Genomic DNA, 144,179 nt, shown 5'->3' with positions numbered 1-144,179 from the left:
AATGTGGGAAGAGCTCTAGAGATTTCCAGGCAAACAGTCACTCTTGAATTGGAAGGATTCAGACTTTGGCTTGGTTTCTTGGGATTTGGGCAGGCAAGTAAGGGAAGAAAGATTAGGAAGAGGAAGGTGATATCAAGTTAAAATGGAAATGAACATTAAGGGCAACTCTGAAAGTCACAAGGAGTCATAGAGAAGTAGCTCGCGGGAGGGGATGTAAGAGTGGGGAAGAGGAACTTTGTGAGAGGAATTTCACAGACTGCATTTTTAGAAGAGTCGAATGACCTCAAGGATCCACATCTTTTACTCCCAGCCTCCTGCCAACTGCTAGTTACTGGGTGTGAAAGGTGCTTCTCCCAATATCCTGGTGCTTTGGGCCTAAGAAACATCAGGCGGGGCATAGAGTGAGGAATAAATTTAAACCTAAGAGTGATACAATCTGGAAATAGAGAACCCCCACACTCTAGTTCTGGTTCACCAATCAGTTAATATTGGACTTTAAGCATGTTGTTTAATCTTTTTGAACAGAGGTTCCTCATCCCTAGAATGAAAAGATTGAAACTGATCATCTGTAGCATTTCTTCCATATAGCTGGGTCTTTGTTTCTAACACATCTCTGTTCAATCTGCCCAAGTTACCCTCTGAATTTAAGACATGGGACAGTTCTAACTCAGTGGAGGGTATTCTTCTTTTGGGACTTCTAACCCCAAGACTGGTTTCAGGCTCCTCTGGGAAGGAAAGAGCCCCTATTAATGCTGAGTGGTCATTTTAGAATCTTATTCAAGGTCAGGCTTCAGTGGTCTTAAAACAAAAAACAACAGAAACAAAATCCAAGAATGAAATTGCTGTTTATTTTTAACTGTTGGCTCGAATGAAATCTACTAAATCTTGCTTCTTATTTTGTACCTGTCTTAAGAAGGTGTAATGTTGTGTACTGATATTGAATATTTAACAAATAAGAAGTTTTCCTTTTTTTCTCCCAAAGTAAATGTGGTTTTGATTCTTTTTGACATGACGCAAATGGAATTTCTTCAAAAATAGTTCCCCCAAACTGCCTTAGATCTGAGATTACCCTTTAGATATTGTGATCAGAATAAGTGAGTGTTAGCAGCCAAAACTGAGGACCATAATGGAAAATGTTTTGCAATGTTAACTGCAGCATCTGTTAAGTCAGGCTTTAGGCTATAAAGATTCTCCACCCCTTGTAGTCATAGTTTTTACCTTCCCATCACCTCTGCTTGGGTGGAGACTCTCATTGTCTCACTTTGCTTAAGCGGAACTGCTTTCTTGCCAGGTTTCAGGACTCTCGTCTTCCAGGCTCCCATCCAGCCTCTTCATTATCCCACCTGAGACTTCTGTTGGTAACTGGAAAGGTGGTAGAAAATTAGGCAAACATCACATACAACCACTGTTCAAAACCTACACTAAATGACAAAGCCCAGGGTCCTCAACCTTAATTTAGGTTCCTACAAGATCAAGCATGAAGCTGACTTTCCAGATGTCTCCTCCAATTTCCTTCCAAATGTTCTTCATGCTCAACCACCAAGAAAACACTTAAAACCAAAACCTACCACACTGTCTTGTAAGTTCATCTTTAACATTCCTAGAGCCTAGAATATCTTTCTCTATCTGTATATAACTTACCCCTTCTTCAACATTTAGCTCAGATACTTCCTTTTCTAGAAACTTCCTTGATGGCTACAGACAAAAACAATTATTCCTTGTTTTCCACTTCCAAAACACATTGCTCTATTTAACACACATCTCAATTCAAATTGTCATAGAATTATTTTTACACATATTTTCCTCATTCAAAAGTCAATATATTCCATCACAAGTGATTGGGTATAGCTCCCTGTGCTATAGAGCAGGACTTCATTGCTCATCCACTCCTAATGCAATAGTTTGCATCTACTAACCCCAAACTCCCAGTCTATCCCACTCCCTTCCCCTCCTCCTTTAAATTCCAAGTCCGTTCTCTACATCTATGAATTTGTTTCTGTTCTGTAGCTAGGTACATTTGTGCCATATTTTAGATTCCCCATATAAGTGATATCATATGGTATTTGTCTTTCTTTTTCTGATTTACTTCACCTAGTATATGAACCTCTAGTTCCATCCATGTTGCTTAAAATGGCATTATTTTGTTTTTTATGGCTAAGTAGTATTCCATTGTGTACATGTGCCATATCTTTCTAATCCATTCAGCTGCTGATGAACATTTAAATTTTTTCCATGTTTTGGCTATTGTGAATAGTGCTGCAATGGACATAAGATTGAATGTATCTTTTTGAATGAAAGTGATGATGGAAGATATTATGAGAAAAGGAATGTATATTTATGTATAACTGGGTCATATTTGCTATACAGCAGAAACTGATAGAACATTATAAATCAACTATATAAAAACTTTTTAAATAATAAAAAAGAAAGCATCAATCATCTGTGACTAAAGTATTACTTGTAACAAAGAAGATGCCCAGTAAACATTTCTTGAGTGAATAAACTGAGGGATAAATGAATCTATCCTACTTGCCTCTTTTCTAGAAACTAGAGTCCAAGATGGAATCACACGTTTTTTCAGCTGGCTGGAGAGAGCTAAGACAAAAATGTTTTTACCCCAGACCATTGCTCCCTAGTGGCAGACAATGTGTAAGACATAGGTGACATTCACCCAACAGACATTCCACCTTCTTCTTTGTCAGCAGATCTTCAAATGAGTTTGACAACATGTTCAGATAAGGTGGGCATCTGCCTCATGCTCTACAGGATGAACTCCAATTCATTATAAGGCCTGGTCTCTAAGCCAGTTCTGGCAATCTGATGTTTGGGGCCAGTGAGTGGCCTAGGAGCAGACGTCTGACTCATAGTTCTGGCCAATTGTATGTAAAGGGAAATACTCTGAGGAAGCACTTTCTGAGATATTTTCCTACCTAATAAGCTTAAGAGATCACTCCTCATCATTTCACCATTCAGAGTTTGTTACACAAGGACAAGATTCTAGTGCCTCAGGAGGGTATCTTGTAATTGTGGGGTTATAAAGATTTCTGAGAACCTAACCTAACTTACAGTCTTGACTTCATTGAGCTGTTAAATTAACCAATGCTGAAACTGCCTGTTGCAAACCTCTTATGTGGGAATAATTCTTATATTCAAAAAAGGTAGATAAATTCCATGCAGCAAGGGTAAGAGTATGCCATGAGCATTTTTTACATCCCATAGAACTTAGCACAATATATAGATTAGAGTGGAAAATTAAAAGGTTTTTATGGAAAATTAAGGCTGTGCCTAACTCCAATTCATTCCTTCATCTCATGGCATCCACATTAAACAACATGAGGATGAGATGCAGTAATGAATGAAGATTAGCAGTGATCCTCTTGAGGAAATTTAGGGAACAAATTTAGGGGATTTCTGGAAAGGAGCATTAGGGAGAGGACGATCATTAGGGTGAGGCTTATCAGAGCAATGGGTAGTCTTGATGGATTGTCTCCAAGGGAGGAAAATTTAAAGTCAGGTGTTAGAGCATCATGGCATGGCAAGGTTGAGAGTGAAAAAGCTTGAGGGTTTGGTACTGCATGAGCTTCCTAGAAGGAATACAACTCATGCAGTGAATCTTTGCAGGCAAGCAATGACAGAGGACTATCTGCTGAGTGTGGTGGCTGAGAAGAGGCTAGGAAAAAAGTCAAGCTTCAACCAAGTTGGAGTAGAAGAAGGAAATCTCAGAAAAAAATGCTGATTTGGAAAGTAAAATTAAGTCAGAATTGAACCTTACAAACTCAACTGAACCTTTAACATCTGGAGGCAGAGTATAAAAAGGGCCAATTTGATGGTCATGTGCATGACTCACAGTTGTTTTGCTGGATAGTGTCTCTGGCTGATGAGCTGAGGCTGCTGTTTTGGGGGGCATTTTTTTTGCTGGCCATCACATGCTTAAATTACTAAGTGAGACAGAGCTTAATAGAATAGGCTTCATTGATTAGAGCTGGCAATCTGAGGAAGGTAGGGACTGGTAGTAATAATCAGATCTGGTTCCTTTCAAGATGAATCATAAACTAAAATTTGAACCTATCAAGTTTCGAGTTGTTGTTTAGAGCCTGCCTGCAACATCTGTGGTGCTAATAGAACATTTTCCATGAAAAAAAAAAAAAAAAAAAAAATAGGGACCTCTCAAGTATTGTGTAAATTTTTATTTATTTTTTGATTCAAAGTTTTTTTTTAATTATCTCATGATTTTAGTTTATTTTCCTATGTGATTTATTTATTTATGGAGGTTCCCAGGCTAGGGGTCGAATTGGAGTTATAGCTTCCGGCCTATGCCACAACCACTGCCACAGCAATGCCAAATCCAAGCTGCAACCTACCCCACAGCTCATGGCACCACTGGATCCTTAACCCACTGAGCGAAGCCAGGGATTGAATCTGCATCCTCATGGATACTAGTCAGATTCATTTCTGCTGAGCCATGATGGGAACTCCCTATGTGATTTACTTATTTTTTAAATTTTTTATCAGAGTTGATTTATAATGCTCTTGTCAATTTCTGTTGTACAGCAAAGTAACCCAGTTATACATATATATACATTTTTTTCACATTATCCTCCATCATGTTCCATCACAAGTGATCAGATATAGTTCCTTGTGCTATACAACAGAATCTCATTGTTTATCCACTCCAAATGCAAGAGTTTGCATCTACTAACCCCAAACTCCTAGTCCTTCCCACTCCCTCCCACTCCCTTCCACTTCCTCTTGAAAACCACAAGTCTGTTCTCCATGTCCATGAATGTAAAAATTTAGACACACCTTTCTGCTTCTTACTCCACACTGCTCTAGAGAATAGATTTCTCAGCTCAGTTAGTGCCATTGCATAATGGAAGGAAGAAATAAAATAGGAAGATGTAGGGATTTGCTTTTCTGTGAAATTCTGGCCCGTGTTACATCTTCTATTACCTCGATCTTTTGCTTTTCTCATATTGCAAATGATCTGACATGTCCTCCACTGTGGCTCCTTAGCTGAAGGGAAAGTGTGACTGAAAGGGCAAGTGTGGACTTGGCAAACTGGCTCCACTGATGATCTGTAGATCTGAATAAATGTCTTAATCACCAAAAGACTAAGTTTCCTTAACTGGAACATGTGGCAACATTCAACTCATAGGACTGCTGTGAGGGCAAAACAAACAAACAAACAAACAAACAAAATGTCAAGGGCTTATTTGCTGTAAATGTGACTATTAATGACAAAGGTCCATGAAGTTCTGCTTTTAAGTAAACTAGGCAAATAAGCACTTGACTGTAGAACCCTTTTAAAATAAAATAATTTATTTTATTTTATTTATTTTATATAATTATTTAAAATAAATAATTAATATTTTGGTGTACTTTTTACTAAAATAACACCATTTAATACTTACACAACTAAGGTACTATACTCAAATTTTACATGCTATAATTATTATTGTCTTGACTGTTTCCTGGGTCACAGTTTCTACAACAGTGAAATGCAATTATAAATCCTAGCAGGCATCTAGAATGTTAAAACCAGTTCTTGTAATTATTTCCTAATCCCAAATTGTAGTAATTTTCCTTATCCAGCCAGTGGTTGGTGTAAAAAGTAAATTTCTGCATACAGAAAAGAACACATGTTCATTATATGCAACTTGGAAAATATGAAAAAGTAAAACAAGTAAAATAGAAATACTCCCCCTTAATATTTTGGTGTACTTTTTACTATTCTTTTTTTTTTTTTCTTTTTTCTTTTTTATCTTTTTAGGACCACACCAGCAGTATATGGATGTTCCCAGGCCAGGGGTTGAATTGGAGCTACAGTTGCAGGCCTACACCATAGCCATAGCATCTTCCAGCACTGCTGGATCCTTAACCCATTAAGTAAGGCCAGGGATCAAACCCGTGTCCTCATGGATACTAATCGGGTTCATTACCACTGAGCCACGATGGGAACTCCCTTTTTTTATGTTTTTATATTCTGCTTTCTTCATTTCCTTGATAATTTTTCTACACTATGATAGCCAATGGATGCAATTATTGTATCATGAAAACATATCATTTAATTAATCATTATTTTGTATATTTTGGAGAAATCGTTCATCTTTAGAAGTAAAATCTAGATGTTGCCTGAGGTAATTTAAATAATTTTAAAACTGTCTCTCCCTATTTTCACATTGTGGGGAAGTTTTTGCCTTTCCCCACATGCTGGACACATTTCCATGAAGATCACATTCTCACAGTGGGCCAGCTCTGGCTCTCTGCTCTTACTTGTACCAAGTTAGTTCAATTTTAGATAGTTTTATTCCTCCCATTCCTTTCCATGCCTCCCCCTCCCCAAGCTTTGATTCTGGCATGGAGCGCAGGTCTTTTCTGGGATGTATACATGACAAGATAAACCCCTTCACACCACTCCAATGTGCAAGAGCAGATTTAGTGTCAGTTGTGCCAAACCCCCTTTAGCGTTCTTCCCGAGATGTAGTTAAGATTGGGATCAATTTCAAATACATTTTGTTGCCAGGTTGCATTTCTTTGAACACAACATCATGGTGAGATGAAGCCGCCATATGAGGGCTGGGTCTCTCTTTGATTTACATTTGAGAGAGCCTTCTACAAGCAAAACTGGCCAAAGGCTATGAACATTTTTAAATCTATGAAAACATATTGCCAAATTCCTTTCCAGACATGTCATATTAATTTAGACTCCTACCAGCTGGGTATGAGAATGACCATATCACAGCCAGTGACAATTAAAACAAACTGAAACTCCAAGCACTTATGTTCCTACATTCAGTCCTGTTACGCTGTCTGCAATCTCACAAGCAGAATTCATGTTTTTAACTCTGCACACACACTGCACCATGTGTATACTGCTACCATGGAACTAATTACATGGAATCAAAGTTATTTGTGTATGTTTCTGGCTTCTTCTTTAAACTAGCTTTTGCCAGGTCAAAGTGCAATCTTCCTCTTCTCTGGGATTTTAGCACAGAAGGTAATGATTAGCCCAGGCAGACAGTGCATGTCGTTGTCAGATGTGGAAACCATTCTGATGAACATGAATCGGCTGCTTTAGAACTCTGATGGGGTCTCCGGTATATTTAGGGTCTACACAGCATGATTGTCCTTTGCCTGATGAGTCCAAAGGAGCGTTTTTCCCTGACCTCATCTGCTTGGCTTTCTACCATTTCCTCTCACACCTACTCATGCTGTTTCATTTGCTTGGAATGTCCTTCCTCCCATTTTCCACCTGACATGTTCCTTTTCATCCCTCAAGGCTCAGTTCAGAGTTCTTCCTAGGGTTTCCTGCCTTAACACCCCCTAGCAAGAATTAGTCTCTTCCGTTAAGGTCCAAGATATTGTCTAGATGGTTCTTTGAGTATTCCCATATCATATTGAACATGTCTATTTAACTGCCTTTCTCTTTCCATGTACTAGTGTTTCTCAAATTACATGTCACAACACATTAGTGTTCTGAAATAATTTTAGTTGGGGCACTCAATATGTAAAAATAAAATAGAGTAGAATAGGAGTGGAATAAAGTAGAACAAATAGTAAGTTTCCTGTTGTGGCTCAGCAGTGAAAAGCCTGACTATTATTCACGAGGGTCCGGGTTCGATTCTTGGCCTCGCTCAGTAGGTTAAGGATCTGGTGTTGCCATGAGCTGTGGTGTAGGTCACAGAAGCGGCTTGGATCTTGCCTTGCTGTGGCTGTGGCCTAGGCCGGCAGCTGCAGGTCTGATTTGACCCCTAGCCTGAGAACGTCCATATGCCGCAGGTGTGGCCCTAAAAGCAAAAAAAAAAAAGGTAGAACAAATACCAAATATCACAGTGCTTTGCATATACTAAGATGAAGTATTATTTTATGAAATTTAACTGTATTGTGTGTGCATTTACTGGTATCCGTATTTGTGCTGGGGTGTGTGTTTGTGCTGTACAAGGTTACAACGTAAAATGCATTTCTTTCTTTGAGTTGTGGTTGAACAGCTTAATATTCACTTCTTGGAGCTCCTGCTGTGGCACAGTGGGTTAAGAATCCAACTGCAGGTTCTCGGGTCACTGCAGAGGTGCACGTTCAATCCCTGGCCCAGTGCAGTGGGTTAAAGCATCCGGTGCTGCCGCAACTGTGATGTAGGTTGCAGCTGTGGCTAGAAGTCAGTCCTTGGCCCAGAAACTTCCATGTGCCACGGTTGTGAAAAACAACAACAAAAAACACTGCTCTAACTATGAGTTTTGAGGGTAGAGCCTCTCTTTATTTAATCTTTGTCTTCCTAGGGCTTTAAATAGCACCTGGTTTTAGCACATAGTAGGCAATCTAAAACTTTAATGTACAGTGAATGAATGAATGCACAGTTGAAGAAATATGCATAATCACCCCTAAGCCAAAAGGAAGTTTCTCTCTCAAGAACACAATATCAGTGAGATAAAGATTTGAGGCTCTATTTGACTAGGCTTTAGTGAACGAAATGCCAGCCAACAATCTAATCCTTTTAGTAAAACCTCTGTCTTTAAACACACAGCTGATGGTATCAACAATTCCATCAAGTAACTGACCATTTCATTTTTTAAAGTTCAAGCTTTCCTATCAATATTTGGAAAATTCATCAAAGCAGCACGTGAGAGTCTTCTGCCCTGGCACTGGAAGATAGTTCACTTAAGTAAACAGGCTCTGCAGACACCCTGCTTGATTCAAATCCTGGCTCTGCTATTTGTTAGTGTAACTTTTCTAGGCCTCTGCTACTTCCTATCGAAAACAAAGACAAGGTGCCTATATCAGGGGCCCTAAATGCTTACTTAAGAGTAACCAAGTAAAAGTTCTCTATTAAGTATCTCATTATAGTCACTTGCGGCAGAGACTTCTGATTGCCTACCTGACATCAGTTCTCTCCTTTGTCTCTTATCAGCGGAATTTTATTTTTATTTGGAACAGCAGTATATACAAGTAAAATATTATACTTCTCAGTCTTTTTGGAAAGTAGGTTGGCTATTGGTGGAGCTAGCAATACTCTTCAAAGGAAGCTATTCTTATGGTCTGGACTTTTCCCCTTTCTCTCCATCTCTTTTCATTCTACCTGGAATTTAGATATGACAGCTGCAACTTAAGCAACCACCATGGACTACTTGGCAACTTGAGTAGGAATGCAATATGCTAAAGGTGGCAGATCAAAAATACAGGCAGAATTTGAGTCTCTTGGACCCAGCTCTGGACTACCATCTCCATGATTCTCTTATATGAGGGAAAAAAATTAAACTCTGATTTGTTTAAACCACTATTATTACTTAATTTATTATGCAGCTGATACTAATTCTAACTAACATAGAACTCAATAAATATTAGTGCTTTTTTCAGGTTTTAAAGCCATTTTACCTCTAAATTAATACTCATCTCATGTGAAAGGTAATGGGATACATCTTTTTTTCCTGTTAGTTCTCACAAGGTTCTATGCGGATGGGATCACTGTTTTCCCTTTTGGATAAAATAGTTAGTTAGTTGCAGCTCAGCAACTAAATGTCATAGTCGAGGACAACATACAATCAGATCAAAGCCAGGTATGCCTGGTCCAAGATCTCTCCTCTTCATAATCAGTATTATACATCTTTAGGGCATATACACAGTTCATTTTCCTAGTCAATAAGTATCCTTGAAAATATGGAAAATAACAATCTTTTATTAAAAGATTAAAACATTGGTGAATTATAGAATAAAATTAAAATGTATGTGGATATTAAGAAAATCTGTTACTTCATAATTAATTTATAAGGAAGTGCATCTGATCTGGCCAGTGATGTTAGAGATCCTTAAGAAGCAAAGTTTGAAAAGCAAGGGATTCTATCCTACTATCTCCAGAGGAATATAGGTGGTTCTCTTGTACCTCAAGTTCCTTGCAAAGAGATCAGCCTCTGGTAGTAGGCGGGACAATCCCCAAGGGTGATTTGCTGCTGAATCACCAGCCCATGATTCACTTAACCTCTGCTTCTGGTACTAAGCTCATTTCTTCTTTCTGGAGGATCTGCCACCTCCTGTCTGTTTGTTCTTCTTTGCCATAGAGGGACCCAGACCTCAGTCAGCCTTGGAAATGCAGTTTCTAAAAAGCCTCAGTTTTATAAGATAATGAGAGCTGATGTCATCATCATCAGCAAGAGAAATCGAGGTGTACCTCACCACTTATGTTGCTGTATCTTCAGATAACTCTTCAGCCACCCACGCTGCCTCCCATGGTTCTTTCCCACCTCTCACAGAGATTTCCTTAAGTCTAGCTGAAAGTAGAAAGGCCATGAAAGCCTGCCACTGGGAGTTCCCACTGTGGCTCAGTGGTAATGAACCCGAATAGCATCCATGAGGATGCGAGTTAGATCCCTGGCCTTGCTCAGTGGGTCGGGGATCTGGCATTGCCATGAGTTCTGGAGTAGGTCGCAGATGCGGCTCGGATCCCAAGTTGCTGTGCTGTGGTGTAGGCTGGCAGCTGCAGGTCAGATTCGACCCCTAGCCTGGGAAGTTCCATACGACACAGGTGGGGCCCTAAAAAAAAAAAAGCCTGCCACTGGGAATGTCAATGCTGCAGAAAAACCTTGATTCTTCTCAGGGCAGCATTGTGTTGAAAGGAGAAACTGGCTAACCTGTTACTCGCCACCTAAAAAGCAAGTGACTTTGAAACCAATCTTACAAAATTACTAGTAATTATTACAAATAATAATTATTATTATTGTTATCAAATGATATAGGCTCATTTGTATGAATATGTGAAAAGTAAAAGTTGCTTTTCCCTTCAAGTCCATTCATATTTACCAGAAATACCCAGATTCAGATGTTTTTGTTATCCACGAATTCATAAACATGTATATGTGTATCCATAAGTGCCTTAGTGGGGAGTCTATTATACATATAATTCTGCCATTTTCTAGTCCATTTAACAATATATCTTGGGCATCTTTACAAAGCAATGCAGGTAATTTGCTTCTCCTTTTTAATAATACGTGGTATCACATTGCATGGATATACCATAAATTATGAACTTATTTCCCATTGCTGGAAACTTAGATTGTTTTCAGTTTGTTTTAAATTAACAAAGATATTTGCAAAGTGCTTAACAAAGTCAAGTTGTCTTCCACAAACAACCAAGGAAAAAGATAAACCTCCTCAAAGTCTATAACATGTAGTCAAAAGAAAAAGGATACCACATATCAATACACATTTAAGAAGTCACTAAACCTCATAACTTAAGAAATAAAAATTAAAGCATTAGATTGAGGGGATGTTATTTTTTTCAATCAAGTTGGAAAAATTTTCATGTATATAATAAACATTACCGCCATGGTATGGGAAAAAGTCACACTCATTCATTGTGGAGGAGTGTTAACGTTACATAACTCATTTTGGAGGGTAATTTGGTAGAATCTATTAGGAATTTAAATGACCATAGCCTTTGGCCCTCAATTCCACTCCTAGATGCTCTTGCTTAGGTATGCATAAATACATATTTGTATCTGCATAGATACAGATAACGATGCATATTGCATTCAGAATAATCTGAATTGTCATTATCACAGCTGTAAGAGGGTAATAATAGTAATATGACTAATAGTTCTTACACTAGCAGGTAGTTATGAGCATTAGAGATAAAGTACTTAAAAGTCCTGGAAGAATGACTGAGAATGGTCAATGTTAACTGGCAGCTATTATGATTCTCAGGAAATATGACTCTTCTTTATCTGAGCTGGAGACATAGGCTGGATGACTTCAATACAACCTCAAGTGGAGAGAGCATGAGGAGATTCATGTCATAGGAAGCCCCTTCAGTCTCTGCCTTGTAAACATTCAACATGTTATAAATACCAATAATAGTATTGCAGCTGTCAGATTTCTACACCATGCAAGTATTTCTGAGCGTGGAAGTTTAGAAGTGGATTCCTTGCCTTGAAGATGCTTTAATGTCAAATAGTCGCATATGTTAGGAGAGGCTTTCCACTCCTATAATATCTAGGATTGTTCAGGAATGAAAGAAGAGCAGAGGAACTGTGTGCCAGGCATTGGGCAAGTTGTTTATGACCATGATCTGATACTTCACAACAACCCCTGCAGGTAGACACTATGCTCCATTTCCAGATGAGCCAAATCTATGACAGGTGACATGATTTGTGGAAATCACACACCAGGCACCATTGGAAGAGCTGAGGTTTCAAACTGGATTTGTCTAATTCTGAAGCCAACATTAGACTATCCTTGTGATGAATAGACATTAAAACTGGAAGCAAAAAAATGTAAAAATTACATCCCAAAGGACAATGTTTCATAGATTACAGGCTATAAAATGCTGCTAATTTTTTTTTCTAGGAAGATTCAGCTTTAAATTCTATAAATGCAAAGCTTCCTTCTAAAAGGCTGGTGAGAGAAGGATAATGTTTTTGAAGATCCAGATCTCCTTGTGTATGAAATGTACAAAGTAGAGTGCAGTTTACTACACTGGCAAAGAAGAGATGCATGCTCTGAGTCTTAAAGGATGAGTAGGTATTTGCTAAGTGGACAAGGTGGGATCACTTCAAGTATTTGTTTGAAATAATTTGATGTGCAGCAATATCCTTATCACAGAAACTTCACACTTACAGTCAGTGAAAATTATATGGTTAAGTCAATCCAATAAACATTTAATGCATTCTAATTCATTGGGAAGAGCAAAAATCATAAAAACACAATTATCGTCTTAAAGAAGTTGATAATCTAATGATGAGAAAGACATATAAAAATACATCTCACAAAAAATGATGTATGTTATTAATAGAAATATAAGTGTTATAGAAGCACAGGGGCAAAAAATCATTTAAGTTTGATTTAGGGGTGAGCAAGTTAGTTAGGAAGACCTCAGAGGAGGTTATTTCCAGAAGTGACGATAGATGCAATTGAATCATTGCACTAAGCTACACTTAGGCACAACTGAATTATTTTTCTCACTCCAGGCCAGCAGCGGAAGCAGAACTGATTTTAAGAGTAGATTGTATGGAGACTGAGTAAGGTTAATCAGACTTTATTGTCCTTCTGATGACACATTTGTACCCCTTTACTTTCCTTTACTAAGACTCTGATGACAGGAAGGACTAACAAGGAAAAATTATGGAGAGAAAATATTTCCTCACTGGATTTCGAATTTAAGATTGGTTAAAAAAAAGAAGAGTTAGAGCTGCTTTATAGTCTCTCTGTTATAGTTGAGAAGGGGTTTTCTCTATCAATCTCACTTAATGTATACTTAAAGTTTTTGTGTTTTTTTCTTTCAAATTCATTTTGATCACTAAGTAGAAATTGATTGCTATCTTCCTTTGCCCATTGGGTCAGGAACAAAACAAGAGTCTGTTAACACTACATGGAATCTAGTCTAACCATCTCAGTTTAGAGAGAGAAAACTGAAGTTCAGAGAGAAAGGAGATTTGCCAATGAGTACTGCCTTTATACTCAGAAAGAATAGTAAAAGACCTTGTGCCCTTCTCTGGCCATATCCTCCCTCAAGGTGAGGAGTCTACGGGGCAAAGGGGAAGTGCTCCCCTGGAATCTGTGCACTACCACCTTCTATCTAGACTGAACTGTGAGCACCTGGAACACTGGAATTCTTCCTAAATGGCCCAACACCTTGCTCTAGGATCTACAGGGGTCTCTTCAGAGTGTCCACCTGAGAGTGGACCTTGCTGTAGATATGCATAGCCTTGGTCCAAAGAGTACCCAAGAGTAAAGGATCTGGTGTTTTCACTGCAGCAGGCTGAGTTGCTACTGTAGTATGGGTTAAATCCCTGGTCCAGGAATTCCACGTCCCATGGGTATGGCCAAAACGATTAAAAACAGAACAAAATAAGACAAACAAAGCAAAAGTGGCCAAAGACTAGTTGTTTGTAAGAGGTTGGTATCAGCTGTATGATCTGTGTGTTCCCTACACATCTTGAAGCCCATGTGGTGCATGGAGGAGAGGGGGACAAGCTTCAGAGCAGGGCTAAGGACTGGATTTCCCCACGCTCTCATATTCCAATGTAGTTTTCTGAGGAGTAGAAGAATTCTAAATTTAATCTTGAATCTTTAAGGTAGGAAAATAAATTTTATTTAACAGTTTAATAGCTTGATTTATATGTATAAAAAATTAGACCAGTGGTTCTCAAAGTTTTTGGCCTCAGGACCCCTTTACAACTCAAAAATTATTAAGGACCCCAAAGAGCTTTTGTTTATGTGGAAAATATCTATTTATATTTATCATTTTAGAATTTAAAATGAAAAATTTTTAAATATTTATATTTTAAAATAATAATTAAAATCCCATTACTGTCAGCATAAATAACATTTTTATGAAAAAATGCAATATTTTTCTAAACAAAAAATTAGGGCAAAGAGTGGTATTGTTGTTCTACATTTTTACAAACCTTTCTAGTGTTTAATTTAAAGGAAGACAGCTAGATTCTCCTATTTGCTTCAATATTCAATCTATCATAATAAATAGTCCTGACTGAAGTATCTGGCTTGATATATAGTTGGCAAAAGTAAGAATACTTTAATAACCTTTTCACATAATTTTTGATATTCTTCTTTCTTCTACACCAAAACTTGACAAGCAGCAATTTCTTAAAACATTTTTTTGGAGCATAAATTCTGAAACCATATCAAGGAAGTTTTAACATTTTGTTATGTTAAAACTCAGTCATTTTTGCACTTTGAGTGATTATTTTACCCAAGCATGATTTTGGTCTTTTGAAAAATATTGGTTCCTTGTGTTATGCAGATCTTCCAAACACTGACAAAATTCCTTATATGATATTTTAAAAATCCATTAATATCACCAGTCATCTCATCAGAAAAGTCATTAAGTATTGGAAAGCTGTTAAGTTTATGGTGGCTGATACAAGTTTTCCAAAATTTAATTTTCACTTGAAATTTCAAGTTTTATCTTTGACAACAAATACTGTCAGCAGTTTTCCTTGAAGCAATAGGCTCATTGAGTTCATTTTTGAGAAAATGTCTACCAAATACCCAAGTCTAAATTGCCCTAGTTTACATGGCAGTAGTTTCTTTTTTCAGGAAAAAAATCATGTTGACATTTGAACTGATGTTGTAAAAGAAATGCTAGGTAAAACTTCTAGCACTTCACAGAAATCAAAGTACCAAATTGTCCTTATAGTCATTATATTCTTCACTTAGAGAAAAAAACTCAATTTCTCTTGAAAATATTCTTTATATAAACTGCAGATAATAAAATTATGAATTTTCTTAAAACTTAATCCTTGAATTCATGTTTTTTTAAATCTTGTAAGATGAATTAGAAATTTTTCATGAAGTACTTCTGCCATAGACTGAGATGCGATGGTTGCTTCAAGGAATAGCACTTGTGTAATTGTTTGATCTGGAAGATGAACTAGCCCTGCTTTTTTTCATGAAAAATGATTTTCACCTGAAAAAAAAAAAAGGCTGCAGTTTGTATTTTCACTTTAAATCATGAAAATAAATGTTAGAGGTTGGATTTGTTGCCAATTATTTACAAAAAAAAATTAAAATTAACATACATGATAAAATTAAGTATACATATTTTTACTAATATATTGTAGGTATTAATATACTTTAGGTATGTTTTTCTACTCACGTTACACATTTTTAAACATCTATTTTTCAGAACTCAGAGCAATTATCACCTCCTTGGATGCTGTAATACTGTGGTATAATTAAAAAATATTTATTTGGTCTTTGCCCCCAGTTGCTACCACAGAGCTCCTAAAATCCGTGCTTCATTCCTAACACAGAGCTCTTAAATCCCATGGAATTTCATGAATGATAGAAGCATATTTTGTACTAATGAGGTGACTCTTTCTAGATCTCTAGATAAGTTCAGAATGGGAGTTGGTCACTTGACAGACCAAGCCATGATTAGAAGCTAGAAACTTTCAGTCCCACCTCCTCGACTTCCAGGAAGAGCAGTAGGGATGATAATTGAGTTAATAATCAATCATATCCCTGTGATGGAACTTCCAGAAAAACCCCTAAATGGTAGAGTCCAGGGAGCTCCTGGCTTGCTAAATGCATCCATATGCCGGGAGGGTGGCACATCTCAGCTCCATGGGGATAGAGGCTCCTGTGCTCAGGACTCTCTGGACCTCACTCTATGTTATCTCTTTATCCATCTGTCCATTTGTTTCCTTTATAATAAACTGATAATAGTAAATAAAGCACTTCCTGAGTACTGTGAGCTATTCTAGCAAATTATCAAACCTGGAGAGGACATTGTGGGAACGCTCAATTTATAGCCATTTGTTTAGAAGTACAGACGGCAACCTGGGACTTAGTCTGGTGTCTGAAGTAAGAAGCCTTAGCCTGTGAGTTGTGCACTAACTCTAGGTAGCTGATGTTGGAATTGAACTGAGTTGTAGGACACTCAGTTGGTCTCTGTAGAGTTGGAGAACATGGCTGGTTAGAGGAGAAAATGAAACCCCACATATTTGATGTCAGAAGTATTGTGAGTAGAAACAGATGACAAGAGCAAAGGACTAACCATAATCTGTGCCTTCAACTATACTGGTCCCAAACTAGTATATGCAGCTCTATTACACATTATTAATTTGCTTGACTCTCTGTCCTAACTAGACTGTGGTCTCCTTGATTTGTGTAAGACATTTGATTGATCTTTGCAATCCCAATACTAGCACACAGGAAGTACTCAGCAAATTGTTTTTTAAATAAATAAATAGTATCAAATACTTTTCTGATTTTAAGGGAGCTATAGGCTAAAGAGAAGTCAGAATATCTAAACGAGATGGAAGAGAAAGTTGAATACAAACTTGAATGACTTCTTAATGTTGTCACATCTCCTTATGTGTGTACCTTTCCTTTTATATGGGCAAATAGGGCTTCCATTGTGCTTCCTAGAAGTGTTCAACATACATGCATAGCTTTGAGCCTTGTGGTACATGCCAACAATATGGATAAATTAAGAATTTGATGTTATTTTGCTTTATAAAACATAGTTTACTTTGCTTACAGAAGACTTGGCATTGAGGCATGAACTCAATGGAATGGGATCAACTTTTGAGGATTAAGGAAAATCCTGAGAGGGTCAATGAGTATGTGCTGAGCCATGTGAACGCATATGCCTGGTGGTATGGACTGGTTTTTTAAAGATATCAACTTTCCCTTAAGAAAGTGAATAGGTGGTTTAAAGAATTCATAGTTAATCATATGGAATAAATGAGGTGGGAGTATATGGAAATCAATAATGAAAGATAAACACAGATGTTGCTAACTACCATGTTCCAGGTTAGAGCAAAAGAAGCTGGACACTAAAAGATCAGTTCTGCAGGATGAGCTTGTGTTAGACATGGAAAGGTCTTAGATTTTAAGATAGGAAAACTGAGGTTCAGAAGAAGCTGACTTATTAAATGTCACACAGCAGATTCATGGCAGCTGCAAGAAGAGAGCCCAGGTTCTCATGCCAGAGTCCATTCCAACATACCTTACTGTCTCCTTAGTCATGACACTGTGTTGTCCTGCAAGCTGGAGCCCATGAGGTGTGAAACCAGCTCACAGGTTTCTCCTGAGGGGAACATTTTTATTTAGATAACAGTCTCAGAAACAAACAGAAAACAAACAGAACAAGATAACACCTAAACTCCAAAGGCACCCACCTAGGGACAATATAGCTATGTTGTTCCAGATAATGATGATAATAATTTTCTTTTCCTTTTTTTTTTTTTTTTTTCTTTCCTAGGGCTGGTGGCATATGGAAATTCCCAGGCTTCTGATGCTAATGTTCCCCCCTGAGGCCACTTCTTAGGGAAAAAAAATACTCTGTAGACCATTTCTAGAGGCTGGAAAAGCCAGAGGGGTAGTCCTGCAAAGACAGGGCACAGCTTCCCTCATCAGACTCAGCACTGTGAAATGTTGCCTTCGTCGAGCAGCCTCAGACATAAAATTTATTTCAATTCCTCTAAAAAATCTTACTCAGTAGATTTTATTCATCCCATTTCATATAGTAACATAAATGTGAAAACAAAGACAAGTCTCAAAACAGATGTTAGTCCCAGTTCAAAAGGGCTTGACTTCTATAAGGAAGGAAATATTACCTAATCAGTTATTGTGGGTTGAATTGTGCCCCCAAAAGATATGTTGAAGTCCTTACCCCCAGAACCTCTTAATGTGGTCTTATTTGGACAAAAGGTCTTTATAGATGTAATCAAATAAAGATGAAGTCATACTGGGTTAGAGTGGTTCCTAGTCTAGGAACCTATGACTGGTGTCCTCATAAGAAGAGGGAAATTTGGACACAGAGACGCAGAGGGAGAATGCCATGTGATGATGGACTCAGAGACTGGAGTGATGTCGCTACAAACCAAGGAATACCAAAGGTTGCCTACAACTATGAGAAGCTAGAGGAGACAAGGAAGGGTCCTCTGCAGAAGCTTCAGGGAAAGCATGGCCCCAGCTGGCACCTTGATTTCAGACTTTTAATGTCCAGAACTCTGAGAGAACAAATTTCTATTGTTGTAAGCCACTCAGCCTGTATTTTGTATGATGGCCATAGGAAACAAATACATCAGCATATTCTTTTTTTCTTTTTATGGCTGCACCTGCAAGATATGGAAGGTCCCGCACCAGGGCTCAAATTGGAGCTGCAGCTGCCAACCTACACCATAGCCACAGCAACACTGGATCTTAGCTGCATCTGTGACTCAAGCCATAACTTGAGGCAATGCTGGATCCTTAACCCACTGAAAAAGGGCAGGTATGGAATCCGCATTCTCACAGACTCTATGTTGGGTTCTTAACCCACTGAGCCACAATGGGAACTCCATCAGCATATTCTTCTTCTTTCTTTTTTTTTTTTACATCCTTTTAGGGCTGCACACACGGTATATGGAGGTTCCCAGGCTAGGGGTCTAATCAGAGCTGTTGCTGCTGGCCTATGCCAGAGCCACAGCAACGCCAGATCCAAGCTGCATCTGCAACCTACACCACAGCTCACGGCAATGCCGGATCCTTAACCCACTGAGCAAGGCCAGGGATCTAATCAGCAACCTCATTGCTCCCAGTCAGATTCGTTTCCGCTGTGCCACGATGGGGAACTTCACCATCAGCACGTTCTTATGAGCTGTTATTGGATGGGGAATTGTAGGTGGTCCTTAGGCTGGGATGCTCATGGCTATACTAAGTGGAAATTGAGAACAAGTGGAGCAAGCTTCCTGGTATCAGTTCCTAACTCCTTGCCCAGCTTCTTATCTTGCCGCTTCCTTATGCTCCACTACACTGAGCTACCATGTTCCCCAAACAGACCACACTCTTTCAAACCCCCACGCGACATAGCACACACTGCCCACTCTTCTCGGAATGCCTGCTTCTTCACTTCTCTACCTGGAGAGTGCCTTCCTTTTATGTCTCAGCTCAAGTATCACCACTCCTATGAAGGAAGCATCCTAGACAGAGTATGTTCCCTGAGCATCCCCTGAGAAGTGATAACATTTTTCTGTAACATTTCTTATTCTCCTATCCACTGCACTGGTATTTCTTAACATTTGTGTTACACTTAACAAGAGTGTTAATGAAAGAAAGATGGTCAGAGTCTGCCCAGAAATACAGTTGTGCTCTAGACTCTCCCAACTGACTGAAGACTGTGTAGAAATCAGTAAGTTTATTCCATAGGTAAAGACTATGCACAATATGACCCAGCTTCTGAGAGTCCACAGGGTTTTTCTAAATGAGAATCTTCAACCTAGGCACTACTGATATTATAGATAGGATAATTCTTTGTTGTGGGACCTGTTTATGTGCATTACACAATGACTAGCAACTTTCCTGGCCTCTACCACTAGATACCAGGGGCATTCCTCTCCCACCCCCCACCCCCGAAGTTATGACTACCAGAAATTACTCCAGACATTGTCAAATGTCCTCTCAGTGGCAAAGTCAGCCTGGCTGAGAGCTGCTGATCCAAAAGGATAGAGACAGTGTTTCAAAAGCTAGAAAGTGGACCAAAATAGAGTGGAGTGATGAGCTATTGCCTGTCCATATTTTAAATATAGAAACCCTCCTTCAGGAAGGCAGCTTGGCATGAAGGAAAGAACATAGAGTATAGGCTCATTCAGCCCTGAGTTTATATCCCAGCTCTGCTACGTACTAGCTGTGTATGTCTGGCATTTGTTTTTAACCTCTGTGCATCGTAGTTTCTTATTTGAGTTATTGAGAGGATGGACCTACCAAGAAAACATCCAAAGACTAACTAAAGATGTGGCGCATAATGGGTGCTCAGTAAAAATCAGTTTCTTTCATCCTTTTTGTGACATTAGGAGTGGATGCAACAGGAAGCCCAGGGAATTGGACATACTTTCTGGCAACATTCTCCAGGGATGAATAAGCAATTCAAGCAGGGAGTTCTATATTTTCAGGGCTAAGGGGAGGGTAATGATGGCACCTGATTGGATGGGTTGGGATGTCAGTCATTAGAAATAGAAGCAAAAGACCTTTCCAGAGCCTTGGGAAATGACAATCTGAGTCAGAAGGAATTAGAACAAGCAACACTAACCTGCATTCGAATTTAATTTAGAAGGAGAAAAGGAAGGTACAAGAGAACATCATTCTCATAACATGCAGTCATAACTCTCCGGCAAGCCTAGTTTGAGATTTTGCGTCTCTCTTTCAGTCCTACATATTCTCCTTTTGTCACATTTGCACTTGAATAGGAGCCTGCCATATGGTGCCATCTGCTAAAGGAGTTTAGGGGGCAGGTGTTAATCAAAGACACTGCCCCCATCACACCCACACATGCACACACATATACTCTCCCTTAAGGGAGAATTGCTATATAAGGTAGGAGCTATGATCACAAGTCACAACAATAAAATGGTAATCATTGTAAAATGACTGCATGAAGCAAGGCAGACTCACTGCTCTACTTACCTAATTACTGTGCCCTTGAGATATTTTTGTTTAAAGCCACTAAGATAAGAGTAGTATTGCCATAGCAACCTGCTTTGGATGTGGTTTGGTATCTCCTAGTAGATTTAATCACCCACAATTCCCATCACCAATACTCTAGTGGCATAATTTCCAGAAGCCCGGTGCATTTTCTCACTTTCTACAAAGTAAGAGCAGAAACTGGATGGTCATTGTCAAAAAATCCCTGCCATTTCTATATGGGTCTCTAACCAGGCTTCAAAGAGGCGACATTTCAGAGAGCAGCTATGAGTCATTGAGAGGGCCACTAGGACTGAAGTCAGAAGACCTATACTCTAGTCTTAGTTATTACTGATTATCTTTGATAATTCCCTAACCTCATCTCTCTGAACTGTATTTTCCTGATCAGAGAAATGGACTTAGAAATTGTTTTCCTCTCTTTATCCCACCCTCAGCACACAACTTACTATGAGGGTTACACAGAATATGCATGTGGAAGCCTGTGGGCACTGTGCTGGGTGTGGAGAGAGGGGATGGATTTTCTGGGATTTGACAGCTTTCTGAAACTCCAAGACCTAGTCCATGCATACTTTCTGATTCTTGGGGGTCTATAAAGTTCTCTCAATTATACTCTTCACACACTCTCCATTAAGGCAGAAAATGGATAGGTGCACTTTAGAAAGATTTTTAGTCATCGGTCTTGAATCTTAGAGGTTTTTCAAATTAAATTTCAGATCATTAGAAAATGAGGCCATGATTATTATTAATTACATTTCGGGTCTAATTCTAAGTGTTAGCTGTAAGCTTTTGTATAAGCCATTCATTCCTTTTCGGATTATTGGGCAGAAAGAATTGTGAATTTGAGAGTACAACTTCAGATAGAGTGAGAAAAATCCCCAGGTTCCTTTCTTGAATATATCATCGAATATTAATGAACTTGCTTTTCAAAGATTTCCAACAGCAAACTCATCCTGTTTCCTCCAAAGAGGAAAAAAATTAGGCAATATTTCCTTGATCAAAATGTGAAATCATGAACATGGAGAGGAGGGATACATTAGGAGGTTAGGACTGACATATACACACTACTATATACAAAGAGATGAGTAACAAGGACCTACTATATAGCACAGGGAAGTCTATTCAATACTGTGTAATAACCTACCCAAGAAAAGAATCTGAAAAGGAATGGGTATATGAACATGTATAACTGATTTACTTTGCCATTCATCTGCAACTAACACAACTTTGTAAATCAACTATCCTCCGATAATTTTTTTTTTTTAATGTGAAATCAGGAGGTCCCATTGTGGGTCTGTGGATTAAGGACCTGACATTTTCTCTGTGAGGATGTGGGTTTGATCCCTGGCTTTCAATGGGTTAAGGATCCAGCATTGCTGTAAGCTGTGGCATAGGTCACAGATGCATCTCAGATCCAGTGTTGCTGTGGCTGTGGCATAGGCGTCAGCTGCAGCTCCAGTTTGACCCCTAGCCTGGAAATGTCCATATGCTGCCAGTGTGGCTGTAAAAAGAAAAAAAAAGTAAAATCATTTTGGAAACTGAAAAAACATTGTAAATATGTAAGGGACTAATGTTACTAGTCTTTTGACACAAGTAGATTGTGTCTTCAAGTTTTGAAGGGGCTAGAATATATACAGTAGGTGCTCAATAAATGCCTATTCTGTGGATGGAAAGCAGTGATTTGGGGTAGGTGGTGACACAGGTGTCTATGTTAGATAAGAGTCATGGAGTGACTGAGTAAAAATAGGAACAGTAGAAAAGAAAGGAGCAGGGGAAATTGCTACCATGTCAACTCTCTTCCTTCAGTCCCACTTTTTACTCAGTGACAAGTCAGAAAGATAAGGAGGAAAAATAATAAAACATAAAACTGGAACTATTGACATCCACCTCTAGTTTTGGATGGGATATTAATTTGCTGCTGAAATCATGACAGGATTTAAAATTGAAACTCATGATAGCACCAATGTTTAAAATGAAACATTGAAGTTATCAGAGCTCACACTCTGAATGTTTCTTCTTTCTCTCTTTCCTTCCCTTCTATCTCATCGTCTACGTGTGCCTATTTTTGAGACTAGAAGCCCTATCTTCTTTGTCTTCACATCAGCCATAATACTTAGCACTATATTTTTCACCATGAATTAGGCCCAAAATGTAGTTGATAATAATCGTGGCCTCATTTTCTAATGACCTGAAATTTAAGTTGAAAAACATCTAAGATTTAAGACTGATGACTAAAAATCTTTCTAAAGTGCATGCATCCATTTTCTGCCTTGAGGGAGAACGTGTGAAGAGCATAGTTGTCTCTCAGTGGCGTGTAGGAACACAAGCATGGCCATTAATTCTCAATTATCAGTGCAATAGAATCCTTGGGAGGGGGTAGGGAAATCCAAGGAAAGAACTCAGGCCAGTGTATGCTTGTTTTAAATCCTACTCTTGGAAGCTATAACTTGACTTTTTCTCCTAAAAGTTGAATATTGTTTCAACATATAACAGAAAATGAAGGTGTGTGGAGTCCAGCAAATCTAGGTTTCACCTGCCTTCTTTCCTTTTCCAATTTAGTTAAGTACAATCCCATTCCTCTTGCATCCAAATAAACTTCATGGAATAACACCTGTTGGAACCAAGGAGGACAAATCGAGGCAGTATATCCTGAGACATGTGGTCAGTCTGTCTCTGTATATCCTATGCCCACACAACTCTCAAGTAATTTTCTTAGAACACAGGCCTCCATGCTGTCCACTCAGTTTTCTTGGAACACGCCAGCCCTCATTCCCTCCTCCCAACTCAACCCTTTAAAAAGAGTTCTGTTCCAGCCACTATAGTCCGAAGGACTTCGTGGGAGCAAAACCAAATATCAAGGGTGTCAAGTGCCAAAGTAGAAAAAAAGGAGGGAAAGAGAGACTAAATCTCCTGAGATCACTGAGTTTCTGGCCGACGGTGTAAGTGGAAAAGAGAAAGCGAATAAAACTTCTGAGGATGTCAGATACTAGACAAGCAGAAGAAGGAGGAATTTAGTATGTGTGTCTTTTGGTAACGAATTGGTAATATTTATGATTGGAATTAATTTTCAATAAGTTTTGCTTGATTTTCTGTGGATGTTTGAATGTGGCATCAAGAGGGACCCTGGGATTAATTCACACTTTGCTGTATTTCTTGAAATCCTCGTTATACCTCAAGGCGTACTTCAAATGACACATCTTCAATCAAATCCTTCCTGTTTTTCCTAAACTGATATGATCTTAATCTCTCTCTCTCTTCCTCCTTTGAACCCCCCCTGGCATTTTGTACCTCTCTTGTGATACTCATCTGACACTCTTTTATGTTTAACTTCTTTTTAAATTTCTTCCTGCTATACAACTGTAAAGTGCCTTGGAGGAGAGATTCTAATTTTCTCATCTGTATAAGTCTGCACTTTAAAACTATGGAAGTGAATTTAGTTAAAAACAGCAAAAATAAATTCTGATGCAATGTGAATGTTTTGCAGGCGCTCTCAAGTTGGAGTCTCACTTCATATTCCCTGTTAGTAAATGGTGCCTCTATCAACCTTCCCAAGTTGAAAATGCAGGATAAATTTTGGGAGGCCTTTTTGCCTCTTTATTCTAAATCCAACAGATCAAAAGTTTGCTTTATTTTATATCCAAAATATTTCTTGGATCCAACTACATTTCCCCAAATGCATCATCACTGCTCTAGTCCAGGGTTAGCAAATTTTTTCTGTAAAGGGCAAGATAGTAAATATCTTAGCACCACATACATTTTCTATTTCCTTTTTGTTGTTGTTTTTATAACCCTTTAAAAAAAATTATTCATTGCTCTTGAGCCATAACAGAAACAGCCTGTGGGCTGTGGTTTATAGATCTCTGCTCTAGTCAGAACCACCCTAAACCCTCGCCCAGACCATGGCCTAACCTTCTATCTGATCTCCTCATCCATCTGTCTAGTATGCAAGTCATGATCCAGAACAATGTTATAAAGAGTGAAAACCTGACCCTTTTCCCTCCCTGCTTAAAGTCTTAACAATGGCCTCTTTATCCTTTTAGGGAAAGTTGAAAATCTTTAGCACAGCCAAGCAGATTGTTCAGAGATGTCTTCTTCTTCCATCTCTCTCCACACTAATCATCACTTGCTCCTTCCTTAACACATTCTCACTCTTTCCACTTGGCTGTCTGAATGTGATATTTTGTTCGCCTGGAACATTCTTATCCCTCTACCTATTGACTTTTGCTATTCTTTTAAACCTCAACATGACCATCATATTATTAATTAGGTTCTCTTTATTATAGGTCCCCATTGAGCCCTTGTCTCACACTGAATTCCCAGGAAGTAGACCATGGATGAGGATCCAGGTGCAAGTGCTCATAAGAGAAACCTGAAAGTATTTGGGGGATGGAGGAAAGTATAAGGAAGCCCAATGCGTTTGTCCAGATGCTCTGAGAAGCAGATTCCAAGATGGGATTAAGCACTTGAGGGTTTTAGTGTGGAAATGCCTATATGATGAAATGCTTGGAGTTGGGGGGCAGAACAGGCTGGGGAGACAGAGGACTGGGATGCAGATCTGATTCCAAGTGAGGGAGAAATGGAAGGAGGGTTTGAGGAAGAGTATAGACTGAGATCCAGATAAGGAAAGACTTCCATTCTTGAGGCAAAGTCATCTGTCAGGAGTCCCTTTCCTCCTACTCTTGTGTCCCACTCAGTCTCTGGCAGGGAGCAGCCTGTGGGGACTGTGGCCTTGGCACACTCAGTGATGGACTTCCAGAGGCAGCAGCTGGGGCCACTAGTCAACTATCCTCTTTACAGTTGGATGTCTGTGAGGCACATTCTCAGGGCCATGACATCCAAAAGCACATAATTTCTTCAAGAGCCCAGCCTCAGCCTGATCAGGGAAACTCTGTAGTGTGAATTATGCCTCTGACTTTATTCCCCTGGAAGGCAAGAGAGCTCTGCTTTCAGTCATCAGGTAAGGACACTTAAACTCCTAGGAAGCCCCTCCTTTCTGTACTCATCTGACAAAGCTCTTCTGGTTTCCTGAAAGCAGGCCTCCAAAAAAAAAAAAAAAAAAAAAGGGGTCAGTATAGGCAATTAGTAAAGGCTCTCAGAAGCCAGGGGGAGAAACTCAAAGGGATCTTGTCAGGGACACCAATAGTGCCTACTACAACCATTTTCCCCTTTTTGTTCCCAACACTTCTGTAATGATAGGCTATCCAATGTCCTCATTTTGTACTATATTCTCCTCTTCATGAAGTCAGGAATTATATATCTTGTTCCCTTGTCCTAGCATGGTGCCTGCAGTATAGTAGAAGCTAAATGGTTGTTGAATTCTCTATAGAAATGGCCAGAAATCTGCTCTGCTTATATAAACCAAATGTAAATAATTTTGCCACTAATAGGAAAATGGATAAATTTAAAGAGACATCAGTGAGCAAAGTCACCTTGATCCTCATAAATGTCCCTCTAATACTTGTGCTGTCAAGCTTCCTCCGGCCTTTTTATTCCTGAGTGCTGGTAATGGTATTTAAAGTGCAGGTAATGCCGCTGAAGCTTTATTCCATTTACTGCATTCTCACCACTTCCAGCATCCTCTCAAGGTAATCAACAATAATAGAAGCTGTCACTTCCTGTTTATCCATCTATGGCCTCATGGCTGATTCTTTGATACTGACATGCTGAAAGAACTGACCTAAAGAAATCACTGATCTCATTTGTTCTTTCAAATGTTCTTAGTTGGTAGGACAGTTCAAGTGGTGAGAGCATAGGCACTACTATAGGACTGCTTTATTCCCTCTGATTATTTGCTTTATGATACAATGAAAAGTATTTATAAATCAAATGACTTCCGTTCAAGGGCCTATTCTGTTACTTGCTGGTTGTGTTATTTGGGAAAAATCATTCAAACTCCTTGTGGTAGAACTGCTATTTGCTGCCCCTCCTAGGAGGAAGATTATCCTTATCTTTGACATCAAGCCTGACTATATGATTTGCTTGGGTCAATAAAACATAAGCAGAACTATGTGCGTCATTTCTAAGCAGAAGCTTTCAAAGATAGTGCATATTTCACTATATTTTTTCCACCATGAATGCCAGCAATATTCCAGACAGAGGCTGCACCAAATTAAGACAACAGCCTGTAGTCCAAGAGTCAAGACAACAGTGAATAGGCCACACTGATGAAAAGGACATGTAGTAGGAGAAAGAAATAGGGCTTCATTCTTTAAAGTGCGTTTTGATTGGGTAGAGGTTGTATGTTACTGCAGCACAATCTCACTTATTCTGACTGACACACATCTTCTACGTCTTAGTTTATTCATCTGTAAAATTCACGTTACAATAGTTTTTACGCCATAGAATTACAGGTTCATTCATTCAGCAACTCTTTAGCTGAAACCTATTAATTGCAAGACATATGTTAGGTACCAGTAGGTTCTACAAGGAGAAAATATGGTCAGCCTCTCATCATCAATGAGTTTTTAAGATAATGAAGAATATACATACATATATCTTGACTTAAAATGGTGTCACAATCTAATCAACCCATTGCAACTCCAAAATATCATTGTCAAAAAAGCATCTAGAGATTATCATACTAAGCGAAGTTAGTCAGACAGTGAAAGACAAGTATCATGTAATATTACTTATATGTGGATCTAAAAAAAAAAAAGGATATAAATGAACTTATTTGCAGAACAGAAACAGACTCACAGACTGAAAAACTTATGATTCCCAAAGGGGACCGATGAGGAGGGGAACGGATGGACTGGGGGTTTGAGATTGGCATATATACCCTGAGGTATATGTAAGGACTGGCCAATGAGGACCTGCTGTATAGCACAGAGAACTCTCTGCCCAATATTCTGTGATAATCTATGTGGGAAAAGAATATGAATGAGAATGGATGTGTGTACATGTATAACAATTGTTTCGTTGCACAGCAGAAATTATCACATTATAAATCAACTTCAATTATCAACTTTTATACTTAAATAAAATTTTTTAAATGAAAAAAAGTACATCTAATATATCAAACCTACCAAACATGATAACTTAGTTTGCCTACCTTAAATGTGCTCAGAACTCTTACATTAACCTTTAGTTGGGCAAAAATAATCTAAAACAAAGCCTATTCTAGAATTCCCATCGTGGCGCAGTGGTTAATGAATCCGACTAGGAACCATGAGGTTGAGGGTTCGGTCCCTGACCTTGCTCAGTGGGTTGACGATCTGGCGTTGCCTTGAGCTGTGGTGCGAGTCGCAGACACGGCTCGGATCCTGTGTTGCTGTGGCTCTGGCGTGGGCTGGCAGCTACGGCTCCAATTGGACCACTGGCCTGGGAACCTCCGTTTGCCGCGGGAGCGGCCCAAGAGATGGCAAAAAGACAAAAAAAAAAAAGGCTATTCTATAATAAAGTGTTGAATATCTCATGTAATTTATTGAAAACTGTACTAAAAGTGGAGAAAACAGAATAATCATCTGAGTACAGAATAGTTTTAAGTGTATAGGTTGTCTACTTCTTGTGATCATGTGGCTGACTGGGAGCCTTGGCTACCACTTCCCTGTATCATGAGAGAGCATCATACCTCATATCCCAAGCCTGAGAAATTATTCAAAACTTAATGTATGGTTTATTCTGAATGCATATCACTTTAGCCCCATCATAAAGTTGAAAAATGGTAAGTTGAAACATCTTGAGTCAGGGACTGTCTGTAATTAGAGTTTATGACAGAAATTGCTCAATGCTATGCTAGTTAGTGAAAAAAGTACTTTCGGAAATGGAAAGAAGAAATTCACTTTTTACTGTGAACTCAAAAGACTCTTTAAAGGAGTAGTGAGTTTGAAGATTGGATAGCTAAAAGCAAGGAGGATTTTCCCAGGTAAAAATGACTTGGGTATGAGGAAGCATGGACCACATAGAAAGAAAAACAAAATCTTTGTTTGTGAAAGGATTAATTAGTGTAAAGGGAAATTAATGTAGAGTAGGTACTTGGAAATCGTGTTTTGAGAAGTTTCAGTTAAGATATTTGAACTTTGCACTTTATTTTGTAGAAAATTAGTAGTGTTAACTTTTTGAGGCCAGTACAACTGCAGTTTATTAGATGAATTACAGAGAGGAGAGTTAATTGAGTTAATACGGAAATCCATTTAGCATAGTATTGCTATAGTGTAAGCTAGGAGTAAACACATTTTTTTTTCTGTAAAAGGCCAGAGAGTAAAATTTTAGTCTTTGTGAGCTATGCAGTTTGTATTGCAACTACTCAACTGAGCCATTGTAGCATGAACACGGACATAGGAAAAAAAATAAGCAGATGGACATGGATATGTCCCAATAAAACCTTGGGGCTTTCAAGAGACAGCCTGAGCAGGTGGAAAGCTCTTCATTTCTTCCGGCTGCTTCATGTCACTCTGCTCTATATACTAGTGTTCTGCCTAAAGACTTTGAAACAAAAGCACTCCTACTTGTAAAATAAATGTAGAGTCTGTTGCAGAGGTCAGGCGAGGAGGGTCTGAACTAGGGCAATGAGGCATGGAGAGGGAGAGCAGAGTGAAAAACATTGTAGGAGTGGATTGATGGGAATAAAGGACACTACACTGAAGGCAGCAGAGCTTTGAGAGGGGAAATTATTTCAATTTTGGATATGTTGAGTTTGATGTGAAAGGCAAATGAGATAATGCAGGAAAAAGTGCTTCACAAACTGTGAAGTGTTATAGAAATGGAAGGGTTATTTTAAGAGGAAATGGCTGAGACCATTTTATGACTCAACATAAACCCATCAACACTCCTACAAAAACAATGAAAGCAGGTGAACTATATATTGTGGGGCACCCTATCCTGTTTCTAGGTCAACATCTCCATATTATGATACCTTTTCAATAATTGTTATTTTCCTTGAAATGAGAGGCAGCTGGTCCTATATTTTGTCGGTGATGATGATCTTTAACTGGGTGACACTGAGTTCAGAGCAAGGGGCAAACCTGATAGGTACTTCTCAGAGGGATCCTCTTTTTAGGATTTTGTCGAAATATTTTTTTAAAACCTGACCTTTCTAGAAGCAGATACAATTACTTCTTCATAACTTAATTGTCAGGTCAAATATTTAGTTACAAGTAAAGATGTAGTTTTATTTTTTAATATTTCTTTATTTAAATTCAATGAATTTTATTATATTTATAGTTTAATATCACCACAACCTAATTTTAGAACATTTCCATACCAAAGCCCCAGCCCATCCTTCCCTCCCCAGCCTGTCTCCGTTGGTAACCATAAATTTTTCAAAATCTGTGAGTCAATTTCTGTTCTAAAAGTAAGTTCATTGTATCCTTGTTTTAGATCCCAAATATAAGTGATAGCACATAATGTTTGTGTCACAATCTAATTTCACTTAGCAAGGTAATTTCTAATTCCATCTTTATTGCTGCAAATGCCATTATTTCATTCTTTTTTATGGCTGAGTAATATTCCATTGTGTATATGTGCCACATCTTCTTTATCCACTCCTCTGTCAGTGAACATTTAGGTTTTTTCATGTCTTGGCTATTGCAAATAGTGCTGCAATGAACATTGGGGTACATGTATATTTTTGAGTCCTAGTTTTCTCTGAATAGATGCCCAGGAGTGGGATTACTAGATCATATGATAATTCTATGTTTAGTTTTTTGCGGAATCTCCATATTGTTTTACACAGTGGTTGCACCAATTTACATTCCCACCAACAGTGTAATAGAGTTCCCTTTTCTCCACACCCTCTCCAGCATTTATTGTTTGGACTTTTTTATGATGGCCATTCTTGGTGGTATAAGGTGGTACCTCATAGTAGTTTTGATTTGCATTTCTCTAATAATCATGTGTTTTTGCATTTCTCTAATAATCATGTGTTTTTTGGCCATCCATATGTCTTCTTTGGAGAATTGTCTGTTTAGATTTTCTGCCCATTTTTCAATGGGGTTGTTTGTTTTTTTGGTATTGAGCTTCAGGGGGTGTTTATATATTTTGGAGATTAATCCCTTGTCAATCACTTCATTTTCCAAATATTTTCTCCCATTCTATGGGTTGTCTTCCATTTTGTTTAGGGTTTCCTTTGATGTGAAAAATCTTTTAAGTTTAATTAGGTCCTATTTGTCTATTTTTTTTTTTTTTTTATTGTCATTACTCTAGGAGGTGGATCTGAGAAGATACTGCTGTGGTTTATGTCAGAGAGTGTTCAGCCTATGTTTTCTTCTAAGAGTTTTATAGTACCCAGTCTTATATTTAGGTCTTTAATCCATTTTGAGTTTATTTTTGTGTATGGTATTAGGTAGTGTTCTAATTTTATTCTTTTACATGTAGCTGTCCAGTTTTCCCAGCACCACTTATTGAAGGGACACCTTCTTCTCCATTGTATTTTCTTGCCTCCTTTGTCATAAAGTAGTTGACCATAGGTGTGTGGGTTTAATTCTGGGCTTTTTATCCTGTTCCACTTATATAAATTTCTGTTATTGTGCCAATACCATAAGGTTTTGATGACTGTAGCATTGTAATATAATCTGAAGCCATGGAACCTGATTCTTCCAGCTTCATTTTTCTTTCTCAGGATTGCTTTGGGATCTTTTGTGCTTCCAAACAAACTTCAAAGTATTTTGTTCTAATTCTTTGAAAAATGCCATTGGTAAGTTGAAAGGGATTGCACTGAATCTGTAGATTGCCTTGGGTAAAATAATCATTTTGACAATATGGAGTCATCCAATCCAAGAGCAAGATATATCTTCCCATTTGTTTGTGTCATCTTTGATTTCTCTTATCAATATCATAGTTTTCAGGGTATAGGTCTTTGTGTCTTTTGGTAGATCTATTCCTAGGTATTTTATTCTTTTTGATGCAGTGGTAAATGGGATTGTTTCTCTCATTTGTCTTTCTGATCTTTCATTGTTAGCATATAGAAATGCAGTCAGTTTCTGTGTATTAACTTTATATCCTGCTACTTTACTAAAAACATGTAGTTTTAAAAATAAGGTTTGTACTTGGAGAAACTCATGCTGGCAGGAACTATGATATGAATTAATGAGGCTTCTAGAACTGTCCTTTCCTTCTTATCTTGCCCGATTTACATTATGTAATTATATTAGCACCAGTTGAAGAGTGAAGATTAAAGTCATTAAATTCAAAGTGTGCTGCGGGGGACTTTCCTTGTGGCACAGCAGATTAAGGATCTAGTGTTGTCACTGCAGTAGCTCAGGTCAATCCCTGGCCTGGGGACTTTTATATGCCAGCCAAAAAAAAAAAAAAAAATGTTCATGGGAATATTAATTCAGTGATGTGAGAGAGGTTGACTCCATCATGCTAGTTCTGAAAGAAAACTCTTTATGGCCAGGGAGAAGCATGACCCACAGAGGGGCAACATTGCATGGGGTTTATCTCTGTTTTTGAACTTTTGCTGAAATTAATGGTTGAATGGCTTTCTCCACATCAGAATACAAGCTCTTCAGTGTTAGAAATGGGATCTTACTCTCTGCTGTGGACTTCCCCTATCCCTTATCTGGACAATTTCTATAGTTTACTGTACAACCTCCCAACTCCCCAGAGTCTATTTCCCATAAACAGCTAGAGAACTTTGAAATATAAGCTGCAAATGAAACATGCCAGTCCCTCTGATTGTAGGTGAAATAAACTTCAACCCCTTACCATAGTTCCTGTCAAACTCCTGGACTTTATCTCATCCTATTCCTGTTTCTCTTCACCACATTCTAGCCATTGTGGTTTTTCTATTCATCAAATTTTTCTGCAAAACATTGTAAATCAAATATACTTCAATTAAAACAAAATATTTGATGGGCTTAGGACCTATTGTGCATGTTTTGTTTTTTTTTTTCTGCCTTGGATGCCTCATTATTTGCATAACTAGCACTTTTTCCATATTTTGGGTCTTAGTTTAAATCTTACCTCCTTAGAGAAGCCTTGGTTTTTCATTCAATATAATGTAGGACTCTTTAACCTCTTACTTCTTAAAACATCCCTGTTTTTTATTTTCTTGAAAGCACTTATTACAGCTGATAATTATTTTATTGATTAGCCTATATACTTGATTTTCGTTATTCTTCTGTCTATCAGGATGTAAGATCAAAGAGTACAGGGTCTGGTTCTGTCCCAAATGCCTAGCAGAGTACTTAGCACACAGATGGTATTCGTCTATATTTGTTATATTAATGTCTCCAGAGTGAGCACCTTTTCAGACACATAGAAGATGTTCAGGGTAAGTGTTTATGTAAACCTTACGTAAGATTTAAGAAGGAGTTAAATAGAGGTCAGGTTCAGGCACTATGCTGGGGAAGAACAAAGAACTAGCAATTGATTAAGATTGGGGAGTTCCCGTTGTGGCGCAGTGGTTAACGAATCCGACTAGGAACCATGAGGTTGCGGGTTCAGTCCCTGCCCTTGCTCAGTGGGTTAACGATCCGGCGTTGCCGTGAGCTGTGGTGTAGGTTGCAGACGCGGCTCGGATCCCGCGTTGCTGTGGCTCTGGCGTAGGCCGGTAGCTACAGCTCCGATTCAACCCCTAGCCTGGGAACCTCCATATGCTGCGGGAGCGGCCCAAGAAATAGCAACAACAACAACAACAACAATAATGCCGCGGGAGCAGCCCAAGAAATAGCAACAACAACAACAATAACAACAACAACAACAAAAGACAAAAAAAAAAAAAAAAGATTGGGGCCAGAGGAAAAGAGAATGATGGGTGGGGGACTGTGAGGACATTCCAGGCTGATGGTATAGCATCAGCCTATGCACAGTGTAGGGAAAATATACCGGGGTGCAGGGCTACTCAATAGTCTGTGATGGCTGCAGGGTAGAATATAATTAAGAATAGAGTGAAGTGGGGGGATGAATGTTGTGCTTTCATCAAATGAAAGTACTGGGGTGTCATGCTAAGGAGTTCACATTTTCACTTGATTTTTAAAGAGCTAGTGATCATGATGCTAATCAATATAAAATTGTGTAACATATTCCTAATTTAAAAAGTTGCAAGTTTTGAGTTTCCCAAGTGTTCCTGATAACTTTAAACACATTTTATCATATAATCTTGACAGCATCCATTCAACAAATACTACCGAGCACCTGCTATTAAATGATTTACTATTATCCCACTTGACACATTAAGGAAGCTAGACATCACAAAGTATACCCCAACTTTCAGGACCACCCAGCCTGTATGTGGAAGAACTAGAAGTACAATCCAAGTCTGCCTGACCATAAAGTTCAAGTACATTCCATGACATCATGTCATCTCTTTCCACTGGCACAAGGTAAATGAATTCTTACGAAACAGCTGTTTCTATCTTGGGCTAAGCTCTGCTAAGAAAGATTAAATCTTTGGTATTGAGATATTTTTGTTCCTCCCTTACTTCTTAGGAAGAAAGATTTCCCCACCCCCAGTTAATTAAGTGTCAAGGGTAAGAGGCTCTGATTTACCGCATGTGCCCCCAAGCTGAATGCAGAGAGTCAGACACATTTCCCAAACATGAAGCCGACTGGGGAAGTCCCTGTTCCCTTTCCTCGTGTACAGCATCATCCATCTGTGTATGTTTGCTTTGTGGCTTTAAAAATCAATAACTGTGAACTCTCACTGATGTCCAGGCCATTATAGTAAACAATACTGGGTAGCCGGCTGGGCAGGGGAAGGTTTATAACAGCTGGGAGGAAATTGTCATCTGAGATGGTGTGAATGCCATCTAAGGCTGAACCCAGGCCCACATCCTGCCCTAGTGGAGAGAGACACCCCTTTCTAAAACCTGATAGAAGCAAAGAATCCAGTGCCAACAAATAGCTTATTTCCTTGTATTGGATCCTTTCCGAGCTTGAGCAATGCTTTTCTTTGTTCTCCCTTAGCTAAGGGTGGGGAAATTAGAAACTTACCTGAATACCACAAACAGCTCACATCCTGCTGTGGCTTAATGTCACTCCATAGGAAACAGTGCTCCTTCATCTTTTTTGTCAATAATACTGTCCTCATGTTCTGCATTTTACAGTTTAAGGAGAAATTTTATATGTATTGGAGTTCCCATTGTGGCTCAGAGGGTTAAGAACCTGACTAATATCCATAAGGATGTGGATTCAATCCCTGGGCTCGCTCAGTGGGTTAAGGATCTGGTGTTGCCTTGAGCTGTGATGTAGGTCATACATGTGGCTCAGATCTGGCATTGCTTTAGGCCAGCAGCTGCAGCTCCGATTCAACCCCTAGCCTGGGAACTACCATACACCTCAGCTGCAGCCATAAAGCAAAAAAAAAGAAAAAAGAAATTTTATATATATTATCACATTTGATTCTTGAACTATCTAGTGAAGTATTAATTTTATGATCATCATTTTTCACTTTGACTGTTGCAATGGACTTCAAATTTTCTGCCAGCTTCTTTCATGTCTATTTTATTTCCTTACAGTGCTGCCCAAGTTCTATGTCTAGGACATTAATATTATCTGCTTAAATACTTTGGCTACCCACCCCCCAACAACTACAGGGTAAAATCTAGTTTTCAGTGTGATGAGATACACTCTTTGATCTTGGAGTACACATCTAACTTCATTTCACTCTGCCTCCCCCAAAAATCCATTATCACACTTGACATCTCTATGGTCTAAAAAAAAAGGCTTTCTTTCAACTTTATGGTCAGGGTAGCATAGAAGTTAATGGCATAGAGGTTAATTGAGGAAAAGCTGGACTGTCTGAGCTAAACTCCTACCACCTCAGGTATGTTATTTAAACCCTCTATGTCTCATCTGTAAAAGAGGTTCATTGTAAGACCTTCTTTTAGAATGAACTGTGAGGAATAATTAATTATTAAAAATGTAAAGTGCTTAAAATGGTGCCTTGCATTATAAGTGCCCAATAAAATAACCTGTTATTATTTGCCCTCTCTTATAATTCTCTTCTCCTCTTTATACACCTAAGCATCCATTCTTTAGGAATCGCCTTTGTGAAAACCACTCCAAATTTCAAAGCTTGCATTTATTTTGCATCTTCTGTGTTTTCCTCAAATTTTGTATAAACAAATTTAAAATAATGGCACTCATCCTGGTGTTTCCCAGTTACTTAAATATCCTCCCCATGAGAGTATGAGTTCCTTAAAAAGCATAGACTATTTCTGATTTATATTCAGGTCACTAGAACCTAGCAGAATGTCTAGCACATAGATTCTAGTAAATATTTGTAAAGTAAATATCCATTTTGTAATGTAGAAGCTCATGAGCTAGAACCCAGACTACTACTTCTGCTACTGGTCTACCAGCTTCCCTGCTCCCCTCAGTCCCTTCTCCCAGGTAGCCATAATGATCATATTATGCCCATCATCTTCTTCAATCCCTTCAGTGGATTCCACAGCACATTGAAAAGGTCCAGCCTCTGGAGTATGATCTACAGGTCCTTGTGAGACCTGGCCTCTACCTTTCCATATTTATTTCATGCTGTTCTTTCCTAGTTCTCATTTATCTAGCCATGTTGTCCCCCTTTTCTTCTTTCTCAATTTAGATAAAGAACATTTCACTTGCTCTTACTTCTATTTGGTATATATTTCCTAGGCTTCTCTCATTTCAGCTCTCACCTGCTCAAGGAGACCTTTCCTGGCCACCTTGGCTAAATCAGCCCTTTGCCATCTGCATTACTTGCCTATTCTCTTCATGACAAGGATGAATCTGGAACTACTTATTTTCTGACTCCTTCCAGTGGGATGAAAACTCCACTAGGGAGGGGATTTTGCCTGCATGTTCGCCCCACTAACAACTCTTCAAACAGTACCTGTCACAGAGTAGGAGCTCAAAAGATATAACAAATAAATGAATAAATACAAATTAAATCCTTTGAGAATAGAAGCCTTCCACATTACCAGAATCATCCGGGAATGACAAGTCATAGAATAATAGAATTTAATGCTTTGTGTATGTCAGAGAAAGAGGGTGGAACATTGTCAAGATATCATGATGTACCAGTCTTCGCCTCCTCGAACACAATCAACAAGTCCCATTGCGGCGAATAAGTTTACTTATGAAAAGCTTTTCCTGACACTCTTTAAAATATTCTTTAAAATATTAAAACTCTTAAGAAAGAAATAAACCACACAAAAGAAAGAAATCACAGTTAAATAGTGAATAAATATGAAATTTCTTGAGAGATTAAAGGACAAATCACAAAGTTTAAAAGACCTGGTTTTAATAGAAAACTAGAGCAGTGAGGTTTGTAAGCAGCTTCCGATGTCACAGAGCAAAAGAAAATTGAGCAGAGTGAGTTTTCCTTGAATGAAATGTATGCAATTAATCATTTGCTTTGTTATCTACTGTGCATAATATATATCGATAAAAAAATTTGCCCAGCACTTTACGGTTTAGAAATACCTCTGTTTACATAGTTATTTCATTTGATAAGACAATTGAGGGATAGGATAACACAATAGAAAACCCACATAATCTTGTGTCAAGAAAGTAGGTCTACTGGTAAGAAGGTGTAACCTAAGCAAGCCACTTTCCCTTTCAATTTCCTTTTTGATAAAATGAAGGTGTTAGTCTATATTGTCTTAAATCCCACTCAACTCATCTATTGAGGCTATTTATATTTAAGTCATGATAAATTAGGCTTCTTTTAGGTCTAGATCGAAGATATCAAGTTCCTATTAGGTCTTCACTTAATGTTCCCCAAATCAAATTATTTGAATGATCATTATCTTGGGTGCCCAGGTAAGCAGAGAAGGCGTAGGTCCATCTTTGGATAATCTCCTCTCTTTTTTCATTAGTCTCTCCTTTTTAATGCCATCTGACTGGTCCATCTCCCTGGCTCTACCTTCCTTGGCCTGTTATTTTTCACTATAGTCCCTTCCACATCACCACCAAATATGGCTGTTGACTTCACAAATAAATTCATTTGTTCTATGTTGTACTTCAAAGAAAAGTTGTCCAGTAGCAAATCTAATACATGTTTCCCCCTATCTTCACAGGAGAAAATCAGAGATTTTTTTTCCTGTCATTTAAATGCATTTTCTGGAGATCATGTTTCCCAACATCTTTTTATATTTCTCTGCCATCTTCTTGCTCTGCAGGCACAGATAGGGATTGGGGCACAGGTGAGGGTAGTGAGGGATGTTATGTATGTGATGGGGGCATTGCTCTTTACCGCTTTCCCTTCTATATTCTTGGATGCCTTCGCATCTTTCTGGAACCCATTTATTTTTCATCTTCCTCACCTAACCATTAGATGACTCAGCTTCTTATATGTAAAGTACAACTCACTGTATCTTATAATTAGGTCCTTTCTGCTTTAAAAATGAAAGCTGTTTAGTAGGAGTTCCCATTGTGGCACAGCAGAAATGTATCTGACCAGGAACCATGAGGTTCTGGGTTCACTCCCTGGCCTTGCTCAGTGGGTTAAGGATTTGGTGTTACTGTGAGCTGTGGTGTGGTTGCAGACACAACTCAGATCTGGTATTGTTGTGGCTGTGGCGTGGGCCAGCAGCTATAGCTCCGATTAGATCCCAAGCCTGGGAACCTCCATGTGCCTGAGTGCACCCCTAAAAAGCAAAACAAAAACAGAAGCAAAAAAGAAAGCTGTTGAGTTCTGACATAGCAATTAATTTTCTCCTCCCCCCACTCATAGCTTTTCTACATGGAGAAGATCCCTCTATAACTCTGATGTGAGTATTTGAGCTACAACTACAGGTTGTGAAACACCTGCATGATTCTTTGAAATATTCAATCCATCATATTGTGTACAAAAGATACTAGGTGTTCAGAAGCACCTGTGGGGTTGGAAATTTTTATTTTCACTGTGAGCCCTGGTAACATAAAAAACAAAATACATATTTTTTCTTCTCTCTCTGTCTCACTCTTTCTCAATATTTTGAAATACTAGTTTGAATACCTAGAATTGCATAAGATATAATAAGATTTAAACCCACTTGAAAATAAGAATAGGTGTCTATATTTGTTTATTAACTCCCTCCTCTTGTCTTCAAGCTGCTGTTTGGAAGCTTTTGCAGGAGGCATGCATGTACAAAAGAGATTGTCAGTGCTTGACTGAATCTTTTTCTTAGTAAGAGTTTTAGAAGAGTATTCCACAGTCAGGCTGATTACATATGTAGCTAATCTATTTTCTCTAAACTAGTTGTCTATGTTGCCAGGCATATAACTGTCTATCATCTAGCTATTCCCTGTGTGAATGTGACAACCATGAAAGCAAATTCTGTAAACCCTTTCCTGGAAACAAAGATCCTACCCCCTCACTTTTGGAAACAGTGAAGATCACATTTTGGATCGTGTATGGTATAATATTTCCAACGCAAAATAGGAAGTGCATTGAGAATCAGTCTCAAAGTAAGCCCATGACCTCTGGCTGGCCCCTTGCCTTCCAGGAGGCAAGTTTCTTTGACATTGTTTTTACAGGCAAATGAATAAACCCCATTTTTTGTAGCATCATAAATTTCTATTTTCCTTTTCAGGGAATTCAAAACCTCAGACATTCATGGAGACATCAAGCAAGTTTTTATTTTCTGCATGTCTACTTTGCAGGAGGATTTTTCTGCCTGCTCACTTTGCATTATTGCGTCAGTGCTTTCTTCCTTATCTCTTCCAGAGGCTGGAGAGGCAGAAGTAGGCTGAGAGGAGATGGCATTGCAGAACTGCCCTCTGATTGGCTGGACCATCGTGGCTGGGCTATAAAAGAGACCCCTACAGGCTTGGGAGGGAGAAGCTCAGAGGATTCTGACAGTAGCTTTCCGGGAGAAAAGGCAAAGTGCGCTCAAAACAGAAGCCACAGCTCCTCCTGCTGCATTTCTTTCCTAACGTGAATCCCACACTTCACAAGATGTGCAAAGGACTCGCAGGTCTGCCGGCTTCTTGCTTGAGGAGGTAAGATGATTTTCACGCACTAAACCGTGTTAAACTTTCAGATAGACTTTTTTAGTTATGTGCGTATCCTATTTACTAACCTGGTTGTTTAGAGTTAGAAACAGTGTGGTCAGGAAAGCCTGAGCCTCCTAGCTTTCCTCCAAGACTAGCTAGAAATTGTGACTTGGAAAGTGTTCTCCCCCAAATTTGGAACTCATGTGTTGCTGTGTATGACCTTGGTTTGGAGGACTGTTCAGTTCCTCTGGCCAAGCTTGTTCAAATTGAGAAGTGATATAAGGTTTTTGTGCTTTATACAGCAGTCTGCAATACCTCTACCTGTGATTACTGTTATTTGAATGTCACTGAGCTACTTAGAATCATGGGTCTGGGCTTTCTGATGGTATACTAGATTTCATTTTGAGAAGGACACCCCAGAATGAAGTTTGACTACATCACCAGAAAAGCACTATGCTGTCTGTGTGATGCTGCAGTATCTTTTGCCTCATGTTCTTAAAAGCAAATGCTACAATAAAATAAGTTTCAAAAGTATATATCTATTCTCTTTCTGCCTCTGCCTCTAGTTCTTGAAATGTCATATGTGAGTGGTGGTTGAGAAGTATTGATCACAACAAATCAGTGAAGGGCTCTGTAAAAAAATCTCATCTTTAAGACATTGTTTTGTCAATGTTTCATCTCTTCATTTAAAAAAAGAAAAAGATATGCAACTATTTATGTCATTTTTTTATAAAAAGGTATACACAAATGCTTTCAGAGAATGCTCATATGTTTTCTAGTTAAAAAAATACAAAGCTAGTGCATATTACATTACTTAATCTTACAGTTAAAAGTTAAAAAGTCAATTTGTAGATGTACCATCCCCTGTCTTGTTCCTCTGCAAATAGAAATCACCTTAAATTTCAATTTAGAATTATTTTGGAAAGCACAGTCTTTTGTGCAGTCCTAAGCAATTTACTTCCTGTTATGCAGGAATAGGAAAAATACTCTCTTTTTTCTTTTTCATTCTGCCACGGCTGCTTTACAATGAAGCAGGAGTGTCTGGCAGAGAGTACCTATGAAAACAGAGGTTCTGACCTTCACCATTAATTTCCTGAACTGAATGGAACAAATTACTCCAAGCTTCAGTTGCCTCATATATAAAATTAATCATACAAAATACAGGAGTGTCAGGAGAAAGTTTTGTTCTGGTAAATATTTCAGGAGACAGATGAGTAATTGCTCTAGAGCTTTACCCTCAAGGAGCTCAGAGGCTAACCTGGCAAGGTACACTCAGTGTCGGCAGGTAAACTGCTCTTCCCTTTCCTTGCTGGTGAACTGTGAATCATCTTGTCCAACACCTTCATTCTGACACTGGTGCCTGAGGCTCCAGAGAGAATGTGAGCAGCTCAAGGTCACATAGGTGGTGGGTGGCAGAGAGTGGTAAAATCTAGGTTCCTTACTTCAGAGGTCACTGGAGTCATGTTGGTTTTTATTTCTAGGGTTGTATTGTGTTATAAGGACAAGTGTAGTATACTTGCTAAGCATACGTCCAAGTCTTCATGAAATGACTCTGCATTGCTCAGTATCTGTCGGATCTCAGTTGGACCTGGCACATGAAAACATGAAATGATTTCTGTCTTAACCTAGTCACAATACACTTATGCCATAGTCTTAGAATCTCCTTAGTCTTCATGATTAGATCTTGTTATCATGAAAGAAGATTTTGTATCCCTTGACCAGACAGAAAAGCAGAAGAGGGAAAAAGAGTCCTGTGAGGGAGATAAGATGCTATTGTACTATTTTAGGGGCAGTCCAAGAACATTATGGATTTCAAACTTTCTGGAGAAATGAGGGTAGATAAGCCTCTAATGTATCAGTAGCCATTCTTAAATGTCTTTTTATCCTTGTGGCTTCATTTTCCTTCCTCTAAGTAGGAACGCCTGCTCATTTATTTCTTTCAAAATGACATTTCTCTTTTGTAACTATGTCTTGGCTTTTACAAGAGATAAAAGGAATAAATAATAAAGAATGAAAAAGTTGAGCTAAAAGCTTATTAAAAGCTCCTTCTTTTTGAGTAAGTCACATGGCCTGCCATACCCTAGCTACCTATTAAATAGTGGCTATAAACTGAAGCGCTGCTTTAATTAAACAGTCACGAGCTTCAATGATGACCCTTGCTTTTTTTTGAGCCTTATTGTTTTTAAGCCTCACATATTCTTTATGCTGTAAATATCCTTCTAGTGCAGATATTCAAAAGGAGAGCAGCAGCAGGAGAGTCTTTAGAAGCAAACCTGCAGGAGCTCAGATTTCAGCCTGAGCATTTGTGTTCAGTGGAAAAGATTCCCTCCTTTTCCACTCCTCTCTGCTGAAGCTGCACACCTCCTTGTATATCCCATAACCTGAATTGCTTACCACATTCAGGCTGGAATTGAACAGACCTTTACTTCCTGAGGTGCTTCTACATCTCTGTTAGCAGTGAGGCAGATAGAAATAGCAACCACCCTCCAGCAGGTGGCGAGCAATAAGGTGCCATATTTCACAGTTTATGGCTTGCCCTCCAATTAAAGTACTCAGAGCTCAGTTGAGTTTTTAATGTGTTTCTGCTAAAGCTCTCTAAGTGTTCCATCGCTCAAAATGACAGGTTTATAGAAGAGACTCCTCAGGTAGACCAAAAGGTCAGAATTCCAGGTACTGATAAAGGAGGCCATGGTCCAGGTTTTGTAGGAAGTCATAAGTAAAAGAAGCAGTATCTTGTTTTCTTGAGAGTTATGCCAACTTCAACTCTTATTTCCTAAATAAACTGTTTCTTGCCCCTTTATTAGTAATGAACTCTTTAAACTCTACCATTAGAGTATCTTTCAAAGAGATCTAATTATTATTATTCTCTTTTCCCCCTCTTCTCTGCAGTGCAAAAGATATGAAACATCGGCTAGGTTTTCTGCTGCAGAAGTCTGATTCCTGTGAACATAATTCTTCTCACAGCAAGAAGGACAAAGTGGTGATTTGTCAGAGGTAAGAAAAAAGGCCTTGGGAAGATCCACTGAGTATTAACTCTCTGATGTCAGAGATGTTCTATGAGGAGAAAGGGAAGTTCTGTCCCTAGTTAAGTTAGAATTGGATCCCTATGGCCTCTCTTTCCAAGGAAATCATACTTGCATTTGAAATTTCCGTACATCTAGTGGAAAGACTGCCCTAATCAACAATAGGTCTCATTGTAGTGATGGAAGATAAAATCTCTACATTTTATTCAGGATCTTACATTTTTTGCCCCCACTTTGTATCTCAGCCTTCACATTATTCTTTTTTCTCTGCAATGTTTCTAGGGTGAGCCAAGAGGAAGTCAAAAAATGGGCTGAATCCCTGGAAAACCTGATTAGTCATGAATGTAAGTATGACAGCTTCCCCCCCACCCCAGCCCTCACCCTCCCCGCTCAGTGGGGTGAGGATTAAACACACCAGGTAGACAATTTACTTCACACTACGCTTGAGCTAATAGGAATTGCAGAAAAGCTTGGACTTCAGACTTCTAGACTCAGGAGAACCAGTCCGTTTAAAATTTTGCCATATCCTGGAGCTTTGTGATATACAACAGAAAGCTCATACATAATCCATGTGGAACACCATCTCTCTCACCACATGGAAAAAGAGTGAGAAGAAAAACCCAAATATTGAGATTTCTTGCAGAAGAAAATCAGTTTCTTTTAGTTTCTCTTTCCCAACTCATGTTGGTAATTGATGACAGCATGAGCATCTCAGAAAGATAATACTTGCTTGAAAGAGATTTCAAAAGAAACACTGGGTATAAAAGAGATCCCACAGATACTAAACATACATAGGATTACCTGACCACAAGTGACCCCCCCAAAAAAAAAGAGTAGAAAAGAAGATTGTTTGAGCTGATGCCTTGTCCCCCTCAAGTACCTCATCTTTATCTAATATGCACTGTCCACAAGGGTGGTCAGCATGATGAGAACTGTGGTTCTTTCTGCTCTGTCGCAGGTGGGCTGGCAGCTTTCAAAGCTTTCCTGAAGTCTGAATACAGTGAGGAAAACATTGACTTCTGGATCAGCTGTGAAGAGTACAAGAAAATCAAATCACCCTCAAAACTAAGTCCCAGGGCCAAAAAGATCTACAATGAATTCATCTCCGTCCAGGCAACCAAAGAGGTAGGTCTTCATGGCACAGAACTGTCTGGATCTTAGTGAAATTTTCTAGAAATTCCATGGCATGGATCCTTAGATGATATGAGTTAAAGATACAGCAGTGAAACAGGTTATTACAATCCTTGACAACCCCAAATCTGTTAAGAAAAAAGCAGTTTCATCCAGATGACATAGATGATCTCCCTTCATGAATTTTTCTGATGAATCTCCCCAGTCTGTGAGAAAGAACAAAAGATATTGCCCTGTCCACCCTGAAGCAAATGAACCATTTCTGCTCTCTCACATGTGCCGGGGTGGAGCCAAATGTGCTTTTGTTCACTCCTGGGATATAGAGTATGCACACCTATTTGGTACAAATCCCATGCAGCCTCCCATCCTTACAGGGTAAAATGTCTCATGGAGCCTTGGCCTCTGCCCCACAGGTAAACCTGGATTCTTGCACCAGGGAGGAGACAAGCCGGAACATGCTGGAGCCCACGATAACCTGTTTTGACGAGGCTCAGAAGAAGATTTTCAACCTGATGGAAAAGGATTCCTATCGCCGCTTCCTCAAATCCCGATTCTACCTTGATTTGGCCAACCTTTCCAGCTGTGGGTCAGAGAAGCAGAAAGGAGCCAAGAGTTCTACAGACTTTCCTTCCCTGGTCCCCCAGTGTGCCTAGTTACGGCTCAGCAGTGGAGGGCGGAAATGCCAAGACTCTACACCTGGAAAACCTGAGGCCACGTATTGATCTGTATTAAGCACCAGTCCTTTCTCCACATTGTAGCCTAGTGTTCATGCTGCTGGCTATGTGTGAGTCACTCCCATAAAGAAACTAGATTTAGTTTTGGTTATTTTTATGTTCATCAGGGCAGGACCTCATTCCAGTCCCATTTCCCCAAATTTCTTTTAGGGTGCCATGTGAGCAAGGATCCAAATAAGGGCCTTGTGTGTCTGGATTTTCAGACTGTTGGCAGTTCTCTCCTCCCAACAGTGTGACCTCAGGTTGGTGGGTTGGTGGTTGGCACACTCTATCTGACATCTACAGCCACGTGTGTTCTGTTAACCAGCACTTTCTCCAAACTCGAGATGCTTAGATGAGGTTGATCTCTTTTGTGTACATATGTATGTGTATGCATGTGTGTATATCTATATGCACACACTCATATATATATATACACACATTCTGTATATATGTGTGCATGTATACATACATATATATTTCTGCAAGAATATATAAGAAAGACCCTAGGTGCTCATAACTAGAGTGTGTGTACATACATATGATCCCCAGGCTTTCAGTCTGCAATTGAACAGGGCAAACTAAACCAGCTGCCCTACAAGGCTAAGAAAGGAAGACTAACCTATGGAAAGTCCATGAGTTTTGCTAGAGAAGCATCCAAGGGACTTCATGCTTAATTTAACCACTGACAGCCTCCGAGTTGGACAAATCGTAGGCCTGAATGACACCATGCTGTCTTGGGTGGGTTATCACTAAAGGCACTTTGGGGTGCCCAAGCTGCTGGCCTCCCCCTTTTTGCCTGGGTGCTTGGTGCATAATATCGGCAGCCAGGTTGGTATGGAGTTGCAGATGGGGTGTTTGAACTGAATGAAGTAACAAAGGTGGGGCCTCGCCAGCTCTACATACTATAAAATGCTGGCTGAGTAAGGGCATAGAATTTAAAGGTTAATTTCCTATCCCCTACTCTTGTTTCCTCTTCTGATTAAGGTGCTCTTCACATTTTGTTTTTTCCTGAGAACTTTAGCCATCAGATGAGGTTCCTTAGTTCACCGTTGTTATTTGTTTCCCTATAATAGCTCTAGGCTATATGCCTATTCCTTGTAAACCAGCTTCGGGAGAAGATTATATTTTATACAGGGAAACATGTTTCACAAACTGAAAAGCCCTCATAAGTGTATCTCTTTTGAAGGTATAATTTTGTTTATTCCATCCCAAACATTAGGACAAACAGAAACTGAAGGCTCTGAGATGAAATGAAAGAGAAAAGGAAAAAATTATATCAATTGCTAGAACTACTGTTTGAAACTTTTCAAGGCACATGAAATACTTGAAAATGTCTCGTTTATGTTATTTATGATGTTTTGTACAATGTTTTTATTATTGTATTATTTTATAAATGGAGGTGCAGGATATCACCTGAATTATTAATGAATGGCCAGGAAGTAATTTTCTTCTCATTCGTCTAAAACTACTGCCTTTGAAGTGCACACACGTGCATACATGGACACTGCACCAATTTCTCTAGTATAAATTATAGGCATGGGCACCTTTGTGGCTTTTAAGCCAATAGACTGAACTGCAAAATAAAGACACCAGAGTGTGTGTATACAAATTTCATTATATTAAATTGTATAGGTTTCCTCAATTTTACCCTTTTGGTCTCTCTGACAGTCTTGCTTTCAGTATCCCCAGAGTTCCTCATCAGCATCCCTTTCTGTTACACTGTTCCATGCTTTGTCTCTAATTAACTCCAAGATCCAACTGTGTAACTCTATTGGTCTTGCCCTATTATAACTGTTGTGACTTTCAGATTGTATCTGTACTCACGGATTGCTGTCTCACCAGTATGTCTGGAAGGTCATTCTGAATGAGAAGTAAATTATTTTATGTAATACATTTTTCAAGTGTGTTTTTCAATTGTATTTGCCCCCTTTTTCATCACTACTTAACATACTAGGCTTACCTGCTCACAGTCCTTGGACAGAATATTCCTGCTATATGCATGCCTATTTTATCACAATGTGCTTTAAAGGCCTCAGAGTGGATGCTTCCAGTGAAACACCTGCATCTGAATCATAAAGGTAAATAAATGCTTCATACAAAACTATCTGCTTGTAAACACATTAATGATCCATAGAGACATCTTATGAGAAATAGCAGGGCTTTTATCTCTGCCATGCTGGTTCTGGGAAAGAAAATGGAAGGTGAATGTTGTACATTCTTCAGTCTCTGCCACGGCTCTGCCTACCCCTAGTCACAGAACTGAGGCAGTGTTGGCTTCAGAGACTTTGCTGAACATATTTGGACTTGCAGTTCCTTAATAAGTTTTCAGAGAAAAGAGTTCACCCTTCAGAGCAGCTCTTCTTCTACTTCCAGTTACCAGCCTGATGGAGAAAAGATGGGAACTATAGATGAAAGAGATGGAAGGGAGCTCCAGGGAGTTGAGAGGCAGACCCCTGTCCAAACTACTCAAAGTCCTTTTCTCCTTTTACAAGTTCTTTTTCCTAGAAACGAGGTCGTAGAACATTCATATTCACAGGTATGGACACCATGTCTATTATATCATGAGACTCCTACTTCCATCATACTTACAAGGTGTTAGGGTCAGAGGATCTTAAACTACTTTGAGGAAGAGATTCTCTTAAGGAGCTGATGAAAACTATGGACTGTCTCCTGAGAAAATTACACAATGAAATCTAAATTTCCTATAAATATTTAAAGGGAATCTTTACAACTCACCTCAAAATACACAAGGCTATCATCTGTTTCACACAATATGTTTGTCAGACTCTCACAGAGAGCGTGCAGTTCTAGCACATACAACTCAACATCAAAAACAAAAAAAACAATTAAAAAATGGGCAGTGGAGTTCCCATCGTGGCTCAGTGGTTAATGAATCCCACTAGGAACCATGAGGTTGCGGGTTCGATCCCTGGCCTTGCTCAGTGGGTTAAGGATCCGGCGTTGCCATGAGCTGTGGTGTAGGTTGCAGACGCGGCTCAGATCCCGCGTTGCTGTGGATCTGGCGTAGGCCGGTGGCTACAGCTCCGATTCAACCCCTAGCCTGGGAACTTCCATATGCTGCGGGAGCAGCCCAAGAAATGGCAAAAAGACCAAAAAAAAAAAAAAAAAATGGGCAAAGTATCTGAACAGTCATATAGACATGTTTTTCTAAAAAAGACATATGGATGGCCAACAGACACATGAAAATATGTTCAACATCACCCATGATCAGGAATATGCCAATCAAAACCATTAAATATCACCTCATACCTGTCAAAATGGTTATTACCAAAAAGATAACAAACAACAAGTTTTGATGAAGATTTTGAAAAAAGGGAAGACTCGTGCACTAATGGTAGGAATATAAATTGATGCAGCCATGACTGAAAAACAGAAATTTCTCAGAGAATTAAAAATAAAACAACCATTCAATCCAGCAATTCCACAGCTTGGGTATGTTTCCAAAGGGGGGGGGGACCACTAATTTGAAAATATATATTAACCCCTAAAGTTCACTGCAGCATTACTAACAATAGCCAAAGAGTTCCCATCATGGCTCAGTGGAAATGATTCTGACTAGTGTCCCTGAGGTCACAGGTTCAATCCCTAGCCTTGCTCAGTGGGTTAAGGATTCAGCGATGCCAAGAGCTGTGATGTAGGTCACAGACACAGCTCGGACTGACTGTGGGAAAGGCTGGCAGCTATAGCTCTGATTCTACCCCTAGCCTGGGAAACTCCATATGCCACTGGGGTAGCCCTTAAAAGAAAAAAAAAATAGCCAAGATATGGAAGCAACATAAGTGCCCAAGGATAAATGGATATAAAACATGAGATGTGGTGTATATATGTGTGTGTATATACACACACACGCACAAAGGGATGTTACTCAGCCATTATAAAGGATGAAATCTTGGCATTGCAACATGAGTGGACCTAGAAAGTATTATGCTAAGTGAAATAAGTCAGGAAGAAAAAGACAATTTCACTTCTATGTGGAATCCAAAAAACAAAACAAGTGAACAAAAACAAATGAACAAAAAAAAAAAAAAAAAAAAAAACACCAGAAACGTCATAGGTACAGAGGACAAACAGGTAGTTGTCAGAGGGTGTGGTGGGAGATGAGTGAAATATTTCAGGGAAAATAAGAGGTATCAACTTCCAGTTACAAAAAAAAAAAAAATGCCTCATGAGTCAGTCACGGAGATGAAATGTACAGAGTGGGGAATATAGTTGATAATAATGTAATATTTTTGTATGGTGATGCAGGTAGTCAAAAGGTACAAACTTTCAGTTGTAGAAGATAAGTATTAGAGATGTAATATACAACATGATTAATATAACTAACACTGTTGTATGCTATACATGCAAGCTGATGGAGTAAATCATGAGTGTTCCCAACACAAGAAAGAAATATTTTTTCTTTTTCTTTTATTTTGCATCTATAGGATGATAGAAAGTTATTAAACTTGTGCATTTCACAATGTAGGTAAGTTACACTATTATGCTGTTCACCTTAACTTATATTAACAACATACATATAGGTTATTAATAATAGACATCCTTGTTCTTCATCCTTATGTATTGGTATTTTCTGTAGGATGGATTCCTAGAAGAAAGAAAAGATCGCTGAGATAAAGAGTAAGTACATTTTTTAATGTTAAAAATTCACATTCTTGTGAACAGTATAAAAAAATGTCCATAGCAGAGTTCCTGTAGTGGTACAGCGGAAACGAATCTGACTAGGAACCATGAGGTTGCGGTTCAATCCCTGGCCTTGCTCAGTGGGTTAAGGATCCAGCATTGCCGTGAGGTGTAGTGTAGGTGGGCAGCAACAACTCCAATTAGACCCCTAGGCTGGGAACCTCCATATGCCACAGGTGCAGCCCTAAAAAAAGACAAAAGACAAAAATAAATAAATAAGTGTCAATTGCCCCATATCTTTACTGGCATTAGCTAAGTCCTTTTCGGCTTACTGATCTGATGGAGTGAAAATGACATCTTAACATTTTAACTTTTTTCCACTCATGAAGTTGAGCATATTTATAAATTTTCACTGGCCATATCTACATTTTGCCTACTTCTCATATCCATTCCGAATAGTTTTGTTTTTCTTTTTTTATAAATGTGCTTATGAAGTTTACATAATAATTATATTTATTTTCTGTCTACAATGTTTTTTGCAAATAGTTTTCTGCCTTTGTTTATGGTGTCTTTTGCAAATGAGAATGTTTTACTTTTTATGAAACTAAATCTGTCAATCTTTGCTTTACGATCCAAGTTTCTCAGCAAGCTTACAAAAGCCACCTTCATCAGGGTGTTTTACTAATATTCTTCTATGTTTTATTCTAGTATTTTTTTACTTAGTTTTAAGTTTTATTTATGTTAATATATTTGGAATTTATTTTTATATACGATATCAAATAAGGCTAAAAGCAATGCCATATGATTTTTTGAATAAGCCTTGCTTTTTCTATTTAACTTAAATGCCATCTTATCATTTCAGTAAATTTTGTTAAGTACTAGAACCTTGTTTCTGTATTTTGTCTAATGATACCCATTTCTATTCCAATATTACCCTGTAGTTTGTAAGTTTTAATTCTTGACATAAAGACAACATTCTTCCCTAGTTTTACTTTTAGTTTTATTTCCACAGATGAGAAAGATTTTATTTATAGTTTTAAAAATTAATGCAATAAAAAAATCTAAACATAGCAAGAAAAAAAAAAAACAAAAAAAAAAACTACCTTCAGGAAAAACGGACTACCCATTAGCCTAAGCCAAACATGTGGACAAAAAAAAAAATAATCATCAGAGCAAAGCCAGTAGATAAATTGGCTCATGTGACCAGCCAAACTTACAAGCATGGTATAAGAACTAAAGTGCTCCATTCATTTAATTCAGAGACTGAATTCAAAACATGAGCCTGCTCTTGCTTAGGTCTTTAACTACTTGATGATCAACTAAAATGTTCATCATCAAAACCTATTGTTATAATATGCATTGTGTTGCTTCTCTGATGTCCAGAAGTAACAAAAAATATGACATAAGAAAAGAAAATACTGGGTTTTCAAGCAGGAGGCATAACTCTCCCAGACTTCAGGCAATATTGCAAAGCCACAGTCATCAAGACAGTGTGGCACTGGTACCAAAACAGACATATAGACCAATGGAACAGAATAGAGAACCCAGAAAGAAACCCAGACACCTGTGGTCAATTAATCTTTGACAAAGGAGGCAAGAACATAAAATAGGAAAAAAGACAGTCTTTTCAGCAAGCATTGCTGGGAAACCTGGACAGCTGCATGTAAATCAATGAAGCTAGAACACACCATGCACAAAAATAAACTCAAAATGGCTTAAAGACTTAAATGTAAGACAAGACACCATCAAACTCCTGGAAGAGAGCATAGGCAAAACATTCTCTGATATCAACCTTATGAATATTTTCTCAGGACAGTCTCCCAAAGCAACAGAAATAAGAGCAAAAATAAACCAATGGGACCAAATCAAACTGACAAGCTTTTGCACAGCAAAGGAAACCAAAAAGAAAACAAAAGACAACTTACAGAATGGTAGGAAATAGTTTCAAATGGTACAACTGGCAAGGGCTTAATCTCTAGAATATATAAGCAACTTATACAACTCAACAGCAAAAAAGCCAAAGACCCAATGGAAAAATGGGCAAAAGACCTGAATAGATGCTTTTCCAAGGAAGATGTACAGACGGCCAATAAGCACATGAAAAAATGCTCAACATCACTGATTATTAGAGAAATGCAAACCAAAACTACCATGAGATATCACCTCACACCAGTCAGAATGGCCATCATTAATAAGTCCACAAATATCAAATGCTTGAGGGGGTGTGGAGAAAAGGAAACCCTCCTGCACTGTTGGTAGGAATGTAAGCTGGTACAACCACTATGGAGAACAGTATGGAGGTACCTTAGAAATATATACATAGAACTACCATATGACCCAGAAATCCCACTCTTGGGCATATATCCAGACAAAACTTTCCTTAAAAAAGACACACTTACCCGCATGTTCATTTCAGCTCTATTCACAATAGCCAAGACATGGAGACAACCCAAATGTCCACTGACAGATGAATGGATTAGGAAGATGTGGTATATATACACAATTGAATACTACTCAGCCATGAAAAAAGAATGAAATAATGCCATTTGCAGCAACATGGATGGAAATAGAGACTCTCATAATGAGTGAGGTAAGTCAGAAAGAGAAAGACAAATACCATATGATATCACCTATCTGGAATCTAATATAAGGAGGCACAAATGAACTTTTCCACAAAAATAAAATCATGGACTTACAGAATAGACTTGTGGTTGCCAAGGGGAAGGAAGAGGGAGTGGAGTGGTTGGGGAGCTTTGGGTTAATAGATACACACTATTGCCTTTGGGATGGATTAGCTATAAGATCCTGCTGTTTAGCACTTGGAATTATGTCTAGTCACTTATGATGGAACATGATAATGTGCCAAAATAGAATATGTACATGTATGTGTAACTGGGTCATCATGCTATACAGTAGAAAAGAAAATTGTATTGGGAAAATAACTATTAAAAACAACAATAATAATAATAAAGAAAATACTGGGTTTTGCCCTTTTTGTAGTATAGAGAAAAGGAAAATTTGAGTGAGATGGCTCAGGAAGGGTTCATGTAGAAAAAGAGTACAATTTTTTAGAGTTTGTATGCAAAATCATAATGAGGGAGGTATGGCCAGGGACTACTGAAATTCTTAAACATATCAATGGGGTAAAAAAATGCCTGGAGAAAGAACTGGGTTTCCAAAGGAAGCCTAAAATTTAACAGTAGCATCTTACATTTATAGCATGATTATTAATTGCCAGGCCTACGCCTAGCACATCACATGATCTCATTTAACACTTGGAACAAAACTGAAATAGATGTGATTAGTATTTTCCCATTGCAGATAGGGAAAATGTGATATAGGAAAGTTTAGATATTTACTCATGATCATATACCATAGAAGTGATAGACTTGAGTCAAACCCAGAAATATGCCTTGAGTCCATACTCTATTACTCTAGTCAAGAAGAAAGGGAAAAGTGGGAAGAGAAGGAAGAAGGAATCAGAATCGAAGCAAGCAAGGGAATAATGTCAGAAAGAAATAAAGATAGAAGGGACAAGAGGTAAAAATTACGAAAAGAGTGGAGAGAGGAAAGGAAGGAAACAAGGGAATGACAGGAAAGAAAATATGAGAGAAAGGAACATGAAAGATATAGCAGAAGAAAGGAATTAAAAATACACATTGTGAAGAACAAAATGCCAACACTCATCAGCCCTCATGTCTGAATGGCTACCCCCAACCCCAGAGGATTGTGCTGATACTGGTTATCTTATACCCTGCCTAAGCAGGAGCAGGTGGAAGGTGTCTCAGGGATTAGTGAAAACTGAGTTTGGGGAGCAAGAGGTAAATACTAAGCTGGGTTCCTCATTAAGAATTAATTCTCCATTTTCTTTTATTTCTTTCTCTAAATTTGACAGATCTTGAACCATTCTCCAGAGCAAGAGTTTGTTTTTTTGTTTTTCAAATGCCTGAAGGGAGAAGGAAAAAGGATAAGAGAATGGCTCAACCCTCCTTTGGTTCCAGCTCAACTCTGCCTTGGTATGACATGCACAGGAAATCCAAGTCATTCACCCCCTGATGGAGGCATGCACAGACAAGACCCCAGATGGAAACAGGCATTTGTCACAAGGTTCTGGTCATGTTGCTCCTGCCCCCACTCTAGGAGGGAAGCCAGTGCTGACCACAGACTCTAGGTTAAAGGATAGTGCCCCCACATGAGTCTGTGCAAATCAGCAGAATTAGGCCATGGGAATTGGTAAGTGGGTGACCTCTTGAGAGTGACCTTCCAGGATTGACTTTGGGGGCATTGCTTCTGAAGAAAGTCCAAAAAGAGTTTTGTTGATTTTTCAAAGTGCTATTTGCAAAATTCCCAGATTATTCCACCAATCCATCTGGCCTTTCTGTAGCTGTCTTCTCCTAGGACAGTCTATCCCTGAGATATCTCCTCAATACTGACAATAAATTGTGAGAAAAAAATTCTAGTCATGTCATACTAAGGACAAGTCTTTCTCATTATTTTCTCTCACTACCATGCCTGTAAGTGATGCCTTCCTCCTCCTCTTGTGGTTTCTTCCATATAATACTTGGTATTTTTCCACCCTTGCCTTGTTGCTAGTAATTCCATACTATTGGGGTGTTAGAAATGCCAACTGTAAGGGAAGTTTTCAAATTCCAGATCAACTTATCTTCCAGTTCCTTTCTTGGAGATGGTTTTTCCTAATGTGGAGTCCCTCAAGCTGGAAATTGCAGAATCATCCTTTTAATTATTTCTCACTCATTCCACACACCCGATAGTCACTCAGTTCTACAGAATCCTCTGGGTGAGATACCTCAAAGCCTATTCCTGCCTCATCATTGCCATGGCCATAGCAAGCCCTTCATACAGGCCCTCATCATACATGGCCTGGCTTATTGCTTTGGCCTTGCTTCTAGTCTCTCTGCCTCTAGTGCGATATCCTCTTCTTCATTCCAAATAATCATCAGTCTGCTCCAAAATGTACATTTGATCCCCCACTCTGCTGCTTAAAATTTGCAATGTTCCCAACTCTCTAGGCTAGTATTCAAGACTCTTCAACTTTTTGAATTCTGTATAACTTTCTGGTCTCGTTCCCATGATTCCTCCCTTGATCCAGGTATCACAATTTGTAGTTTCTAACCTGGCATGTTGTTAGTTGCCCCTGTCATTGTCCAAATGAGTCTTCTAACACTTTCCTCTATCTAGATAAACTCTTACTCTTTATTTTAAACTCAGCTCAAGACCTAACCTCATGGAGAACTCTCCCACTTTCTGGCATGATTCAGTGTTCTTCTGTGGGGTTCCCTTGATATTCTGTCGTGTTTTTATTATGACTAGCACATTGTCCTGTAACTATAGATTTATAAGTGTATCTCCCAAACTACACTGCAAATTCCTCAAGGTTACCAATCATGTCTCACTTAATTTTATATCGTCTGTACCAAGTAATGAGCCTAATACATAGACAGTGACTATTTGTTGATTGAGTGACCAACTTCACTTTTACATACTCCTGGATCTGTCCAGCTTCTCCTATTTCCTGAGTGATTACTGTGGCCTGAGTTCTTATGTGACCTAATGCTCTCAGAGTCTACTGTAATCTTGCTGTCTTCCTCTTGGAGAACACAAAGGCATTTCTCCCAGGTTTGTGCTGTGTGCTGGGGGTGAAATAACCAGAGTAAGGAAGAGTTGATTGGAGCCACTTTAGAGAGAAAAGATTTTTAAAAAGAATTTACAAGATTGCAAATAGTGTATTCCTGTGTCTATTGTGTACATGCAATTAAAACTTTATAATTAAATTTTAATTAATATACTTTATAAAATTATATATATAATTAAAGCCACTATGTTCCTTTATATGCACAAGTTGCATATTCATGGCATAAAATTGAGAACATTTATTGTTTAGTTTCTGCTAATACCTCTCTATGTGTATTAACTAGTTTAATGCATCTAACAACCTTGTCATGAGGAGGCACTAAAATTTATCACCTCCCTTTTATAGATGATAGATTGAAGCACAGAAAGGCAAGTACTTTGCCCAAGATCACATATCTCATAAGCAGAGGCACGTGGAGTTGACCCCAGGGTGTGTGGTTGCAAAGCCCATGTTTTTTGCTACACTGTCTCTCACATAAGCCTGGAGTTCTGTGAACCTAATGATGGACAAAAACAAACAAACAAACAAGCAAAAACAATTAATCGACCACTCTTTCCTCAAAAAACATTTCTTTGAATTTTTTTTCTGATAATTTTGTATCACAGTCATTTCTTGGTATGCTCCTATTTCTGTTTGTCTCCTCTACTTCTTGTAAAAATTTTAATACTTTGCTTACCACTGTATTGTCTAACACCTCACTCCAAGTTTCCTTCAAACTCTTCTCCCATGACCTACACAAGATAATCCTGTCATTGGAGTGACAGCCAGGACTTCTAAAACCAAACTTAACCTTGACCAGGGCTGTACTGACATCCCCAGCATAACAAGCTCACTCACCTCCCTCCTTAATTTCTACATCCTTGTCGACATTTGGAATTTCCACAGGTTGTTGATATTTCCATAGATAAAAATGAAAAACATCCCATTTAAGATTTACATTTAAGAATAAATTTAGTAAGAAAATTATCAGACACATATGAAGAAAACCATTAAAATACTATTAAACCCATAAAGCAAGAAACTGAACAACTAGAAAGGCATTCATATTAGCGTAATGAAAATCAGTTTTCCCTGTAATGCAGTTATCAATTAAAATCTCAACAAGACATTTTGGAATTGCATAAAATGTTCCTGACTGTCATGTAGGAGAATAAATGTCCAAAAACTAGTCAAGAAAAAGTATGAAAAATAAATGGGATGAGGATAGACTTGTCTTATCAAATATCAGACATGATGTGACTGTATCCATATCATTAAAAGCTAATATAACTTGATGAATAAAAAAGATCAAGGAGCATAACACAAAATACTGAATTAAACCCCAATTTATAGTTCATGTAGATAAAAAATGTTTATAGAACTTATATTTTATTTCAATAGGAAAATGATGAATATTTTGATAAATGGTGATGTGACAACTGGCTACATATTCTGACATCCATATTGCAATCAGAATGAAAATTCAGAGTTGCCAGGGTATAATAATGTTCTCAAAGAGAAAGTCAGTTTCAACTCTTGCTGATGTTTCCCTGGACTCACACTTTCACTGTTTATTGGTCTTTGAGAAATTCATATTTTATGACAACTCACTGTTGCATTTTGTAGGATTTATTTTATATGTTATCCAACACTTGTTATTATTTCTATGGAAGATTTGTTTAGGATATCTAATCCACCATAGGAGAATGTGCCCATGTTTTTTTATGGGGGTTTGTAGGTTTAAGAATGTGTGATGCACAATTAGTTAAAGAAACTGACATAAAGCAATGTGTTTGCTATAAAGAGCACTGGTACCATGAGAAATGTTGAGGTTTTTCTGTATTATGTGTTCATATAATTTATCTATTAGGAAAAGACCAAGCTAGGGACAGCTGGGAGTTCCCAGCGTGGCTCAGCGGAAATGAGTCTGACTAGTATCCATGAGGATGCAGCTTTGATCCCTGGCCCCATTCAATGGGTTAAAGATCCAGCATTGCTGTGAGCTGTGGTGTAGGTCACAGATATGGCTCGGAAGTGGTGTTGCTGTGGCTATGGCATAGGCCTGCAGCTATAGCTCCGATTGGCCTCCTAGCCTGGGAACCTCCATATGCTGCAGGTGCAGCCCTAGAAAGACAAAAGAAAGAAAGAGAGAAAGAGAGAAAGAGAAAGAAAGCAAGCGAGCAAGCTGTAGAATTTAAGCTATTAAGCACCAGCTGAATATACTTGGCATGTCAATGAATAAATCTATGAATATATGTCAAAAACGTACAAATATTTTCAATATGAGTAAAAATTAGGGGTAAGGAGGATATATTTAAATTGGTAACAGCATATGCTTGGCAATCATCTGGTGCTCAAATGAAAACACTAACTGCCCAGTTAAATGATTTTAGAAACAGTTTAATTAAGAGGTATTGTGAGATAGCCTGTTTTACTGGAAGAGGTGAACTGGCCATCTGAATTTCACTTTTACAGATCACTGGGAAAAAGTTGTCCCAGTGGTTTTAGTCAAGCCAATGTGCCTTTGTGTACAAGAACTCTCTCTCTCTCTTGCATTTAGTTATTATTTATCTGAATTAATTTATTTCAGGAGCTGGACTATTCCAAATAATTTTTAGGCATGTTGGGCTGTCGCATTGTTTCTTTTAGATGACAGATTGTCCTTTTAATCAGTTCTTTTTTCTTACTGAGTTCTGATGACTCCAAAGTGGGGAGAAACCCACTCAGGAACAGTATCTTTATCAGCAAAAAAACTGCTGAATTCATTTTGCTGATTTTTCATCACCCACCAGCATATGACAATGATGAAAACTCTATTGTTACCATAAAGACCTAGGTATATCTATTGCCCAAGATGGTTCTCTTTAAGATCTTGAGGCATTAAAATAAAAATTTCCTCCCCATTGATCATCGTTCAAGATGAAAAGAGAGTCAGAGAAACAAAGTGAGGAAAGGGAGCTTATTACCTGTACAAGCTGAAAATGGAACTATAATAAATCTCTTACTGCTTATAGTTCATCAGTTTTAATTTGGAATGGGATGGGGCAAGCAATGCAATAAAGATAAGCTCACCTTGTTTAATCTCCAATGAGTCATGAGTGTGAAAAATGCCTGTTACCTGGGTCATTTAGCCATGACCAAATTATCATTCTGTCTGGTTAGCAATATTTCTCAATTCCACCTTCACTGCTTTAAGCAAGGACAGGAAGTTCTTGAAATTCATATCCACAAACTATTTTTTCCACAAATTATTAATTAATGTGAAGATAATGTCATAGAGGCCCAAGGCGGATATTTATATCCTTGCTCCCAACATTTTTTTTTTTTTTTGTCTTTTTGCCTTTTCTAGGGCAGCACATGCGGCATATGGAGGTTCCCAGGCTAGGGGTCCAATTGGAGCCGTAGCCACCGGCCTACGCCAGAGCCACAGCAACGTAGGATCTGAGCCGTGTCTGCAACCTACACCACAGCTCACGGCAACGCCGGACCCTTGACCCATTGAGCAAGGCCAGGGATCAAACCTGCAACCTCATGGTTCCTAGTCAGATTCGTTAACCACTGAGCCACGATAGGAACTCCCCAAATATTTTTTAAAAATTACCTACAGGGATGGAAATACTATAAAATTTGGCTGTGATGATTGTTGTACAACTATAAACATAAAATTCATTGAGTAATAAAAAATGCAATATCAAAAAAAAATTACCTACAGCCAGAGAAAATGGGAAGGAAAAAATAATGGATAACACAATTCATATTTTCTAGAGACTAGCCACAATTTATCAAGGAAAACATCAAAGATGGGCAGGGAAAAGCATTTGAAGAAGTTTTTCAAAAATAGCCATCTATACTATAATCAAAGAAGGAAAGCTAGAACTCCAGTGTGGCTTCCTAAGAATTAAAATATTTATTGACCACGAAACCCTTGAAAAGAATCGGGTGATGTACTTATGTAAAGTGCTATTGATAAGCTTGTAAGGAATGGATACAGTACTGGATAGCCTCAGGTAAAGACAATCTGGAGTCTAAGTATAAAATCCAGTGTTAGTTGTAGACTAGACACCACATTCAATGCACAATGAATTTATGAAGTCATAGGTTATCTTGCAATATGATTAAAAAATCATTCCATAAAAAATCAAGCACCTCCTGACTTGATACACCTTGGATGCAATTTGGAACATGATGTTATGTTTTAATGTTGAGATCCTTGGGTAACATACTGATGGAAAATATTGACAGTAAGAGAATAAGAATTTACCTAGGCCATTTGGTTGTGAGAGAACTGTTGACAATCCATTGTCCTTCCTCCATCTCATGTGTCCCTGATGGGACTATCAGTCATAATAGTGTGGTCCCTTCTCCCCTTCATGCAACTGGACACGTGAAATAAAAAGGCTAATCAGACTATGTTGTTTGAATTTTGACACAAAAATACCCATGAGTTCCTGCTTCTAGGATCTGTGAATCTTTCCTGGTCCTGAACTTTTCAAAGCTTGATTACACAGCTCTTTTTTCAATTCTGTAAACTATATAGTACTTTTGATACATTCCCTTTGAATCTCTTTTAAGTTTGCCAAAGTTGATTTCTATTCTTTAAAACCAGAAACCACTACTGGTGATAACATTGTCACTGGCAAAAATGTGTTCTGGCAGGTGGAAATATTACATAAAACTCACAACCTCTCTTTGTTTAGATTTTGTGTGTGTTTCAAGCAACTTCTATTTATCAATTCAGCTTTCTTTTTTCTTGAACCATGGGGGCAGTTTTCCAGAACATTTAAAATACCCATTTATTTCTGTATCAATTAACTTTTGCTTCATAACAAACCACTTCATTACTTGAAACTCAATGACTTACAATAATTGCAGGCATAATTTGTTTTATTGTTCTTTATGGCACTTCACGGTTGTTGCAATTTTTACGAGTTGGAGATTTGTAGCAACCCTGCGTCAAGGAAGTCTATCAGAGCCATTTTTCAACAGTATTTTCTCACTTCGTTTTGGCAGTTCTGTGTGTCCCATTATGGTCATTCTTACAATATTTCAAACTTTTTCATTATTATCATATTAGTTATGGTGATTTGTGATCAGTGATCCTTGATGTTGCTACTACAACTTACTGAAGGCTCAGATGATGGTTAGCATTTTTAGCAATAAAATATCTTAAAATTAAAGTATATACATATTTAGACATAGTAAATTGCACACTTAGTAGATTTCAGTGTGGCATAAATATAACTTTTATATGCACTTGGAAACCAAAAAATTTGTGTGAGTCCCTTTACCATGATATTTGCTTTATAGTGGTGGTCTGCAACCAAAACCCACCATATATCCAAGGTCTGCCTGTACTTACTCTAACCTCAATGCCAGGAGAATTGCTGAAGTTCCTCTGGTCTAAACCAGGCACAGTTGGGCTTGTTCTTAGGTTGCATGTAATGTCTAGGTCTTCTCCACATACCACCTTCCTATTCTTCTTGGCCAGTAGGTAATCCATATCATGTTCTTCTCATGGACATGGCAGAAGTGAAAAATGGCCAGATCCATTTTACAAATGTATTTCAAGACTTTCCTAATAGCTCAACCACTGACATGATATCGGCCGAAATGTCATATGCCAGAGTTCCTGCTGTGGTGCAACAGGATGTGAGGGGTCTCCGCAGTGCCAGTATGCAGGTTAGATTCCCTGGCCCACCACCTTGGGTTAAAGGATCCAGCGCTGCCGCAGCTGTAGAGTAGGTCACACTCTGGCTAGGATCTGATTCCTGTCCAAGGAACTCCATATGCCAAAGGGCACCCAAAAAGGAAAAAAAAGTCAGAAAGTCATATGGTGAAAGCCATGCTAGGATGCTATGCTGGGAAGTAGTGGCAGAAGAAGAGAGTGAATACTTGCTATGAAATAATTTAAATGATCACATTATACTTTTCATTCATATTTAATATTCCTGAAACATAAAAAAATATGCTCACTCCATCCCAAGACACTTAAATGTTATTCAATTCTAGCCTTGAGCTTGAGATTCAGAATATCCTGATCTACTTCATGTTCAGACAAGGATTATCTCATTCCATTGGTCTATACAGTTACAAGATGATCTGCCCTCCACACAAAGCAATATATAATGGGGTATGGACATAGCAAATATAATAAATATCTGGAAAGAGAATGAATGAAAGACTCATAGTAATCACTGGTTGGGAGAAATTCTGAAATCGTGCTGAGCAACTATGGTCAAGTTCCTCTCTCGAGAGGGTAGAAAAGTTCCTTTATTCTATACTAGGTCATTGTTTTCCACAGCTCTTGAGCCCAGCCTCTGAGAGCTCCCCCTACCCTCTCCTTTTATTTTATTTTATTTTAAAGTGGTTGATTTACAATGTTTCTTCAAATTGTGTGTGATTGGGTCACTCTGTTTCTTTTTCATTTTTTTCCTTTTCCATCATGCTCTTTGGCTATTTCTGAGAAAGGTATGGTAAATCTACCCTCTGTCACTGAGCAGCTTTCTCTGCCTTCTTCCACCTGTAAAAATTTGGGAACATGGAGGTTCTCTACATATTAAACAGTATCAATCTGTTTTTAGTCTAGTTTGGCAGCACTTTTACCAATTCAACTCTTTGAAAACTTTATGGGTTCCTCATGTATTTTATTCCAAACAATTCCATGATGCCAAAAGCATAGTCACAGCTACTTTTTAGATATGCCCCATTTCTAGGCTAAATTACTGGCACTTTATGCACATCACACTGCTGTGGTACCACATCATTAAGCTTTCTATCAACTTTGTTTTCAATGATGGAACCCCAGTTGCCAGATTTTTAGGGGGAATAATAAAAATCTGTAAGGAATTATATATTGCAGTGCCTGCCACATAGTACATGCTTCATAAATATTACTTAGCCAACAAAAGTCATGATCCCCTGATAACTTCTAATCTTGCTAGCTTGGAAACTAAGGAACCGTGTTTCTCAATAAACTTTGCAGCAAAATTTCTGAATGTGATTTGAATTCCACCAATCAGATGGATTTGTATGAGTCTTTGATACAGAATAGAGTTATGTAAAGAGAGACAGGGCAGTTTTGTTGCTGGCAAGGATCATGGTACTGGTGGTAAAATTATGGATCCAGGACCCTTGGTGTGACTTTCCCAATTGAGCAGCTTTCTGTTTATAGCAGAGGTAGTCTTACCCTGAATCCAGAAGCCATGGCAACTAATTTCATGCTTCTGCAGTTCCTTGAAAGTGGGAGGGGTAGCAGCTGCTCCTTGGGAGACCAGTTCTTTGGTGTGGATTGATAGTCATTTTTGGAAGCTCAGCTCAAGTCTGTTTCTTCAGCTCTGCCAGTCATTCTGTGAACTGTTTGTAACTATTTGTAAGTCCATTTTTACTCAAACTAATTGCAGTGAATTTTGTTTCTACATTTTGGAACACTGATAAATACAGTATGTATTATTATGTTGGTTATATCTGAAGATATGTCTCATGGAAAGCATCCTTTTAGGGAAAAAAATTTTGTGTAATGGAAAAATCAAAGATTTAGGAGACATTGTATACTCAAGTACAGATGATTTATGAGTCATGGGACATCAGACAAATTATTTTGCTTGCCTGAAATTCAGACTAATCATCAGTAAAATGTTGCTAATCATGTTAATGTAAATGGTTTTCCATTATTCAAGATATATTAACCAACTACTAAATGTCAACTGTTCTAGACTTTGTTTGAACAGGACAGGGTAATGCCTTCTTCAACAGTTTCTTAAACCCCAGTGGGAAGAAGTATACAATAAAAAAACTTATCAAATAAAACATATATGATATTTCAACTGGAAATAAATGCTTAGAGAAGAAAAATACATAGGAGAAGGAGTTAGCATGTGACAGGGGAAGGGGCAGGTGGATCTTGTTTTGTAGCGTGTGATCAGGGAAGTCTTCTTTGAGTTAAGACCTGAAGGATGTGAGGGTGGCTCTCTGAAGCAAGATTGTTCTGGGCAGAGAGAAAGCATGCTTAACACATTTAAGGACCAGCTAGAAAGCCAATCTGACTGGAGTATAATGAGTGATGGAAAGAACGGTTAGCAATGAGCCTGGGCAGGTGGGGGGAGGATCACAGTCCTAAGCCATTGAAAACTCTTTACTAACTGAGATTGAAAATCAGACACAACGTGTACATCCCCTAGCCTGGCACATAGGAGTTCCTTTTTATTTTTTCCACTAAGTAAGTTACTTAAATCTCTAGGATGTAAGGCCAACCTAGTAGGGCATCCAGATATGATGGCAGGATTTTTTTTTTTCTTTCTCTGTATTCTCCTCTCTCTCAGGAACTATAAGTTTTTCATCTTCACAGACTACCAATCCATTGTTCATAGAACAGACTAATCTTTACTAACTCAACCAATACGAGGTCATGTAAAGAGAAAGAAAAGTACAGGAAATCAACTCGAAAATGTTTAAAAGAAAATGTTGATGTCATGCTCTGGGCTTACAACAAGTGTGCTGACACTTCACAAGAGAACAGCTTTGACAAATATTTGTAACATGAGAGGAAAGTGATTTATCAGCCTCTTGGCTAAAGTCAACAGACTTCTCTGAACAGCATCTCTGACATAGAGCAGACCCAGCTGTCTCCTTGCCTTCCCTCTCTTGTTGGAGCTCTCTGGAAGGCCATTCTTTAGCCCATGCTGTTCCTTCCGTCTGGATTAACATCCTTCTTTTTATCTGACAAAGCCTTTACATTTTATTTTTAAATAATTATGACGTAGCTTCATTGCTTCCTTCTGTGTGAAGACTCTTCTGATTCCCAAGGAAGAGTTGATTAATCCTTCTATCTGTTCTCATAACATTTCCCTCATACATTTCCTAAAACATTTCATAAATAGACTTTCCTCTTTCTCAGATGAGGCTGTGAACTCCTCATGATGGTGACATGTTGGAGACCTGGGAAAATTCTAAATAAGGGTCACAGTTTTATAAGTAATATTTGTTTTGGAAAATCTTAACATTCTTAATTCACTCCTCCTGACCTAATGCTAAATTCTCTAAGATGGCAACGAACAGCAGATCTGTATGTTTTCTTTATGATAAGTAGGAACTTTTTACTTCTCTTTATTCAAATAAAACATTAATTTGATGGATTTGATTTGCCTGTGGAGAAATTGAGTCTTATTTTATCTAATCATTTGATATACTGGCAAAGATAATAGAAACAATTTCCACTGAAGTACAGTTTTCTTTTTTCAAATTGTTTTGTCTACTCTAAGCGTTATTTCAGCTAAACTGAACCAAAGATCTGAGGAGAGTCAGAACATTGCTAAAAATAACACAGCTCACATTTACATAGACGTCTTTCTGGAAAGTTAGTAGATCAGGTAGAATTATCCTGCCATTGTTTGAAAAGAAGAACCAGGTTCAGAGAAGTTACTTTTTTTAATGTTATTGGAATACAGTTGACTTACAATGTTGTATTAGTTTCCACTGTACAGCAAAGTGAATCAGTTATGCATACACACATATCCATTATTTTTTCCTACACAAGTTATTAAAAATTATTTAGTAGATTTCCCTGTGCTACGCAGTAGGTTCTTGTTAATTATCTATTTTATACAGGAGTGTGCCTATGTTATGCCCATCCTAATTCATCCCTCCCCCCATGGTTTCCCAGAGAGGTTACTTTATTTGACTAAATTATATGGTAGGATTCTATTCTAGAACTAGTGCAGTTAGGCATTTGTAGAGCATTACTATGGACTTAAAGTTTTCACAAGCTTTTTTTTTTTTTTAATGGCCACACCCATAGCATATGGAAGTTCCTAGCTCAGGGACTGAATCTGAGCCATAGATGTAACCTACACCACAGCTGTGGCAACGCTGGATCCATTAACCCACTGCTCCAGGCAGGGGATCATTGTTTGTTAATTCTTAGTTTTATAATAACACACCCCTGGAGTTCCCGCTGTGGCGAAATGGTTAGCGAATCCAACTAGGAACCATGAGGTTGCAGGTTTGGTCCCTGGCCTTGCTCAGTGGGTTAAGGATCCAGCATTGCCATGAGCTGTGGTGTAGGTTGCAGACAAGGCTCAGATCTAGAGTGGCTGTGGCTCTGGCGTAGGCCGGTGGCTACAGCTCCAATTTGACCCCTAGCCTGGGAACCTCCATATGCCCTGCAACCGGCCCTAGAAAAGGCAAAAAAGACAAAAAAAAAAAACAAAAAAAAAACCCTCATTTTCAACATTCTATTTTTGCAACACATTTTATGGATTTTTAGATGGGCAGGGTTAAAGTTGCAAGAGGTGAACTCTTGGTGGTAGTCTTTAAGAAAAAAGATTGTATAAGAGTGAAAGAAAATGTAGGTATGGTCAGCTAGTCCAGCTTTTTGAAAGCGGAAATGACTCAAAAGAGATGGGAAGTTCTGAAAATGAATGCTAACAATGTGGCAGTTTAATTATATCGGACACATGACAGAGTTTTCTAAGAAAGAATGACTAAATTCTAAAAGCTTTCATATGAGTAAACTCTAAAATGTTCCATATGATGGCATTTGTCATGTCAAATTCAACACTTTTTTTAAATTACTCAATGAATTTTATCACATTTATAGTCGTACAATGATCATCATAACTTGATTTTATAGCATTTCCATCCCAGACCCCCAGCCCATCTCCCCACCCCCAACCTTTTTCCTTTGGAAACCATCAGTTTTTCAAAGTCTGTGAGTCAAAGAAGTTCATTGTGTCCTTTTTTTAGATTCCACATGTAAGTGATAGCATATGATGTTGGTGTCTCACAGTTTGACTAACTTCACTTAGCAAGATAATTTCTAGGTCCATCCATGTTGCTGAAAATGCTGTTATTTCTTTCCTTGAATGACTAATATTCCGTTGTGTATATGTACCACATCTTTATTCACTCCTCTGTCGATGGACATTTAGGTTGTTTCCATGTCTTGGCTATTGTATATAGAGCTGCAATGAACATCCAGAGTACATGTATCTTTTTGAGTCATGGTTTTCTCTGGATAGATGCTCAGGAGTGGGATTTCTGGATCAAATGGTAATTCTATTTTTAGTTTTCTGAGCAACCTCCATACTGTTTTCCACAGTGGTTTCACCAGTTTATGTTCCCACCAACAGTGTAATAGGGTTTCCTTTTCTCCACACCCTCTCCAGCATTTATTGTTTGTGTACTTTTTGGTGATGGACATTCTGGCCATTCAACGTTAAGTATATTAAACCCTATGCAATATCTATAAATCAATAAGATGTTACTACAAAACTAATAGCTATCATTTTTTTCCAGACCTTCTTGCTTGCTAACATATATACCCTAGTGTGAATGTTGGTCAAATCATTTTCATGGCCTCATCCTTTACAAACTGCTGAATGGAAGGATAAAATTTTTCCCTTCAGGGTACTAACATTTCCCACCAATGTAATTAATGAGCTATGAGATGTTTGTGGAGAATTAACCTGTTATTTGAACCAAGAATCATAAAAGCAGGGAAGTGTCATTGACAGAGAAGTGTCATTCATCAAGAAACAGCAAGGAGAGTAATTTCTCACTGTGCCTTGATGGCAATCCCACTGCAGAGAAAAAGGCTATTCTGAAGCTAGGAAAGAGCTTGATGGTGATTAACCAAATCCTTAAATGATGAGACGGAATGACTGTGTACCTACAAAAGTTCTAAGCACTATGCCAAGTATGATAATCATTTAATTATTGCTAGATTAATGAGGCTGTTACTATTCTCTCTACCTTATAGAAGTCAAAACTGAGGTTCATAAAGACTAAATGACTGAGGTCACCAGCAAGAAGGCAACCCTGGGCGTAGTCAGATGTATGGTATATATTTGAGAGAGATAATTATATATATATATATATATATATATATATTTCAAAGGAAAAGTTGATATGATTTGATAACCCAGTTTTTTTTTCATGGAAAATTACTCAAAACAGAGAGGAGGCAAATAAAAAGTAGCAGTATAGAAGTTTAGTAACAAGGCATGAGAGAGGGTTCTCCTGGAAAGAATGAATGAAACTAACAGGTTCTGTGGTGAATTCAGAATGATTTAAGAGACAAATTTTATTGCACAACGGAAGTTGAAGAAACATTGTAAATCAACTATAATTTAAAAAGAGAGACAAACTACAGTATTATAGATTCTGAGAAAACCAGTAAATTATCTGATTGAGTTCAGGTCAAGAAAACTAACATTGATAGAATTAACATAAGGCTTATATTTATAAATGGAATGCCTTCTAACATGTTAAATACTTATTAGAATATTACATTTATGCCTGCCTGATTGGAACATTCCCCTCTTAAAGACAAGGAAAAATAAAAAATATAAAGAGATCCAAAGAGCAGCTTGAATATCCTGTTACATTCACCTCCTCTTTTCTGTGCATTCTAATGGGCTTACAGTTTATAGTCAGTTCTGTCTCATAGTTTATTTTTTCAGTAGTTAATTCCATACCACTCTTTTAGCTTTCTCTTGCACACCCCAGCCAGAGGGAACATAATTTCTTGTTCTTGAATTCCACAAAATCAAAGTAAAACAAAAATGAGCCTGTAGGACATAAACGTGTATTTGAGACTTTATGAAGTCTTGAAGAGGCTGACGGGATTTTCAATTCAAGAATATATAAGGCTTAAAATTCTGTATTAGTTGTCCCTGTTCTTAAAAGCACTTTGTCCGCTCTGCTAAACAACCCAATGCTCTTCTCTCTCTCCTCTCCTCTCTTTGCCCTGATTTCCCCATTAATCAAATTCTAGTCCACTGGGCTTTTTTGCTTAATTCTAATTTTTGCCAATTTTTAATCACACAGATGATACATTAAGATATTCATCCTTAAAAACCACGGCACGGAACATTAACAATAAATATGACCATATGCCGAATCATTTTCTCTCTGTGACTTTTAAAAAACGTTGCAAGCCACATGGGAAAAAAATTGTATTGTATGCTAAAGAAATACAACTTTAAAAAATCAAAATTAAAAATAAAAATAAAGTTGCAAACTTCTTCCATCTTTGCCAGTGAATCTGACACTTTTATATGTCCTCATGTTACTAATTAACATCCTTTCATTTCATCTTGAAGAACACCCTTTAACTTTTCTTATAAGACCTGCCTAATGATGATAAAGACAAAAGTCCTCAGCTTTTGCTTGTCTGGAGAACGCAAGATAAAGAACCCTTCAATTCCAAAGGACAACTTTATCAGATAGAGTATTCCTGGTTAGCAGGTTTTTTTTTTTTTTTTTTTCTTTCAATGCTTTCAATTTATCTTTCAACATCCTTCTGGCTTGCAAAGTTTCTGCTTGAAAAATCTGCCAATTATCTAATGGGAGTTTCCCTTGTAACAAGTTATTTTTTCTTGCTGCTTTTAAGATTCTCTCTTTGTCTTTAACTTTTGACAGCTTAATATTAATGTGTCTCTGTGTGGGTCTCTTTAAATTCATATTATTTTTTGCTTCCTGGATCTGGAGATCTATTTCATTCCCCAGCTTAGGGAAGTCTTCAGCCATCATTTCACTGAATAAGCTTTCTGTCCCTTCGTTTCTCTCTTCTCCTGGGATCACTATAATGTGCATATTGATCCATTTGATGAATCTCATAATTCCTTGAAGCTATTTTTACTCTTTATTGTTTACTTATTTTTTTCCTTCTCTGACTAGATGAATCCCCTTGCTTTGTCTTGGAATTCACTGATTGATTCTTCTGATTCTTATAGTCTGCTGTTGAAACCCCTCTATTGAATTTTTCAATTTGGTTATTGCATTCTTCAGCTCTGTGATTTCTGTTTGGTACTTTATTTTACTTTTTTTTTTTTTTTTTTTTTTGGTCTTTTGTCTTTTTAGGGCTGCACCTGAGCATATGGAGGTTCTCAGGCTAGGGATCGAATCAGAGCGATAGCTTCCAGCCTACACCACAGCCACAGCAACTCCAGATGCAAGCCGCATCTGTGATCTCCACCACAGTTCATGGCACCTCCAGATCCTTAACCCATTGAGCAAGGCCAGGGATCAAACCCATGTCCTCGTGGATACTAGTTGGGTTTGTCAACCACTGAGCCACAATGGGAACTCCAATTTTACTTTTTATGGGCACACACCTACAACATATGGAAGTTCCTGGGCCAGAGACTGAATCCAAGCCTGAGCTGTGACCCAAACTACAGATGCAACAATGCCAGATCCTTTAACCCATAGTGCCAGGCCAGAGATTGAAGCTACACCTCCACAGCAACCCAAGCCACAGCAGTCAGATTCTTAACCCACCACACCGTGGCGAGAAGACCCTCTGTTTGGTACTTTAAAAATATTTCCTATCTGTTTATGCATTGTTTTCCTGACCTCAGTGAACGTGTTTATGACCATTATTTTGAACTCTGTATTGGACAAATCACTTATTTCCATTCTATGAAGATCAGTTTCTTGAGATTTACCTTGTTCTTTTTTGGGGGAAGAATCTTGTTCTTTTGGTTGTATCTTGTTCTTTCATTTGGAACTCATCCCTCTGTTTCTTCATATTCCTTGACTTTCTGTGTTGGTTTCTGAGCCTTAGGTAAAAAGCCACCTCTCTGAGTCTTGACAGACTAATTTCCAGTAGGAGATGAACCTGGTCAATCAGCCTGGCCCAGGCAACTGCTTACCTCTCAAAACTTAGACATTGTCCTTGCTATTGTCCTTCTTCTTAGTGGCTCCTGGTGGTTGAAGGTGTGACCTGTCAGTATCTCAAAAGGGAGAATCAGAGTCAGCACCAAGATGTAGGCCAAACTACTGGATCTTCAGCCAGCAGCTGGGAAAGCATATAGTTAAACCCCTTCCATGATAAACTGGGAGTGGAGTGTTTTTGTCTGCTCCCTCTGTGCTGAGGTCCAGAGTATAGGTATAGGGAGGACTCTTGCAGAGGAAGGAGGAATAAAAGATGAGACTAAGGCTTTGGTGTAAGGTAAGGGGTAAGTAATGATATTATTCATTAAAAAGGGAACATTTGAGGAGGGATTGCTTTGAGAACAAAATGTCTGACTCTGATTTTGGTCTTACTTATTTTAAGACATCAGTTTTGTATATGTAAAGCAGCATCACCAATCAGTAGAAGAGAGTTGATTGTCAAATAATTATTTGGGGGACAACCAAACCATATGGCCTGAAATAAAGTCTGTCTTAGACCTTATGCCAGGATAAAATTCAAATGAACCAGAATTTTAGTGGAAAAGGGTGAAATCATAAATTTATGTGAAGAAATGACTGGGCCATTAGATCATAATTTTAAGTTGGATAAAGTCTTTCTAAATGTGACAGATTTTATTTTTAACTTCCCGACACTGCCAAAATCTCTGCCTTAGCAGATGCATTCAACTTGGCTTCTCAGTCTCCATTCCACACATTTGCCACATAGGAATCCTTCACAGACACAGGGAAAATTGCACTCAAAATTTTAGGTTCATTTTTTTCTGAATTCTTTTCCCCTTCAGTGATATTGGCCCCTTAACTCCTGGATCACTCATTGTTATCTCTCAGCCCAGTGATGGCTGAACGCTCTAGGCTACAACTCTCTTTTCAGGATTTATGCTCCACATCAGGAATCAGCAAATTCTATATGGGGGAGGGAAGGAATCCTGAAAATTCTATGTTGGGGGGAGCAAATTCTGCAAAGGGGTAGGACTTACCTGAATACATTTTCTTTCATTCCAAATTTTACCCTTTGACTTCTGTTTTGGGTGCTCTTTGATGATTTCGTACAACTATTATTATTTCTCCAACATTTTATAATTGTTTTCAGCAGGAAGGTTGGTACAGTACAAGTTACTCTGTCGTAGATGTCTGACCCTTCCCCAAAGAATTAATCAAACAAACAACAAATAGGTAAAGATTTAGAAGATTTAAATAGCATAATTTGAACATTTGAACACTTAGAAAATTAAAACATTAAAGCCAAAAATTGGAGAATACATATTCTTTTCAAGCCATCTTGGAAAACTACAAAAATTTACCATATTAGGGTATAAAATGAATCCTAATAAATTTCTTTTTTTATGGTTTCAAGTATTTTATTTTATTTATTTCCCCAATACATTATTTTTTTTCTACTGTACAGCATGGTGACGCAGTTACACATGCATATATACATTCTTTTTTCTCACATTATCATGCTAGTAAATCTCAGTGAATTATTTTTATGAAGGCTACAACTGTGGAGTCTAACATTTTGTCCTGTCTGAGCAGGAAGAACAAACACTGACCCCAGCCAGCCTCAGAGCTCAGTTCATGGCACTTCTGGGCCATGTAACTCAGTCTACAGCCATGCTCAATAACTGGATAGTCGCAACCAAAAGAATCAGCCTGGACCTCTATTTTACACCACTCACAAAAATTAACTCAAAATGCATTAAAAGCTTAAATGTAAGACCTGAAACAATACAGCTCCTAGAAGAAACATAGAAATAAATCGTCTTGGCATTGGTCTTGGCAGTTACTTTTTGGATATGACATCAAATGCACAAGCAACAAAAGCAAAAATAAATAAATAGTGCTATATCAAACTAAAAAATTTCTATACAGCAGGAGTTCCCTTCATGGCTCAGTGGTTAACAACCCGACTAGCATCCATGGGGATGCAAGTTCAATCCCTGGCCTTGCTCAGTGTGTTAAGCTATGAGCTATAGTGTAGGTTGCAGACACAGTTCAGATCTGTCATTGCTGTGGGTGTGGCATAGGCTGGAAGCTACAGCTTGGATTCTACCCCTAGCCTGGGAATCTCCACATGCTGCAAGTGTGGCCCTCAAAAGCAAAAAAAACAAAACAAAGCAAAATAAAACAAAGCAAAAAAAAAAAAACATTTCTACACAGGAAAGGAAAATATCAACATATCAATAGAAAGAAAGCACAACTTTTTTGTCTGATAAAGGGTTGATATACATATTAAAAGATGTCCAGACTCGATAACAGTCAAGGAAATGTAAGTTAAAACCACAATCGAATAGTATTTCCTACCCTAAAGAGTAGCAAGAATTAATAAATCATCTAATTTCAAGCTTCAGCAACTATTGGCAAGGAGGAAAATAAAATATATGGAGTACCCTGGTGGTTCAGCAGGTTAAGGATCCTAAGTTGTCACTGCTGTGGCTCAGGTCACTGCTGTGGCACCTACGTTCTGTCCCTGACCTGTGAAATTCCACATTCTGTGGGCATGGCCAAAAAAAAAAAAAAAAGAACACATTTCTTGTAAGAGCATACATTGCTTGTAAGAGTATAACCTGGACCACCATTTCGGAAAACTATCTGATATAATTTATTAAGTTTTATCACTCACATAAACTAGCTCCCAGCTGCACACTTGCAGGCACAACCTTAGGCAAATCCCTGTGCATATGCACCTAGATTTGTAAACAAATATCCCTGTAGCATTATTCATAGCATCAAACTAAGTAAATGCATGGTAGATGATAAAAGAAACAGCTCAGAAGTCTATTCAAATTCAAATAGATAAATATATTATAGTTCTTTTCACATCATGTCATATATAGCAATGAAAATCAGTAGACTAAAGCTACATGCATCAGCATGCTCTCAAAAGCATCTTTTGAGCAACAGCAAAGCAAAACATATACTATTCCATTTAGATAAATTTTATTAACATAAAACCAAACAATGTTTTATTTATGGATGCATGTAAATGATAAACTTGTAAAGAAAAGCAAAAGAGTAATTTACAATTATGATTGTTTCCTTTGGGACTTATTTCTGTTTCAATTATTTGTTCTTTCAGATCAATCTCCAACTTTAAAAATTTCTATAAGTTTAACTTAGTATGAAATGGAGGTTATAAACTAAGAAAGTTTATTTCTAACCCTTTCCTCCCAAAAAAATGAAGTTGAAAGCAGGATGGAAAACAATCCAAAAATAAAATTTTATGGAGAACAGTTGAGCCTGGAGAAATGAGAACTTAAAGAAAACATAAAATTGACCCCCGAATAGATATCATAGAGGAATGAGAGCACTGATTTTCTAAAACCAGTTCCTTAGAGGAGAATTATGATGAAAAACACAGAATCACAAGCAGGTAGATACTGGCTATTTTTTAAAAGTACGTCTATAGATACTGATCATGCATTTCTAATAACAACATTTTTCAGCATTTACAGAATTGTAAATATAATTTAAAATGTGAAGATGTAGTCTGGTATATAGTCTGATACACTTTTCAGCCTGACATACATTTACCATTTTTTATTGTTATTTGTTCTGTTACTGTTGTTTTTTAGTGATTTTTCATATACATATATTCTGGAAATAGTCCTCTATCAGATATGTGATTTGCAAATATTTTCTACCAGTCTGTAGCTTGTCATTTTATTCTTTTCTGTTGTTTTAAACACGTGTGATCTGCCTTGGTGTCCATTTAAGACATTCTAATACTGGTAATTTCAGGTTTCTCAATGTTCTCCTTGTTCAGTCTCATTAGTCTTCGTTAAAACAACCTATTAGCATTCTTTATTCTTTCTATTCTACTTTGTTTCCCATTATTTTATGTTGCAAAATTCACTCTAATTACTTGCATCTACTTTCACTAGGTTTACTATACTTTTCTATTTCTTTCCTTTGGAGATGTCTGCTTAGACCATTGCTTTTGTTTGCTTTTTGTTTGTTTTAGACACTATAATATAAGCATTTTGAGTTGTCAATTATTCTGTAAGTCCAGACATGGCTATATCCCACAAATTTTGTATGTAATAATTTTGTAATTAATTATTTAAAATACTTGCTAATTTACATTTGACTCTTTTTTTGACACATGGATATTTTAGAAGTATATTATTTAATTTCCTAAAAACTGGGAATTTCCTAGTTACCATTACTGATTGTTAAGTTAATTCCTTTTAACTTTACGTTTTTAATATTTTGAAAACTTTTGAGGTTTGATTTATGTCCCAGCATATACTAAATTTTACTAAATATTCCATGGATACTTTAAAAAGATATATATGCAGCAATTTGGGAGCACAGCTCTTATATATGATGATTAATTCATGTTTGTTAAATAAGTATTCATGGAAAATAAGCATACAAAAGATGTGGAAAGTCCAAATTAAAACAAGGGAATTTTCTAAAATGTAGTTAAGAAAAGTAGAGTCATAACAGAATGTAGTGAGGAGTTCTCTTTGTGATTTATCGGGTTAAGAACCTGACATGGTGTCCAAGAGGATGTGGGTTTGATCCCTGGCCTCACTCAGTGAGTTAAGGATCTGGTGTTGCCATAGGTCACAGATGCAGCTTGGATCCCACAATGTTGTGGTTGTGGCATAGGCCAGCAGCTGCAGCTCCAATTCAACCCCTAGCCCAGTTACTTCCATATGCCAAAGGTGTGGCTACAAAAAGAAAAGAAAAGAAAAAGTACAGAATGCAGTGACTTGCTAACAACTAGCTCATGCCCCGCCCCCCTTGGGGTTATTATGATAATGAAAAGAAAGAGCTTGGAAAAATGTCTAGCATATATTACAAATAACTTAATATTAATATTATTAATATTAATAGCTTAGAACGTGCTAAGCAAAAGGAGTTAATCTCACTTTTTAGGGAGTGTAGTCAGAACATCTCCATTAATAAGTGACCCTCCAGCTGAGTCTTTTAAAAATTGCTTGGTTGGAGCTCTTGTTGTGGCTCAGCAGATAGAGAACCCAACATAGTGTCCTTGAGGATTCAGGTTCAATCCCTGGCCTAGCTCAGTGGGTTAAGGATCCAACATTCACCACAAGCTGCTTTGTAGTTTTCAGATGCAGCTTGGATCCTGTGTTGCTGTGGCTGTGGTTTAGGCCAGAAGCTGCAGCTCTGATTTAACTGCTAGCCTGGAAACTTTCATATGCCACAGGTGTGACCATAAAAAGAAGAAAAAAAAAAAAAGAGAGAAATGGCTTAGTTGAGGGGAGTTCCCTGGTGGTACAGGAAGTTAAGGATCTGGCATTGTCACTGATGAGCCTCAGGCCACTGCCGTGGTGTGGGTTCAATCCCTGGCCTGGGAACTTCCACCTGCCCTGGGTACAATTAAAAAAAAAAAAGATTCAACTGTGTAAAGATGGGAAAATGGAAAGTTCATGCAGGTAAGGAGAAGGCATAGCACTAGGAGTGAAGAGATTGGATATGGTTGCCTGCAGTGTAGCATCTATTTGATTAATTCATTTAGGTAGGAGATATAAGGAAGTGACTGTGTAAATACACCATCAAATTCTCCCACCTTGCTATACCATACAAAGTTGGGGACTGCTTCCCCTAGGATGCCACATTCATGAGCTCTTCTAGCATGTCATTTATCACCCCTTTTTGGAATCCTTATCTATGTATACATTCCCCCAACTAGATCATGGGCCCTTTGGAGAGCAGAAGCTGGGTTTAATTCATGTTTGTATTCTGAACTAGGATAGGACTTGGCACAGAGAAATCAATATGTATGTGTATTTTGAACAACTGCGGTGAGTGCAGCATTCAGATTCAGAACAAAGTGTTAATATGAAGAAAAGCAGGAAGCCACTGACTTTGCTGAGCATGTGGCCACAGGCTTCACGAGAAAGAGTGTTCATAAGGATCATATCAGGATTTTTGTATTTATCCTACTAGGCCACCATCTTCAAAGAGAAAATTTCTTAGGCAGCATGTGACTTATTCCAGCAATCTCTTAAGACTTAGAAAACTCAGCTGTTTGTCCTTTGAAGCTTAGGAATGAATGTTTCTACAGCTACTGATTTATTAACATTACTAAGGTTAGTTCTGCCCAAACCTGGTCTGGGCAGAACTAAAGCTTAGCTGGACTAAATATATTTTCTAGCCCCAAACCAGAACACATGGTCTGACAAGTGTACTTTTGGAAAAAAAAAGAATAGGCTATTTGAAATGGCAACTGCCTTGGAAAATCTCCCTGACCTCTGGTTGCTATTAGCATAGTCTATTACTTCTTCATGCCTAAAGAATATGTGAATTCCTCAGGGCCCCATAAGTGATGGTCTGTGGTGGATAAAGAGAATTGGAGGTAAGTAGAATTCAGTGGGATTCTACAGAGGTGCAGGACATCAACAAAAACACGAAGGTGGTAGGAAGAGGAAATGGAAGATGCACCCTGCACGTGGATTATATGCCTCCGAACACTTCAGAGTGAAAATCCAGGCCTTCTTCAGAGCAAAACAAGTTCAAAGGAGTAAAAAGAAAACTAAAGAAGAAAGGAAAAAGAGAATGTCAAGCTCAGTGTTGCTAGCTACCATACATCTCTGCGTGACCACGAGCTCACGACTGACTGTCTTTGAGTGTTATTTCCTCGTGAGGAAAAAATAGAGTAAAAGTTCTGCTGTAATAAAATCATGTTATGTATCCACCAAAAATATACGCAAATTAAATTTGGAGTAAGAAGCAAGCTGTATTATATTTTACTATTTATTTTTCTTTTTTGGCCACCCCACAGCATATGGAGTTCCCTTCTAAGCCAGAGTTGTGACTTACATGACAGCTGCGGCAATGCCACATCCTTTAATCCTCTGTGCTGGGCCAGGGATCAAACGTGCATCCTGGCACTGCAGTGACGCCATCAACTCCATTGCACCACAGCAGAAACTCCTATTTTATTAATTTTTATTTGAAGTGTAGTTGATTTACAATGTTGTGTTTGTTTCAGATATACAGCAAAGTGGTTCAGTTATATACAAGAATTTCAGATTATTTTCCCTTATAGGTTATTATAAAATATTGTCTATACTTCTGTGTGCTATACAGCAGGTTGTTGTTGGTTATCTATACCATGTATGTGTTAATTCAAAATTCCTAATTTTTGTCTTTTTAAAATTCCATGTATCATATGATATTTGTCTGTCTCTTTCTTTCTTTCTTTCTTTCTTTTTTTTTTTTTTTTTGGCTTTTTGCCTTTTCTAAGGCTACTCCCACGGCATATGGAGGTTCCGGGCTAGGGGTCTAATCTGAGCCGTAGCCACCAGCCTACACTAGAGCCACAGCAACGTGGGATCTGAGCTGCATCTGCGACCTACACCACAGCTCATGGCAATGCCAGATCCTTAACCCACTGAGCAAGGCCAGGGACTGAACCCTCAACCTCATGCTTTCTAGTCGGATTTTTTAACCACTGAGCCACAACGGGAACTCCTTGTCTGTCTCTTTTTGATTCACTTTACTTAGTATGATAATCTCTAGTTGCATCTATATTGCTGCAAATGGCATTATTTCATTCTTTTTTATGACTAAATAATATTCCATTGTATAAATGTACCATATCTTCTTTATCCATTTCTGTGTTGATGGACATTTAGGTTAGAAAGCTATATTATAGAAATTAGAAAAAGCAATAGAAAGGAGTCAAAGAAAAGAAAAAAAGCAAATTGTGAGGAAGACAGGAAGGAATTAACCCCAAGAATGAATGATATAGTCTTACCCCAAAATAGAATTGTGTGACACCAGAGACAGAGTAGCTGCAAAGATTCTGAGACAAGAGAAACTGAGAGTAGGAACTTAATACAATCTCATATTAAAAATGATTTGAAAAATCAAAGAAAACATTCAGATGTGAGGAGTCAATAAATATTAAAGCAATGTAACCATGAGCCAATATCAGGCTTTTCCAAGTGGACTTAAAAGTATAACATCAGATATCAGTGCAGAGTTCCAGATTTGGAGAAACATGGACAGATAGCCCAGCTGGCTGAAATCTGAAATCAAATACCTTTTTAAACAAAGAAAATAGGCAGAGACTTTATAAATAAGCCTGGCCACAGAGTAAAGGAAAACATTCATGTCTGCACTCACTCCTTCATCATTCTGTTTTCTTACCCACTTAGATAAACTGACTCTATTAGTGTCAACTTCCAAAGAGAAGGATTAAAAAAGAAAAATTGTATTTTTCTGTATATGTACACATTTATCCACGGATCTTCAGTAAACAGCACATAGACATTATTTAAACTTTTTGCCATATTACCAACCCTGAATATATATGCTTTAACATTGAGTTTGTTAACTGCATCCTGCAGAGTCTAGCATTAAAAAAAAAAAAAAAAAAAAAAGGTTCTAAAGCCAGAACCAGAAGATCCCTGTTCTAGGCTCAGTTATGACGTTAACTGTGTGATCTTGCGAAGTCCTTTAGATTTAAGGGCCTCAGACTTCTCCTATGAAATGTGACCACTTAAATCCTACCTACTTTAGGAGTTCCCTTTGTGGCTCAGCAGTGAACTCAACTAGTATCCATGAGGATATGGCTTTGATCCCTGGCCCCACTCAGTGGGTTAAGGATCTGGTGTTGCTGTGAACTGCAGTGTAGGTTTCAGACATGGCTTGGATCCTGAGTTGCTGTGGCTGTGGTGTAGGCCAGCCACTGCAGCTCCAATTTGACCTCTAGCCTGGGAACCTCCATATGCCTTGGGTGCAGCCTAAAAAGACAAAAAAAAAAAAAAAAAAAAAAATCCTGCCTACATTAACCACTTCACAGCATTATGCAGTGAAACAAGGTTTAGAAAAGCTGTTCAAGGAACAGTTATTTTTAGGTCATTGAGTAGACTGTTGTATAGAAGAGGCCAAAATATCTCATGTAGACGCCTGGTATACCAGTACATGATTCTGTGTCAACTGGTTACATTATATTCTAGACTCTCAGAACACGTGGATACCAAGGAATAAGAAATGGCCCCAGCCTTTATTCAGCTCACAGTTAGGAACTGGCTGTGGGAAGGGAGCAATGGGATGGCAACAAAGACATATTATTGCTCTTTATCCTGGTGATATCTAAGAAGTGCTTACTTTTCTCCACTCATGCCTCTGATGATTGATATTAGTAAGACATAGCAGGAAGAATATTGACCTGGATGAGGATCAGAAAAAAAAATCTCATTTTACATGTTACAAAATCTTGTCATACATATTACTTTACTCCTCATCACCTCTCTGTATTATAGAAAATTGAGTAGCCCCATTTTCACAGACAAGAGTCTCAGAAAGTTACTTCTGCTGTCCCAAATGGTATAGAAGAAAAACCTAGCCTCCAACTCAAATTTTGTGACTCTTAACCACATATATTGAGCCAATAAGAGAGAAATGATGGTTGTAACTAGAAAAGCCATATTTCCATCTTGAAAGCCTCATATTGTCTTCATATGACTTTCTGAAGTTTGTGCTTGCAGTTCAAAATGACATTGACTTAGTTTTCACCAAAATATGCCATCCTGTATCTGTTAAACCTCTTGCAACTCTGTTCCCTGTCTTGAGGAGCTAAGATCTGAATAAATGCTGTCATTTGGATTCCAAATGTCTTTATCTTTACGATGCAGACATTTTAAAGGTGGCCAATAAATAAAATAGAAGGTCCCTCACATAAGCTAAAAATATACTCTCTTTTGCTTCTTCTATCTATTCTTATTCATTCTGGAAGGACTCGGATGGGAACATTTGTCAAGATAAGAAGCATGCAATCACCAAATGCCACTAAACTCTTTCAGAGGAATAAAGTGCAGTTTTAAAGAGGTAAGATTAGCCCCCCGTTCCTGCTTACCTCCTAAAGTGAAACAGAAATGATATTAGGATGAAAAGTCACAAGAGCTACCCACCATAAAAAAATCAATAATAATTTATTTATTTTCTCTATTTTTTAATGGTTAGCAAATTGCCTTGAGATGTGCAGGGATAAATAAACTGAGAGATATCTGACCTCTTATACAGAAAAGGAACAAAGCCACAGAGCCAAGGGAATTCAATGCATAGCTTCCTTGAAGAAGATGAGGAGATTGTATCTGTCTGGATGGGTCTGGGTTGACTGAGGTCCCACAAGCCTCCTGTCTGTCTTAGTGGCAGCCTCCCCTCCTCTCAGACTTGATATTACTGTATTAGACAATGAAAGTGGTGGGTTATGGGAGGGATATTGTCTCCTGAAGGCATAGTTAAAAGCCACAGTAATTTAAATTTCCTTTCATGGTCTGTCCTAGGAACTTGGGAAGAAAACAGTATGTGGAAGTTCTCACGTCTAGACTTTATCGGAAGTTAGAATACCAGACCTTTGCTTTTCCGACACTTGCCAAGAAGTGAATTCCCTAACTGTCCCACACAAGTATCCTATCTAATGTAGAGATGTGACTTTAGCAGCAACATACCAGATGAGAGGAATGTCATCCACCTTAGTTATGTGGCATAAAATGGGTGCAAAGGAGGTCTTCCTGGGGAAGATTGTTATCTCTGCTCTAATTCTTTAAAAATGTATAGGTGTTAGCTACGTGAGATTGAGGGAATGTAGTAAAAAGAACTTCCCTATGCAAGGCCTGCTGTCTGAGAAAACATGATACCTCGGTGTTCTGCAAGACATCACGTAAGACTGGCTTGTTTAGAGAAATTCATGTATTAGGCTAAGGATTCAGGACGCCATTCTCCAAGGCACTGGCAATCCAAATTTTAGAGTTAAATTTTTAAATGTAAGACTAATAGTTGATATTATATCATCTATGTAATATCCAGTAGATGTAATATCATTATTAACTTGAAATATTTGAAAGAATGAGTTAGTAAAAATTTTCAGGAATTTTTTTTTTTGACTTAAGGAGTAGGTAAAATTTTACTGAAATAGAAAAATATACTTAGATACTGCTGCTATTTTCATTGTCATTATTTGTTTGTATATTTTACATCTTTTTTTTTTCCCACTGTACAGCAAGGGGGTCAGGTTATCCTTACATGTATACATTGCAATTACAGTTTTTCCCCCACCCTTTCTTCTGTTGCAACATGAGTATCTAGACATAGTTCTCAATGCTATTCAGCAGGATCTCCTTGTAAATCTATTCTAGGTTGTGTCTGATAAGCCCAAGCCAAGCAGGAATTTTTTTAAGTGAATCTGTATTTGTTTTTAAAATGTGAGTATTTAGGAGTTCCCGTCATGGCGCAATGGTTAACGAATCCGACTAGGAACCATGGGGCTGCGGGTTCGATCCCGGGCCTTGCTCAGTGGGTTAAGGATTGCGTTGCCATGAGCTGTGGTGTAGTTTGCAGACGCGGCTCGGATCCCACATTGCTGTGGCTCTGACGTAGGCCAGTGGCTACAGCTCCAATTAGGGAACCTCCATATGCCGCTGGAGCAGCCCTAGAAAAGGCAAAAAGACAAAATAAATAAAATAAAATAAAATAAATAAAATAAAATAAAATGTGAGTATTTAAAATAGTACATAGATATGTGTAAGATGTCATTCAAGCGATGGATAGTGAACAGTGCACATATGTCTTTACAAGCTCTGCGAGTCTTTCTCTATCCCCTGAGTGTGGAGGCTATTAAGAGCAGGGAGAGTCATTGAAAGATTTTAAACAGAGGAATAGCAGGATCAGTCATGAGAGGAGTAACATAATCAGTTAAGTACTCTACACTACTAAAGACTTTGTGTTACTCCTTTTAGGAGAATTTGCCTTTGAGAAGGAACTCTTAAGTGATAAACAATGCTTAACAAAATGGAATCAACTAAAGATGGTAGTTTGTAATTGATAGCTAATAAATGGAGCACCCGAACTTTGCAAGATCTTCATAATTTGGTAAAGAGTAAAACCAACAAAATAGCTGCTAGAATAATATATATGATAAAAGACTCTTCTGTGTCTGTAAATCTTTACTTATTCCTAGGTGCTGTCAAGCTCTGAGGCCATGTATAGCAGATAAGGATGATCAGTTTTCAAAAAATAAGGTAACAATAGACATGCCTCTAATCTTCCTCAACCAATACTATCTTCCCCTAAACCAAACACCTTTTCCCTCTGGCTGTCTTCAGGAAAGTTTTAAGATTTAAGCAATGTATATCAGCCTATAGGATTTAGTCACATTAAAGTATGGATAGCTAATAACTTCTAACAGGATATTTTACTTTGAAAGGAGTAGTTTTTTAAACATGAAGACTATCTAATTGGGAAAAATACTATAAAGGTAGTTAAGAAGAGTATAATTTTGCACAGTACCATTTTTCTGGACCAAACTTAGCCTACAACTTCTCTAGTGTCTTACAGTTTTTTGTTTATTTTGGGGGTTTTTTGTTTGTTTTTTCCCTTTTTATGGCCACACCTGCAGCATATGGAAGTTCCCAGGCTAGGGGTTGAATTAGAGTTTCAGCTGCCAGACTATACCACAGTCACAGCAACTTGGGATCCGAGCCACATCTGTGATCTATACTGCGGCTTGCAGCAACACTGGATCCTTAACCCATCGAGCAAGACCAGGGATTGAATCTGCATCCTCACAGACACTATGTAGGGTTCTTAACCCACTGAGCCAAATGGTAACTCCTTGCAGTTGTTCAATACTAAATTTAAGAATACCTATTATTATAGATATATGAATGAGGCATAACTCAAATACTGTTCCAAAGAAAAAAACACTGGGAGTTCCCATTGTGGCACAGCAGAAACAAATCCAACCAGTATCCATGAGGATGTAGGTTCGATCCCTGTGGGTTAAGGATCTCGAGTTGCCTTGAGCTATGGTGTATGTCACAAATGCAACTTAGATCCTTCATTGCTGTGGCTGTGGTACAGGCCAACAGCTGTACCTCCACTTCAACCCTAGTCTGGGAACTTCCATATGCTGAGCATGGCCACTAAAAAAAAAAAAAAAAAAAAAAAGTAAAGAAAAAATACCATAGAGGTGTGCTATTATCCAGAAGTATAACTTTGGACAAATCATTTTGGCTCAATGAGCTCAATTTCCTCTTTCTTAAAATGAAGATGGGGAGGAAGAATTTCTGAGGATGGCAAAGTGGGGTTTTGTGTATGACAGCTGTTGCTAGACTGATCACTCAGGGCAGTTGGGTTGATCTGATGGGCCAAGTGGAGGTGTCCTTTGCTCCCAGGGGTCCAAGGTGTTCCCCACACCCATCAAATCCCAAATTGCTGGTATCTCAGCTGAAGAGAATCTTTGCAGAGAGAGGAGGACAGGACATTTATCCTGAGCATCTGAGAGCATTTGTGATGTGTATTTCAGCTCCAACATTTCTGACTCTGGATTTTTCTTACCACCTTGAAATCATGCCTCATAGACATAGCAGAAGGTGATGGATAACAGGAATTCTTGATCTGGTCTTGCAGAGCAACAGACAACGGAAGAGCTTGTTAAAAGCCCTCTGCTTGTAAACTGCCTTTACTATTAATCTCACTTCAGGTTATGTTTCCTTTCTTTCTTCCTCACCTCTCTTTAATTGTATACCTTCACAGCATCACGTAGCCCCGCTGTTTTATAGGAACTTGGGGTCAGTCTTTGTCCAGTGCAAGACAGCTAAGGCTAATTGGGGCCATTAACCATGCACAATTGTCTGATGAATGGCATATTTATTTGTTTATTTATTTATTGCTTTTTAAGGCCACACCTGTGGTGTATGGAAGTTCCCAGGCTAGGGGTCGAATCGGAGCTACAGCTGCCAGGCTACACCACAGCCACAGCAACACAGGATTTGTGCTGTATATGTGACCTACACCACAGCTCATGGCAACGTCAGATCCTTAACACAGTGAGTGAGGCCAGGGATCAAACCCACACCCTCAGGTATACTAGTCAGGTTCATTTCCACTGAGTCACAATGGGAACTGTCAAGCCCTTTTTTTTTTTTTCTTTTCTTTTTTTTTTTTTTTTTTTTGCCTTTTCTAGGGCCACTTCTGTGGCATATGGAGATTCCCAGGGTTGGGGGTCTAATTGGAGTGGTAGCCATCGGCCTACGCCAGAGCCACAGCAATGCAGGATCTGAGCCACATCTGCAACCTACACCACAGCTCACAGCAATGCCGGATCCTTAACCCACTGAGCAAGGGCAGGGATCGAACCCCCAACTCATGGTTCCTAGTCAGATTCGTTAACCACTGCACCACGGCAGGAACTCCAAGCCCCTTTATCTTGAACATGCAAAAGCATGTAACCCAGCTGTGCCTGATTTCCCTACCTTTTCCCTATGCCCAACCACCTTTCCCCATGTCTAAAACCATCCTGCTCATGCCATAAATATCCCAACTCTCTCAATTTCAGGGAGATGGATCTGAGACTTGTTCTCCCATCTCATCACTTGGCTGCCTTGTGAATAAATTATTTCTTGGCCACAAACCTTGGCATCTCAGCATTTGGCTTGCTGTGTGTCTGGCAAACAGACCTGACTATAACAAAATCACTTCTCATTGTCATTATAATTGTTAGTGAAACTCTAGTAGACAGACTTTATGACTTTCACTGCTAAATTGAAAGAAGCCAAAATAAATATTCTGTTAGGAGAAAAAAGGGAACATCAATCTCCATTTATCTGTATTCATTAAAGCCCTCCGGCTCCAAAAACTTTCTTGATGCTTTTCAAGAATTCTACTTGGAAGCCAAAAGGCCTTGGGCCATTAGTGGCATAATGTGATGCAAGTATCTATTTTTCACATGTCACAGGCAGTTCTTCCAGTGGCAATCACAAGGCACTACTTCTTCAAGACATAATATAAGACCTCGAAAGTCACCTACAGCAGGGTACATTCACCTCGCTGGTCTGCCTCCCACTCTTCATTCTCCCAAGGTGAGAATACTTTGGAAATGTGACCTCATTAACAAAGAGACCTGGCAACCTGGTCATGAGGCCAGGCTGCCAAGTATTGAATGACAGTGGCCTCCTAATAAGTTTGGCTTTCTAATAATTTCCATTCACATTTTTGGGAAGCCATCTGAATCATTTTCAAGATATTGCCTATGCAGAAAGTGTAAAATTAGCAAAAGACACTTTGGAGATCATATAGCTTGGAAAAGGTGCCTTACATCACTAACAGATGAGAGAATGGATTCCTACCAGGCCAGGGGTGGATTTAGCCTGCTTTATTCAAGTTAGATGTTTTGAGGGATCACGTGTGGTTCCTTTGGTCGAATGGCTCAACAGAAGTCTGAGAGGCAATTTGACCCTTAAGCTTTATCCAGCCACAGATTCACATGGGGACTTCAAGTTACCACTTCTCTGTGAGGGGGACAAAAGTGCTCATGATCTTTGCTCTAATAAAGCTTCTTGGTAGACACTCAGAAAAAATCACCCAAGATAACTAAAATAAAAAAGAGGACAGATGGCACTGATGAGATTCAAGGTGTTTACATCTGCATTAAATATGCCTGGGCTCTACGGGAACTTAGAAACTGTCAGAGACCAAGACAGACATTCTCTTCAATCTCTCAATGTCTCTCTGCAGTTCTCTCTTTTGGCATGGATTCTCATCACTATTTCTCTCTCTAAACTGATTCTCTTTATGCTTCGTTCTGCATACACACTTTTCCTTTCAGCCAGTCACAACCCCTCTAGCTGTATAATATGAACCAGATACTTAAACTATCTGAGCACCAAATCTAAGGTCATAGAATTGAGCTGCTCACTGTGGCCCATGAATTTCAGATCTATCACTGGTTCTGGGAGATAAATGCATGACTATCTTCACTGAATATTGTAGGATCCAAAGGATATAATGTGCTCAGTCAGATCTAACTGTGAACACCTGGGGCAATAAGTTGTCGCCATTGGAACCCAAGGGAAAGCAGTCAAAACAGTGTATGAATATTGGGCACTTTGTATCTCCCTTTGTGAGTTTTGCATGTCAGGCTGTTTTACAGTTGATGCTCACTAGCAGAGGGATTGTCCCAGTTAACCAAGGTCTCACTTGATGAAACGAGTGTAGTGGACAAACAAGCCTACCTTAGAGAAGAGTTTCATATCAAGAATGTTCTGGAGTCAAGAAGGACTCATATGAAGTTGTTATATAGATATATATTTAATAAAATATATGTGCTTGTGTTACAGATACAAATTTGGTGCTTTATCAAGAAGTATAAGTCACACAGTATACAATATATTGGATACAAAATTAGAAGCTAAACACAATTATTCCTAAATGAAAAACTTATGGGATAAATGCTGAAAAATGGATTTCTGAACTTTCGTTTCTGCTCCTTTCTCTGGGCTGGTCTCCTGAAGATGAATTGTGAGTTATAGCATTTTTGAAAAATTTAGTCGTCCCCTACACCCAAATTCTAATAGTATATTATATAAAAAGAATTTTTGGCAACAAGTTATCCAGATTACTTCTCTCCACTGAAAAATGTTCAGCAATACCCATTGTTTTGTCTACGCCTTAGTTTATACATTTTCCTAGATAAGAAGTTAAATGCTTTTAGTTGTATTCATGATTACATAACTGGTTAGACTCGACTATTTCAAATGTGTCCTCATGCAGCAGGGAGGTATAGGTGTGAGGCGGAAAGGAAAATTATCTCAGGTGAGAAAACAAGAGGTCTATCAAACTAGATATAATGCTGAGTTGGATTTGTAGCTTTCTCTCTAAAAAACTAAGATTACTATTAAACTGTGAGGTGAGGGTAACATTCCGAAATTTGTTTCTTTGTGTCTTTTCACTCTCTGCTATGAGTTCTATTCAAAGCTATACTTGTCTCTTTAGTTAGAAGACTTGATCCAGGATCAAGTTTCAGTTCCAGGATGCTGGGGAAAGTCTTTCTTTGGATGTCTGTTGCTCTAGTCTGCCACATGACCTATTTGGGTGAAAATACATTTAACACAAGGAACTGCTGCTAAGCTGTCAAAAAGTCTTGTCCCTTAAGCACACATATATCTAATAGAATGGAGAGACTAGAAAATCCATATACTGAGATGCATCAGGACTTCACATCCAGAACCTACAGAGAGTTGCCTGGCCGTTAGGTTTGGACTTTTGGGTGTGAGAAACGGAGTTCTTCATGCTCTGTTCTCTGGCATCTGCAAGCCCACTGGGGAAAGCAAATCCTTCATATTTCTGCTTTTATCTAATCAGGACTCCCTTTTAAAATGAATTTCACCTCTAGCTGCATTATTAGTCAAGAAATGCCTTCTTGCAAATCTTGATGGTGACAGCAAGAAACTACTTGATTTTCAATCAAGTGGAGATGTTCTTAAATGCTTCCTGGTGAATGGATTCACTTTGTAGGTCTGGGTGCATCCTCTTCACCAATTCCCTTCCTTTTTTTTTTTTTTTTTTGCCTCATGACCCTTTTTTCCCCACACTTGCTAAACCACAAAGAAACAGAGAAAATGGCCTGCTGGTGGGAATGATTTCAGGGGTAAAAATAATTTCCCTGAGATATAAACAGCCTTTGAAATAATTCTCAAATTATCAAATTTGTGATGGGACAAATGGCTTGAAAAAGCCCTGGCAGGGAATGCATATCAGTTTACCCACTGATTTGCCAATGGTAAAGTTTTTACTGGAAAATCCCAGATATCTTATTATTCTTCAGGAAATAATAACGCCACCCTATTGAAAGAGAGTGTAGAGAGAGAACACATCAACCAAGTAAAATCCATGGCCTTATAGAGGGAAAAAAAAAAAAAAAAAACTTCTTTATCAAGCTCATCTCTTTTTGTACTAAACATTGAAATCTGCTTAAAGTATAATTTATAAGGTAGAAAATTAGAGTACATGGGGTGGTGTGGGGAGCAGGGTGTAAAATGTTTTCATAAATTCGATTCTATTGATTTGAAAGCAAAGTTACTGAAATGCCTCAGTTCTGCATTTGAGAAGGTATCTGGGAGAAAGAGAGATAGAGAGACAGAGAGAGAGTGTGTGTGTGTCTGCGTTGGGGGTTATACACATGAACAAGCACTGCTTTAGCAGTTAAACACAGAACACAGCCTCTGATTTACTCTAGAGTTATAGTCTCTTTGTTTGGGTCCTGTTCAGATCCTAATCTATGCCAACTGCAAACTATTTTCAAACCCAGGCAGAAAAACAGGTTATGGGCCTACCTAATCTTAGGTTTCTCTCAAGAACTAGAGGCATATACTCCTAATCCCATTGACCACCTCTCTACATCCCAGAGCCACTTATGTGTTACATTTCACCAGGGAGGAAAATGCCAGGACCATGGGGCTCCTGCATGGAGTCTCATACTTTCCCAGGCAATTTACTCAAGGGAGACTGGGGAAGGAGAGATAGAAAAGACAGTGATAAACAGATGTTACACATTTTTCCCCCCTGGAAAGATCATCCCAGGTTTCCTAATTTCCCAAAATGTAAAAGAATGTTATTTTGTTTTTGTTACCATGGAAATTTCTAGCAGCACTTTTTTTTTTCCAAGTTTAAAAAACATGTTCAAAAGATTTCAAAGAACTTTCTAGGGCAATGTTCATATGTTTGCTTTCTCATTTGGGGCTGTGACATTTGTATTCCTTTTAATTTTATTACTTAGAAGAGTGTCTAATGTGTGTGTGTACTGCTGTAAATTTAAAGTCATATTTACATATATATTTGCGTGTCAGTTTGAGTGCAACGCGTTCATTCTTCTTGTAGCCTTCGAAGTACTGCCCACCTGGTGCTTTTCCTGCCCTTTGCTCCTGGGTTCATCTCATGAAAAAGTGAAGGCCCTTCTTGTCCTTCACTGACAAGTCTACCCCTTACATGGGGTGAGCAATCACTTTGTGGATACAGTCAGTCTGAGTCTGTGTAACATCATCCATCTTGGTGAACTATGTAATCTCCAGTAAATTCTCTGGGTATGTTCAAACATTTGGCTATTTTGAATAACATGAATAAAATATTTGACATTTTAACGACAGCAAAATTTTCCTTAAAAATGTTTTGGCATTCAGGAAAAAATAACTCACCCATCTTCTTCAGTTCTTAATTGTTCAGGCTACATTAGTAAGTAAAGGACTGATGATTTTATACTGATTTGGGGCCACGTAGGTAGATGCTGGAGAAAGTGGTTCCAGGAATTCTTGATATGAGTTTCTTGTTACTCCTACACAAATAGACATGATGAGAATTTCTCTTTTATGCTCACAATGTTGATCTAGCCTGGCTGTTGACTGCTTGATGACAGAGTTTCTCTGAAGTGAGCAATATTGACAAATACGAATGAACTCATACCAGACTAGCAACAGCTGGCACAAAACCGTCACTCCAACCCATTTTCAGAGTTTGAAATGGCAAGTATTCAGGAAGGGCATATTATCCTTTGAATTTAAAAAAAATAAGGAAACTCAACAAATACAGTCAGTGTTTACTCAAAGGATACAGTAATACTGTTGCTTCACTTTCAATATTCTTAGGAAATAACTGAATAAATGTTCAACAAGCATGTGAAACTAGGAGTGGGTGAATGAAAAAGAGAAACAAAAGGAGGAAATACAAGACTAAATGTAATCTTCTACTTAAACATTTCAGATTTTTATTAATCCTTTCAAAATACGTTTTTAACTCAGTATCCTCACTTTGGTTGCCCTCATACATAGTTTGAGTCTCTTCATCACTAGATTATGTAAATTATTGCTTAATAAAATATAAAGATATGCAAAAAAAATCTAGCAAGACTTATAATAATGAAATACAGAATTAAAAGTTTAAACCTACTAAAAAATTTACCATGGCCTATCAATCGACAGTGTGTAAGGCATATTAGGGGTATAAAAGGGCATTTTGGCTATGAATACAGCTCAGTAATGCAGCAAGCGAAATAGGGAAGGAACTTGGAGTTGCTAAAAGATCACATTATTTTGCAAAATGCAGGGTACTTTAAAACTCTATCCCAGTTGGAGAGTCTCTGCATTTAATCAAATTAACTTTTCTGAAATAGTTTGAAGACAATAATCATTTACTTAACAAACAGATGGCATCATAGGACAACTAACCATTTTAGGCTTAACAAGATTTCCCCATTTTAGTGTACAGCCCTCTTAATATTGAGGTGGGAGAGCATTGCGATAGGAGTAGCTTTTATTTTAGATGATTGAAATGAAAAATTTTGGAATTTTACACTCATACAGATTTTAAATACTTTAAAAACTGACATTGTAGGCCTACATAATAGAGGCATAGATGCATTTATAAAATATTGATTTAATACCAAATTTGGTAACTTTATGCCTGGGGATGTACACGGGAAGTGAAAGGAAAGAAACCATATGGACTGGGTTCAGATGGACTTTATATAAACAAAATATATTCATGGATGTATCTCTTGTTTATAGTCTCCAATTAGCACAAAGATGCTCTCAGAGGAAAATCAATTTATAAACTATATATTTGCTTCAAAAATCAAATAGTGCTGCCTCATGAAATTCTTACTGCCTTTTACTGACCAAGTTCGGAGATGAGAGGAGTGACCCCCCACACACACACTTGGATCAGAATTAAAACAACAAATGAGATCAGTTCATCTCACCTGAAACTGGTCTTTCCACATCCATATTCTTTTTCATATCAGTTTAGGGGGAGATCCATTATCTAAATCCAACAGACCCATATTCAGTGGTATCATATTCCTGTCTTATGTTTCCTCAGGTAGAGTTTTTCTGTCTTTCTGATTGAGTTTTACAACAACATACAAGAGTAGAGTGTAATTAAGAATGGGAACAGGAAAAGGAAACTGGATAAGGAAGGGATTTGATTTGGGTAATAGATTACACATCCAAGACAATGTGGGCAAAAGAGTAAGCACCACTCCCTGGGACTTTCCATTTGAGAATCTTTGAGCAAGCTGCTAGAGGAAGATATGTGAGTTGCTGGGAAAGGTAGGGTTATTATGGAGGAAATAACACTCAGGATGTTTCTCACAGCCCAACTGAATCGCTACTTGATGAACTCCTGATAAAACTCAGAGCGCACGAAGCGAGGCAGTGAATCCTTTTCCATCAGGGCATAGATTCTTTTCTGGGCCACATCAAAGCTGCTTGGGGAAGGTTCCACCAGGTTCTTCATTGTGATCTCCTTCGTGAAGTGGTCAATATTCACCTGTGAGCCAGGAGACAGGGTCACTGAGTCAGACCAGGTTGTGGGGTTTTTAGGTGAGGGAGGGAGAGAAGAAGAATTTCTCACCAATATAACACATGAGAAGAAGAGAGTCATAGAAAGTGAAAAATACCATATCATTTCTATTTTATAGACAAGGGGTAAGACCACTGGTCCTTCAACAAATGCATGACTCAGATTAAGATCCAACCAGTGTTACATACCCAGCATTAGAAATGAGCAGCTAACACATTTAATCCTCACAATAATCCTAAGAATGAGTCTTTCCTTTTGCAGAGGAAAGATGATGTGTAGAAGATAGATAGATAGATAGGTAGATAGATAGATAGATAGATAGATAGATAGATAGATAGATAGATAGATAGATAGATAGACAGGTATATGCATACATACATACATACATAGACAGAGCCTTCTTTGGGATCATAGAGCTAATAAATGTATTTGAATGCAGAGATTCAGAATTTGAATCTAAGTATCTTGATGCTTAATCCCACAATTGTCCTGCCACAGTATTTGATTTCACACCTAGTAGAGAGAAGGAAGAGGGAGAAAGAAATTCTGACAAGCAATCCAACACCTTTTGCATGTTCCCGAGAAATAAGGAAACTTGGTCTTTTCCTGAAACAAACCAGGAAACGGTGGTCCCAGTACAATAATACCAATGGCAGCTAATATGATTTCTATTTTATAGACAAGGGTTAAGACCACTGGTCCTTCAACAAATGCATGAGAGAACTATTTTTGCAGGCACTGTGCTGGTGAATTCATTCAATCTTACAGTGCTAGGAGACAGATACTGACATCTACGTTTTATACCCGAGGAGCAAAAATGTTAACATGATTTGCCCAAGGTTCTAAGTGGTAGAGAGAAGATTCAAAATCCCAGCAATGTTCCTTTGACCCAGCAGACTGCAGTGTTGGAAGCTATTGTCTGAATGCAGCACTGTTATACTGTGCCACTCCTAGGAACACCATTCAGGTTAAGGTCCATGTGAATGGTCCCCTGGAGTTGTGTGGTATGCAGCCTGCCTGAGCTTGCTTGAGTCTGACTTGAGAGAAATCCCTATACCTCATGCTTTCTGTTCCAGTGACTCCTAAGATGTCTGAGTGTAAGAGAGAAAGAAACAGGACCCAGATCAAGCAATGGTTCTGAGAACCTTAGAAAATGTTTTAGGTCTCTCCTGGGATGCTAGAGGTTCTTGATACTGAGAGAAGATATTTGGGCTCAGAAAATTATGGAGCGGCTTTAGGGCAGAGTCAGAAACAAAGCCATTATTTGGCAGTACCAGACCAGAAGAGACAGGAGGAGTCAGAAGGGTTGAAGGTCCAGGATGAAGTGAGTTAGACTATGACAGGTTTTCCACAGGTGAGAGGGGCCTGTGTGCTTTGTGCAGAAATGGCAGGAGACTATACAAGCAACACTGGAGACAGCCTCAGAGGAGAGGTGGTCTCATGCCTGCCTTCAACAGGTGACTCAGAGTCCCAAAGAGGTCAAGTTCCATGTCCAATAAATAGGGGGATAGAGGTGAGGCTATAATGTATATTTCTCTATTCTCAGTCTGTTATTCTTCCTACCACACTAAAGCAATGTTTCTTCCTTCTAAATGTGAACTGACCTAGGTGAACAGCCTTATTTACAACAGCTGAATTTCTAAAAATTATAAAACTGGAGATCCCACTGTGGTGCAGCAGAAATGAATCTGACTAGTATCTTTGAGGATGCGGGTTTGATCCCTGGCCTTGCTCAGTGGCTGAAGGAGCCGGGGTTGCAGTGAACTGTGGTGTAAGTCGGTCACAGATGTGGCTTGGATCCCACATCGCTGTGGCTGTGGCACAGGCCAGCAGACGTAGCTCTGATTCAACCACTAGCCTGCGAATTTTCATATGCCACGGGAGTGGCCCTAAAAAACAAACAAACAAAAAAAATGTAAAACTACCTCCTAATCCTCCTAATAGTATTTTTTAAAAGTACTGTATTTAAACTTTCTAACACATTGTATCCACCAGCAAATAACAGCTATTTATCTTGTTATTTTTATGTGCCTGGGCCTCCTCTAATGAAGCATGTTAATGAATACTCATTTGTGTGCTATTGGGCCAAGAAAATATTTTTCATTAATTTAAAATATGGAAGGTTGACAATTTGCAATACACAAATTATCTACTTATTGAACCACACAGGGCCATTTCTCTTTTTAAAAATCTTAGTTTCGGGGAGTTGTCTGGTGGCCTACAGGTTAGGACTCATTATCACTGCTGGGGCTCAGCTTACTGCTGTGGCTTGGTTCAATCCTTGTCCCAAGAACTTCTTCATGCCATGGGTGATGCCAAAAGAAAAATTTCTTAATTGCAATTTTACAGTGTATCTCTCCTTCAGTTCCTGTTCCTAAGGAGCTGAGGAGAATATTCAGAGACAGAAAATTTAAATTACTATTTGCCTGGGTAAATTTGTTATGCAGATCATCTGCTACTCACCAAAGTGAACCAGTAAATTTCAGGGTCAAAATACAAGATTTGGAGATTTTTTTTTTTTTTTTTTTGGTCTTTTTGCCATTTCTTGGGCCGCTCCCGCGGCATATGGAGGTTCCCAGGCTAGGGGTCGAATCGGAGCTGCAGCCACTGGCCTATGCCAGAGCCACAGCAACATGGGATCTGAGCCACGTCTGCAACCTACACCACAGCTCACGGCAATGCTGGATCGTTAACCCACTGAGCAAGGGCAGGGACCGAACCCGCAACCTCATGGTTCCTAGTCAGATTCGTTAACCACTGCGCCATGACGGGAACTCCAAGATTTGGAGAATTTTTTATCTAATAGCTATAATTTATTAAGCATCTTCTAGGTGTACATACATATATGTGAGATGATTATGGCTAAATGAACTGAGAATTAGAAAGATTTAAATAGAAACTTGCCCAAAGTCACATCGAGAAAGGTCTGGAGTCTGGATATCTGCATCCATTCATCTCAGAAATATTCACTGAATGCGTATTAAATGCCAAAGGAAGGATTTACTTTCTCTCTGATGCCCAGCTCAGAGATTGGAAGCTGGGGCTATTTTAATTAGAAACTCCACTTTTAATGTCTCATATTTTTATGATAACCACTAATGTTTTAGTGAAGAACCTAGAGAAAAATGTTTTCCTAGTGCTCAGAGCAACCAGCTATTGTCCAGATGGGTCACCACCATTTTCAGACATTGCAACAAATCCTAGAAGTCTGTGAAGAGGAATGAAGTTGGTAGGAAGACAGGATGGAACTGGAAAATCAGCTGAAGTCAGTAAATATGTGTCAAATCTCCTTGGAAACATCACACATAGAAATTCCATGCTGGCACTAATGGCATTAGTTGTAGGGGAAAGTTAACATATACGCATGGGATGGGAGACTGAGATATAGAAGAGAATATCTGGAGAGGGTTCCAAAATAATTTCCACAGAAGACTAACACCAGTTCCCTTCCAGGTGTCTCGCTTTCTCCACCTCGACCCATGGTCCTTTACAATCTTGTGCTCCTGACCTCAACCTCCTGTGTCATGGAGGAAGCTCATCTGTTGGTATTAGGTATATAATTTATCCATCATTCAAATACATTTGCCCCATAAGAAGGACCAGTGATGAGTAATGCATTACCAAAGGAATAAATATCAAATGGTAAAACCTCAAGAGTCTAGAGGCATCTATGAGAGAAAAAAGATATTGGGGACTTTACCCTCTCAAATCATCTTAAGTTAATTACATCCTACCTAGAGGGTTTCCTTGGATCACCTCTATGCTTGACCCCAAATCTTGATGAAATGTTTCATGTCCAAATTGGATTATGGGGTGCCATATGAAATTAGTGACCTGACCAAAACATGATGGACAGGTCTTGCCGAGGTCCTGAATTCCACATAATAAGCCTTTTCAATTTAGTTTCATAAATAGCAAAGGGCAGATAAACCCCCCCAAACCTTCTTTGAAATCAACACATGCCTTGTCTTTAGCAGTCAATTAATGGTGTGTTGTCTTCTGATATCTCTAGCACTGTTATCTTATAACCATTTGATTTTCCTAACTACAGTGTAAATGGAAAAGGCCTGGAGCAACAAAGGGAAGAGGGGAGAGTAGAAGGAAGAGGAGAGACTTTTCACCAAAAAAGTGGGGGGCGGGGTAGAAGGGGAAGAGGAAAAGAGAAAAGATAAAGTGGTAGGAATATACATTAGACATTAATTAGTTCAAAGGCTGAGATACATATTTTCACATTCATAATTTAGTTTCATCCTCACAACAATCCTGAAAATAGTCTGATTGTCCTCATTTTCACCAAGAACGAAGCTCAGTTTAGAGACTTAATAATTCAGCCAAGATCGTACAACTAGTATCATTCCTATTTGCAATATCATGCAACTGAAGTAAGATGCACATTGCTAGAAAGTGGTCGGAACAGAGTTCAAGTTCATATCTGACCATATTGCTTCATCTTTGCCCTCAGTAGATGCTTAAGAAAGGTTGTGCACTCTGTAATAGAACCTGCCTTTAGCTGCAAACCGTATCACAGATGGAAATCCTTCCTGGGAAGTTGGTGAGCTGATCCCCACCAACGGCTACCACCCACCTACTCATCAGGACCAACCTCTTTAGGAGCCTCCGACTGGATGAATTCTTCATAAATCTTCTTTGCTTTTTCTGCCATCTTGACTGGGGACTTGATCTTCTTGTAGTCCTCACAGGCCATCCAGAACTCAAGGTTTTCCTCACTGAATTCAGACTTCAGGAAACTTTTGAAGCTGGCAAGTCCATCTAGCAAGGAGAAGTGTTACTTGAGGAAATTTTTGCTATCTATATCTATCTATCTATCTATCTATCTATATAACATTATACTCCATGGTATAATACAGGTTTATTTACTATATGTTTCTGCCATTTATATAATAACCTTACAAAATTAACTCATTTGTGCCTTATTACAAACCTACGAGGCAGGTACTGCTATATCTTCCTTTACAAATGAAGTGAGAGAGACCAGGTAACTTGCTTTTAGTTGCCACCTGGGATTCAGATCCAGGAAGTCTATATTCGGCTGATGAAGTTCACCGTATCTGGCATCAAGAAACACTGTGAACACTAATGCCATTCTGGGTACTTATCAATTTTAAAAAAATGCATTTAAAACTTGATTTATCAGTGCAAGTAATATTGTTGATTGTTGTGTATAAACTACTCACAGTCTCTCTCTTTTTTTTTTCTTTCTACAGGTGATGTTTGAGCAATTATGTTCCAGGTAAGTAAAATAGACATGGTTCCTGCCCTAATGAAACTTACAGATTCTACGAGAGGTAGAAAGAAAATAAAGAAATACACATAAAAATGTACGCAACAAAATACAGCTGTATGAAAGACAGTAACAGAAGTGTCCTCGCCTTAGTTTAGGTTTAGAGAAGGCCTCCATGAGGAAGTGACGTTCAATTCAATTTGAGACGTGAGGGAGGAGCGGGAAAGGGCCCGGTGAAGTTTCTATGCCAATCAATTACACATCAGTCTTTAAAATATATTAAATTTAGTGTGATTATAACTAATGGGATCCTGTTTGCTGTGTACTGTTGCTCAAATGGAATATATTTCAGCTTATAATGTAAATACACACACACACATACATATCTATATGAACATATATATTAGGGATTCTCGGGCCTGATCCTTTGTTTTCTTTTGCTCTCCTACTCCTCCAGCTCTAACCTCCAAAGTGGGAGATAAGAAGAAGGCAAGGTCAGGATTTAGGAAGGCACTGGAGAGGGACAAAGGAAAAATCACTTTATACCTTCAGTGTTTTCGTCCTTTGAAAGCTGACTATATATGCTTTAAAAAAAAAAAAATACCCAAATGCTAACAAATGCGTATATTTTGCGAAAGAATCCGTGCCCATTACTACCTCAGGAAATAGATTTCTAGAGGGAGGGGAGAACATTCTGGTTTTCCACAGCCTGTAATATAGTCATGTGCCTGGCATGCTATTTGCCTTCTAGGGCAGAAGGCTGGAGTGACTGTCACCAGCACTTCAGGGTCCACTTTTCCTCTGACTCGTTCCCCATTAGGAGACACTGATGCAATTTATTAGCTCTACTTGGAAAACATATTCATGTACTGAATTCATTTCTTTTGACCTAGTTTCAATCTATTTCCCTTTCCGTTGAATATTTCTCTCTACTCCTTTTTATAGACTAAATTTTCATTCAGTCGTCTTTGCCTAATACATTGATTTCATACAAGATGCACAAAATGTGATGATTAAACCAGAAATATACAGATGTCTTTTTTCAATTTTCCTCCTATACATTTTTATTGTTTTCATGCCTTTCGCAGTCTCTTGCAACTATATTCAATTCTAAAGAAACGAAATGGCTTAAAAGTTATAATTTTCTTGGATTAGGGTCAACAGTGATTTCTGGATCCAAACAAGACATTTTGCATTTTAATTTCCTCTCTTTGTACTTAGCCTAAAAAACATATTTTTTATTCACCAACACCTAAAAATACACCGAGGAGCAATGGTAGGTATGAAAAAATTTTCTCTAAAAACCTCGCTAAAAGAACTACTATAAAACCATTTGAGGAATACCCATCCTGGCGCAGGAAACAAATACAACTAGGAACCATGAGGTTGTGGGTTTGATCTTTGGCCTCGCTCAGTGGGTTAAAGATACAGCATTGCCTTGATCTGTGGTGTAGTTCGCAGACGCAGCTCGGAGCTGGTGTTGCAATGGCTGTGGCCTAGGCCTGGCAGCTGTAGCTCTGATTAGACCCCTAGCCTGGGAACCTCCATATGCCATGGCTGTGGCTCTAAAAAGCAAAAAAAAAATTACAAAAAAGACGTTTGACAATGCTCGCTTTTCCCTCTGCCCATATTTCCTACTATATCTCCAGCATTATTGGTTATAATTCAGTAACATGGGAGTCAATGGTATATGCTGAAAGAAGACATAAGACCGAGTTTGTTCTCTGTCATCCTTAAAGTTTTCATAGTTTCTTAAACATAAGGTGTCAAGGAGTCTTCGTTGAAATGGGAAAATTCCCAAGCATTTTCTAGCTGCCAGGAAATGACAAGAGGAATGAAGCCTTGAGTTCCCACACAATCAGGCCTGAGACTGTGTAGGAAGCAATAACTTCACAGAATAAGTCTGGGGTCAATTATTCTCATTGGCCCCATGTCCTCACAACAAGGTGATTCAGGCACTCTGAATCACCCTTTCCACGTCTTTGAAAAGGGTAGAGATAAAATCCCAGTCCTCCCAAAACTTTGTTATTTATGACTTGAGGAAATATGACAGGATTCCACCACATATTAACATTTACACAACCTTTACCAAGTGGTCAGATCCAGGGAATTAGCCTGGGACGTAACTTTCCAGTATAGTGAGTCCATTTCCTGGGTGCTGGTTTCATTACCTTTGTTGAACTTCATGATACTATTTCAAGGCTTTTTTTTGTCGATGTATGCACTTTAAACAAAACCTCATACAATGGCCTAGGCCTGGCAGCTATGGCTTTATATTCTATGGTCTGGGAGTTGTTTAAAGCTGGCCTTTCTCTCATCTGGATTTTGAATAGTCTCTCAAAGAGTCCCTTCCTAGGACCCTCTAATGCCACTCTCCTCCTTAACCTCTGGTTTTCTACTGTTCCATTCCTCAGAGATGCTCTCTGCTGAGTTCCCATTACCCTTGAGAAAGTCCTCTTGGGTCAGAGTCAAATCTACTCCAGGCCAAATGTCTCTGTCCTGCGAGGAACCTACACATCTTTGCCTGATACCTTCCCCTGTCCACTCCACATCCTGGTAGAGGCGAGCTCCCAGGACAAAGTCCTGGTAAATCCCTACATCCTTCCTTGCCAAGTCTGCACAGAGCCTCGATATACCTCTCAACACACCTCTGCAGGCATCCACTGCCTAGGAAGCAGGTGAAACCCATCCGATCCTCTGATCTGGTGAGAATACTCTGAGGTGTGACCTACACTATAATCGCTAATGCGTGAGGTCACTTTTGACATCATGTGAAATAAAGTAGCAGCAGCCCTGCCGGAGAACAGAGTGAAATCACCTGTAAAACCACTTTAAAAATAAAAGGGATATAAGACAAATCCAAGTCAGATTGGTATAAAGGCATAATGTTGAAAAGTAGATTAGCACAAACCTCTTCTGGGAGAAACATAGTGAAACAATATTGATCGCTGATAAGTTTCATTACAGAATTTACAGTTTCAAGGCATGGGCTCTTGAGTTAAGATTGCCTGGGGGTGGATCCTCACATCCCACATTACTGCAGTCACTTAGGCAAGTAATCTAACCTCTCCAGGCCTCAGTCTGCCACATCTGTTAAATGGGGGTACTAATGGAACCTACCTGACAGGGTTGTTATAAGGGTTACATAATTCATGTAAAGCTCTTATATAGAGTTGAACCATGAATGCTGACTTTCATCAGCATTACTCATACCCACTTTGAAATTAATCTTTATCATCATACCAAACCCAATTCAAATGTTGCCTCATATACAAGGCGGTATTTTCCTAGTACCTGCAACTTGCTGTTGAGGACTATTATCATTCTGAGGGGAACTCACTTTTCTCAGGTTTTTTTGTTGGGATTGTTGGCTTTTATGGCTGTCTTTCCCTGGAGGCTGTTAATTCTTTGACTTTGAGGTTTGACTTCAAGTTTTTACTGATCTTTGACCTTCTTTCAAAATCATCTCATCTTCCCTTGGGGGGTAGGGGGATGCACTGGGGGTTTGAGATGGAAATGCTATAAAATTTGGTTGTGATGATTGTTGTACACTATAAATGTAATACATTAAGTAATAAAAAAAATCATCCCACCTTCTAGTATAAATCTGTGAGCCTAACATTTAATAGAGGTTCAAATGGAGTTAAATAAAATCCATTAAAATAAACAATTCCTGGAGTTCCCACTGTGGCACAATGGGATCAGCCGCGTCTTGGGAACACTGGGACACAGGTTTGATCCCCAGCCCACCACAGTGGGTTAAGGATCCGGTGTTGAAAGAGCTGCGGCTCAGATCTGATTCCCTGCCCTGAGAACTCCATATGCCATGTGGTGGCTAAAAAGGAGAAAAGAAAAGAGAAGAGAAGAAAAGAAAAGAATTCTTACCAAGTTACAAAACTGAAAAACACAAAAATTAAAGAAAAATAAGAGTTCCCATTGTAGTGCAGTGGAAACGAATTCAACCAGTATCCATGAGGACTTGGGTTCAATCTCTGGCCTTGTTCAGTGGATTAAGGATCTGGCATTGCCATGAGCTGTGGTTTAGGTCACAGACACGGCTCGGATCCTATGTTGCAATGGCTATGGCATAGGCTGGCAGCCACAGCTCTGATTCAGCCTCTAGCCTGGGAGCTTCCATATGCCATGGATGAGAACTTAAAAAGCAAAAAGAAAAAAAAAAAAGAAGAAAAAGAAATTTACTGATTTACTGATTTTGCTATTGCTGTAGTATTTTATTTCATGGGCAAATTACCTAACCTCTCTGTGTCTCAATTTCCTTTTCTGAAAAATATGGACTGTTATTGTACCTAAGTCTTAAAATCATTGCAGTCATTAAACTAAATATGTGCAAAGTGCATATATTATTGTAATGCCATGTAAGCTATGAATATGATGTAAGCTATTGCTTTTATTAGTATAGCTGTTTCTAGAAGGGAAATTGTGGTTACCAGTGAGTAAGATGATGATAAAGATGAGCCAGGAAAGAGAAGGGGGAAGATAGGAAACCAAAAAAAGAGAAGCAGAAGGAGAATGCAAAGTTAGAAACAAAAAGAGGAGCCCAGATGAAGGCTATTCCCTCCCCCATGCAGGAACCCATATCCCAGGGGAGTCTCAAGGAAATGTTCTGACCTTTTGGAGCTCCTGGGGCAAAGAGATTCACATAAAAACATTGCTGCAGCTGGGCTGTATTTCATTCTTCCTCTGCTCTTAGAGACAGTCACATGGAGGAGTTTAATGTCACCATCTTATTTAAACTCCCACATGCAATCTGTTTTGTGTTTAAAAAGCAACATACCAGTTATGTGCCCCATGGACCTACCAAAAGAAAACAGATGGTACCACGTATAAAACTGAAGACAAAGCGTAAGAAATTGATGTTCTTTCAGAACAGAGTCAAATACACTGGGTGATTCAAAATGATTTTTAATATGTTATTAGGGAATACCTATTAGGTGTTAACAGGTTGAATAGATTATTATTGTGTAATAAGATACAATAGAATATAATACGCATAAATAATACATGAATCACTATTCCATACATCTGAAACTAACACAATATTGTAAATTGACTATTCTTCAATTTAAAAAAAGATTTTTAAAAAATGAGGAAAGAAAAAGGAGTCATGTTATTTGGGAAATAAACGATTGAGTAGCAGCTTAACTGTCTTATTTTTCCAGAGGTTTGGTGCCAATTGATATCATTTCCACTAAAGAAAATGTATGAAAATGTGTATTTAAGGAATGCTTGGGGAACTGTATCAATTTAAGGAACTCTTAGGAAACTGTATCCTACATTAGCACAAGAGAATGCCAAATGTTTCTCATAAATCAACAAGATGCTGCTCCTTGAGGTTAAGATGTTCAATTTATCAATTCAAACATATAAGAAGGGACTGTGAAGTTTTAAATGCATGTTTTTCAAATTTATCTTTCTTCATTACCTGTTTTGCACCAATCCCAGCTAATGTCAGAACTATAATAATTCTGGCTAAAGATGGCTAATTTTAGCCGATTCAAATAAGAATATCACATTAAGAACTGACTTGCCATAGTTTGGCTTAAAGTTGTTCATGATGTGTTAAACCTGGTATTTGAAAAAATTGTTTCTTCAGGTTGACAGTGTTGGAGTAGAACTACATGGACATGTCTGTCATTCCACTAGCCCATCTCTAGGCACAGCCTGACAGAGAGAAGCAGAGATAAAATGGGAATGGAGAGACAAGCAGGGAGAGTCATAGAAGCAGACAGAAGTAGAGGGAGAAATGGAAAGTCAGAAGAGAGAGACAAAGACACAGAACAGAGAAAGGGAGAACAGAGGAAAGGAGAGGCTGTCTTATTTGCTAATGGTATCAACTCCCATAGGGCATGGCTCTCCTTTGTTTCCATGAGAGCTCTATATCCCTACCAGAAAGTCTCTTTTATTTATTCAGGCTAGTTTGAATAGACACCCTTTCACAGAATTTTGACTAGAACAGATATCAAATGTTTTTATTGCTTAGGGAAATTGCCCATCTGAAAAATATTTATTACTTAAGAGGAAAATTATGTGGAACTTAAGATTACATATACATACACACAGACACACATACCAGTGTATATATATTTAAAAAGTGTATATATATTTTAAAATTGTATATATATTTTAAAATTATATATAGTTACATATAATTTATATTATAATTTTAAAATGTCTAAATAAAATAGTGGGAATACCATATGTATATATTCACAAAAACATGCCATATATTTCCAATCTAAAAAGCAGAAAATATTACTGTGAAAAATCTCAAGCCACAAGCTCACACCTCTGTTTACAAGATAGAAGGTTTCAGTCCCTCAACAAATGCTAAGGTGTTGATACTAACTGCCTCTGGCTTAAATTCTACCTCTCTCCTTCTTATCCCAATAGCTGTCTATCTCTTAAAAGCCTGAAACATATAAAGCCTGTGTGGCTCTAAGGATTAGTATGACTGAAAAGCACTGTATACAGGCACATAAATATATTCTTCTGCTTAATGGTTTTAAAAGCATAGAAAATATTTCTGCTAATCTTCAGATGTGTTGAGTGTAACAATAAATACTTGTGCCCAGGGTACTTAGAATTCATAATATATAATACGTTATCTATCAGGTTGCTATTGGCCCTAAAACCTTCTGTGTAACACAATAAATAAGTCAATAAACACAAATATTTTTTCTCCTTATTGACTTCATGGAATTTCTGTGTCCAAAAAGGGTAACAAAGTCATTCATTAACCCAGTTATTCAATAAGCATTTATTAAATGAACACTTTATATGTGTCCAGGCCAGGTACTGTTTAGCACAAGAAATAAAAAGAAAATCAAAGATGGATAATGTTGAGAAAGTTCCAAATATAGGCTTTGGTGTTCTGCCTCCAAATACAAGAGATTGATTCTATAACAGGTAAGCGAAACTTAACCTACCAAAAACAGGACATAAAAAATGTTCATACAGGAGTTCCCATTATGGCTCAGTGGTTAATGAACCCAACTACTATCCATGAGGATGCTAGTTTGATCCCTGGCCTCACTCACTGGGTTAAGGATCCAGCACTGACATGAGCTGTGGTGTAGGTCGCAGATGCAGCTCGGCTCTGGTGTTGATGTAGCTGTGGTGTAGGCTGGCAGCTACAGCTCTGATTTAACCCCTAGCCTGGGAACCTCCATATGCTGCAGGTGCAGCCTTAAAAAGACAAAAAAAAATGTTCATATATAGTTCAACATACATTCTTTGTTATCTACTCTTTGTCTACTAATCATAATAGTCTTGTGAGAGGTATTTTTTTTTAATCCTTATTTTTGCAAATCATTTAACAAAGCTTCATGTTCCATTCTTGTGGCGAAAATATAGGTAAGATGTCCTACACTGAATCATATTTGCAGAGTGAACAATCTGACAAATATTTGTTACTAAGCCCTGGCTGTCAGTGAGTTTATAGTTTGTCATAGGAGGGAGATGGCTTTATAGAGTACAATGTGGCAAGTATTAAGCGGCATAAAAGCTGTGCAGACAAATTGCTCTGGAAACTCAGAGGAAGAAAAGTCATTCTGGATAGTCAAGAAGACTAGGCATTTAGTATTTAGACTAGCTTCTATAGGAGAGGAGAATTTCAACAGATAGAGATATGAATAAAAACTATTTTAGCCAAAGATACTACATATAGAAATCCTAGGTGGGATGGAGAACAGTTCAATTTGACTGCAGACCAGCCATGTAGTTATTATGGAGAATCCTAAACATTGGAAGTTTGAACTGGACACTTTAGGCCTCGGGAATCAGTAAAGATTTTGCATTAGGGAAAAGGCAAATAGCGCTCGGGTATTTTGGCATTAGCTTCGAGAGGGGTTCTTGTTGGCAATTTTGTCATGTCTTGAATGAAGATACAAAAGGCTTGCTGCCAGATGAGGAAATTTAGGCTTGGGGAGATAACAACCCACATCAGGTTACAAAAGCAATTAATAGAATTTTGAACTAGGACATAGCACCCAACCCACACCTCATAGGACAGTGATAATTACACTGTTACATCCAATCTGTATCAAGCTAAACTGGAGCTAAACTGGAAGAGGCAGTATCTCTCTTTTACTGATGCAAATTTTAAGAAGCACACAGGTCAAGCCACTAGCTCTGCTCGCACAAGTAAGCAGGACAGATGGGAATACAATCTGCATTCCCAAGTCCTCGGGACACCTTATTTTCACATTCTCCCACAGTGAGCTGTTTAGCCACACTCCCTTGGCATCCTTCCAAAATCAAAGAAACATCAAATTGGGGGAGAATTCATGGGCAACCAAAGGCTGTTACCCTGACCTTCAGACTTACAGTTGTTCTGCAGGAGCTTGTCCAGGGAATCACGCCACTGCAGGGCCTCATCCAGTGAGGGTCTAAATCGAACATTAAGAAAGAAAAAGATGATGGCCATGAGAATCCCTTGGTTAACCACATACACCAACAGTGACTTAAACCTGCTTTTCTTCCAAATGATACAACCAATGACCCATTCTCAGGACAAAGGAAGTAGAGTTATTTTTTCTAAACAAGTGGCTTTAATGAGCTGGGTTTGCTTTCCTACATCTGTCTTGCATAGTTTCATCCCTTGTTGAACAATTTGGTTAGTCCTATCACTTTCTCTTTTCTTATCTTTAAAAAGAAAGAAAGAAAGAAAAACGTCCACCTGCAGCTTGTGGAAGTTCCCAGGCTAAGGGTTGAATTGGAACTGCAGCTTCTACCTATGACACAACCACAGCAATGTGGAATCTGAGTCACTTCTGCGACTTACACCGTAGCTTGCAGCAACACAGGATCCTTAACCCACTGGAGGAGGCCAGGGATAGAACCTGCATCTTCACAGACACTGTGTTGGGATCCTTTTTTTTTTTTAGGTCTGTCAAGTTTTTAATAGTCTGAGCCACAAGGGAAATACAGAGTACTGACCCTTTTTACAAGTAGAATCTATTTGTCATGAAGCTGTGTCTTGATATTCTTGTACATCCCATGACAGTACCTCCCATTGTGGTTTTGTTTGTTTGTTTGTTTGTTTGTTTTGTCCAAATGTAACTGAATAAAATTCAGTTGTCCCATTATAGGGATTGGGCTCTCGTTCCCTGTTCTTCACCTGTGTGGCACTTTAACCACGGACTTAATCTGCAAAGGGTGCTTGATTCCATATCCACACCCCTTGCCATCTCACTGGGGCAGATAGAAGACGGAAGGTGGGAAGCTGCCTCATGGTGGGAATGTGATCACAGTACATCTACAGTTTAAAAAACCTAGGTGCAGTTTCCTGCCTGAGGAGAACAGGACAATGATTCTTTTAAAAGATTGACTCCTCCTGACCAAAAAAGTGGTCAGACACCGTGAATGAGAAGGTTGTCGGCAAATGTTCTGGATTGCTGATTCTAAAGGAGAAGATAATAGTTAACATGGAGTTTCCCCTTAGGCTGTTCTTATTTTAACATTTATATATACAGACACCCTGCGGCTATTTCATTTTAACTAGTAATTTTGTCAAGTGGGGCTGCTGTTGTCGGGGAGAAACGACTGGGCTCTCCTGGGGCTCCCCCTGCTATAACTCTTGCCTTATGATATGAGTTCTTCACTGTCAAGTTGAAATAGACTAACAAGCCATTTACCAGAATGGCAAGACCCATGAAGGTGTTTTTCCTAAATTGGAATTGCCTTAGCTCTTAACTTGTTTATCTACTCTTCAGACAACCCAGGAAAAATTCCTACTTCTGGTTTTTAAAAAAAATAATATATTGGAGTTCTTTTGTGGCACAGTGGGTTAAGGATGCAGCATTGTCACTACATTGATGTAGGTCACTGCTGTGGCGCAGGTTTGATCCCTGGCTCGGGAACTTCCACATGTCAAGGACACAGCCAAAGAAAAAAAAATAAAAATAAAAAATAATGTCTTGGGGTTTTAATTATTTAAATTAACAGTGAGATTGATAAGATAATTGCTGATTTTACTTTCCATTCTGCTCTCATGGCTCAGAGTCAGCCTCATTTAATCAATGTAAAGAATCCAAGGTGACAGCAGACATTGTGGCTAAAATACTGTGAATAATTTCTTCACTTCTCTATTCCTCATTGCAGAACACGTGCAGATTTTGAGTCTTAAATATATGATTTTTATAAAGGTTTATGTTTTTACTACTTGAAGGTTAAAACACGCCAAAAATGAGAGCAACCAACGCTGGTGAAATCATCTTAAAAGTGGTTTCATTTTCCTGGCTAGAAACATAGGCATCATAGATCAAAAACTCCACGCTAATTCCTTGGAAATTTATTTTTAATGAGTGTACTGCCTTCTCTCCTCTTGTTTTCTTCTGGTTAGTATGAAGGAATGCAGGGAAGAGAAATGACATGAAGAAGGGATTACAAGCATGTCCCTATATTTTTCTGCCTCATTTTATTCCTAACCAGAAAAGGAGCCGTTTTCTAGCGGTCAATAACACCTTTTGGCTCTTCTATATTACCTCATCCTGAGAACTTTTCCTCTGTATATATTATTTTGTACCCATATTTTTAGCACATGGCCTTACATACCTTAATTTCTTCATTGCAGTGGATTCAGTATTTTGCATATGACACTCAGAAAGTCTTTTTATTTTTTTCAAAAACAACAAGACATTAATTGGACAAAAGCCACAGAGAAAGGGGAAGGCTGAAGATTCAGCCTTTCTGATTTTGTAAATACCCCTGTAAAATGAAATCACCTTCCCTCCCCTCTTTTCCTCTAGTTAATATGGAGGGGCACAGGAAAAAGAAATTATATGAGCAGGTGCACAAAACTTAAGCATGTTACCATATCCAATTTGTCCCAAATGGTCTTGTTAGAACTAGACTAATGGTCACTATCCGAAGCACATCACAGCCAAGATTAAATTCCTGAAAAGGACCTGTGCAGAGTTTGATTGGGGGTAAAATTAGTCTAAATTGATTCAAGGACACAGTAAAGCAGAATACATCCCCCACAGCATGAAGCCCAGTATGCTGATTACCAGCCTAGAAAGGACCACAAGTTCATCCTGTCCTGGTTCTCAGAATTTGCCATTAAGTCTGACTTCTTTGAAACAAGATAGATGCAGATCTAAATGACCCATAAGTATCCTTGTTTGCAAGGTCATAGCTGACCACAGAGAGTGGGCATGGAGTTTCTGTGTGGGGGTGTGGAGGGAAGGAGGAAGTCAGTCCAAATGAAAGGCAAAACAAACATTTATAGAGATGATTAACGATTTTATAATGGCCCATGTAAATGCCACCCGGTCCAGGAAGCACTCTCTCTCCCTTTACTGTACTCTTTCCACATTTACTTCTTGAATCTTTTACATGGCAACTGCAATGCACTCACTGCCTAGAGATATAGCTTGTCAGCCCTGGAGAACTTCCCTCATCCCACCCTGTCCAAAGGTGCATTCCCTGCAGCATTAATCTGCCTGCAATACACATGTCAGATTAATGCGTAAATTTGTCATGGTTCAGTTTGCCCAGGGTTAGTCTGGTTGATGAAAGACACTAATAACCCAAAACTTACAAAAATTCTAGCCCCATGACTACAGCTAGAGGTAACTGGCACTTATTAGCCGTAATCATGAGAAAATATTTTAATCTCTCTAAGCACCAGTGGTTTTCTTTCTTTCTTTCTTTCTTTCTTTCTTTCTTTCTTTCTTTCTTTCTTTCTTTCTTTCTTTCTTTCTTTCTTTCTTTCTTTCTTTCTTCCTTTCTTTCTTTCTTTCTTTCTTTCTCTCTTTCTTTCTTTCTTTCTTTCTTTCTTATTTTATTTCTTTAAAAAAAATTTACATGGTGCCTGGCACATATTTAAGCACTCCTGATAATGTTCCCACAAGCTCTTGCTCTTGACAAGAAAATGAAATCCAAGTTATTTATTGGCATTTAAGTGCCTGCTTAGCTCTGCTTTCCTTCCTGCAATATATCTGCTCATGTCTTGTTTCAACTCCATAGTTATTTATTGAGCCCTCACCCCACGGCCAATGGTGACCTGGGCACCATGGATGGGGTTGCAGATAAATACGCCTGCTACTTTTTGATGTCTATCCAAGAGCCAAACAGTGTGCATCCATTTTTAATCCTTACAATAAGGCTCACTCTGCAGTTTACCTGGCTGGAGTAAGCATAGCACAACATCTGGTAATGTTTTCTCCCCTGTGCACAGTTGAGGGACTGTTTCTGTTTGGAGGTCAATCTAGAGTTAAAGAGGTGAAAACCACCACAACAAAAATGTAGTTAAAAATTAGTGACTTCTACACATAGAAAAAGAACGTCTAACATATAAGATAAACTATAAACATATCATCAGCTCCTGAGAATTTTGCAATTGATTATATTATGAGCCATGATGACAGCCATTGCAAGCTAAACTTGTATGGTTTAGTAATATGTTTATTGTTTATTGTGAGGACACAGAGCAGAGCCTGAGGGAATGCTCACGTAGAGAGCATGGGCAAAAGTGGGAGCCCTTATGGGAGAATTTAAGGTGAGACATTAAGGAGGAGAGTTTTAAGGAGGTCAAGTGGTGAGCAGAGCCCAATGCTGCCCATGAAGCAGGAGGTAGCCCTTAGTGACGACAATTTCAGTGAGGTAGTAAGGTTTAAACGTGATAAAGGGAGTTAAAGATGAAATTGAAAGCAGTGACTTTCCATTTCTAAAATTATGCAGTGAGAGCAAGAGGAAGGGATGGAATAGAAGAGGTGAGCGGCTGGGAGAATGTTTTTCAGAGTGGAAATCGTATTTGTTTGTTCTGGTGGAAGACGATCCAGAGGGAAAACGAGCAGTTAATAACACTAAAATAGTAACTGCATCTGGCTTTAGGCAGTAGAGATATAGGAAAGTTTTTTCTATTTTTCAATGGTTCGGTTTTTGTTTTTGTTTTTTAAATGAGAAGAATAAAAATGTATTTAAAAAAGAGAAAATCCTTTTTAAAGAAGGGATTGCTTTTTAAAAAAAGATGAGAGGAGCTAAAAATACCTTCTATCCGGAGAAGGTCTATTTTCTCCTCTGAGGTTTATTTTCTTCTCCTTGAGAAGAACATGGGCAAAAAAAATACAGAGAAACTTTAAAGTGAGGAGAGGAGAAATCAATTGAGCTCATGCAAGACAGTCTTTTTCTGCCAGTTAAAAGGCATGGAAATTTGCCAAATATGAGGTGGTGAAATGGGATTTAGGAGTTTGGAAGAAGATGGGAAAGCTTTGTAGTGGCCACTGTTAAAAATGAGACACACAAATATTCTCACAGGAAAAGATGGATTTTTTTCCTAAACAATTCAAACTCCTCAAAGGAAGGGGGGTGGGTGGAAGGCAAGAAAAAAAAAAAATAATCCAATAAATGTCAGCCCCAGGTTTTCTTCCAAAACTGCTTCTCTCTGAATCCCTATTGAGCCAAATAGTTCAAGTGTCTGTGTGGGATATTAAAGCAGAGAATCAAAGCAGGAAACAAAGCACTATATTTATTTTTTAAAAGTTAATTCCAACAGATCAATAACAACCACACTGTTTATTTCGAAATAGACTTTTTGATCTTTCGCTATTATGAAATGTGGTTCTTACTCTCTACCAGTGCCTGGTGCCTGCCACTCCACGTTGAATTTTAGTTTCTCTTTCCTAAACCCAGAAAACCCAATTATGCCTCACTTCCGCTTTGGGATCACTTTGAAGTAATAAAAGGAAGAGAGGGGAAATATCCACTTCGGTTGATGAAAAAATATTTAAAAGGAATAACCTGTCTCTCTATCTCCCAACCAGCTATACTAATTTGAAGGTTATTCGGAGGCAAGATTGGCCAATTTATATGAATGTTAAATCTTAAAAGAAATTGAGGTTAAAGGGGATGCCTTGAAAGGGGAGGTTAAAGTGTGGTATTTTTACCACACTTCTGTCATCTCCTCAAAGGTCTTAGGTAGTAGAGTGAAGGAGTTTTTAATACATTTGGCTTTTCTTCCCCCCCTCCTTTCCTGATTCTCAGGGGTGTCTCTGCGTTGAAGGGAAGATGCAATGCACTTGCCTAGTCAATGCTGGACTGTGTAGCTAGCAGAACAATAGCAAACACTGTGAATTTTGTGCATTGAGTTATTGCGAGTACAGCCAATGCAGCGTGAGCTGGATTCATGGCTGTAACATCTTACATCTTGGGAATTGTAGTCCCCTCTGTGCCTAAATTGATAGAAGCATGTGGGGTGGTGGGAGAGGACTGAAAAAGTCCTGTCAGGGATGTTCATTTATGGGCTGGGGGAAAATAGCTTGATGTGCATTAAAGAGAAGTATCTGGTCAAGTCCTCATTCTTCTGTCAAGGAACAGTCTTCTCTTTCTCCCTTGGACCTCTGAAGGGACAATATCTCAGAAAAGGAACTATTAGACTTAAATTGACTGCCTTGATCTTCACGTCTTCCTGAGAGAAATGTTCCCACTTGTATCTCCCTGCCAAAGAAGAAGTCTTGACTACTTCCTGAGCAGGTGAGCATCCAGGGATCATAATTAATTGGGTCAGGAAAGCTTACCTGACTCAAGGACACACAGCAAGTGAACAGTTATTTCTAACTACATTTCCGTGTGGTCAATAACCTATGAGGTGGCTGATACTCTTTTATAAGAGATGGTCTGTCTCTCCAACAATGTCCCAAGATAAGACCTCATCTTCATTTTTTTTTAAGTATCCTCCCAGTAAATAATATTATGTTCCAAACACAGGAGAGTTAAAGAAGAAAAAACCCTATTTACTAGCCAACTCCCTGAGGACTCTTATGATCCTCAATGAGTAATTGAAGGAGGGAGTTCTACAGAGGAGGGATGGTGCTATGCACTTGAAAAGTAGCCATCCTCTGGAGGAAAAGAATGGAATCCATAATCATGACTCACTTCTGGATCTTGACTGGCTTGTCCGGCTTCTCATTGTACGGAATGACAAGGTCAACAGCAGACTCCGGCTTTTGGAGGAGAATTCCCAACTTGATCTTAATTTCCTTGGCCCTGAAAGGAAAGATGTACAAGATGCACCATATAAGCATTAAGTTCTAAAAAAGAGGTTTCTTTCTTTGTCAGAGAAACAAAAATAAGCAAAACGCCATTTCATTACTGCGGCAGAAAGAGTACTGATGTGAAAATTGGGATACCTGAGATCTACTAACATTTATCAAGTTCTTATTATGTCTCTGGATAATATGCATTTAAATATTAATTATTGTTTTATGCATATACTTTCATGTTACATATGGCAGATACTATAGTATTATTCCCATTTCCCATTAGATGAAGAAACCAATGAGAGAGAATTCACATAACTTGCTTAAAATAAGCCAGACAGTATGTGATAGGGATGGGGACTTGACCCCAAGCTGTCTGATTTTTGAGTCCAAAGGTGGAACTCACTGAATTGCTTACCAGTCTTCTGAGAGCTCTGGTCCCAGCTCTGCCATTAATTAGAAATGTAACATTTGAAAAAAATAATCACATTTCATTGCCAGACCTCAGTTCTCTCATCTGTAAAATGACAGATTAAATCTAGATGTTTCCTTCAGCCCTTCCCAGCTATAATATTAAATTATTCTGATTGATGCTTACTTCTCTAAAAAGTGTTCTACATTTATATGGATTTGATTTTTTTTTTTTTCCAATCTATTACCCATTGTTTCCACAATGGCTCTTGTCATGTTTTACAGGCAATAAGTCTTCATAGGATGAGTATTAGTTACCAGTGGACTGACTAGAGCAGCATTATACTATTCCTTTCTATCTTTAATATTTTAGTGAATAGATGTGGTCAGAATTCCAAGCGCTTCTATGTCCTAGGATTCAACTGTTTCATGATCAGTATCAAAACTAACCTCCTGAGTTACCCATTATTTCATCACGAGTCTGACTTCAAAGAGCATCAAGCAAATCTTAAGCATTAATCCATAAAACCAGCCATTACATATTGAGAGACCCAAAATGCTGTCCTTTCACTGTCACCTTGGCACTTCATATATGATTTAAGATAGAGTTAGAAATTCCCTTGAGACTCAGCAGGTCAAGGATCTAACATTATCACCACAATGGCTCAGGTCACTGCTGTTGAGCTGGTTTGATACCTGGCCTGGGAACTTCTACATGCCTCAGGCATAGCCAGAAAGAAATAAAAGAGAGAAAGAGAGAGAGACTGGGTTTACCATATCACATTATAGTTACTGACTTATGTATCTGTTTTCTAAGCTGGATATAACACTTTGCAGGTAGAAATTGAGTCTTAAATACATTTTAACTCCTGTGTATAGCACAATGCTTAGCGGTATAGACCATTCAAAAATATGTGCCAAAGTGAATTAAAAATATCTTGATTTTGTTCCTCAAAAAACTGCTCACAATTATCTCCTAGTCAATGCTGATCATCACCAAAGCCTTTGAGCTGTAATGAGATGATGATGTGTAGTGGCCAGAGAGGTTTTTGTTACTATAAATACACTTTCCTCACCCGTTCACACAGAGACAGTAGTGAGACATTTTAAATAAATAAAATGCATGATATTAACAATTATGGATATTAGGGAGAGAAATTTACAGAAATATACTCTATAACTTGAAAAAACATAAATATTGCATCATAGATACCTTTAGTATAGAAAGAGTATTTTGAAATATTGATTTAGAACGAGTCACCTCCACAATGTTATTTCCTTTTCATTTTTCTTCCTGCTTCTTTTTTTTCCCCAGGACCCTGTCTCCTGCTAAGCCAACTTGGATACCACACTACCGCAGATCAAGCTCAGCTGAGTACAATGTTATGGCTGAAACTGAGAAAGTTCTGCTGAGGGAGCTTACGCAAAACATGAGAATAAGAATCTCCATTGTGGCTCAGCAGGTTAAGACCCCAACTAGTATCCATTAGAATGCAGGTTCGATCCCTGACCTCACTCAGTGGGTTAAGGATCCAGCATTGCCAAGAGCTGCTGTGGCTGTGGCATAGGCCTGCAGCTCCAGCTCCCATTCGACCCCTAGCCTGGGAACTTCCATATGGCATGAGTGCAGCCCCAAAACAACAGGAAAAAAAATGAGAATAAGGGTCACCTTGATTTTAGGCTCTGCAAGTTGATTAAACTATCTAATGTTTGGTTTAGAAGCCTAAAAATTGGGAGTGATAAAATAGTACATACCCATAGAATTTTGGGGGATAATTAAATATGCCAATGCATGTGTGTCACTTAGAACATCATTTGGCATATAATACTTATTCTAAGTTCTTCAAATTTAGTTCTAACTGCATAATTGTTTTTTTTTCTAGCCAAACTCAAGCCACGTTCCCTAGCTTTGAGTACCAAATTAAAATATACAAACATTTCCCACATGTTACTAAGAATTAATACACCCATTACCTCTCATATACTACCTCTGAAGACAAGAATTGCCAATTTTATATTTATTTGAATTATGTAGAAAACAGTATGTAGGGGGGAAGCCTGCAATACATATGGCTGCCCTCTGCTGGCTACTATGCAGTACTACAGCCAGAAACACCAGGTTCAGCTTTTCCATCAGAAACCAATATCCTATCCAGACCTGCATGAAGCAACTTTTTCCATTTCAACCTTGACCCAGTAGTTCACTCACCAATATTAAAATATTATTTAATGAATATTTATCATTTTCTTTGTTTTCAGTTGGGCTTTTTTTTAGATTTTTGTTTCACTTCTTCCACCCCCCTCCAATATCTGTTTCTTTATTTTTCTCTTTTGCTCCACTTGAACTATTTGCTTCTGTAAAAATCAGGAGAGATATTTGTGTTTGATTGCCTCCAAAAGAGTAAATTGGATACAAAGAGGTCATCAGAGTGAATGAGTTCAGCATTTTAAAAATTCATTTATTTACTCCTTGGTCATGTTTACTATGTCCTCAGTAAATGGTTTGGTCCTTGCCCGCAAGGTGCATATAGCCTATTGCAGCCTCAAACTCTTGTAAACAATCACAAGCAACTGTTCACAAAGGAGATGCCCAGAGAGCAGCAGAGCACTGGTGGAGGATGCCAGTGTCCACAAGTGTGAGTCAAAGGGGGCTTCTCAGAGGAGAGAAAGGTGGAATGGCAGTTAGCTAGCTGGACAAGAAAGGGCTAAAGCTTCCAGGTAGGAAGAGGAGAATAGTCATATCATTTGAAGGGGTGCAAAAGTTCCTCTGTATTGCTGAATGTAAAGTTTGATTGAGGAGAGCAGAAAGCCATGTCAGATGAAGACTGCTCCCTCTGCCTCCCTTCCTTTTGGAGGGTTAGATGATGGAAGAACCTCTGCAGACTACACAGCTTCAGCAAATTTCATATGAAAACAAAAAGGAGTTAAAACTATTGAAAGGTGCCTTTGAGGGCTGTCTCTAGATGAACATGTGGCATCCTGTCTTACAAATCTGTTTCAAATTTTTCTTTGCAAACTCTTTCAGGATGGATTTTCTCATAAAAACAGTCTATAAATGGTGGTTACATTCTCTGAGGTGTCCCACAAAAGTCTTTTAAAACCAGAATGAATCAGAAACCTAGTATAATTCATCTATATCAGTATTCAAATTGTCTTCTTGCAGGATAATCTAGAAATCAACTGCCATTTATAACACTGTCTACAAAAAAAAAAAAAATTACATTCCACTTCCTCAAAGTAGAGAAACATCCCAGAACATCAGGTTACTCTTTTCCTCATACTTGCCCCGGGAATGTAAGGGAGAGAGGAAATGCAGTGCTTCAGAAAATACTTTTTTCTATGGTTTTAGAATAGGTTCAAATGTAGGACAAATGTAGGATGTTAAAATGTCACAGAGTAATGTATAAGTCAAGAAGTCAAGAAGCCCATTTGGTTGAATTAGGAGTTTGAGAGAATACAGGGAACGAATAATATTATTGTCTCTCTCCTTACAAAACAGTTTAAAAGCTGAAGAGCTGACCTATACTGAAGTCGAAACCACTTGAAACAGCTTACTCTTTGTGTAGGAATAACTGGTGGTAATACTTTTGTTTTTCTCCTTAAAGGTTCCCAGAATACTCTTTCATCTTCCCACCCCAACTCTTCCTCCCGACCATAATGACACATACAAATATGGGAATGAAAAAAACCCAAATGGAAAATCAAAAAAAAAAAAAAAAAAAAAACCTCAAACCTACAATTTTATTTTCCCTTTTACAAATAAACTTGAATGTATCTGATATTCATTTAATGTCAAAAACAACCCTATCCAGAGATGAAATCTTTCTGATGTAGTTATGATTTCAACTCAGTCCTTGCCTCTATTTGACCTCCCACCAGGCAGTTTTCCTGGCTATGTGACACTAATGCTTATTAACAAGAAATGATTCTTATCTCCTCTTGTCCCACCCCCAACCTTGTTTTCCTCTGGTTTTACAAAGAAAAACTTGTTTTGAAATAAAATCATTGGAAATGCCTCGCTGAAATTTTGATTAAGGGTTCAGAGGAAGATAATCCTTTCATTAGATGACTCACGTTAGTGATTTCAAGCTGAAAAGGGTTTGAATAATTGTCTGGTGGTGCAATTTAAAATCTGTGCCCTGAGAGGGTATGCTTTCAAAAAGCCCTGGGCCACCTCGGTCCTTTTGGCTAATTGGTGAATTGAGTCAAAGTTATTATTTGAGGTGAACAAAGGTGGGAAACAGTACAAGCAATCACTAAAACAAAAACAGCAGATTTTTTAAAAAATACAATTATATTCAAGTAAAATGTACCAATAACCAAGTCTGTATAAAGTCCAGTGCTTAGGTGTTTCAAGGGTTACAAGGGTTACATGTGCCTCAGAGACACATGGAATAAAGGAAAATTAAGTCACATACATGGAAACTATGTTAGATATTTTTCTAGTCATTGATAAAAGTGGAAAGGAAATATTAATAAAAGAACATAGACCCTCACCTCAAGGAGCTCAGATGCGATAACACGAAGACAGTATAATAGGAGACGTGCTCTGACAGTTGCCTCTACTATAGGCTCAGAACCCTCTTTATTTTTCTTTTTTTTTTTTTTTTTTTTGTCTTTTTGCCATTTCTTGGGCTGCTCCCCGTGGTACATGGAGGTTCCTAGGCTAGGGGTCGAATCAGAGCTGTAGCCATCAGCCTACGCCAGAGCCACAGCAACGCGGGATCCGAGCCGCATCTGCGACCTACACCACAGCTCACAGCAACGCCAGATCCTTAAACCACTGAGCAAGGCCAGGGATCGAACCCACAACCTCATGGTTCCTAGTCAGATTCGTTAGTCACTGCACCATGATGGGAACTCCAGAACCCTCTTTATTTTTCCCTCACAGCCCTTGTCAATTTGCATTTTTCTCTGTGTATTTATTTGAATACTGTCTGTCTCTCCCATTAGAATGTCAGGTCCCCAAGAGCAAGATCACTATCTATTTTTCTCACAACTCCCATCTCATCACTTAGCCCAGGGCCTGGCACTTGACAGGCACGCAATAAAGATGTACTATATAAACTGATGAAACGGTAAATGAATGAAGGAATTGACTTGCGAGGTTGTCTAAAACTGCATTTTGAAGTGAGTGGGTGAAATATTGGTGTGTAGCACAAAATAAGTCATCAAGGACTAGGGTGTCTCTGATTTGGTTAACTGGGGGAGAGGTAAAGCCATTAAATGACTACAAGGATTCTAAAGTAACTGAATTCAGTTTCTGTCTGTTAGAGAAGTTGGAAATGGACAAGGGAGTTTCAAACTGCGTATGCTCATTCAGACCCTTATACCAGAGAGGTCATACTCTGATGAGAAGAGGCAGGGAGGGCAATCACAATCATTAACAGTCTGACCAGAGCCCATTAAGAGACCATAAATTATGAAGACTCAAAAGAAACAGAAGTAGCCCTGAGGCACAGACTAGTACTGTGGTTGGACATATGCTGGGAAGAGTCAAGAAGGAAGACAGGGAGTTCCCACCGTGGCTCAGTGGTTAACGAATCCCACTAGGAACCATGAGGTTGCAGGTTCGATCCCTGGCCTTGCTCAGTGGGTTAATGATCTGGTGTTGCCGTGAGCTGTGGTGTAGGTCGCAGACGTGACTCGGATCTGGCGCTGCTGTGGCTCTGGGCTAGGCCAGCGGCTATAGCTGCAATTCAACCCCTCGCCTGGGAACCTCCATGTGCCTCGGGAGCGGCCCAAGAAATGGCAAAAAGACAAAAAAAAAAAAAAAAAAAAGGAAGGAAGGAAGGAAGACAGGATGGAGAAAACTTGGCAAGTGTAAGACAGGAGTTTTACAATGCATCTCCAAAAGAGAGGTCCCAACATATGCCATGTCCAGGATAAGCCAATTTAAATTCAATCCAACTTAAATCTGTGTTACTGACGCCCGCTCCTGACTGTGGGAAGGTGAATCAGTGAGAGGAAAAAAAAAAAAAAAAAAGGCGCATCTCAGTTCCCATTGCTTCCTTCTAAAAAAACACCACAAAGCTTGTTTCTACAGGAGCAAAAAAGACATGCCCTTTCTTGGCTCCAAAAAATGGAATAAATTGCCGTTAAGGATAAATAAAAGTTCCTAAAACGCTTGTTAGAAACAAGACTGGCAGCTGGATTTGCAAAGCAGAGGAAGAAATGAACTCCTCTGAGTTCCCGCTTGCAGCCGAGATGCAAGTCACGTAGACAGAACCCCAGCAGAGGCTGATGAAGGGCAGCGAGCCCAGAGGGCGTGTGTTCACTGTGCTGGACCCATCTGAAGAGATTCATTTTGTTGAAGACTGAAAAGGCCTTCTTGTTGGCTGCTCGTTGAAAACTTGAAATCAAGAGACTTTGTAGCTGATAGATGGTTCATGAGACACAGGAGTTTAAAAGTGCTCTTGAAAACCCTTCATGGAATATAAAGAAACATCCGTGGAAAACCAGGTCAATTCTAGAACTGAAATTCTCAACTCCCCAGGTTCCTCCAAACGTCCTCCACAAAATCAAGGTTGACCCTCAAGTGCAGGGAGAGGGCAGTGCCTGGTCATTTTGGTGGAGAGAGAATGTATGAGTTTGGCATCTACCATTTTCCTGAATTAACCTGCTTTCTCTTTTTAAACAGAAGAAAACCAACTTTTGCTTCAGCAAAAAGTGAGAGTACTTTGTTAATGCTTAGTGATACCATCTTAAAGTTTGTATTTTTTTTTTTAACCTGACATATATTATTATGTGATACATTATGGAAAAGGACTCCAATTTTAGTTAATATAAAATACTTGCTGGTGGTCCAACTGATAAGATGAAGACAATGCTAAAGAATACATGGTTTTATTATTATTTACGTATTAGGATATAACTCCAGAAATGACAACTCTGTTTCCAAACGACAATTGGGTCATTCCTTGGTCATGCTTTAGGTTTTCACTTATATGAGCCGTTAATTACATAACAAGCCATGTCAGAGTTCCCATAGTGGCTCAGCAGTAACACACCTGACTAGTATCCCTGGGGATATGGGTTCGATCCCTAGCCTCGCTCAGTGGGTTAAGGATCCAGCATTGCTGTGAGCTGTGGTGTTAGGTCACAGATGCAGCTCAGGTCCTACATTGCTGTGGCTGTGGCATAGCCTGGCAGCTGCAGCTCCGATTCGACCCCTGGCCTGAGAACTTCCATATGCCAGAGATGTGGCCCTAAAGACAAAACAAAACAAACAAAAACACAAAAACACAGCCATGTCAAACTATAAGACGGCTGAAAAAGTGGAATTGACAATGTTGGTTAGGTTAGTTGTAAATGTGTGCATAGACGGAAACTTTGTCTATTTATAAACTTCCAACTCTTGGTATTTTTAACCTCTCCTTTCAGTTAGTTGTCTTAATATTTCATTTTTAGGTTCATTTTAATGTTCAAGCTCTTACCTCAGCTGCCCCGATTAACCCATTATCAGGGCCCCTTCTAGGCAATCTGTAATAAAAGACTAGGGATTCTTTCCAAAAACTGACTGACTTTATTTCCACAGGATCGCTGTTGAGGTAGAAAAGACTGGCCTTCTTAGCTTCTCCTTTTGCTCACTTATTTATTCAACAAATTACAAGTATGTTTATTAAATGCTTGTCATGTTCCATAGACGATAACAGGCTTTGAAATTCCCAGTGAAACAAAAAGATAAGGTCCTCCTCTCGTGGAGTTTATGTTTCAGTTGGACAAGACAAACACAAAATAAGGAATACAGACAATGAAAGGAAAATGTTCAGCTGCTCGTCACTGCGACAGTACGACACTGCGTAAGAGTTAGAGTGTCAGCTCTTGGGTCAATGCCGATGGGGGTCAGCAGGCTTTTTAAAAAGGCCACGCTCCAGAGGTGGCTGCTGTAGGTGCCTCAGCTACCCTCATAACAGCATCACGAGAAGCTTTGCCAATTGGCAAAGCATGTGAGAAATGAGCTTCTACACACAGGTTTGTTCATTTAGGGAATGGACTCTCTCTAGTCACAATAATGATATTCAAGTCGTCTGTACTGGAGACACTAACGTAGAAACTCACACCCATTCCATAGAAAGGTTGTAAGAGGAGTTCCCGCCATGGCTCAGTGGTTAGCTAACCCGACAAGCAACCATGAGGTTGCGGGTTCTATCCCTGGCCTCGCTCAGTGGGTTAAGGATCCGGCATTGCTATGAGCTGTGGTGTAGGTCACGCACATGGCTCAGAACCCGCGTTGCTGTGGCTCTGGTGTAGGCCGGCAGCTACAGCTCCAATTGGACCCCTAGCCTGGGAACCTCCATATGCTGCCAGTGTGGCCCTAAAAAACAAAAAAAAAAAGAAAGGTTGTAAGAATGATGTAATTCGCTCTTCTGTCTTAGAGAAGGCACCAGTGGCTTGATCCTGAAGATTTCTTGTTGCCTGATCCCAGCTACAAAAGTATCAGAATCCCACCTGAGAACATTATCCTTAGAGTGAAAATTTCCTTCAAGCTATAGGCAGAGCACAAAGAATCAGTCCTTTATTGAATTACAGAACAAATTATATAAATATTTTGTGCCGGGTTCATAACTCTCTGCCTAAAAAAGTATGGCACAATTGGGTTTCATTGTATGTATGGTGGTCTTTCTCTCATAAACTGTTAGTGAAGTTGTGGAGAATTAACTAACCATCACCCACCACTAACCATTAATAGCTACAGTTATTTACCAAAAAGAACCTAAGAGTTCACATGACTAAATTGACTGAGGCTAGTTTTCAATAGCCACTTAAAAATCAAGGGAACCTTGTACAAGGTAAACAATGTCTCTTGGCCTCAGTTCCATAATCTGTAAAATGAAGGTAACATTAGCATCTGCTGGAAAAAGTCTCTGTGAGGCGCGCACAAGATGCTACGTGTAAAAGTTAGTGCAGTGCCTGGCAGGTGAATAGCATATGCCATACATGGTAACCATCAACAACGCTGTCATCATCATCACCACCATCACCATCTCACCTCTACTTAACAGCCATCCTATGTCACCCAGTACTACGGTTTGAAGCAGTTTCCCTTAACTACTGGAATATTAATTGTTGGTTGCATTAAGCTCATGTTCTCTCACTGGACGAGTGAGTTATGTGCCTTATACACTGCTTTCCTGATGAAATCCCAAAGATATATCAGTGAGACCATTAGAAAAAGTCAGAAGCAATTTCTGGCGACTTGAGACGAGACCAGATAAGGGAAGAGCTACATGGAAAAGCCAGAAAGGTATCGGGCTGCAAAGCATTGATGAAAAAAGAAAGTGAGGTCCTGTGGCAAAGTCTGTCTTTGCAGCACCTCTGTTTGTTCCCTGTCGGTTAAATGCAGATCGGATGTGGGCAGGTTTATAGAGCCTGGCCCTACCTGATGATGTATTCTCTTCCCCTGTACCTGCGGGAGAAACACAGTTTCCCCACATCCTTGCTACTTGCAAGGGGGGAAGACCATGTGAGTTCATTGGATGTTTACTTTAATCACATTATCCCTAAATCTAGAGGCAAGGACTCCACCTGTGGGTGAGAGGTCACCCCTTAGGGCACACAGGCAGAAAACAGGTGGTCTGTAGCAACTCTTAAAGGCAATGATAGCATATAAAATATTAATTTATTGAGGTGTTAATTCCTGTTTTCCTTTATAGTTTTTCCTCTTACTTTCAAGGTGGTAGGTAGGCATTTGCACTTTCTTACCTCTGAAGGAGATGTGTTATGAGGCCAGAAGCAGTTATTGGTTGAAGACAGTATCCCATTTCCCCCCTTTGTTTCCAAGACCCTGTACTAGCTGGGGAAATAAGCTGGCTTGTTCCCAAAGAGAAGGATGGCCTTTGGAGAGTGGTAAATGGAGAGGCAAGCAAACAGGTAATCCCTGAGACAAGGTCAGAGGACTGTGGTTTAGGGTTCTCCAACAAATCAACACCCTGCTCTCCCCTGCCACACCGACATTTGTGGGAGTCCAGGGAGGCGGCAGGACTATAGAGGAGGAGAGTTATGTGGTGGTACCCATATTTTACCCTTAGCCCCAAGCTCCCAGCTTCACCCAAGCTGATACCCAGACCCAAGCAAGTGTTCCCAGAATGACTTCAAAGCATGTGAAGCTTCAAACAAGAAACATATAAATAATGATGCGTCCATTAAAAATTGCTCAAAAGCCAGTCCCTAAAATGAAAAAAAGCTCCCCCATTTAAAAAAAAAAAGAAAAAAACAGGAAGTGTTCAGGAGAACTTACTAACCATATGGTGATGAAACCATGGAAAGAGTGAACTATACGTGACAAACTCTCCATTGCTGAAGAGAAGTCGTCAAGAAAAGACAACACCAGCTATTTTGGATAACGGCTAAGTCATCTGACATCTGGATCTGTCCAGACGATTTTGTAAGATAGTTTCCAGATCCCTAGTCCATTATTATAGTCATAAGCAACATGTTGAATTGTGTTCAATCTTTTCCTCGTGCTTGGCAGAGAAAATATCCTACTCCTAATTGTGGCAAAACTACTGGTTTTATATAACTGGAAGAGTTTACAAAGCCAGTAGGATACAGGTCAAAAAGGCTGTTCCTAGAGAGAAAGTAAAGTGGACCATTGAGCTCTTCCCCCAGAGAATCCAGCTAATCCCCAAACTAGGCAATTTTTCCTAAAAGGCAATAGGCTGGTTTAGCACAGTGATTAAGGGTGTGGATGTTGAAGCCAAACTGACCAGATTCATCTTACTACATGTGTGACTTTGGCAAGTTTCTAAACCCTACCTTGTCTCAGGTTTCTCATCTATATGATGGAGATAACAACGTTACCTGCCTCAAAGGTTTCTTATGAAGATGAAATGAGTTATTATATGTGAAGAATTTATATTAATGATGAGCATAGTGACAATGCAATTCATAAATGATAGAGTAGTATTATTATATTTACCTATAGAAAATCTAGTGCCAATGAAAGAAAAAATCTAGCTTATTTACAAAAAAAAAAAAAGACAACATATAACAGTGGGAAGAAACCTTAGGGAAGAAACCGCAATGACGGTAACATTTGCAATTGACTAAACCCTATGTTTGACTCGATCACTAATTTGCCAGGCAATTTTTTTTTTTTTTTTGGCTTTTTGCCATTTCTTGGGCCACTCCCACAGCATATGGAGGTTCCCAGGCTAGGGGTCGAATCAGAGCCATAGCCGCCAGCCTACGCCGGAGCCACAGCAACATGGGATCCAAGCCGCATTTGCAACCTACACCACAGTTCACAGCAATGCCGGCTCCTTAACCCACTGAGCAAGACCAGGGATCAAACCCACAACCTCGTGGTTCCTAGTCAGATTCGTTGACCACTGAGCCACGACAGGAACTCCATTGCCAGGCAATCTTGAGAAAAATTATTTGAGGTCTCTTGTCTTCAGTAAAAGACAAGAAAAGAGAGCAGAAGGAAGGAAAGAAGGAAACAAGTTTAGAGAAATCCTTTAAAATTTTCTTAAGCTATTATACACTAAGGTTTCAAGATTATCACACTCAACATCTTTAGGATATGAATGAGAAAGTGAGGATCTGAGATGCACGATGACTTGTGAATGGTGCCATGGATTCCCTTTCTATCCCAACCTCCCATTTTTATTTGTAATTACAATATGCTCCTTCTCATAATTTATAAACTTTCTGATTCACATTAAAAGGTCTTCTTCATTCCCGAAAGCTAACCTGTCACAAACATCCTTTCTTCCTGTTCTAAAAGTGACTTTTCTTCTCCATATCTAAATTTAGCACTTTTCTCCAGGCCCAAATTACTGGGACAGCCCATGTTACCATTTCCTTCATTCTGTTTTAAAATAGCCTACACTCACTATCAGACTACAATTTCCCGCTTGCTTGTAATGGCTCTCTATTATTTACCGGAAAGATTCCCAAACGTGAACGTGCACCCTCATCACCAGGACATCTGGTTAAAACACAGATTTCTCAGCCCCATCCCAGAGTGTCTCATTCAAGAGGTCTGAAGTGCAACCAGAGAGTTTATACTCATGCTTTTGAGAATCACTGATCACCTGTATCAATCTCAAAGACCACTTTCCTGCTCCAGTGTCTTCTGTGTCTAGCTTTATTTCCTTGACTCACCACAACTCCTTGTATACCTAGTCCCATTGGCCTCCTTCTCATCCCTGAGCACACACACTATCTCTGCCTCCCTCCACTCACACATTTAAAATTCTTCTAATGCTCCAGTTCCCAAACCATGTCACTTTCCCCCTAAAACTTCTGTAACTACTCCAGCCTAAACTTCTTTCTCTCTTCTCTAACATAAAATCACCAACCGGAGGCATATTTAAGGGACCTCACAGAGCTTTTAGTTTACCCTCCCCTTATGTAAAAGTAGCAAAACTGAGGTTTGTATAAATTAAAATATTTTTCAAAAATTTCATAAGGTCTTATTCTTAGATCCTTAATAAATACAGACCAAGAGATAGACTGTTTTTCTTCTGCTCAACTTATGGACACAGCACGTTTTCACTAATTACCCTAGTTTCTCATGAATGTATATATGAATTCCATGTGTATGTATTTCCAGTAAGATAGCAAGCCCCTTTAGGGTGGGTACCAAATTTTACTTCCTTGGTCTTCCAAAACGTATTGAAAATAAATAAATATTTTCAATTTGCTTTAACTTGTAGGATGGTACAGAGGATAAAAGTACAGATCTATACTGCTTTAGTTTATATCCCAACTCTTATTTACCAATTGAGTGACTTTGGGCAAGTTATTTAAATTATAAGCTTCCATTTTTCTATGTAAAATAGTGATAATAGAGTACCTACCATATCATGTTATGGAGCTAAATATGTTAAGGCATTAAAGTATTTAGAAGAGCACCTGGGACATAGTAAATATTCTACAAATGGTATCTATTATTATTACCATGCTACTGTATTTGTCCTACTACCCTATCACAGTATCTTACACATGGGTGTTGGATAAATCTTTATTGAATGAATAGAATGGAATAGATCTCAACAAAGATCTTTTTGACTGACATGTAAGATAAGCGCCTTTCAGATGTTCTCCACCTTGAAATAGTGCAATTAATTCTGAAAATGGAGAGAATATTCATTTTTGGAGAACACTACTAAAGAGTGGCAAAGAAAGCAAATTGGGAGACCTCTGCTGCTGCCTAGCATAGCTCAGAGTTACATTGTAATATCGTCTGCCTTGTGCTGCTATTTTAAAATGAAAAAAAAAAAAAATAGTATTGTTTTTTCCCAAACACTGGCTATTCCCTACCCAAGGATTCCCGTGGAAATTGAGCTACTTCCCATGCTTTTACAGCCTATCTCTGAAAGTCATTACTTAGAAAAGGTTATTAGGGGTAAGGAAACAGACAGTGGAGGGACAAGACAGTAGAAGTCTTTTTTTTTTCTTTGACCTTCAATTCCCCGCCTTATTCAAAATTTTGTTGGCAGGATTTCTGGACTTTTGGTAATTCAGTTTGGGAGCCAGATAATGAGCAGTGGGAAAATGGTCTTCAAGTGGAGGAAGTCTGAGTTTTATGATTTATTTTGAGTTCCAAAAGTGGAGGGGTCAGAAGGCATTCCCACGAGAGTTTCTCTGAATACTGGCTGACCCACAGCGTTTGAACATCCCCATGTGGTTCTGCTTTAAATTATAAAGAGGGACTTTCTCGAATGAAGGCTTCTAGTTGTACATGGACGCTAGCTGTTTTATATCTTAGAAAAGAAGGAAATAAAAAGGGTAATAAAAGGTATTGGAGGAATTCCCGTCATGGCACAGTGGAAACAAATCTGACTAGGAACCTTGAGGTTGCAGTTTTGATCGTTGGCCTCCCTCAGAGCTGTGGTGTAAGTCACAGACGCAGGGCTCAGATCTGATGTTGCTATGGCTGTGGGGTAGGTTGGCAGCTGTAGCTCCAACTGGACCCCTAGCCTGGGAACCTCCATAAGCCACAGGTACAGCCCTAAAATAAATAAATAAATAAATAAATAAATAAATAAATAAAAATAATAAATAAATAAATAAATAAATAAAAATAATAAATAAATAAAGGTTTTTGGAGAAGAAGGGAGGGAAAGAAGAATAAGTAAAAGGTACCTAAACCTTAATCAATGTTAACATATCATACATCACTTAATAAAACTACAGTTCCCAGCACCTAGAGTGTCTTCTCCCAAAGAATTTAGGTAGTAGATACAATTTATTACCTCAAATATCAGAACACTTGGTCAAGCTTTATCTTTGCCAAATTATTAAAATTATTTGTTATGCAAAAAAAAAAATGACTAACAATGAGGAGAAAGAGGACTGTTACTTGTCTGAAGCATAGAATTCTATTTCAAATCACTTCTTCTCTCCCTCCCTGAAAATATTATTACAATACTTTATTATTCTCAAAATCTGTATTTTCAAGAAATGAAGTTTCCTGATGTCTCAGTGGATTAAGGATCTGGCATTGTCCCTGTTATGGCTCTGGTTATATATGTGGTGTGGGTTCAATCCCTAACCCAGGAACTTCCATGTGTCATGGGCACAGAAAAAAAAAAAATGGGAATTACCTATTTAAGAGGTCATAAATTCACTTCCTATTTATCCGCTTGTCAGACTCAAATAGAGCAACCACTGTTTGTCAGGAAGTCTACTAGATAGCATAGGGAGTGCTTTACAAAATCAGTAAGAGATTGTTTCAGAACTTCAAATAGCTCCAGTTTTATAAAGAAGATATGTAAAGTCATCCCTCAGTACCCATGGAAAATTGGTTCCAGGACCACCCCCCCCCCTGCCTTGTGGATATCCAAATACATGAATGCTCAAATACTGAGCAATCTTCAACCAAAAGGACCAGAAACTTTCAAAAAGATATCCTACTCCAGAAGACAAAGAGGAGGCCACATGAAGAGGTAGGAGGGGTGATTACTTGATATAAGCAACCCCATACCTCCCAGGTGGGAAGCCCCACAGACTGGAAAGTAACTGGTTCACAGAGACACACCTACAGGAGTGAGAGTTCTGAGCCCCACATGTGGGGATCTGGCACTGGGAGAAAGAGCCCCTGGAGCATCTGGCGTTGAAGGACAGTGGGGCTTGTGCCCAGGAGCTCCACGGGACAGGGGAAAAGGAGACCCCATTCTTAAAAGATACACACAGGGAGTTCCTATCGTGGTGCAGTGGTTAACAAATCCGACTAGGAACCATGAGGTTGTGGGTTCGGTCCCTGCCCTTGCTCAGTGGGTTAACGATCCAGTGTTGCCATGAGCTGTGGTATAGGTTGCAGATGCAGCTCGGATCCCGCGTTGCTGTGGCTCTAGCTGTAGGCCAGTGGCTACAGCTCCGATTCGACCCTTAGCCTGGGAACCTCCATATGCCATGGGAGTGGCCCAAGAAATAGCTAAAAAGACAAAAAAAAAAAAAAAAGATACACACAGAATTTCATGTGCACTGGGTCCCAGGGCAAAGCAAAGTCTCCGTAGGAATCTGGGTCAAACCTGACTGCAGTTCTTGGAAGACCTCCTGGGAAACAGGGGTGAATGTGGCTTGTTGTGGGGAAAGGACATTGGAAGCAAAGCTCTCAGGAATATTCAGCAGCCTGCCTTTCTCTGGAGGTGGCCATTTTGGGAAAATCTGGCCCCACCCAGAAGCCCCAGGCCAAACAATAATCAGGTGGGATCACAGCCCCGCCCATCAGTACACAGGGTGCCTAAAGACTCCCCAGGAATACAACCACCTCTAATCTCACCCAGAGACAAAGCCCCACCCACCAGAGGGATAGGAATCAGCTCCACCTACCAGTGGGCAGGCATCAGTCCTTCCCAACAAGAAGTCTACAGCAAACCCCTGTACTAACTTCAGCCACAAGGGGGCAGACACCAGAAGTAAGAGAGGCTACAACTCTATTACCTGTAAAAAGGTCACCACACCAAAAACCTATAAAAATGAAAAGACAGAGAACTATAACTCAGATGAGGGAGAAAGAAAAAACCCCCAAAAATCAGCTAAGTGATCAGCAGAATCTCAGCCTCCATGAAAAAGACTTTAGACTGTTGATGCTGAAGATGACACACGACATTGGAATAAACTGGAGGCAAAGATGGATAACTTACAGGAAACACTGAGCAAAGAGATACAAGATATAAAACTTACACAAGAAGAGATGCAAAGTACAATAACTGAAATAAAAAATTCACTAGAAGCAGCCAACAGCAGAATACAGGAGGCAGAAGAATGAATAAGCAAGGTGGAGGACAGATTAGTGGAAATTATGGATGTGGAACAGAAAAGAGAAAAAAGATTGAAAACAAATGAAGAGAGTCTCAGAGAACTCTTGGGCAACGTTAAATGCACCAATTCCATATTATAGGAGTGCCAGAAGGAGAAGAGAGAGAGAAGGGAACAGAAAAATTATTCAAAGAGATAATAGACAAATACTTCCCTCACATGGGAAAGGAACCACTCATTCAAATCCAGGAAGCACAATGAGTACCACATAAAATGAACCCAAGGAGGAACACCCCAAGACACGTATTAATCAAACTGACCAAAATTAAAGACAAAGAGAAAATCTTGAAAGCAGCTAGGGAAAAGAAACAAAAAACATACAAGGAAACCCCAATAAAGTTATTGGTATATTTTTCAGCAGAAACTGCAGGCCAGAAGGGGGTGGCACGATATACTTAACACGATGAAAGGAAAAAACCCCCAACCAAGATTACTTTACCCAGCAAGGCTCTCATTCAGATTTGAAGGAGAAAGCAAAACCTTCACAGATAAGCAAAAGCTAAGAGAATTCAGCAACACTAAACCAGCTTTACAACAAATACTAATGGAACTTCTCTAGGTAGAAAAGGAAAAGCTGCAACAGGAAACAAAAATACCACAAATGACAAGGCTCACCAGTAAAGGTATATATATAGTAAAGATATGAAATCATCCATGCACAATTATGCCACCAAAATCAGAAATCATGAGAAGAGGAGTGTACGAATGCAGGACACTGGAGATGCACTTGCAATTAAGAGACCAACAACTTAAAACAATCTCATATATATAGACTCTTATACTAAATCCATGAATGCTCAAGTCTTTTAGATAAAATGCTATAGTATTTGCATATAACCTACACATATCCCCATTTAAATCATCTCTAGATACTTATATTACCTAATACAATGTATATGCCATGTAAATAGTTGTAAATACCATGTAAATATTAGAAAAATAGTTGCCAGCATGGAGCAAATCTAAGTGTTTTGGAGATTTCTGGATTTTTTTTTCCCCCGAATACTTCTGATCCCTGGTTGTTCAAATCTGCACAAGCCTCAGATACATACATAGTCTTATTGGGATGGAATTAAGGTATGGGGGAAATGAGTCCCAAGTTTGAAATTGGCACAGCAGGAGTTCTCATTGTGGCTCCATGGCAACGAACCTGACTAGCATCCATGGGAATGTGGGTTTGATCCCTCACCTCGCTCAGTGGGATAAGGATCCAGCCTTGCCGTGAGCTGTGCTGTAGGTCACACATGTGGCTTGGGTCCTGTGCTGCTGTGGCTGTGGCATAGGCCAGCAGCTGTAACTCCGATTTGACCCCTAGCCTGGGAACTTCCATTTGCCACATATGCAGCCCTTAAAAAGAAAAAAAAGAAAAGAAAAAAAGAACATCAGAACACCAGAACTCAGGCACATGGGGTGTATTATCTGACCCTGGGCCAGGCATTTAACTTATCTGTGCTTCCTTACTGGTAAAATAGTAATGTTAATAACCTCTTCCTTGCAGAGTTAGGATATGAATTAAATTAGACACTGTCAAATACCCAACCAAAGTTGAATCTGAGGAAAGTAGGGGAAGAAGTGATAAAAAGTACAAGATGAAAATTTTCCGTGAGGGTTCAAGGGATGTAGAGCTTAGTTTCTCCCTGAGAGAAAAAAGGGAGAGGTTCTCAGAGGGGTAGCGATGTGGGATGTGCAATTTGGCTGGAATCCTGTGTGCCAGAGGAGGAGAGAGAATGATGTGGATGCTCTCCTCTTGTCTTTCTCCAGTTCCCCAGCAATCTTTCCCAAACCTTAATATGGAAGTCTCGATCGTCCTAATATGTTTTCTAAAAATTTCAAAGACGTTTTCAAGGTTCAGGCATATGTCACAGGGTCATAATCCTGGAAATTTCTCTCCATTATTTTTAGAGCATTCCTTCTTTTTTTTTTCTCCCAGCAAGCAATGAATTCTGCCCTGTGGCACTCACACATAGAGACTTGGATTTCTCCCAGTTGTGTGGTTCCTGGGTTAGGGGTTACTAAATTGGAAATCTGGACTCAGGGTGGGGATAGGTCCAGAAACCAAGCAGATGGTTATCTAGCCACCGAAATGCAAGAAAGATGCCAAAGAGCCATCTTTGAGCTGAGCTCTCTCCTCTGGACTGAAGACACAGCAATCCTAGAGAAATGCAAATATAATTTTCTGTATTGCAGATGCAAGTCAGAGCCAATACAAGACCATCAACTATAAAATGCAACAAGAGAAAAAAGACCTGAGAACTTGGGGAAGCAGGGCCAGAGAGGGTGCCTGGGATATCCCATGGAAGAAAAGAAGGGAAGAACAATGTCTTCTATAGGAAAAATATCTAGATAAACCCTTGAGACATAGACTACCATCTAAATATTCACTTAAGATGACAGAAGAACGGTCTGCAAGGCACAGACACAGGCACAGAAGGAGAAAGGGCAGTGAGTCACAGACAGAAGTTACATTCCCACATGTCCCTCAGTGGAAGGCTAAATAGTAGCCCTCCAAAATGTCCACATCCTAATTCTTAGGACATGTGGGATTTTGCTGATAAAGTTAAGGATTTTTAGGTGGAGAGATTACCCTGGATTATTGGGGTGGACCCAATGTAATCACAAGGGTCCTTGAGGGAAGAAGGCAAGAGGGCAGAGTCTGAAAGTTATGTGCCAGAGGAAGCAGAGTGAGAGGTAATAGAAGATACTACACTACTGGCTTTAAAGATCAAGGATGGGACCATGAGCCAGGGAATGTAAGTGGCTTCCAGACATTAGAAAAAGCAAGAAAATGACTTTTTCCCTAGACCCTCCAGGAAGAATGCCACCTATTTTAGACTTCTGTTCTCACAGAACTGTATGAGAATAAGTTGGCATTGTTTTAAGCCACTAAACTTCTGGCAGTTGTTACAGCAGCATATAGAGAATAAATACACCCTCTCCTAGCTTCTGTTTTTCAGAGTTGATTCACTACAGAAAAGAGACAAGGCAGTCAGACTGTTTTCTTTTCTGCATTCTATTTTCTATTTTTAGTTAGCATTAATTCTTTTCTCCTTTCCTAATGCTCTGTATTTCAACATTTAGTTATCTAAATGTCCTCCCTGGACCAGCTATTTTTTCTAGTTTTGCACCTTCTCCCTTAGCCCCCAAAGCTCAAACCAGACACAGTGTCCTACAGGCTTAATTTTTATGGCATAGCTATCTAGGAGTTATTCCCCAAAGTTACAGTTGGGTTTTTCTCTAATTGAATTAATTTAGTAACTATAAAACTGTCAAGAAAGTCAAGATAAGCTGTTCTGACTTGCCATCATCTAAGAATTCCTAAAGGAGAAGATCAGAGTTCAGAGGAATAAACTCATTACATACTCCTAAAAAGAACATCCCTGGCAAGCAACCAAATTCTGCCAATAGTCCTTATTCCATCAACCCCCCAGGCTCAGAAGGATTACCTTTGATCCCCCTTCCCTCTTGCTTCCTGTCATCTAGTTGTCTCATTTGCTTTCTAATGTTCTTTGTAATGGGCCCTTCCTTTTGAGTCTCATTTACATACTTCCTATTAAGCTCTGTAGGGAGATGAAAGTAGTTTTGGATGCTTTCCAGTCCTCTGTTCTGGCTCCAATCTTAACACTTGGCTACATCTCCCAACATGAAGATAACTAAGAAACATCACACACTTAGAGAAAGTGCACGTTCCCCAGCTGATAGTCATTCAACACATATAATCATAACCTTATTTAGGATCATAACAATCCTGAGGGAGGTGTAAATGTTCTCCCCATCTTGTAGATGAGAGAACTTGTCACAGAAAATCTAGGGGATCTGTCCAAAATCATCCAGTAAATGAGAGTGGTAGGAGTCCCAACCCAATCTCACATCAGCTCCCGAGCCCTTAATTACTATGAGATAGCCCCTCTTTCATGCTGTTCCAATGTTGTAATTGACAGCTATAAGCATCTGGTAATTAAAAATGTTTAAATCATCTTTTTTCTTAAAGACTACAGGTTGTTTCCTAATCAAAACCTTTTGAAAGATGTTGTCTATGGGTTAAGAAAAAATATTTCAAAAGTGAAGACAGCCAAAATTCATAAATTAAAGTTCATCAGATAAAATAAAATGAAGGTGGTATGTAAATCCAGAGACTTTAAATTACCTCCAACTCTAGCTATGTAGTCTTGGACAAGCTACCAAACAGTTTGGACCTTTTTTGTTTGTTTGTTTTAGTTCCCTGGCTAGAGATTGAATCAGAGCTGCAGCTGCAGGCTTACGCCACAACCTCCTCGATCTACACCACAGCTTGCAGTAATGCCAGAATTTTTACTCATTGAGAGAGGACAGGAATCAAACCCACATCCTCATGAACACTATGTCAGGTTCTTAACCGCCTGAGCTACAGAGGGAATTCCAGTTGGACCTGTTTCCACATCTATTTTAAGAGAAGGAATTGGTTTGTGACCCTGATGCTATTCTCTCTCTCTGTGATTCTAAGCTGGTCATATTAGAAAAGGAGGGGGGGAGGGAAATCCCATCTTATCTTAAAGGACAGAATCTATGAATTTAAGTCACCAGAACTTTATCGTGTGCATGTATGTGATCAAAATTGTGCTAGGCACTGAATTCTACGCTGTCAGAATTGTCTGTTGTCTTTGCTATTCTTGTCTTTTTTGTGCTCTTAATCCGGTATCCATTTAATAAAATATCTTCCATAAGTAGCTGATGAAACTTACATATTCCTTTCCCTCAGCTTCAGTCCAGCCATGTGCACTCAAATTTTGCATAATTGCAAACATTCAGAGCCTGTCTGAAGCATAGAGAGAAAGTTTAAACTATTCTTAGAGGATCTGGGAGATAAAAGAGGGCAATTTAAAAAATTTTTAAAGGCTTTTGGAACTGTCAAATTAGAATTTTCAGAAAATCCCAACTTAGAGAAGGTACTTTTCTTCACTCTTGCCAGCTGAAAGAGAAAGTGTAAAATTTAATCTTAAAAGGGAGAAAAATAATCCCGCATCTATCTGCATTCATCTATATGAAAAAAATTACTTCCTCCTAACAGGCTCAGACACTCTGTCTGCATGGATCCCTGATTACAACAACAAATCCATCTTTTTTTCCAGGTCATAAAAATTATCTGATGTGTGTGGGTGTGGTTGCACATATGCTTTGTGCATGCATGTGCGTGTGTTCAAGTGACATACATGTTCTGTTCTTGGGGATTCAGAAACAAAGTCCAGGACTCTGGAAGCTTGTCATCCAGAAAGCACCAGACTTTAGAGAGCAGTCTCTCCTGGGAAAGTCTTCAGTGTGACCTGCACTACTGACCTTGTCCCAAAGCACACAGGTCATTCAGTCCCACGCTCCTGTTGACCCAGGTGTCTGTTGTGAACTTAAAATACTTAAAATAAATTGCCAAAATACAACAAATTAGTTTGGTAATGAAACATCTTCATTCTTTCTAAACTTCCTGAATCCCCAAAGACAAGTCCCTCTTCGAAAAACAGATGGTCTGCACACACAAAAAAAAGTCAAAGAGTAGTAGCTTGACAAAAACAGCTCCACACATTTCACTCCCAGTAATGAGCACTTGCATAGTAGAGCACTTCACATTTTTCAAGTATTTTACTTCATGTTTTATCTCTTCCTCTGACCTTAAGCTGAGAGTTCTAACATTGCTCTAGAATGTAAACTTAGGATCTGAGGGATATTTTGTGCAGATGGGTTAGGTATTGTTTTGAGAGGTGTCTGGGGGAAGCAATTGGAAAAGAGAAAGAAAAAGAAGTAGAATATAAAACGACGGTAGCATTATCTGCTATTCATGAAGCCAAGGTGATTATCAGGTACCTACTGTGCAAAGCTGCATCTTTTCAACTCCAAAATATTTCCTTTGTGAAGGAGAAAAAAAAGTGTCAGGCCAAGTTATTTTATCTCAACATGGCAACTGATTACCATGCTTTGAAAGGAAATACCCTGTCTGGACTTTGCAGGAGCATGATGGTCAGGGTGAGTAAGCTCATAGTCGCATATGCATTAGCCATATCGGTGGTGCATGCAACTATGGTTAGGCTGGCCACACCTAGAGATTTTCTAGGAAAGATCCAATTTCTAATGCCCGGTCTAGAGGCAAGCTATAGGTCCTCATTCTAGTTGGAAATCACAGTCACTACACAGTACATATGTATACATGCGTGTTTGTCTGTCTGTTAGTCTGTCTGACATGGATTTATGTAGTCAGAAGCAGTCTTCATGTCACATCAAGAACTGTCTGTACTCCAAGATCTGCTCAACTGGTATATGAAAATTGGCTAGTTATGTAAAGGTGTAGAAACCTCAATTTGCCCTTCTTCTCCACTCTCAAGGATGGAAACTCTCACAGTTAAGTTGAAGGATGAGTCTCCTTCTTCCTTCTGGGCAGCATTCAGAAGGGCATAAGTGGGCCACTGTTTCTACTCTCTGGAGAAACACGTAAGGACTTAGTGTGAAAGAAGCTTAGGACACCACATCCACAAAGTTGGGGGTGTCTGTGTCCTTGGTTCACTTTTCCTCCATGCCCTCAAGGACCTTACGCTCTTAAAACAAGGGAGAACTAAATTAACTGTAAATAACATACAATGACCCTTGAACAACTACAGTTTGAACTGCACAGGTCCACTTATATGCAGATTTTTTTTAATAGTTAATACTATGGTACTACCCCATCAGCAGTTGGTTGAATCCGCAGATGAAGAACTACAGATATGGGGGAGTCAGTGGGTTTTCCATTCCATGGAGGGTTGGCTCCCTTAAACCTAGAGTTGTTCAAGGTTCAACAGTACCAGAATTATAGACTTATAATCCATAATCTTTGATCCTATTAATTCACCCTCAAATTCTATAAGAAACTGAGACCAACTGTTCCTTTCATGGATTTCACCAAAATAAAAACAGAATCACATGTCACTACTTTTATATTTTTCATAAACCAGAAGTTTATTCTGAATTGGATACTAGTATTTTTAAGAAATATAGGAGTTCCCTGGTGGCTTAGTAAGTTGAGGATCCAGCATTGCCACTGTTGTGGCTCTGGTCAGTGCTGTAGTGCAGGTTCAATCCCAGGCCTAGGAATTTCCACATGGTGTGGGCATGGTCAAAAGAAAAAAAAAAGGGGGGAGGAAAGAAAAGAAAAGAAATACAGGGTACTGAATTTAGTCCATTGAGATCCTAAGTGACTGGAAGTAAATTCAATACTTTTCATTGCTGCCTTTAAGCTGCATCCAGAAGTCTGGTGTTTCCATGGCCTTCTCATGGGACTTGGTAAGAGCTGGGAAAATTAGAATAAAAATGCAATCTTTGGCGTAGGCCAGCGGCTGCAGCTCCAATTAGACCCCTAGCCTGGGAACTTCCATATGCCGCGGGAGCAGCCCAAGAAATGGCAAAAGACAAAAAAAAAAAAAAAAATGCAGTCTTTCTTCAGAATACACAGTGTCCAAATCAAGAACAATTAAGTAGTGGAGTTGGAAGGAGTGCGACAAATCATGAAATTGATTTCTCACTTTTTGCAAATGCAATAATGAGGCCTGGAAAGGGATCTGGCTCATGACTGCCCTCTGTCACTTAGTAGAAACCTTGGTTACAGCTCAGTATACCAGAGTTCGCCACCCAGTATGTGTTACATAACATTTGAGACTTACATCTAAAAAAAAATCTGTGTTCTACAAATAAATTGCAGGAAAAGAAGAAATTAAAGACTATTGATTCGGAGAGATTTAAGAGACTCTGGACCAATCTCAATGTGTTACCCTGGGCTTTATGGGATATCAGTACTGGGGTGGTGACTTGGGGTAACTCTTTCAGTCTTGAGAGTGGTCTCATTTCATGCAAACCAACCTCGGGGACCAGGGCTTAGTTTCATCACTGTCGTGAAGTGAAAGAGGAGGGAAAGGATCTGTGCCCCAACTGTGTTCCACCTCCAGGCATGGTATACTACACACTGTAGGAGCTTAGCAAACATGATTTGAGGTAGAAGAGCTGCTGGGAGCCTTGTGAGGGGCTTTCTGCACTCGGTAACAGGATGTGAGAGCTGGGTAAAAAGGCACCGGAGGTCACTCCTCAAATCACTTTGTTTATGAGCCATGGATGCTTCGCTACATTCTGCTTTAACAAACAGGCCCAAATTAAGATGGGTAAGGTCCCCCCACTAGATAGAAGGCACTGGTCTTTCAATCTCTAAGGGTCCTTGAAGTGTGTTTGCAAGAAATGGTTTTCCATAACTGGAGCCCAAGTAATTGTAGAAAGAACACTAGATTAGTGACTAGTGTTAATCAGTCTAATAATAGAATGTAGTAGTAGTCCAAAAAAACAAAACAAAACAAAAATGTGTGACCCTTGTTTGAATCTTGCTTCAAACAGTCTAACTGCAAAAAGACCTTTGAGGTTATTTGGAGGCTTACGGACTATTTAAGGATATTAAAGGATTGTAATTTCTTAAGCATGGTCATGGTTTGCATGTCTTCTAACGTTTTGTACATAACTGATTTATTGTTTCAAAAACAGATATCTACCGTAAGTGAAATGGCAATAATATTGTACTATCATATAAACTCATCATTACTAAGTTATGATGAGATTATGATGAGGAAGGATGGAAAGAAATGTTTTATCAAAGGCCTTGGCAGATGACTGAAACTTAAATGATGTTTTCCTGACTATAAAGAGGAAAAGAAGGATGAAAGGAAATTAAATATTCAATAGGAGCACATTACTAAAAACTATCTACCTTATATACATTATTTCACTTATTTCTTTTTTCTTTTTTTTTTTTTTTTTTTTTTTTTTGCTATTTCTTTGGGCCGCTCCCGCAGCATATGGAGGTTCCCAGGCTAGGGGTCTAATCGGAGCTGTAGCCACCAGCCTACGCCAGAGCCACAGCAACGCGGGATCCGAGCCACGTCTGCAACCTACACCACAGCTCACGGCAACGCTGGATCGTTAACCCACTGAGCAAGGCCAGGGATCGAACCCGCAACCTCATGGTTCCTAGTCGGATTCGTTAACCACTGCGCCACGACGGGAACTCCAATTTCACTTATTTCTTAAAGCATCTGTCCCCAACAAGATAAATATCCTCCTATACAGACAAGGAAATAAAACTCAGAGAAGTTATTTTTACACGTTCATACAGCTAGGAAGGAATAGAAGGGGAGTTACCATTTCCATGTTTTTTCCACTCCACCACATTGCTGACATTAAAGCAGGGGACAGACCATGAACTTACATCCTTCCTTACTCTGGGTTTTCTTTAATATTCCTAAAATCTGTAATCTTGGGAATGAAGGCTTTCATTGTCTTTATCCTCTGGGTGACTCAGCCTTTCAGCTAGAGTGTAGGTTTAATGTTATCTGAGACCCTATTTGAATGAACTTCAAAGGAAAAGAAGAGATGGAGACATGTTATCGTCTGGCCCCCAGCCACATTCTGGTTCCTGTTACTAAGGATTGATCCTGACTGAACTAATTAAAGTTTAGTTCCTTTGCCTCCGGGCCATCAGAACAGACAAAAGCCATTAACACTGGCCCCAGAAATATAAACTCCCTCTTTAGATAATAGTGCTAAACAGCCAATAACTGCAGTGCTGCAGTCCTTGCTAAGGAAGGAAAAACAAACTAGATAACCTTTCAGGATCTTTCCAGACTTAAGATTCCGGGATCTAAAAGTGTTTTGACTTGATGTCTGGTGTTTCAACATAGCCCTGACTAGATGAAAGAAAGAATAAGAAGAGGCAACAGTTAAATACAGAATGTAATTCATTAAAGAAGCTGTGACAGTAAGGGCAGGAGAAACAGAGGAAGGGATACAATTTTGTGAGGTTCCCCCACAGCTAAAGGCTATCATTAGGAACAAAATTAACAGAAAGACTCACCTCTTTAACAAGGTTTTCCTGATAAAATAGAAAGGCTTTCTTCCTCTCCCAACCCCACTCCCACTCTACCCCAGAGGAATTCCTCTTCCTTTCGAAACATACACTCTTTTTCCCATTGTAGCCTGAAAATCACTGCTATCATCCTTCCTTATTCCTTTGAAGCAGAAAAAGCATTGGGCCAACCTGGAAGCAGGTCTATCTCTCCTTCCTACACAATTATTTGTGCTTGCTACACTTTATTTATTTTAAGAAATTTTTTTGTGTCTTTTTGTCTTTTAGGGCCGCACCCAGAGCATATGGAGGTTCCCAAGCTGGGGGTCCATTCGGAGCTGTAGCCACCGGCCTACACCACAGCCACAGCAATGCAGGATCCGAGCCGCATCTGCAACCCACACCACACCTCACAGCAACACCAGACCCTTAACCCACTGAGCGAGGCCAGGGATGGAACCCATGTCCTCATGGATGTTAGTCAGGCATGTTAACCACTGAGCCACCACAGGAACTCCGAGAAAATATTTCTTAAGTCCCCATTATGTATGTGCAAGTGCAGATTGTCTTTTCAGTAATTGAAGACTTGAGGCAAAATCTTTTCAATCTTCAGAGTGGATGGGCACTGGACAAGTTCCACGGAAACAGTATGCAGGACGAGCTGCATAGGAGGTTAACTGTTATTGGAAATTCACAGTTCCCTCCTTGCTTGAACAGGAGAGAATAGGGATTACACAGAGATGTCACTGTATCGGACAAACTCACTGGGCCCTTATTACCTTCAAGTCTTTGCCCAGGCAGTCCTTGCCCCTTGGCCTGGAATACCTTCCTTCTCTCTTCTTATCTGGACCTGACCAACCCCTCTACCCTTTCAGGCTTAGTTCATAAATATAAACCTTAGTCATGCATCATTCCCTGTGATTTCTTTCAGTCTTCCCTGATTACCGAAAGTTCTATGACACCCCCACCCCCACACTTTTTTGCTTCTTAACCATCAGTGCATTTCTCCTTCCATAGTGGATCTCAACACAGAGGGCAACTTTCTTCTTCTTTATCTCCTTACCTGGACTGAAATTTCCCTGAGAGGTCTTTCATTCGTATGCATGAGGCAAGTATGGTGGTTGGAAAGGCAAACCAGAGAGTCAATCGAAATTGTTTCATCAGTAAGAATTGAAACAATGTTTTTCTTAGTGACACCCCCCTCGATTTTATTAAATAGTTTATTCACTTTCTTAAGATCACAGAGTTTCACTGGAGTATCTGCAATCGTGTCACAAGACTTTATCCACAATAGCAAGCTTCAAATTCACACTTGCTTCCAGAGAGCATGATATTAAACCCTACTAACTCTTTAGGCTTCTTCGATGATCCTCTGTCCATTCTGACTCATTTTTCATGTAGTCAAGTTCATTGCTAGTCTTTAATTCACTAGGTGCTTATCTTTTCTCTATAATTGGCCCAAGGATGTGCTCACACCTTTGGTAAAAGCTGTATTTACTTAATCCTATGGACCCAGGAGACTTGATTCACTCTGTTGCTTCTGTGTGGCTTGACAACCTTAAAAGATTAGTTGATTCGGGGTCCTGATTACTAGGCGTCTTTTTACCCTAAATTGTCCATACTTAAACCCACATAAATTAGAGATGGGGAAAATTAAATATTTAGTAAAATAATACTAGACAGCAAAACAAAACGTTGCTTTCCCCATTGACTTTCCATAGCCCCTGAAATTTCCAGCATTACCACACATTTGAGATGGGCAGATGTGTGAATGTATTTCAGCCACTAGCAGACTTTATAATCCTAAACAGAAATCAGATCTATGTCAGATTATCTGTGGAAGTTAAAGATACATCTATGGAAGTTACTGACAAAATAAAAGCCTAGGGAAAATACTTTGTCAGTAGCTGACTTCATTGCTCTTTTACTCCCCAATTTAGTCAAGAATGTAAATTTGGGAGTTCCAATCGTGGCTCAGTGGTTAACGAATCCGACTAGGAATCATGAGGTTGCAGGTTCAATCCCTGGCCTCTCTCAGTGGGTTAAGGATCCAGTATTGCTGTGAGCTGTGGTGTAGGTCACAGACATGGCTCAGGTCCCGAGTTGCTGTGGCTCTGGCCTAGGCTGATGGCTACAGGTCTGGTTAGACCCCTAGCCTGGGAACCTCCATATGCCATGGGCGCAGCCCTGGAAGAGACAAAAAATAAAATTAAATTAAAAAAGAAAGAATGTAAATTTGGTGTCAGGAGTAGTCAACACCGATGGACAAAAAATAATAATAATCACACTGGTTGCTTTACATAATGATGACAACTTTTGGGGAATAAAAGTAATACTTTTTATTTTAGAATACTTACGTCTTTTTCCAAAGAGCAGTATTTACCTTAAAAATTAAGCTTGTTTAGAGGAATTCAAGAGACAAAATAAAATGAATTTTTAGGAGAAGACTAAAATTCAAAATCAGGGAATCCATGGTAAAAATAAGACTTTAAACTGACTCAACTCTTTCCTTTTCCATTGACTCTCTAAGAGTTCCGCCCATCCAGCACAGGTTTCAATATGACAGAAGGTAAAAATTGTGGGGTAGTGGCTATTTATTGCTCAAATGTTTGGATTATTGGTCTCCTTAAATATATAAAAATATGTGAGGTCAACTTTGAGTTTAATGAGCAATCGTCTTAAAAGTCTAAATAAATAAAGAAAGAATAGTTTCAACAAATACGTCAAAGTTGACTCTGGCTTAATGCTTCCCTAAACATTGAGAAAGTCTATTTTATAAAGCTCCCCTTTGGATGAAGTAACTGTTGTTTTCTTTTAAGTCAGACTCCCACTGAGTAGGTTGCTTCTGCCACAGCCATGATTTCAACCCAGGACTGAATTCTTAATGATCTGCACTAATGGACTCCCAAACTTTTAAAGTAAATTAGGAATTTTTTTCCTTTAATTGCATCTCTCGCTAGTCAGTGAAACCAGGTGTATCTCACTTTATTTAAACCATGTAACAACTGGAAAGGATGTTAAAGAACAACTAACCCAACTTTCATTCACTAAATAAGAAAATAAAATCCCAGGTAAATGACATACCTTGCTGATAAAGACAAAATTGTTTGCTCCTTACTCCTTAACCAGTACCCTTTCCACTGTGATGAATGACAAGGTTAAGCAGATTTTTGTAACTGAATTCCATTTCCAGTGCAATAGAGAAGTTGCAATTTACCTCTTCAGCAGAGCTTTACACACACACACCAGATTTGTTTTATAATGCTTATATGTTGCCCTAATTTATTTTATGGATTTACAAATACATTTATCTAAGCATTGTGGCATATCCATGTTTCATTTGTAGCTTAAAGAGAAGAAATGAAGAAGTGAGGAGCCTGTGGGGATGAGGGAGGTGAGAGTCAAAGAGTAGAACCAGGGAAGGCAAGTTTGGAAGGATTTATGCAGGTGTCATTTTTCCCTTAGAACTTACAATCTTAGGTTCTTTATATGAATGTGTGCTGACAGCTCCCCAGCTCCACAGTTCCATAGTATTCTACATGAACATTAGTTATATCCTGGGGCAGAAGAATTTAAAGATTTGTAAAGTGATTCAGCATCAATGTTGTTAATGAATCAGATATAAAACAGCAATAGGAATCAATAAAAGGAATGTTCCATCCATGTGTCTCAGTAAACATTATGCATATTTACAAGAACAAATAGGACAATATTAGTAACGATACCAAACTTTCAGCAAACAATTATTGATTCTCCACTAAATGCCAACAGTGGGTCATAGGATCACAAAATTATTGGCAGACCAGTATAATCATTCTAGAGTCAAATGTTCACCAATTAATAAGGTAAGATTTATCCATTATAGTGCAGTACAAACATGTCTGACAATAAGTGGGTTAAAGGCAAGCATTAAGATTGTTGTAAAATTCGAATTTGCAATTCTCAGTGTTGCAAAAATGGAAAAGGACAGAATTATACATGTTCAAGGTAATGTCTTTCATCTCCCTGTGTTCTGCCTACTTCTCAGGCTTTCTATGGAGATAGGGGTAGGCTGATAGCAATAAATGTTACCCAGCATTGAAATCTGTCTTCCTCCCCAAGGTTGGCCCAACAGTCATTATCAACTGCCTAGTAACAATCTCACTGCTGTTACCTAAGTCCTACTACTTTCTTTTACATACAACTTTCAAAAATAATCTGTGTTTTTGACAGCAGGAAGTGAGAATAGGTCTAATTTGCAGTTGCTAGCCAGCATTGCTAGAGAAAAATTCCTTTGCTATATTATCTCTTTAAGAATCATTTTGAGATTATTTCTAGAGTCAAAGTCATCAAAAAGAAAACCTGAGCCTGTAATAGACAGGAGAACAGATCCATTGAACAACAAAACCATCTTAAGCAACTACTGCCAGTGCCTTTAGAGATGAAGTTAGGTGTACAAGGATCACCTTTATTTCCTTTAAATAGCATTGGAGCAAACAAAATTTAATCAAATCCATTATTAAGAAATAGGAAGGAGAGAAACATCCCGACTTCTCTGCATCAGGTAGGAATGTTAGGTTAAATTTTCTAACAAGTCAGATGTCTGTTCTCCTTCTGTTTATTTAGTCTGAATGCTTAGGATTCCCTCCAGAATATTGTCTAGTATAAGGACAACCACAGAGCCTCAAAGATGTTCTCTAAAAAACAATGTTAGATAATAAATAATCTCTATGTCCCAAGGGCTGTCTTCTATCCAACAATCCAGCTACTTCTATCTGATGAAATCAAGATACAAAGAACAATGAAAAAATCCTCTCTGCCCCATTGAAAACCTGAGTCTTCCTCTCCTAGTCCATGTACGTAATAAAGTTAATATTTATATAGTTCTAATATGTGCCAGACAGTGTTCTGAGTGTTTCATATACAGAAATTCACTCAATCCCCATTACCAGTTAACAAGGTAGATACTTAGCAGATTCATTTTACTGTTAAGGAAACAGATACAGAGAGTTTAAATAAATTGCCCAATACCACACAAATAGTAAGTAGTGGAGCCAGATTCAAACCCAGCCAGTTTGATGATGGATTCCACACTCTTAACCATACACTTTTGACTGTGAAAGAGCACCTCTAAAATAGGCATCTCCTCAGAGGAAATGATGTTCTGGATATTAAATGATGTATGATCTGTCTCATACTGTATCAGTCTCCTAGCACAGATCTTTCAAAACCTCTTTGTCACTAACAGAGAGGAGGTAATTCCCAGTTTTGAATCAAGCACCTGTTTCACCTGTTTTGACACACACTACAATGGCCCTCTATTGCCTCTGGGTATCCTCCCCTGGGTGGAGATTTTCCTTATCTCCATCTCTTAAAACAAAATAACTCATTCTCACCTTTCCAGGCATGAGTGGGGCAAGGCTGCAAGTCCTTTGCACATTTTGGCAAGTGGCTTAGTCCCTCAGGTTTGAGCACAAGTCCTTATCAGCAGAGCAAGTCTTTGAAAACTTCAAAATGGTCTGGGACTGCCTTTTTCTCTGAGGATTATATAGAGAATCTTTCCCAGCCCTCTGTCACTCTGTGGACCAATCCAGAGCCTCAGAGGAAATTGCAGGCTGGAGAGCAGCAGCAGTTATGTGGGAGGTGGAGGCTGGAATATTTTCTCAGCTGTGAGCAATGCTGCTGCATTAGGCTTTCAACTGCTCTTATCAGAACATGGGTTGCTTATTCTGCCAGGGCAGGGGTGGCCCTAAACTGTGCACAGGTCATCATGTTTTAACTAACAATCTTGAGCCAACCACAGCAAAGAAGTGGGCTTTGTTATAAAACAGAGTGCTTTGGGCTACATCAGGCATCTCAAAGTCATAGACTTATAGGACTGCAAGGGCCCTTGCAGATCTTGTGCCCAACTTTGTTTCATAGTGAAAAAAACACTTTTTTTTTTTTTTTTGCTTTTTTAGGGGCGTACCTGCAGCACATGGAAGTTCCCAGGCTAGGGGTCCAATCGGAGCTGCAGCTGCTGGCCTACACCACAGACACAGCAACATAGGATCCAAGCCATGTCTACAACCTACACCACAGGCATGACAATGTCAGGTCCTTAACCCACTGAGTGGGGCAGGGATCTAACCTGCGTCCTCGTGGATACTAGTCGTGTTTGTTACTGCTGAACCATGACAGGAACTCCAGAAAAAAAACAGATTTAAAGACATCCAAGGGACATGTATGTGACTCCCTATGATGTGCCAGGCACTCAGCTGGGTTCTAGGAATTCAAAGCAGAAGGCATTCCCTCTGTCTCAAGACCCCAAAACATCATAACAAGACAATATAAGTGAGTGATGGAGGCAGGACCAGGACGTTATGAAATTTCAAGGGCCACCATGAAATTAAAAGCTTTTGGGAGGAAATACCCCCTGAGCTAAGTAACGGAAGAGACAAAATAACTTACATGAGTCTATCTATTAGATTTTACACATACATCCACCCAGTTCCCCAAATTCTATAAATGGTCTTCTGATTATCCTTTACTTTGATGACTAAGTAGTTCTCTGGAGGATGACCTTCATCAACCCACTCATCCTCGGCTAGATTTGTCATCCCTTTCCCTCCAACATTTTCCTGTCTTCCATCGTCCAAGGATTATTTCCATCAAAATTTACTTTGTGCTTCATCCTGTCAGGACCC

The 144,179-nt window shown here is 38.8% G+C and overlaps 2 protein-coding genes across 3 annotated transcripts; one reads left to right on the top strand and one right to left on the bottom strand.

Annotated features, from left to right (window-relative positions):
• Positions 1–39,585: 39,585 nt before the first annotated feature.
• On the top strand, positions 39,586–46,730 carry RGS4 (regulator of G protein signaling 4). The gene is given in 5 exon segments (NM_001185184.2): positions 39,586–39,762; positions 42,646–42,750; positions 43,062–43,123; positions 43,738–43,904; positions 44,324–46,730. Coding segments are annotated over 5 exon segments (618 nt in total). The 5' UTR covers positions 39,586–39,718; the 3' UTR covers positions 44,564–46,730.
• A 38,918-nt stretch (positions 46,731–85,648) lies between these two features.
• On the bottom strand, positions 85,649–143,014 carry RGS5 (regulator of G protein signaling 5). Of its 2 annotated transcripts, XR_014842865.1 has the most exons (6): positions 142,890–143,014; positions 110,851–110,961; positions 104,299–104,360; positions 95,314–95,480; positions 85,963–90,677; positions 85,649–85,913 (listed from the first exon to the last, which is right to left on the bottom strand). XR_014842865.1 is itself a non-coding variant. In NM_214356.1 (5 exon segments), coding segments are annotated over 5 exon segments (546 nt in total). In that variant the 5' UTR covers positions 142,934–143,014; the 3' UTR covers positions 89,096–90,515.
• Positions 143,015–144,179: the final 1,165 nt, after the last annotated feature.

The sequence above is a fragment of the Sus scrofa genome, chromosome 4 (assembly GCF_054392235.1).
Source record: "Sus scrofa isolate SSC_HxYL_T2T_F1_AM1 chromosome 4, Sscrofa_HxYL_maternal_Yorkshire_Landrace_v2.0, whole genome shotgun sequence".
NCBI lineage: Eukaryota > Metazoa > Chordata > Mammalia > Artiodactyla > Suidae > Sus > Sus scrofa.
This window is presented reverse-complemented; position numbering and strand designations above follow the sequence as displayed.